The sequence below is a fragment of the Ochotona curzoniae genome, unplaced genomic scaffold, assembly GCF_017591425.1.
Source record: "Ochotona curzoniae isolate NIBS_2020 unplaced genomic scaffold, NIBS_Ocur_1.0 contig_3819, whole genome shotgun sequence".
NCBI lineage: Eukaryota > Metazoa > Chordata > Mammalia > Lagomorpha > Ochotonidae > Ochotona > Ochotona curzoniae.
In genome coordinates, this window is record NW_024466004.1 from 15,403,553 (window position 1) to 15,511,066 (window position 107,514).

General features: G+C 41.7%; 2 protein-coding genes across 2 annotated transcripts; both read left to right on the top strand.

The window, feature by feature from the left end:
- The first annotated feature begins 2,427 nt into the window (after positions 1-2,427).
- PAQR8 (progestin and adipoQ receptor family member 8) lies at positions 2,428-47,730 on the top strand. Its single transcript, XM_040983533.1, has 2 exons — positions 2,428-2,798; positions 40,340-47,730. The coding sequence occupies exon 2, from the start codon at positions 40,395-40,397 to the stop codon at positions 41,457-41,459; it is 1,065 nt and encodes a 354-aa protein (XP_040839467.1). The 5' UTR covers positions 2,428-2,798; positions 40,340-40,394; the 3' UTR covers positions 41,460-47,730.
- An 8,474-nt stretch (positions 47,731-56,204) lies between these two features.
- On the top strand, positions 56,205-100,289 carry EFHC1 (EF-hand domain containing 1). Its single transcript, XM_040983534.1, has 11 exons — positions 56,205-56,339; positions 61,515-61,736; positions 70,013-70,300; positions 74,725-74,874; positions 76,019-76,211; positions 82,873-83,093; positions 86,595-86,735; positions 91,611-91,824; positions 92,174-92,321; positions 98,902-99,112; positions 100,044-100,289. Exons 1-11 carry the CDS (start codon positions 56,277-56,279, stop codon positions 100,113-100,115), a joined length of 1,923 nt encoding a protein of 640 aa, XP_040839468.1. The 5' UTR covers positions 56,205-56,276; the 3' UTR covers positions 100,116-100,289.
- The last annotated feature ends 7,225 nt before the right edge of the window (positions 100,290-107,514 follow it).

Consider the following 107,514-nt stretch of genomic DNA (forward strand, 5'->3'; position numbering starts at 1 on the left):
CATGCCAATGCATGTGGGAAAGCAGCAGATAACGGCTCAAGTATTTAGATCCTGGCCACCCTTGTGGGAAACCTGAATAGTGTTTCTAACTCCTGACTTGGGCCTGCCAGTCTGGCTGTTGTAGACTTTGGGGAGTAAACCAGATAATGAAAGTCTCTCTCTCTTTCTCTTCATGTCTCCTTCTTCCTTTCTGTCTCCATCTCTTTCCTTGTCACTCTGCTTTTCAAATAATAAAATAAATCTTTTAAAAATGTAATTTTTATAACTGGAAAAGGGAGTAACATTACTGGGATCAAGGGTGGAGGCCAGAGATGCCCCCAAGTGACGTAACAGAACAGCCCCTCAACACTGAAGTTATCTGGTCTGAACATGTCAGAAATATTGACAAAACTGGTCTTGATGCATACTATTGGATGAAGCTAAATTTAAGCTAGCATTCTGACACCACCAGTTATTAACTGTACCAACCAAAGTGATTTAGTTAACCCCTGTATCTATAAAATATACTCCTTATGAAGAGAAATTTTGAAATTAAAATAGAGTAGATATGAAGTGCCTACCACACAGTAGCTACCCAGTAAATGCTAACTCAGGGTTAAGGTTGGTGAGTAGATCTTGGTCAAAAAACAGGGACTGTGCCTCAGACAGACATGGCTTTATCTTTTTTGATCCATTCTGCACAGAGAGAATTCAGATTTTTTTTTAAAGGTCAAGATTTTTATTTTTATAAGGGTTTTTTGTTTGATTATTTGTTTGTTTTTAGTTTTAATTTACCTGAGGGGTAGGCAGACAGCTCCCAACCATTACTGGTCCATTCCTCAGATGTCTAGAGTCTTAGAATTTGGTACAGGTCTCCTACTCCTACATGGGTAGCAGGGACCCAACAACGTGAACCATCCTCTGCTGCCTCCTAGGGTATGCAGTAGTGGGAAGCTGGAGTTAGGATACGGATCCAGGTACTTCAGTATGAGACTGAGGCATCCCACCTGACTCCCTAGCCACTAGGCCGAATACCTAGGTTTCCTAATGCTACCCATGGGGCCATGCTAGGGTAGGAGCATAGGCTTGCAGCCTCTAACACGTATGCCTTTTCCCACACCTTGGCCCTGGTTCTGCCAGACAGCTGAGTGTGGTCAACAGATCATTCCAAGCAAGCAAGCAGCATAGGATCCAGACCTCTCTGTGGAGCGGAGAGGTGAGCTGAGGATAACAGAGCTCCCTGTTCCCTCTGGGCTACACTTGGAAGCAGGAGATCGCCAGGCAGAGGGCCCCAAAGGTTATGTCTCAGACTTCAGGAAGCACCATCATAATCTTCTGCAAATGTTTTCTCTGTTGTGCGAACAGGCAAGGAGGTCTGGGAGTTTTTCCACTTGTTCTCAGCCTCTCCTGCCCATAGAATCCTTGCAAGAGTACCTTCACATTTAGCAAAATGCTCCAAAGCCAGTTTTGCTGTGCCTGTGCACACTGCTAAAATCAGGCTCTGATCATGTGTAACTAAGAGACTTCTTATTTACATATGACTTCTCTACTTCTCAGAATCTTAGAATGGAGGAATTAAACTTAATGCTGTCCCACACATTATTCAAAACTGACACCTTCTCCTTGGTGATAAATTGTTCTCTACATTAAGTCAACCTAATTGGATGACAAGGATGATTAACCTAGGTGTAAGGAAGGTCTTTCTTGGTAGGTCTGGAAGGGCTGTACAAACTTCCACACCAACTAGGTGGCAATCAGCTATCTCTGTTTTTGTATGTGAGAAGGATTTAATACCATACCAGAGCACTAGTTGTTGAATGAGTAATTATAATGTTGATGAATCTTATCTTATAATTGAAGTAATAGGTGACATCAAAATATGTTATTTTATTGAAAAGGTAGATTTACATAGAGGAGAGACAGAGAGAAGGAGCTTCCATCTGCTGGTTCACTCCCCAAATGGCAGCAAAGTTTAAATGACTGCCCATGATGCTGACATCCCATATAGAGACCAGTTCAAGTCCCAGCTGCTCCAGTTCTTGATCCAGTTCTTCCTGCTAATGCCAGGGGAAAGTAGCAGAAGATGGCCCAAAGCCTTGGGGCCTTGTGCCCATGTGGGAGACCTAGAAGTTCCTGGTTCCCAGGTTTAGATTGCCCCACTTCTGGCCATAGCAGCCAAATGGGGAATGAAACAGAGGATGGAAGATCTCTCTCTTTCTCTCTTTGTGCCGCTTTTAGTGCTGACTTCCCAATTAAATAAAAAAAATTTTTTTAAAGGAAATTATGCATTTTTACCCATTATTCGTGAGGCCAACTGACATGTACACAGGGAAGGAGTGAAAATTTCCATCTGTTTGGTCCACGAATGCCCACAGCAGCCAGGACTGGACCAGAGTAAAGCCAGGAACCTAGAGTTCCATAGATGGCAGGCTCTCAAGTACTTGAGTCATATCTGTTGCCTCCCAGACACACTTGCAAGAAGATGGAGAACAAGTAGCTGGGACTCAAACTGGCACTCTGATTCATGTATCTCAAGTAGTTGCTTAACCAACTGCATTTATTGCCCATCTTACCACCTGCTCTCTTGAGACCAAGAGAATATCCAAAGATTTCAGTTATGTCTACAGTCAAGAAATTGAAGAACTACATTTACACAAACTTATGAAAATGGAACTAAATTATATGTTTTACTTAATATTACCTCTAGGTCACGATTTTCTAAGAAATAGAACTTTTTTTGTTAGTGAAAATATCTCACTGCTTTCTTTTCAGATTCATTCTGAAGAGGATTGATAAAGCTGTATAAGAAAGTAGATAAGGTAAAGTCTCTGGTGGAGTGTAAGGCTCTTGAATTACAAAATTTATATTTGTCATGATGCATTCATTGTATAAATATCTTTATAGGTTTTCCACTGTTGTGCTTAAGATAAAGGTGTTCATAGTATTCCCTTGAGTTGCTAGAAAGTGGAATTAGTGGGGCAGGTATTTTGTGCAGGGGTTAAAGTTGCTACATTGGATGCCCACATCCCATATTAGTGTGTCTAGTTTATTTCCTGGCTCCTCTGCTTCTGATCCAGCTTCTTGTTAGTGCGTATTCTGGGGGAACGAATGGTGACTTAAGTGTCTAGGTCCCTACCACCCATGTGAGAAATCCATATTCAGATTCAGGTTCTTGGTTTTAGTTTTGGTCTTGGCTAGCCTTGGTCATTTTTGCTGTTTTGGTAGATGGAAGACCTCTCTCTATTTTCAAAGAAAATGAAATACAAATAATTTTTTTAAATTTTAAAAAGAAAATGAAATTAGTTACACACATGGTCTAACATGATTTGGCTGCAGTACCAAAATGTCTTTTGGACACATTCAAGAATGTCATTGAAACTGGTGGCCTGTCAGGAAGGCAGAGACAGATTTCATCAAATCTCATTTGGAAGTGGTTCAGGTTAATTTCTGAAGTGCATGATTCTTTTCTTTTTTTTTTTTAAATATGTGTTTTATTTATTTGAAAGGGAGAGAGAACTTTCACCCAGTGGATCACCACACAAATGGCTACAATAGCCAGGGCTGAGCTAGGCTGAAAGCTGGAGCCAGGAGTTTTTCTCTCAGGTCTTCCATGTGAGTTCAGGGGTGTAAGTGCTTGGGCCATCTTCTGCTTTCTTTCCCAGGTGTGTTAGCAGGAAGCTGGATTTCTTTCCCAGATGCATTAGCAGGACTCAAACTGGTGACCATGTGTGATGCTACTGTGACAGGCAGCAGCTTTACTAACATGCCACAGTATCAGCCTCTCATATTCTTCTTTAAATCATTGTGAATGACAACTTATTTATAACTTCTATTTTGGGAAAGATTGCCACCTTCTGAGATACTAATGTTAACTTACAGATTCCTAACAATTTTCTGTCTCATCTGGGTTGTTAATATTTTAGATCTTTACAATTATAGTTACTCTAACATTGAGGAACACTTTGGAGGAAAGATAGAAAAAAGTGGTTGATGTTTTTGGGATATAAATGGAATCAGGCAAGGGCAACAGAAGTTGGGTTCAGATAGAAAAACTGTCAACTCATCTGCAGGGATTTTTTTGGGCAAGTATTTGACCTAGCAGTTAAGATGCCCATGTCCTACTTTGTTCAATACTTGGTGCTAGTTTCCGATTCTAGCTTTTGGTAATATAGATGCTGAGAGCAGCAGAGATGGCTCAAGTAATTGGCTCTCTCCTGCCATCACAGGAAATCTGGATTGAGTTCCCAGATCCTGCCTCAATGTCTGCTCAGTCCTGGCCTTTGCAGACATCTGGGAAGAAAATCCATGGTTGGAACTGTCTCTATAATAAATAAACGGTAAATTAAAGCAAAAAAAAAAAACACAGTTACAAAATGTTTGCAAAAGTGTGGGTTACACAGAAGAGCACATATTGATAACAGTAATATAGCTATCCATATATCAACTACAGGATATTAAGTGTAGCTGCATCAACATCTTGTCATATGAGATAGAAAATGTTAAACTGGTTAGAATTATCTGCCCACTCTGTCTCATGGCCTAGAGAATCGCTGGGTCTGAATATTAAGCAAATTCCAAAGAGATATATATCTGTGTATATATATATATGTCTGTGTATATATATATATCTGTGTATAAAGGCACAGCCACATAAACTAGCTATCATATGTTGAGCAATTGCTGTGTTTTAGGGTTGTGCTATGTATTTTGCTTGTAGTACTTTTAGTCGTTGCAACACCCTTAAGAGGAAGATACTGCTCCAGTTTACAGATGAGCAAACAGAGATAAAGTAGCTAGCCAGTATAGTTAGAGTCAGAAAACCGGAAGGCAAATTTCTTGATTGTGAGGGGCAGCGGGTAGAGTTTGGAAACCCTGGTTTAATGAAAGGCTCTTTTGGAGTGCCCATGTAGCCTGTAATTAGAGCAGGGTAGGGTTTCCTGTGTGCAGCTCAGCACCTTGTCTCAGGATGGCAGAAGCTGGGACTTTCTAAGACTGAATTAATCTAAGTGGTTCCTGAACTAGAGAGTGAGGGAGTATATTGAGCGGGTTCTTGTTTCATATTCCTATAAAAATGCACATATGGGTGTAAGATAACTGCAACACATTAAAATGTGGAAGTACTTGGCCTTCAACTTTGGTAATAGTTCAGTGTGGAACCTCCCACCAGTTCATTTAAAGCTAACTTGAAGCTGACTGTGATTATGTATGTCATTAAGATATGGGGCAATGGCAATTTAATTATGTGGTTGGTTTAGTAAACTTCCACAGCACAGAGAATGAATAATAGTCAACTTATTATTATTATCGATGTTGAAAAGGCTGGGTAGTCGGTCCTGGCACAGTAACGTAGTGGCTAAAGTCCTCGCCTTGCACACCTGGGATCTGGTTGTAATCCTGACAGCCCTGCTTTCCATCCAGCTCCCTGCTTGTGGCCTGCAAAGGGAGTTGAGGACGGCCCAAAGCCTTGCATGGGAGGCCCGTGAGAGAGTCTGGGCTCCTGGCTTTGGATCGGCGCAGCTCTGGCCATTGCAGCCACTTGGGGAGTGAATCAGCAAATGGAAGAATTTTTTTCTCTGTGTCTCGTCCTCTCTGTATAACTGACTTTCCAATAAAAAGTAAATAAATCTCTCTCTAAATAAAAAAGTCTGGGTAGTTGTGCATGGCTCTAGTGACAGTGAAGTCCTCAGAGTGTTGCATCCCTACTGCTTCATGCTGACCCCATAACAGATTCAGGCCTTAAGAAAGGTAAGCACTTCTTACATAACTTTATGTGCTTAAATAATGCCTTTAGCACCTTCTCTTATCGATAATTAACAGATTACATGATTGAGCACATATTGTATGCTAAGAATTTTGTTATATTGTCTTCTCTCTCAAACTTCCTGCTGCAGAAAGCTTCAAACAGACAAAAGTGGACCGAATGGCAGAATAAACTTTTTTTATTTTTAAATTTTTGTTATCAATTTATGATACAGTTCCATAGGCCCTGGGATTTCCTCTATCCCCTCATTAAGTCCCCTCCTCCCTCATTGAGTTCCTCTATAGTATTACAATAATATAGTTCTTCAGAAACAATCTTAAGTCCATCAGTGCAGTCATGGGCAATGGCAGAGAGTCCAGCATCCTATTGTCAAGATATAGTAAACAGTTTCATTGGGAGTCCATCTTTGATCCGGAAGTAGAGATGCATAATGCATTGTATCCTCAGTCTCCATTACAGTTACTATACATCCCCTTAAATGAAAAGCCACAAACCACATCAACAACAGGAAGAAAAATAGAAATTTACCATGCCATTAAAGTAATTAATGATATTGAATGACTAATGTGTCACTGATGAAATGAAAAAGAAAATCAAGAATCTTCTGGAAGAAAATGATGCTACTGTATGATCTATTATCAGTAAAGAATTTAATGAGAAAAAGAAAGTGTTTTGAAAAAATGAAACTAAAACAAAAACATCAAAATCCATAAAATATAGTTTCCGCTGATCATTGTTGATGAAATGGATCTTCTGTAGGCAATAGAGAGATGGGTTTTGTTATTTTAATACAGTCTACTAATCTATTACATTTGGTTGATGGGTTTAAGCCATTTACACTCAAGGTTAATAGGCAGTAATTTGGTTCTGTCATTTTATCAACAGGTTGTTCATTGATTTAGTTATTTTACTGGGGTGTTCTTCACATTTGGCTTTGTTTTTGGTGCTATTCCTTTTCTCTGTTAGGAGAACATCTTTAAGTATCATTTATAGGGCAAGTTTGGAAGAAGCATATTCTTTGAGTTTTTCTTTACTGTGGAAGAATTTTATTTCCTTTTCAAAGACAGAGGAAAGCTTTGGTGGGTACACTATTCTGGGCTGACGATTTTTTGCTTTTACAATCTAGAATCTGTCACTCCATTCTCTTCTGGCCTGTAAGGCTTCCTGTGAGAGATCAATTGTGAGTCTGATTGTAATTCCCCTATATATCAATCAGGTTTTTTTCACATGCACATCTAAGGATCTTTTTCATATGTTTGATTGAAGAGCTTGATTATCATGTGTCGTAGTGAAGATCGCTTTTGGTCAAACCTATTGGGAGTCTGTGCCCCTCCTGTATTCTATTTCCCAATTCTTTCTCCAGAGTAGCGAAGTTTTCCTTTATTATTTCATTCAGCATATTTTTAAACACAGTTTCTTTTTCTGCACTTTCTGAAATTCCCATAATTATTATATGTGACTTTTTAATAGTGTCTCTTAATTTTGGATAATTTTTTTAGCTTGACCTAGCTGTACTTCCAGCTTTTTGATCGTTTCCCCATTGTGACAATAAATATCTTCCAATTCTGAAATTCTAAATTCTTTCTTTTGCTTCTTTTAGTCTATTTGGGAGACTTCCCAATTAATTTTTTAAAGATTTATTTTTATTATAAAGTCAGATATAAAGAGAGGAGGAGACACAGAGAAGAAGATCTTCCATCTGATGATTCACTCCCCAAGCAGCCACAATCTTCAGAACTGAGCCAATCTGAAGCCAGGAGCCCAGAGCCTCTTCTGGGTTTCCCACACAGATATAGTGTTCCAAGGGTTTGGGCCGTTCTCAACTACTTTCCCAGGCCACAAACAGGGAGCTAGATTGAAAGCAGGGCTGCCAGAAATAAAACAGGCACCCATATGAAATCCCACACATGCAAGGCAAGGATCTCAGCTGCTATGCTACTGTACTGGACCCTCTACTGAATTTTTAATTTACTCTACTGCTTCCTACATTTCCAAGAATTCTGCTTGATTATGTTGCTGTGTTGTTAATTCCTCTGTGACATATTCCTTAAATTACTTGAGCTCCTGTATGTACTTCTCATTGTTGATATGAAGCTTTTCTAATGGGTTTTCTGAATTCTTTATCCCCCATTTTCTCACTGTATTCCTCAGTTAACTCGGAGACTGGCAAAGGCTTTTGCTTCTTTGCAGGCGAGTCTTCAGTAATATTCTTTGTGCCTCTGCCTCTTCTTTTGCTGTTGGTCATTGTACTTCTGTTTAGCGGATTCTACTCCCTAGGGCAGAATTTTAAGCTGTGTTACCCGAAGGTCTATAGTTCGATTTTACTTATTGTGGTTAGTACATGGTTGTTTGTTTGCAGTCACTTGTGCCACTTCCACCAGTGAATTTCAGATAAGGGCTCTCATGTTAGATTTCCACCATGGTCTCTGTAGCCCTAGATCCTGGTTCACCACTTTCCCACCTCTCATGATCTCATGCTGAGGCTACAACCGTTGTCTGTACTAGCTTTCTCCCACTTCTGGTTTGAGCAGTTCCCAGGATTAGGGAGACACCAGGTGTCCTAAATAGTTAGGTTCTTGGCAGTGCTGATTTTGCTGTAACCTATTGGCCATTAGGTCTTAGGGCTACACAGACCTATTTGGAGTTGTAAGATGCCAAAATTAGTATTATTTTCCATGTGGGACCAGTGAAATGCACTGAGCTCAATGAGTTTGCTGCCAGCTCAGCACATGTGCAGCTCACTGTTGTCCATGCAGACTAAAAACCTTCGCCACACTGTACAAAATGGTGCCTGTTGTGTCACTACTAGAATTCTTTATCTGCTCGCCAGGCAGAAATGAATCCACTCCCAGCTTAGTGCATGCCTAGTCCTTTCCCATAGCCTTTGCTTCCCTACACAAAATGGCACATGATGTGGCTCTGCTGTGGGCCTGAACCATACCTGCACCACATGTTTGGAATCTGTTGCCTCCTGACCACATCAAACAAACCAGGACAGGCAGTTCTTTGTCTAGGTTCACCTGAGCTCCTTGTGAACTCCCCTTCCCACCTGGTTGTTGGTGGAGCTCCCTCCAGCAATGGAGTTCAGACTGCTGCGCTGACTGCCACAGCGGGTGTCTGGTCACTGCAGCACCACACCATTGTTTCTGCTGCTGCTTTCCCATGTCTGTCGGTCTCCAGGTGCTGCTCTGCTGTTGGTTTGTCCCCTCTTTTCTGGGATGTGCCCTCTCTAGCTTCACACTGGCTAATGTTTCTCTGTTTCAACGTTCCACTATCCTTTGTCACCATCTTGAATCAGTACAATAAACTTTTATATGCCCTTCTCCCAACTTCAATAACTAACAACTCATGAACAATTTTATTTACATTTACCTTCTTCCAGATTAGTTTTGAAGTCATCCAGCATCATATTTGTGAATATTCCAGAATCTGTATTTAGAAACACAAGACTTTTATTCTCAAACTTCACAGCAACTCTATTAGTTGGGTATCTCTCTCTCTCTCTCTTTTTTTTGGGGGGGAGGGCGTAGATAAAGACAATGAGATATAAGGAGCTTAACTAACTTACCCCGGTCACCCACCTAGTAAGTAGCAGAGTCAGGATTCAGACTGAGGCTGCACAACTCCAGAGGCAGTTTGGTTGGCTAATGTGCTATGTGTTACTGCCACTAGATTCCTGTGCTGTAACTGGCACACAACAGAATTGAATCCTGATACTAGAAGGACAAACTTTCAGCAATGTGACTATTGATTTCTCTACATGCAATTGCCTGATCATTGCTGCAAATTGGGTCTATTTAAGTGTGAAGGGCCTGGAGCTATCATCTTTGGGAATGAAAGGATCAGCCTGAAATATTAATGGCTGCTATTTAGAAAGCAAAACTGATGAAGCCGTCAAACTACTATTGTAATAGTATTTGAAATGTTGGAGAAACCCACAATGAGAAGCCATTAAAAGCCTGTGACTGTTACTGAGCTGTGGATACTAAGGGAGTTAGAAAATTTCTTTTACAATGACATTTTCTTTTGTTTCTCTCTTGGCAGAAGGAATCACGACTCTTCCAAGTGAGTCTTTCAGTTTGTTTCTAGAACAGCTAATTGTGCTTATTTGTCTCTGAAATCACATGCCTGCCTCCTCTCCCTTGCCATTTCTTAAGCTCTCTGGCCTTCTGTGTACTGCTGTAACTGCCAGAAATGCTCCCCTCACCTGGGAGCCAGTTGACTGACAACACAAAACGGATGTGGAAAGGCGAATTCTGCCTCTGCAGAGATCTGATCTGCTCCTCTGGCATCCAGACTTGCTTTAGGGGAGACAGATAGATAAATAGATAGATAGAGGGGGAGAGAGAGAGAGAGAGAGAGAATAGCTAAGCTAGCTTGAAAGGAACCATTTCTTTAGCCTTTTTTGCTTATAGTTTTTCATTTAGTCTATGTTTGCTATTAAAAAAAAACAGAAAGCAACTAAATCCTATTGATTAATTGATCAACAGAGCTGTGCTAGTTCAAGAAATTGATTCTGCCCTTTTCCAATCTAAACCTCACCAGCCTTTGTGTTTAACATGTTCTTTTGGCAGTGAGATCATGGACATTGCTTGATTCTTAAACCTCAGCTTATTTTCTCCTCCCTTGCTGGCCCAGTCACATCACAGAAGCCATAGAACTGCTGGTGAACTGCCCTGCTCCTTCTTGACCCTGCTGCTCAGGGAGCACTGAGGGTGGTATGATGAAATTTGGAGAGATTACAATAAGATCTAGAAGCAACAGGACTCCTCTGTCAGAAGATGTCTGTGACATGATGTATTGTTATTTTATACTTGGTGGATTTGGTCGTGGAAATGTCTTGGATCAATCCACAGTCACAGAAATCATTTCCAGCTGATACGCTGTGCAGGCGGACTACACTGACTGCTTTAGGCTTGACTGTCCCTAGGAAGATTAACAGAGTGCTAGGCTGCCATTTTGTTGGGTAAGACAGAGCTGCGTGCATGGGCAGGTTTTCTTTTGTTGCACAGTCTAGTCCTCTGCAAGGAAATGTCTTACTTACCAATGTTCTTTTAGAATACTTCTCATTTAACAACAAGGATAGACAGAGTGCATTTCCATTTCAGAAGTCCCAGCTGGCCACTGGAGAAGGGAAAAAGGAGGAGGAAAAATTCAGATAGGTCAGACACAGCATTAGATTGACCAAATATTTTAAGAATTAAAATAAATCAGTTAAGATTTCTGGTAAGTGCATACTTTTACCTACTAATACTCAATCAAAAATATCTTCTGAATTAACATTCATTATTCTCTGTGTAGTTTTGGATATCATATAAGAGGTCAGAAAATATATTTGCTTCTTCTTTGGGAATGCCAAAGTAACTGAATTCTTTGGAGCAGAGGGTGACAGGTGAGGTTGGAGTAGTGAGTTGGGAATGAATTCAATTTTGTTCAGTAGATGCTACAGTCCTTTGTCAGAGAGAGAGAGGGAGAGGGAGAAAGAGTGAGTGTGCACTGGGGGACTGGGTAATAGAAATGAAGCTGCAGGCTCTGACCTTCATTCTAGCAACATTTAGTGCTTTTTTCTAGCCCATATGGTTTGTGAACTTACCCAGCTAGCATTTTGCTAGCACTTTATCCTTTATTTTTAAGTTATTCTAGGGACTTTAAAATATACCAGTTTGCTTTAAAATGTATCTTAGTTACTTGAACATTAATTCCATTTTTATTTGTTTTCTTTTTTCCCCTAAACATTAATTTCATGATAAACTTGTGTAATATTTGCTGTTAAACACTGAATAAACTCAAAACTCAAAGTGACACTTTCTGGACCTGCAATCCTCTTAACACTTACAATTGCATGGTTTTTTTTTTTAACTTGAATTCAGAAATCTCATTTGTTATTCTCTTCAGTTTATAGATGGTACCACTGGTGCCAGAAGGATTGTGGTTTAGTTTTAAGCATGTGATTCATTTAATTTGATTAGAGTAGAGCTTGGGCAGTCTGCCTTCCAACCTTATTTGCCTCCAAGATCAATATAACATTAAGGAAGGAAAAAGTTGTCTGCTTCTAATGGCACTTATAATGGATGTGCCTTGTTGATATTAATGACCGTATCTACCACAATATAGCTCTTATTAATCACAAGTCTTCAATTAAGCTAACTTTTACTGATCTATTCCACTTTGGAGGAAAAACATTAGAACACAGGAAACTCAAGGCAATTAGAGCAATCTCCAAGAAAAGTCCTGTACTCACTTAGGCACAACACAATCTTCTGACCAACTGGCACTTCTATTTGCCAAGCCACATAATCAAAAGAAAGCTCTAAGCTATCAAAATTATTTTTACTTATCCCTTTAAGAACATGAACTTACACATTTTAGGGAGTTTTCCCAACAAGTAATGTTGAAACAAAGAGAGTACTTCCTAAGTAGTGTGAATTTTTACATGGCTTTTGGAGCCAGGCTTTCTGTGTACATAATCTGACCCTAACATTTCTTATCTGGGAAGGGACTTAATGCGTTTCCGCATTCAACCGATAGCTAAAAGTACTTATATTCTATTTCAGTGAGTTTCAAAGAAAATGAGTTAATATGTACAATGAACTTAAAACTGTGCCTAGCAGAGATTCAATATATGACATGCATCATTGTATTAATTATTACTGGCAATTGGATATAAAGGAGCATTGGGTGAAGAAGATGAAAAATATATCACTGGCTTCTGGCTTAATTACCTTATTCACTGATGTAGGAACAAGGTACACAGGACAGAAGGATATATAGTGGAGGAAGCTTCATCCTCTTTGGGGAGTATTCATTTTAAAATATTTTTGTTATAAACTCAACAGAGATAAAAAAGTGGATATTGGATATACCCCATTCCGGATAACTAAGTATTCTGTGTAGCACATATTATCTCATTAGTTTTTCTGTGGATTTCTTGTGAAAGGGATAGTTGCTTTCTGAAGGTCCTATCTTGATATATGGAGGTCATCTGTAAATATCATAAATATTAGAATCAAAACCAGATTAACATTTTAATAAAAATAAGCAAGGAAAGGAAAGACAAGCTATACCTTCAGCATGTCTTTTATCCATTCATTTGTCCATTCATTTGTTTTAAAGAAAAATTACTTATTTTGAAAGTCAAGTTAGAGAGACAAAGAGAGAGAGAGAGATCTTCAATTCCCTGATTCACTCTCCAGAAGGCCACAACAGCCAGCGGTGGGTCAGGTCCAAATCAGGAGCCAGGAGGTTAATCTGGATCTCCCACAAAATTGATAAGGCCCTGACCACTTGGGCTATCTTCAGCTGCTTTTCCTAGGTTATGAGCAGGGAGCTGAATTGGAAGTGGGGCAACTGGGACAAAAATAAGCACCCATATGGAATGCCAGTGCCACAGGTGGCAGCTTTATGTGCTACACTACAATACTTGCCCCCATTCATTTATTCTTATGATGGTATAAGCTCTTAGCACTTTCTGTATGCCCAGGTACTGTTCTAGGTGTAGGGGGAAGAACAGTGAACAAAATTAAGATCCTTCTGCTTAGCAGAGAAACTTGGAAGAATAGCCAATAAACATAGTAAATAAAAACAGTTCAGTAACTTTAAACCACTTAAGATGACTCACAAAACAAAAGAAGAAATATTCTTGAGGATGTGAAGAAATTGCAATTCACCCACCTGGAAAATGTAAGGGCATTCCCAAAAAGTTAGAATTACCGTATGATCTACTGAGCCCTCTTCTGGATATATACTCAAAAAAAAAAAAAAAAAAAAAAAAAAGGAAAGTATGGCATTAAAGAGGTATTTTTCTACCAATGTTCATGGAAGCATTATTTATAGTAATCAAAAGATGCAACTGAAACCCATCAATGGAATAGTAGATAAAAGGTATTATGGAAAAACTTTAAAAATAAAGTATGACACATTCTACTGCATATAGATGAAGCTAAAGGACATTATTCTGTCAATCACAAAACACTGTATTGTTCCAAGGATATAAAATGCCTAGAGTAGTTAAATGTTTTGAGATAAAAAATAGCATGATGGTTTTCAGAGGCTTGGAGAGGGAATGGGGAGCTGGTATTTAATGAGTATAGAACTTCACTTTTGCCAGCTGAAAATAATCTTAGGGATTGGGTACCCCAAAATGTAAATATACAAAAAACTTCTGAATTGCACACTAAAAATGGTAAAGATGCATTGACTCAACCGGCTAATTCTTTGACAGCAAGCGCCAGCATCCAATATGGAAGCTAGTCTGTGTCCCTGCTGCTCGGCTTCCCATCCAGCTCCCTGCTTGTCACCTGGGAGAGCAATGGAGAATGGCTCAAAGCCTTGGGACCCTGTACCTGTGTAAGAGACATGGAAGAAGCACCTGGCTCTTGGCCTCCGATCACTTCAGCTCTGACCATTGCAGCCACTTGGGGAGTGAATTAGTGAATGGAAGATATTTCTCTCTGCAACTCATTCTCTGTAATCTACCTCTCCAATAAAAACACGAATCTTATTTAAATTATTTTTCATGATTTTATTCCATAGGCACAGGGATTTCCTCTGTCATTCCTCTTCCCCTGTTATTACTGCCCCCCTGCAGTGCTTTCTTCCATATTATTACAGAAGTATTGTCCTTCAACAGGAGTCACAAGTCTAGCATTTTACTGTTTAGTGTATCATGGTTTAGTAGTTGTAGACAATGCTAGATAGTCTAGTATGCTATCGTCAAGGTATATATTTTGTTTAGCAGTAGAGATGCATGCTGCAACATATCTTCACTTCCTGGTATGCTAGTTTCCACTATACAATTCACCTAAGAGAATATGTGCCTATACATATTACCTATATCTACTTACCTTGTGTTTTGCGTGAAGGTTGTCTTTCATCAGAGAGAACACAAATAAATCTTCTTTTAAAAAATAGCAAAGGTGAAAACTTTAATTTCATGTGCATTTTACCTGAAATTTTTTGGAAAGAAAATATGAAGTCACAGGTGGTAAGTAATGTGGAAAACCAAGAAAAATGGAGCAGCAGAGGAAGCCCTGGAGTGCTGGGGAGGGTACAAATGTTAAATCAATAGGGTAACTGGGAGTGATGTGAGGAGGACCTGAAAGTTTGTCCCTTGACTGCTGTTATCATCTGTGAATAAATCTTGCTGGGCCCACCTGTGTTGTGGTAGTGTCTAAGTAATGATCAAGTGGTGTATATCTGTAGAGTATATGTTTGTGTGTAGCTGATTGTAGACACTGGACATGAGCATCTCAGCTCAATTGGAAAAACAATCCAGGCACTCAGGTAGCACTTGCACAGACTAGCATGTCATCTGAGACTTGAGATTATGTTACACTGCAGATAAATGGTCTTTTTTATATGGTCGGGGCCCTTTCTAAAATCATGCTGTAACCTAGAAGCAAAAACTGGGAGTTTGATTCTTTTGTTGTTTAGCCTAAGGAGTCTTGGATCCTTGGCAGCTGAGAAAACACTTCAATTCCGATATGAGTTTTAAAACTCTTATATAAAGCTAGTGTTTTTAAGGCTTCATCTGACTTTCCTGTCAACTCATGCATAGGGAGGGCAGCTCAACCATTCTAACTTTAGTTATCCTCTGCCTGACAGATTGAATGGCATTTAATATGAGCTGCTTATAAAAATCCTGTGACCAGGATATGTTTTATTACGAATTTATGAGGCTGTTCTAAATATACTTCAGTTTCTCATCATTTAAGCCAATGCTTAGGGGAAAAAATGAAAGTAGTCTGCAGAATTGGCTTTTTTTTTCTTTTTAAACTTGTTTTTTTTTAATTTATATTTTGAATTTTATTGCACAATTCTGTATGATCTGGGATTCTCCTCTTCCCCCACACTCCCGACTCATTTTTCCCATATTGGCACAACAGTACATTTCTTCATTTGGAGTTACAATTATATCAGTGTGCTGTTTAAGTGTGCCCTGACATTGCTGGTACAGACAATGTCAAACAGTCCATCATCCCATTGTCTAGATATGTCCAACACTTTCATTGGGAGTCCATCTTTTGTTTGGAAGTAGGGATGCATGTTGGATTGTATCTTCACATCTGAATGTGATAATCTCTTACTCCATCATTTTACGTTCCAGTTTGCTTGATAGCTTCTTTATATTAGAAAGAACACATGGTATTTGTCTTTTTAGGATTGACTTATTTTACTTAATACAATGGCCTCTAGTTGGGACAATCTAGTTGCAAATGGTATAATTTCATTCTTTTTAATGACAGAATAATATTCCATGGAGTAGATGAGCCACAGTTTCTTTAACTGTGCCTCTTTGGATGGGCATCTGGATTGTTTCTATGTCTTTGCTATTGTAGATTGTGCTGCTGTAAATATGGGATTATAGATCCTCTTCTCATATGTAGTTTTAATTTCATTTGGGTATATTCCTAGGAGCAGGATAGTTGGGTCATATGGCAGGTTTATTTGCAATCTCTAAGCACTCTCCATACTGACTTCCATTGTGGTTGTACTAGACTGCAAGCATTGGCTTTTGAACTGATTTTTTCCAAGTGTCACTTAAAGAAAAAAGTTGATAGAAGCAGACAAACGGAATTCCCATCTACTGTTTCATTCCCTAAATGCCTGTAATGCCAGGACTGTGCCCATGCTAGAACCAGGAGCTGGGGATACAAAATTAGTCTCCTATGTGGGTGGCAAGGACCTAACCACGGAAGTCATCACCACTGCTTGGCAGGAAACTGGAGAGAGGAGCCAAAGCCAGAGTTGAACACAGGTACATCAATATGGGACATGGGTGTCCTAACTGGTAGGCTAAACTTCCAATTTCATATGTCATTGTGAAAAAAAAAAAAAAGATTTGTTGTTTGGAAGACAGGGTTACAGAAAAAAAAAAAGAAAGAAAAATGAATAGAGAGAAAGAGAGAGAGATTTTGACCTTCCATCTGCTAGTTCACTTCCCAAATGATTGTAATGGTTGGAAGTGGACCAGTCCAAAGCCAGGAACTAGGAGTTTCTAAGATTCCTGTATGAGTTCAGGGGCCCAAACAGTTGGTCCATTTTCCACTGCTTTCCCAGGCACATAAGCAGAGAACTGGATCAGAGTGGAGCAGCCAGTGCTTATATGGCAATTCTATCCACTCTACAACATTGTCCCCAAATATGACATTTTGAACCTCACTTTCCACATCTGATTACATACACACACACACACACACACACACCCACACACACACACACACACACACAGCATTAATTTTGGAGCCTTTCCCTCCTCTCTCATCCCACCAAACTTGGCAGAAAGGCAAATTACTTTGCCTTCCAAAATCCTGTCCCCTGACCAATGATTCTGAGCCATTCAAAACATAGTTGGCATGGTGGGCAACATGTAATAGCAAGTTAAGCCGCTGCTTGGGATGCCTATATCCCACACTGGAATTTCTGGGGTCAAGTTCTGCCTCCTCTTCTAATTTAGCTTTCTGACTCCTTGGGAGACAGCAACTGATGGCTCAGTACCTAGTCCCTGCCACCTACATGGGAGACCCAGAGAGGGTTCCTGGCTTCCAGCATTGACTTGACCAGGTACCAGCTGTTGCTTTGGGGAAGTGAACTAGGGGATAAAAGCTCTCCTATCTCTCTTTGTAACTCTACCTTTCAAATAGATAAAAATAAATACACTTATAAAAGAAACCCAAAGTACCCACTGTTCTGTGTGACTCTCTGGCCAGACTCAAGTATGCTAACATCACAGAAACTGTAATTCTAGTTTCACTCAGCATCTGCTGTTGATGTGGGAATGTTGGAGCTGTTAGGTGCATACCCCTGTTATTAGATGTCTGTTATTACGAGGTGATAATGGTACACAGTAGCAAAGAAGGAAGTTCAGCAGAGTCAACAGACATCCACTGAGGGACCACACCAGGCAAGCAACATGCTAGTGGCCCTAAGTAGGGAGGAAAAGGAGTTCAGTGCCGTCCAACACAGTACTTGCCTATAAGAAACAGTACCTATTTGCAACAATAAAAAAAAGCACCCAGACAATAACAGGACAAAGTTGTGTGAGATTTGTGAGAAAATGGAACTAAAAGATAAGTTTATTTTGGTGTGAAAAGAAATTGGAAGCTACGCATAATGGATTTTTTTTCCCACAATCTGTATTTTCCGTGAGCTTTTTGATGCTTAGGATCATATGTTTGTCTGTTTTGTGTCACTATAGCAAGGTACCTCGGGCTGGGATGCTTTGTAAATTAGCTCACAGGTCTGGAGATTAAATAGTACAGCTCCAGCACCTGCTTGGCACTGGTGAGAGCCCCATACATAATGGATGGTATCACAGGGGTAGGAGTGAGTGTGTGTGTGTGTGTGTGTGTGTGTGTGTGTGTGTGTGTGTGTGAAAGGGAGGGGGGAGTCACATGGTGAGCCAGAAAACAAAAGATCGAGAAGGAATTAGGCTCACTCTTTTTAAAAAGATTTATTTATTTTTATTTGAAAGGCAGATTTTATAGAAAGAAGGAAAGGCAGAGAGAGAGAGGGCAAGATCTTCCATCTGATTTCACTCCCCAAGTGACTGCAACTGCTGAGGCTGAGTTGATCCAAAGTCAGCAACCTGGAGCCTTTTCTGGGTCTCCCACTTGGGTGCAGGGGCCCAAGGACTTCAGCCATCCTCTGCTGCTTTCCAAGGCCACAAGCAGGGAGCTGGATCAGAAATGGAGAAATCACGATAGGAACTGGATCCCATATGGGATCCAGGCACCACAGGCAGATATTCAGCACACTGTGCCACCTACAATCCCCCAGGCTCATTCTTTTTATACCAGTCACTATCTGCTGCTGTCACAACTGAACAACTCCTTCAGCACAGCATTAATCTGTTCAGGAGGGTGGAGCCCCTAGCACCCAATTTCCTCCCATGAGGTCCACCTCTTAATGCTTCTTTCACTCAGCATTGTCAGTTGGGGGTCCAAACTTCTAGCATATGAATTTTAGAGGGACAGTTGACACAACCATGGAAAAATGAAAAAACATCGAATTCAGTGTTTAGCAACTGCTGCTGGGGAAGGGGAAAGGGGATGGGTACGAACACAGGAAGGAGATATAGATACAGATGATGGGCAGAAGACAAATAAGCTCAGCCAGATGCAGCTTTGTATGCATACATATGGTATGTATTTTAAAATCAGAAATAAATATGACAAGTTGATATTTGATAGATATGTGTTACATTAGTCTCTTCATTCTGTATACCTGAGATACTATGTTAAAAATAGAGCAATTTATAAGACATGTTTAGGTAAAGAGCAATTGTTGTTAAACTTTTTCTTTAAAAGACTTATTTATTTATTGGAAAAGAATTCAAATGAGAAAATATCAAGAGAGAGTGAGAGAGAAAAATAGAGATCGATCCTCCATCTGCCCATTAACTCCCCAAATGGCTGCAGTGGCCAGGACTGGACCAGTTTAGAGCCAGGAGCCTCTTCCAGGTCTCCCATTTGGGTGGCAGGGCCCAAGCACTTGGGAGATCTTCTTCTGCTTTCTCAGGTGAATAATAGGGAGCTGGATTAGAAGCGATGCCACTAAGTCTCTAATGGTGTCTGTATGGGATGCTGGAACAGCAAGTGGCAGCTTTATTACCAGCAATGCCACAGCACCAGCCTCTGTTATTAAACTTTGATATCATTATGGTACGAAAATAAATTTTACCTTGGCAATAAGGAATTTCATGAGAATATTTATCTTTATTATGAATATATGAGATGTACCCTGACATGTGTTTTACTCCATTTTGAAATTTTGTTTATTTAAGGGACAAAGAGACAGAGACAGTTACAAAATTGTCTTCCCTGGCCCACTCCCACAATGCCTGAGGTGGGGCTAGGTCAAAGCTGAGGGCCCCAAATTCTATCTAAGATCTTCACACTGTGACAGAAACTCAATCTCTTGAGCCTTCGCCACTGACTTTCAGAAGCTCAAGTTAGGAAACCAGAGCAGAGAATCAAACCAAGATGCCCTAACACCCTAACATAGGATACAGACATCCCAACAGCTAGGTTAAACACTCCCTTCTCTCCCCATATTCACTGTTCTCTCTCTCTGTGTCTCTCTCTGTCTCATTTTCCCTATGCCTCATTCTCTTCTCTCTCTCTCTCTCTCTCTCTCTCTCTCTCTCTCTCTCTCTCTTTCTGTGTGTGTGTATGTGTGTGTTAGTTTCTACTTAAAATCAAGCAGCAGATAAGGACGAAGTTAGGGAAAGCTTCAGTTTCCAGGCTCAGGAATGAACCTTGGGGTATGTTATCTGCATCAGCTTAATTTAGAAAGATGGAACTAAGGCCAGAGATTGGAAGATACAAGATCAGTTAGAAGGTTAAAACCATTAGTGGGACAAGATGCAGATCTACACTAGAAATGAAAAGGAAGAATATGCTTTGTATATACTGTGAATAGTTTTTAAATTTTGATATCTGAGATTTGAGAGAAAAGGGAAGAGATACATTTCATTCTTGATTTCAGGTCTTGTTGAACTAGAGATTGGTCATACAGTAATAGGACTGGGTGTATCTTAAGTTTGGTTTTAAACACAGTATGTTCAAAAGGCCAATGAGGAATCCAGATGGATATGCTGAAATCCTGGTGGAAGTTAAAAGGCATGAATTCATTGTAGTCTCACTAGTGTTAAAAGTTTGCCTAGCAGTAGTTAGGTATGATCAATCACAGTGCGGTGCTGAGGGTGTTACACAGATGGGATATTTTCATACCTCCATATTCTTTTGTTGAACTCTTAATCGCCAGTATGAGGGAATTAAGAGATAAGTCTTTGAGAGGTGATTAGATCACAAGGATGACCAGGATGAATGCTCTTAGAGGAGAGAATCGGCAGTCCACCCTTTTCCCATATGTGACATCACAGTGCTAAGAGCTGTGTGTGAGCCTGTGGGCCCTCTCCAGACATGGAGTGGACGGTCTTGATCTTGGAGTCTTGCACTTCCAGAACTGTAGGGAATGGATTTCTGTTGTTTGTAAACTACCCAGTCTGTGCTGTTTTGTTCTGTGAGGAGACTTCTAAAACTTCATGGAAAAAAATGGGATTCAAAAATAATGCACATCTTCCATGAACTTTTTGAAGATCCCTGTTGCATACTGAATTTACTAAGATGGAGAATTTAACAGGGCACAGTGAATGCTGCTTAGAACTGTTGTTGAACTTCACAGAGGAAGTTTTATCTGAGCTTGAATTTAGGAGAAAAGCAGTTTTTGCCACATGCAACAGGAACAGTAACATTGGCCATGTCAAGTGTGTGGCTTGTCCAGGGAATCAGGACAGGCTGTTCTGCCTTCCCTATGCCACAAGAATAAAAAATGAGGTCTCCTAACTCTGGTCCAATTTTTTTTTTCTGTCTGGTCTTTTCATTTTCTGAATCTTCTTTTAGGTATTCTTGGGATAAAAAAGTACTAATGGTAGGAGGTGACAGACCAAGACTGAAAAACAAACTGGGACCTGAAAATGAGAAATGTAGTTAGCAGTTTAGCTACTGCAGTGGATTCCTACCAAGTAGATGAACCACATACAGAAACAACATCCTACTGAAAGGCTGTTTCCTTTTGAAAAATATCCCCATGTTTTCATTATCTAAGATCTCACTGATTCTACTTTTAAAAGCAGACAAAGTATCATCTTACTTGGTTTTTGCACAAGTTATCTATTGACACATTCTGGGACACCTTTACTCTGATAGTTTGTGGATAAGAAATAAAGGCTAAGTAAATCACTGTTCTTGTCTCAAGGCACTTGTAGCTCAATAGGCAGTAGACAAAGGTCCCTACAGAAGCAGCAGTAAAGTGCATCAGATGTCCTACTTCCCATAGTCTGTGGAAAGGTAGGTAAGTATTCAGAGGAAAAAAGAAATCCAGATAGTCCAGAGAAGGCGTTGTGATGATTGGGAACTAAGCTAAGGCCTTGGGACATCTAAAGAGAAATTGACAATGGAGTGACTCGCCTGACTCTTTGTAACAAATAAAAAGCCTGGATCTTGTGACTATTGGAAAAGCATTTTGTGTTGGCTTCCAAAGAGTTAATGTTAGGGTCCAGCGTAGTAGCCTAGCAGCTAAAGTCCTCACCTTGAACGCCTCTGGGATCCCATATGGGAACTGGTTCTAATCCTGGCAGCCCCACTTTCTATCCAGCTCTCTGCTTGTGGCCTGGGAAAGCAGTTGAGGACGGCCCAAAGCCTTGGGACACTGTGCCTGCTGGGAGATCCGGAGGAAGCTTCTGGCCCTTGGCTTCGGATCGGCTCAATTCCAGCAATTGCAACCACTTGGGGAGTGAATCGACAGATCAAAGATCTTCCTCCTTGTCTCTCCTCTTCTCTGTATATCTGACTTTCCAATAAAAGTAAAATAAGTTTTTTTTTTTCACAAGAGTTAATGTTAACCTTGACATTGCTAGGGAACAATGTGATGCTCCAAACCCCAGGTTAATTTATTACATTCTTCTGCTATGGAAAGGACATTTCCAGGATTGATTTCCTGCCGGCTGAAATTGGCATCTCTTTTCAGGGTTCACCTGAATTGACCCAGGTCTCAGCAGGTTTGTGAGTGGGTGATGAAGCTTCCTGCCCAGGGAGAGGCTAGATTAAGCTCAGTCGCTGTGTGTCTGAAACCAATAATTACACTTACATAGAAATTCCAGGGAAAGTCCTGTTCCTAAGCTTTAATTAATGGGAGCTTTTAGCCAGCAGAGCTTTTCTTTACCCAAACAAGAAGTCTCAAAAGAAATGTGAAGTTCATCCTCTTGACCTGTTGATTGTCTTCAGACTGCTTTATGTTGTTCCCCTGAATTCTTCTACTGGATAAGTTGGATACTGTTTATTGGGCTTGGCAGGGGCATTCTGTATCTGTAATAATGGCTTTGGAAAACAGTGGTTGGGCCCTGGCTCGATAGCATAGTGGTTAAAGTCCTCGCCTTGAATGCACCGGGATACCATATGGGAACCAGCTCTAATTCCGGTGGCCCCACTTCCCATCCAGCTCCCTGCTTGTGGTATGGGAAAGCAGTCGAGGACAGCCCGAAGCCTTGGAACCCTGCACTCACGAGGGAGACTCGGAAGAGCTCCTGGCTTCGGATTGGCTCAGCTCCAGCCATTGTGACCACTTGGGGAGTGAACCATCGGATGGATGATCTTCCTCTCTGTCTCTCCTCCTCTCTGTATATCCGGCTTTCCAATAAAAATAAAGAAATTTAAAAAAAAAACTGATTGCTCAGGTGACATTAGCTGAGAAGTGACAGGTGCAGGAAGGAACAGTGAACAGCAGTCAGGAATCCCAGCTTAAAAGGTTCCTGTTGAAGTAGGAAAAAACTACTTGGAAGAAATACCACCTGATTGTCTTCGCTAAGGGCACAGAAGAAAATTAAGGTTATCTTTTTTTTTTCCTGGTTTTAATATTGCGCACTGGGCCAACAAGTTAGCTAAACAGGCTAATTCTTCATCTTTTAGTGCCAGAATCCCTTGTGGCTGCCAGTTCATATCATGCCTGTTCCACTTCCTAGCCTTCTCCCTGCGTATGGTCTGGGAAGGTGGAGGAGGCTGTCTCCAGTCCTTGGCCCCCTGCGACCTGGAGGAAACTCCTGGTTCCTGGCTTTGGTTCAGCTCCGCTCCATCTTTTGCAGCCATTTGGAGATTGAAGCAGCGGATGGAAGATCTCTGTCCTTGTCCCTGCCAATCTGCCTTTCAAATAAATAATTGTTAAACAAATAAAAAGAATATTATACAGAATCACAGTGGAAACGATTCAGAGGTGGACAAGGAACTGAGCCCAGAAGTTGATACATGTCCTGTCATGGCCGTGGCACACAGTGTATGTCATCTTTAAAAAAGAAAATTTAGTTTATTCATTTTTATTTATTTGAAAGACTAGGTGACTTCCTTCCATGGGTTCAGTCTCCACATGTTCACAACAGCTGGGGCTGGGTCAGGCCAAAATCATTAGCAATGCACTCTACCCAGGTCTCCCAGCTGGAAGGCAGCCATCATGTGCTGTCTCCTTGGTGCATTAGCAGGCAGGTGAAGGCAGAGGCAGGGCTCCAATCTAAGGCACTGATGGGGGATGTATGTGTCCTAGACAGTGGCTTAACCCACCACACTACTATGCCTACACCTTTAACTTCAGAATAAGCAGAGTTCAACCACACCAAAAACCCAGACCCACATTCTCAAGAATTAAATGTTTTTCTCTTTATTTGTTTTTAAAGCAACTTTTTTTTTTTGTAAAGGCAAATATACAGAGAAGCAGAGACAGACAAAAAGATCTTTCCATTTGCTGGTTCATTCCCCAAGTGGCTGCAATGACCTGAGCCAAACCCACAATTCAAGAGCTTCTTCAAGGTCTCCCACATGGGTGCAGGATCCCAAGGCTTTGGGTTGTCCTCTATTGCTTTCCCAGGCCACAAGCAGGGAGCTAGATAGGAAGTGAAACACCTGGGATATGAACTGACACCCATACGGAATCCCGGCACATGCACAGCGAGGACATAAACCATTAGGCTATCACACCAACCCAGGAATTAAATGTTTATTAAGGCCATTGGGTTATGTGCTTTGGGAAGTCTTTTGACAGTACTGTCTGTACACTTTTCCAAATAAGAAAACTTGATAGTTAACTGCATTAACAATAGGTGTTATATATTATTCCCCCTTTGCCACACAGATTAAGTTGAAATCAGCTTCTATTACGGTAAGTATATGTAGGGTACTCCTGGTAATTTAATAATATGATATACTAACTAATTGAGTTCAAAATTCATAAAATAATGCAAGAATGCTTATATTCTTACATAATGCTGGGATGGAGTGCTAAAACATCCATTTTTACCAATTAATAATTTTTTACCAGTGCTTATATTTTTATGTCAAGTATTCTTATGTACCAAATAGAAAAATCATGTTTTTGCAATGAAGTGGCACACATCATTACAAAGGCCTGTCATGATGAGCATGGGCACTTGGCCTAGGGCTTAAGATGCCAGCAGGGATCCTGCACACCTGTGTTCGGTACCTGTCTGTGCTTCTGACTCCAGCTGCCTGCTAATAGACTCTGGGAAGTGGTGGTAAATGCATCTAGATGTTAGGTCCCTGCCATCCACGAAGATTCCTGGAGTGAGTCTCTTTCTCCTAGTTTTGTCTCTGTTCATCCCTGGCCTTTATGGTCATGTAGGGAGTGAAATGGAGAATGGGATTTTCTCTTTCTCTCTCATAAATATAAAACATTTAAAGAGAACTATTGTTCCACATCAGAAGAAAAAAATTCTCCTTTACCTCCCCCACTTAGCAATAGAAGTATTGTTTTCATTATATACCCCTCCATACTTTTGTGTGCTATATATGCAGAATAGGGACATATGCTCATAACTTGCTTTTTCTCTGTAGCGATGGCCTTTGTTCACTAGCACATCTTTCTTGAGCAATATGAGGGTCTAGTCGGGCAGTCGTCAGGAAAAAGTGATAGAGCACACACCTGAAGTTACTTCAAGAAGATTACAGGAAAATGGAATTTAAAATATTTCGGTACAAAAATTTTTGAAAACTTTTTTTGAGCATATATGAGATTTTAAGTGCAGGAAAGACTCTGGTAAAAAAAAATAGAGTGCACATATGAGGTTACTTCAAAAAGTGTGCAGAAAAAATTGAACTACAAAATGTTTATTTTGGTGTAAACTACTTTCTTTTTTAAAAAAAAAGATTTATTTTTTATTTTTATTGGAAAGTCAGACATACAGAGAGGAGGAGAGACAGAGAGGAAGATCTTCCGTCCGATGATTCACTCCCCAAGTGACCGCAACGGCCGATACTATGCCGGTCCGAAGCCAGGAGCCTCTTCCGGGTCTCCTACGCAGGTGCAGGTTCCCAAAGCTTTGGGCCATCCTTGACTGCTTTCCCATGCCACAAGCGGGGAGCTGGATGGGAAGAGGAGCCACCGGGATTAGAACCGGTGCCCATATGGGATCCCGGGCGTGCAAGGCGAGGACCTTAACCACTGTGCCACCGTGCCAGGCCCGCAAACTATTTTCAAATCCATGCATACAGAAATCTTCAAATGTTCATGGAAACCATGTATTATGGAAAAAAGAATGTATTGCAAGAAGATTTTTCTCTCATTCCTTTTTCCATGAACTTTTTGAAATGTTTTTGGTGTATACGATGCATCTTTCTATTATAATAAATGTAAATATATCACATACCTATTTTAATAAGTACATAGTAAGTGTTCTTTTGTGTGAAATTGTCATAATTTTCTCAATCAAATCTTCCATTTTGCATATGAAGATACTGAGTGTTGAATTTTGCCAAATATAAGCAAAAATATACATTGACCATTGGTGAATACAAACTGATGTTAAAGTTATCTCTGAGAATAACAGGATTGGATTCTGCTTTTAGTATTACTCTTCAAGTCAAGGCTTTACAACACTGATATGATTCCTGACAGATGTGGCTACAGACGTGAGTGTGGCCCCAGCAGTCTCTCCTGATAGATGACTGTGGGGACCCTGGCAGTATCTGACTTTACTTCTAACTACACTTCTGTCTCAAAGGCTGAGCTGAGCCCAGTTCCAATCCTGATAAATGGACACTCAGTTGTTGTTTCAGCTGTGTATGGCTATTCAGGGATGTGGGAGGCTGAGCTTCTGTGGATTCTGAAAGCATTTCTTCCTCCCTTTCAATAGGAATGGCTGCTCTTTTGTTCTCTGTCCAACAACCAGCAGGCTCCCTTCCTGCCCTCTGTGGGAGTCCTGCACACAGTGACATGAAATGGTATCACAGCATCTGTTGATGCTTTCAGCACACTGCTTGACATTCCATATAAAGCAAAACATAACCTAGATACAGTTTAACACTCATACAGATTATACCCTCATTTTTTGGACAAGGGTTCTGTGGCACAGACTTTAAGTGATTTCCCTAAGTGACGTAGTTAGTGGTAGAGATTAAACTAGGAGTTAGGATATGTAATTTCTCATCTAATATTCATCTCAGGGAAATGAGCTATTTCAAGATGGTGATAGGTTCATGTGGGGTCCTTGTACTGGATCAGGGAGCACCATTGATTTGGAATGCTTCTATTTGGCTTCCGGTAAAAATATCTTCAGTAGTATACTCTGCCAGTTTCCCAAATATGGAGCTTTTATGTAAGTCTTTGTTCATCTGCGAAAGGCTTTTTAGATGGGAGCCTATTGTGTAGCAGAATTCAGTAATTATTCTCAATGCCATTGCACTTTCTATTAAATGACCTCTGTCTGTAGGTGGGTGCTTATTACATCTCCTTGCACCAGCTATGCAAAGCCAACCACAAGCTGTGCAACTCTGTCAGATGAAAGTGCCCCATCAGGCTTATGATCACATTTATCTCATTTGGACCGCCTGATAGATTCCACTGGCATTTTGTGGTGGTCACATTTTCTTCTAGACAGTATTGGAATCTAGTTTACAAAGAAATCCATTGGCAAAGAACCGAGAGAACTTATAGTTCTTGCTGTTTTTCTAAGGTCAACTGCGTATATTATCTTAGTTAGTGGAGCAAACGGTTGTAGCAATGTATCTCTAAAGTCAGAGCACCAAAAAATATTGAGATTTTTCAAAAGCCCATACTCTAAAACTGACAAGTTAGGTTGTACGTCCTGTATCATATTGCATTGTGTTATATACAATATCACATATTATATAGTCTTGGGCAAGTGATTTATCTTCTCTTTCCTCATCTGTAAAACAGAGACAATGGTAATAAAGATGTCAGGAGGTTTAAATGAGTTAGTATTTGCGAAAGACCTGTAACACTTCTGGCATGTGGTAAAGACCATGCATTTGCTGTTGTTACCCTGACCTTTTTATTCTGTTCATTCATCCATTTATTCAACAACAATTTATAATGCTCTGCACAATGCTAGGTTATAAATAAAGAGTCTTTCAGCCCTCAAAGTATCTTTCAGTACAGTGTGCTGAGAGGCTGGGAGACCCGTGATGCCAAACGTTGACATTGTAGGTATATAGTAAGGAAAGTGCTATAATGGAGGACTGTTGCGTGCAGTAGTAGTATAAGCAAAGGAGCACATAAGAGGAAGGCTTCTTGTGACATTCGAGCTGAAAAGGGAAAGAGGAACAGGAATAGGAGTTGGCCAATTAGAATCAGCAGCATAGGCATTGTAGGCATGTGCTTTGGCAGAAAGGCCTGAGGGGATGGCAGAATACTCGGACTACAAAATAAAGTGGCAGAATTGAGCATGATTTTGAGACAATCAAGAAGACATATAGATAGAGACCATGAAGGCCTTTTAAATCCTACAGATGCTCCTGTGAGAGATGGTGAAGACCAAACTTGGGCAGCAGCTGTGCCCCTGGGCATCCTCAGCCAGTAGGTGCAGGAAGTACTGAGGAGCAGTAAGTGCAGTGGGCATGCCTGTTGAACAGTGAAATCTGTTCTGTAGTTTTCAGGAAATACACATCCAGATACTATTCTGCTCCTCTCTAAAAAGTAGAGTTTTTTTGTTTTGTTTTGTTTATAATTTATGGGCATGTGATACTATGATATATAGTTACATTGTGGGTTTTGTCCACAGTTCCTGTTAGCCTTTGTAATTTCCTCAGTGACTAGAACACAAAGGTTAAACATTCTAGCCTTTTGTTCTTGGTTCATGAAGCAGCTTTGAGACAGCTTCAGAGCAATAAAGGTGACATCACTCTACTGTTAGGATGTTGGAGCACTGTAGGCTTGGTCACAGACTTCATAAAATAAAGTCTGTCTTTCTCCCTCTGGCTGTCTCCTGCCCTCCTTATGCTTGCTGCTCTTTCTCCTCTCAGAAAGTCATAGAAATTAGGGTTTCACTCCTCCAAGGCAGGTCATAGAAACTAGAATCCTCCTGCATCACTTTGGAGTCAATCATGAAGGAATTCTCTGACAGTAGGACCCTAAGACCTGGGGTCTTGTCTCATACCTGGGAGAAAAAAAGTGTCCCCAGATGCAAGTTTAGCGTGTGGTTTCCTGGAGAGGAGCTATGACCAAAAAGAAATGGGAGCACCATGCTCTCTTGGGGCAACTGACAAAGTTTATTTCCAGGGTTTAAGCTTCTATACATTTCAGCAAAACAACACTTCAAACATAATTTTGTATACAAGTTTGATATACAACTCGTGTCAGGGAATTCTGGAAGAGCTAACAGGGTCAAAGCACCATTGGTGTGAAATATTGATAAGGAGCACTATATTGCTCTAGGATAATTGGCTAACTAGAGCATAGATGTTCGCCATATGTCAGGGAAGCATGAAAGTACATCCTACAACACACTGGGGGCAAGAGTATACTCTGGGTGAAAGACCCTCCACCTTCTCTTTCCTAGAGCCTCTTCTCAACAGGACCCCACAGGCCTCCATCCCAGCTATCCTGTTGGATGGATTCTGGCTCCCAGGGAAGCCAAGAAGAATCTTGGCCTTGCAAGTTTTCTACCCAGTCTAGTAAGTTGATAGGCCATCTTGCCCAATCGCATTTCTCCATGACTTGGAGAATTATCGGACAGCTAAAAATATGGAGATTTACAGGAAGGCGAGTAAGAAGCCAACCCCAACTTCATGGGACAGAAGCTTTGCACCCAGGCCCCTCCCAGACCCTGCCCCATTTCTTCATCTGATCATGACAATCTTTAAAACCTCCTTTACAAACTACCAGCAACCAGGTTTCTGTGAGTTTTATGAATCTGTCACATAATTGTGTCACATCTTAAGAATATGTGTAAAAATACTAAGTTGTAACTATTTGGGCTGGAGTCCTGGACTTGCAATTGGTGTCTAAAGATGGGTCAGTCTCAGAGGACTGAGCCCTCAACCTGTGAGATCTGACGCTTTGTCCAGGTAGATAGCCTTAGAATTACATTGATTAGATGTCCAGTTGGTATCCCCTGCCAAATTGCTTGCCTGATTACTGCTGGAGAGAAATCCCCATGCATTATTAAATCATAGAAACTGTGAGTGTACAACAGGTGTTGGATGTGCGCAGTAAGAGAAACTAAGTCTGTTTTTCCTCCACTTAACATATCTTTACAATGTTTTCAGGGCGTCACGATAGTCACCAGAAATGCCTGCTATGTTTCTGTATGTTTCTGAAGTGTAAATGCATTGTAGGTAGTTTTCATCTGTCTAAACTATATCAAAACACCCTCAAGCCCTAAGAATAGTTTAGCTCTGTGATTTCCTTTGGGAAAGCACGTCTAAACACACTTGGCTAAAAGGCAGAATAGTTGCCACACATAGGATTTAACCTACTTTTCTCTTCCTGTTCTACCTGAATTAATCTTTAATTTCTCTAAATAATTTGAAAGGCTCCTCCAAGATAAAGCTTTAAAATTAGACCTTTATAGAGTCCATGGCAAGCTTTAATGTTGTATAACACATTCTGATAAATTTTAAATGAATATATGACACAGATTCAACACTAAGTACACAGAATTTTACTTCCAATTCTATTGCTGTCTGAATCTAGTTAAAAGTTGTTAAAGGGTTTGAGGAAGCAGACTGAGATTACCCGGGAGTATAATAAAAAACTTATATTCCTTTTAACTTTTAAAAATTCATTAAAATAAATTATAAGATATACATACATATACATATACATATACATATACATATACATATACATATACATATACATATACATATACATATACGGTCATTCTTTATTATCCATAAGAGATTGTTCTGGGCTCCCACCCTTGCCTCGTACAGTCCTCCTGTGTATTTTAAATCACCTCTGGATTACTAACAATACCTAATATAATATAAATAATTGCTAGACTATATTGGCTTAGGGATTAAAGATAGCCATCCACAGTTAGTTCAGTATGCAGATATAGAACCCATAGATTACGGAGGGCTGGTTCTGTGTATATGTGTAGCCACATGAGTGTGAGTATGGCATGTGTGTTTGTGTGTGTGTGTGTACACATTCAAAAAGTTAATGGAAAAATAAGTATTTATCAGATGGGAAAGAGGTTTGAAATTTTTGTGTGATTTTTTTCTTGATATTCATTTTCTGTGAACTTTCTATCCCCGCACTTGGGTTGGTCTTGTGTTGTTTGTTTCCTCCACCAAGTTATGTCCTTCAGTAGGTTCTTTCTTCCAAGTACTTCTAGGACTTTGATGTGCATATTTTACTTCCTAAAAGAATTTTCTACCACTGTCAAGTTATTTACTTATTCTCCTTCTTTTCCTGAGAAGTGAAAATATAGGAAATTACCTCTTCCCACCCACTGCTTTTTAATAAGGAGATTGACACTGAGTAATTAGAACTGGTAGGCGTGGTGATAGGCAAATGAGTGGATCTTTCTGGGTTAGAGGTTACTCAGGTTGCATGCATGGGAGATGGAAAGTGGTGGCAGTTTTGGAGAACTCTCATGATGATACAGGCCTAAGAAGAGTGTGGGCTTTGGGAGATGAGACCAGAATAGAAAAGAGATCAAGAAAAATCCAGTTTATTTGCGTGCTGCAGGCGTAGAGCTTGTATTCTCAACAAAGAGTAGGGAGTTATTGAGAAGATTTTTTCAGGACCCTTAAAGAATTTTCTGTGATTCAATATGCAGCAGACAGAGGCTAGTGAGGAATTTTGAGCAGGAGACTTATGATGAGGTTTCCGATTTTTTTAGGTTACTTTCATTTTATTTGACAAAGAACTTCCATCTGCTGGTTCATTCTCCTAAATGCCTGCAAGGGTCTGTGCACGTAGCCTATGCTAAAACCAGGAGCCTGGAGCTTAAGCTCCATTTCCCAGGTGGATGCCAGGACCCAAGTACTTGAGCTAATTTTTGTTGCCACCAAGTGCATCATAGGGAGCTGGATCAGAAGCTGAGGAGTCTAGACTCACACGAGGAATTCTGATGCAATTTGTGATCATTCCAAGTGGAAACTTAATCACATCCCTAAATATCTACCTCAGATTTCCATTTTAAACTATGCCCTTAAGTGGTCTGGCGAATAAAATGAGGGTAATGATGTGAGACAAGAAAACCATTATGTAAGGAAAAAAGATTAGTAATGAGTATCAGGTTAAGACATAACTTACATCCCCTATTGGAGAACCTGGGTCGAGTCCTAGCTCAGCTTCTTCTGCTTGCTAATGTGCGCCCTGGGAGTCATTGGTTTGGATTCAAGTGTTTGCGTTCTTACTGCCTATGTGGGATACATGGGTTAAAAGTTCTAGGATTCTAGTTTCAGCCTGGCCCAGCTCCCACCACCAAACAGTAGTATACATTTTGGGAGTGAACTGGAGAATGGAAAAACTATCAGTCTCTCTGTATATATTTAAAATGTAATAAAGATTACATTTTTAATTCTTAAAAAAGTCACTGATCAGACTTCTGCTGTTAACCTTGAAAACCTGAATCAAGGGAGAGCAATAGAATTAGAAAAGCCAAATCATTCCAGAAATGTTTAGATATAATCAGCAGGTTTAGATGGCTACATAGATTCGGGGTAAGGGTCAAGTCTGTGCTGGAGGAGACATTTGAAAATGTTGAGTTTGAGGTGACCGTGGAGCATTCAGTGGGACACATCAAGCACACTTGGACAGATGTTAGATGCATGTACTATTGGTGCTAGCAGAAGCAAAAAGCCTAGGGAAGTGCCTGTGTAAGGAGTACCATGGACACTAAAGAGAAGGCAGAACGTGGGACCCTCAGAACATAACTGATGAGAGGGGAGAGAGGAGATAATCAAAGCAGGGTTGCAGAAGGTAGTCCCGCCCAAGGCAAGAGAAGAAGCATCAGTTAGTAGTGGACACCTACTGTGCTCAGGGGAGATAAACAGTGAAACAAGCTGAAAGGCTTGAAGCAGGGAAATGAATTCCACCTCCCCTTCTGTAACATTACCCTTAACCTTTCACCAATGCCACTATTCTTACTCCACTTCCTTCCTCGTTACTGCTTTGTTCTTGGATCCTACAAGCAGCCACGTAATTTCTATACTCATATTGGCCCATTTACTGGGATGACCAGACTTCTCTCTTGTCTAAGCTCTGTTGTGCCTTCTACAACTCCTCCAATCCATTTTCTCCATGGCTATCCCAGTGTGCCCCTGAGTATGCTCTAAAGAGACCTGTTGGTATTTCACTCTACTGTACACTTGATTCTGTGCTGTCCAGTGGGATGGATCATTGATTCATGAAGTCTGACTCTTCTCATAGGTTTCCTAAGGTAAGGGGCCTTATTCGTTATGGCCTTTGGAGCTTGAAATAGTATTGAGAAGGTAATACTTGCTCTGAAAATGGTTGGTCAAGTTATTTTTTTCTTTTTTTTTAACATTTTATTATTATTGCTATCATTTTATGGTACAGTTCCATATTCCCTTATCCCTTCCCCAATCCCACCCCCCACCTAGTTCCTTTATATCATTACTGAAGTATAGTTCTTCATACAGTCATACGTCCATCATTGCAGGCACGGACAATGGCAGAGTCCAGCATCCTATTATCCAGGTATAGTAAACAGTTCCATTGTAAGTCCATCTTTGTCTGGAAACAGAAATGCATACCACACTGAATCCACACATCTGGATGTTAGTCTCCATTTCACAGCTACTGTACATCCCCTCAAATGAAAAGTCATGATACAAAATCAACAATAGAAAGGAAAATAGAAACTTACAATGCCATGAAGTTAAGTGATATGTTACTACATATGATAGTCTCCATTACACAACTACTGTACGTTCCCTTAAATGAAAGTCATGGTACAAAATCAACAATAGAAAGAAAAATAGAAATTCATAATGCCATGAAGTTAAATGACATGTTACTAGATATGACAGTTTCCATTACACAGCTACTATACATCTCCTTAAATGAAAAACCAAAAACAAAATCAACATCAGGGAGAAAAAAGAAATTAACAACACCATCAAGTTAAATAACATGCTATTAAATGACTAATGTGTACTGAAGAAATGAAAATCAAGAACCTTCTTGAAGAAAATGATGCCACTGCATGATCTACGGGTCATTGAATGATCCATCAGAAGAAAGTGTTTTGAAGAGATGAATCCAACAGAAAACAACAAATGGGTTTTGTTTTTGTTTTTTAATCCAGTCTACTAATCTATAACGTTTAATTGTGCTTAAGCCATTTACATTCAGACTTAAATATACATGGGTGGTACTTTGGTCCTGTCACTTTAGGATTGGGTTGTTCATCGGTTTAGTCTTCTGTTGTCATTTTCCTGGGATGTTCTTCACATTTGCCTTTGGTTTTGGTGGGTGCTATTCTTCTTCTCTGTCAAAAGGACATCTTGAAGTATCATTTGTAGGGCAGGTTTGGAAGAGGCAATTTCTTTTAAATTTTCTTAACTGTGAAAGAATTTTATTTCCTTTTCAAAGACAAAAGAAAGCTTTGCCGGATATGTTATCCTGCACCGACAATTTTTTTCTTTTAGAATCTGGACTATGTCACTCCATTCTCTTCTTGCCAGTAGACTTTCCTGTGAGAGGTTTCCTGTGAGTTTAATTGGCATTCCTTTATATGTCAATTAATTTTTTTCACATGCACATTTAAGGATCTTTTCCTTATGTTCAATTGAAGAGAGCTTGATTATCATGTGTCTTGGTGAAGATTGCTTTTGATCAAGCCTGTTGGGAGTTCTGTGTCCCTCCTGGATCTTGTTTCCCAATTTTTTCTCCAGATTAAGGAAATTTTCCTTTATTATTTCATTAAATACATTTGCAAACTCAGCTTCTCTTTTTGCACCTTCTGGGACTCCCATAACTCTTATATTTGGCCTCTTAATAGTGTCTTTCAGTCCTTGAATACTTTTTTTGGCCTGATCCAGCTCTGCTTCCAGCTTTTTGTTTGCTTCCCCCTGATGACAGGAAATATCTTCCAATTCTGAGATTCTTTCTTCTGCTTGCTTCATTCTATTTTGGAGACTCTCCACTGTACTTGTAATTTGCTCTACTGTGTTCTTAATTTCTGATAGACCAGACTTGATTTGCTTTATTGCTTCCTTAAATTCTTTGAACTCTTGCATGAGCTTCTCATTTTTTATCAGAAGCTTTAAAATGAGTCTTATGGATTCTGTGTCCGCCATTTTCTCGATGTCTTCCTCAGTTAACTGTGAGGTTGGCCTAGGGTTTTGCTCCTTTGCAGGGGTGTTTCGGTAATATTCATTGTGCCTTTATCTCTTCTTTTGCTTTTGATCATTGTACTTCTGGTTAGCAGAGTATTCTCCTTGGGGCAGGTTTCTAAGTTCTGTCACCCACAGGTCTCCTATGCGTTTTTACTTATTGCAGTTGGTGCACAACTTCTTGCTTGCAGTCACTTGTGCCACAACCTCCAGCGAGTTCCAGATCTGGGTTCTTATGTCAGATATCCACCATGGTCTCCACAGCCCAGCTCTTGGCTCACCACTCTCCACCTGCTGTGATACCGTGCTGAGGCTGCACTGTTGTCTCTGCAACCTTTCTCCCACTTCCAGTTGGATCAGGTCTGAGGATTAGAAAGACACCAGGTGTCCTATCTGGTTAGGTTGTTGGTGGCACTGATCTTGTCGGAACCTGTTAGACATTAGGTCTGGGTGCCGCAAGGACCTATTTTGACCAGTACGATGCCACAGTCGGTATTATTTTCCTGCGGGACCAGTGCAATCCACTAAACTCAGAGAGTTTTTGTGAGCTCAGCACATGCACAGTTCACTATTGTCCCCTGAAGTCCTAAAGCTATTGCCACAGTGTACAAAATGGCGCCTGACATACCACTACTACAGTTCTTGATCTGCTGGCCATCAGATGTGAGGGCTACCCAGACCTGTCTTGGGTGGAATCTGTAGAATGCCACATTGCTGCAGTTCACTGAGTCAGAAATGAATTCACTCCCAGCACAGCATATGCTCAGTCCTTTCCCTTGCCTTTGCCTCCTCAGTTCAATCTTTAGAAATTCAACTGAGTTGTTCTTTTATAAGATCCAGCTGTATGACAGACACCCTATTTTAAAGGGTAGGAAGATAAATAGGAATTGTGCAGCTATATGCCAAGGGATTTCAAAAGTTTGTAGAAGATGAGATTGGAATCTTAGTCAGATTTGGTACAAGAAAAGTTTCAGATCCATACATAATTTCTTCATAATAGCATTCTCTCTTAATTTTTAACGGTCCCTTAAACTATTTATACTATTTATCTCTGGATGCCCAATTTTCTTAGATTGGGGCTAACATTTGGGGGCTAGTATTTCATATATTGGTTGAGGTACTGCTTATGATGCTTGAATTCCATGTGTAAGTTCTTGGGTTTGAGCCTTGGCTCCACTTCCAATTAAAGCTTCCTACTAATGCACACCCTGGGATGGAACCAAGTGATGGCTCTAGTACTTGGGTCTCTGACACCCACATGGGACACCAACCCAGGCTGTTTCAGAGTGTTTGCTTTGGCCTGGTCCAGCCCCAATGATTGCAGGCATTTGAGGAGTGAACCAGTGGATGAACAATAGCTGTCTTTTTTTGTGTCTGCCTTTTAAATAAATAAGAATAATTTTAAAAATAGTTTGTGTCCAAAATTGATACAGAAATACCCTTCTGTTAGCACACAGATGGAGCCTCTTTCTTCTGTAGTTTTATTTCTGCAGTGATTCACCTTAGTTTCACCCAACCATAAACTCCAACTGGTGATTTCATCCGATTTCTTTACCTGCTGAATGGGAGATAGAAACCTGTATCTAAAAAAATAGAACCCTTTCATTCCCCATAGCTCCAACAAACGCAGCCCTCTCCATCTGCCCCCCCCCCCCAACTCCATTATTCGTTGCTAACAGCAACAGGACAACTTGAAAAATCATCCCATGTCCCTGGCACAAACCTACAGTTCATCCACTACCTCCCAGGCACTCAGATCCCTCTGCTGGTTAAGAGTGGAAGTGGAACCACTGTGTAGCTTTTTGCTTTTCTCTTTTTTTCTCCCCTTTTTTCTTCTTCTTTTTTTTTTCTTTTTAATTTTATGTATTTTTATTTTGAATTTTTGAATTATGTGGTACAATTTCATATAGACTGGGAGTTTAAACTTCCAGCAGCCTCCAGGCTGCTGGTGGGTCTCAGGACAGCGCGTCTCATGCCTGGATCCCAGACGACAGCCACCATGTGCACCTGGTGAGCTGTCCCCAGGCAGCCAGCACGCCATTTGGTGCCAGGCTCCGCCTGCTGGCCACCCGGCCGTGGAGCTCTAGGGTTTTGGTTCTTTGAATTGCTGCTTAGGTAGCTCCAAGTTGAATCCACTGTGCTTCTAGAATGTGAAGCAATCGTAAAGATCCCCAATGACAGTAACTCTTCCTTTGAAAAACTTGTAATCACTGAACAGTGCTAACCATCAAATACCAGTTCATGCAATAGCTATGGCTCAGGGCTTGTGCAGCAGAATCATATCCTGTTACCTGACATGATGATGGATCAGGAGAAGGGTCACCTCAGGCAGGGCCATTACATTAACTAGCACTAGTACCATAACCAGGGGCAGATTCTGTGAGGGATGTGTGGGCCAAACCCTGTGGAAATTCAAGCCCCAATGGTTAGCTCAAGAGATGGGGTAGTGATGCACTAAGCTAGGTGTGGCCAAGAAGCCTGTCATCAATCACAGGTAAAGGAATAGTCTGGACTAGTCAGGGCAGCAGCACCCAAATTTGTAACCTGAATAAGGTGTGGGGTGGGCCGGGCTACAACATTCACCAGCTCATATAAGGCCAAATGGAAGGCCAGATTTCACCGGAACCTGGCCTATACCCAATGGCATGTATGAGAACTGGGTCTGGGAGTGGATTAAGTGGAGGAACTTGGGAAACTCCCTTGAACATGTGGTCCAATCCTCGGGGTCGGACAAGCTGGGCAAATTAGCTCCAGCAGCTGGCTAATGTGTCAATTGGTAATGGAACAGGGTGGACTGGGCAGGACTGAGCAAACCTTAGCCCGCAAGCAAAACTAGAGACTAGGACGGAGCACAGGTCATGCCAAGCTAGGCTCTTGGACCTACTGGCCTACATGAACCAGGAACACTAAGCCACAGTGTCTAAGGCAGAGGTCGGGACAGGTGAGGGACTGAGCCAAGCTGAGTCAGAACAACCACTGGCATGCACGAGATCTGTGCTTGGGAACAGGCCCGGTTGGGGAGCTAAGGGAACAACCCTAGCTGGGTTGCGGCTCCCGCTAAGGGGACAACCCTAGTTGGCTTGAGGTTCCCACCAAGGGGCGTGTGGCCTGGAATAGGGGCTACATTCTGAACAGGAAACGGTGGTAGTCTCCCTTGGCACAAATGTGGACTGGGATTGGATGCACCAAGCTGGGCCAGACTCCAACATCCTCTGGTGTCCTGGTGGACCAGGGTAGATGTGGGATGGACTAGGCAAAGTCTCAACCCTTACTGAGCCATGACAGGGCTGAAACATCCAACAGCAAGGACAGTTTGGTTGAAGGCCAGTCAGGAAAAGCCACTGTTCCTGCTAAGACAGGAGGTAAACTGAGTAGGGCTGGCTCATGGACCCACTGGTATGTGCAAAATCTGGCATTGGGAGAGGTTCTGATGGAGGAGCCTGGGCAACTCCTCTGGCACGACACAGACCCGGCAGGTAAGCGCAAGAAACATGATAGGAAACAGCCCAGAACAGGCCATGAAAAGTTACCCATGGCATGGGTATGGGGGCATGGATCTGGGGAAGACCAGGCTAAATCTGTTCACATCATCCACTAGCAAATCCAGGCACCAGAACAGTGTGGATCAAGCCGGGTTCGGATGCAACAAAAACTAGTGCACAATATGGAATGCCAAGGTGAGGTTGCCTGTGCCAGAAGTGACCTCAGCACCCAGCCAGCACACTTGAGAACCAGGAAGGGAGGGGGCGGAGCCAGCAGGAGAATAAGGGAGGGTTCCTTTGCTGGACAGCTACTCCCACTGGAGAGCATGAGCTAGGATGGGGGCAGACCAGACTAAGCAGGGCTACAACACCTGTATGCCTCATGTGGACTAAATCAGGGAAAAGCCAAGCTGGGCTGATTATTTCTACTGGTGCAAACAAAATTAGAGTGGGTGAGGGTTGTTTGGGCTTAGCCACAGCATCAGCTGGCGGAAGCTGGCACTGGGTATTAGTTCTGTCAAGTCAAACCATAGAACTACCTGGAGAGTGCATAATCTGGGAGTGGGAGAGGCCTGGGAGGGAAATAGTGGCCTCATCCCTCTTGGGTTACCACTTCTACGGGAGGGTTCAAAAACCAGGACAGGGACTAGGGTGGAATGGAGTGTGGGACAGACTGGACTACTGCTACACATACTGGCAAACCAGGGTAGGGGACCTGGTGGGGGTTACTGTGGGTCGCTCCAACTAGGCTGCAGCTCCCACTTGTTTATGCAAGGGTGAGAATGTGCTGGGCAGAACCAGGCTGGACTGCAACACCGTTTGGCTCCAGTGGAAGTCGGGGCTGAAAACAGAATCAACCCAGCGATCGCAACCATGGGCCATGGACTGAGCCGGGCCCTGTACCTGCTAGTACATACAAGAATCTGGTCTGAGAACACCTCAGACAAAGTTTCTTTGGACATTTTCCTAATCGAAATGCTGGACTCAGAACCCTAACCAAGAAAAGAGAGAAGACAGAACAGGTCAATCAACCATCTCAGCTATATCTTGGCAATGAAATACGGGGCAAACGGAGACTCTAAGATGTACTATGTCAATTAGTGGATTCTTCAAAGACCTCATAGTGCTTGGAGTGGCAAGATTGGCAGCAATTTATAACTGGTGAACTATCAAAACCACTTGAGCAAGAACCTCGGAGCATACCCTACATGCGGGACCTGGGGAGGGTGGGAAATTGGGTGGGCCTTCTCCCTTAATACCCCCCTTTAATAATAGTCTTACCCACTTTCCTATAGCCCTTGAACCTTTTTACCCCCAATTAACTATGTAAAGATTGTCAAAAATATAATAATAATTTTAAAAAACCGATTTCGTATAGACTGGAATTCCCCGCCAAACTCCCACCCCTGACAGATGCTCCCCATTTTACTACAATGGTGTAGTCCTTCATAAGGACTCTATCAATTCTATCAGTCTCTTACTTAAGTGTACCCCGATGTTGCTGGTACAATGTCAGACAATCCAGCATCCCATTGTCTACACATTTCTAAGTAGCTTTTAAAAGCAAGATTATTTTGAGAGGCAGACAGATAAGACACAGCTTCTGTCTGAGGGCCCACTAGCCAAATGTCCACAATGGCCAGGGCTGGGCCAAATCTGAAGCCAGGAGTTGGGTACTTGATTTTGGTGGGTGGCAGGAGCTTAATGACTTGAGCCATCACTGCTCGCTCCTAAAGTCTGCATCAGCCAGAGCTGGAAATGGAAACCACTGTGATGCGACATGGGCATCCTGACTGTCAGACACAAATATTGGGGGCAGTAAGGGATCATCATTCCACAGATGAAAAGGGGCTCTGGTTGTCTGCAGTCCCCTCCTTTCTGCACAGCACTACAAAACCACACTCCCATACAATAAGAAAAAAGCTGCAGTTCCCTTGCCTTCATAGCTAGGCCTGCACCTCACTGTGGCTTTGCCGATTTTCCTGTCTTTTCTTCAGGTCGCACTTCCATCCTTCGGTGCAGTGTGGAAGGCAGTTCCCCCAGGTCGCCGCAATGACCACCGCCATCCTGGAGCGCCTGAGCACCCTGTCTGTGAGCGGGCAGCAGCTGCGCCGCCTGCCCAAGATCTTGGAAGATGGGCTTCCCAAGATGCCTTGCACCGTGCCAGAGACAGACGTGCCTCAGCTCTTCCGTGAGCCTTACATCCGTGCTGGATACCGGCCGACGGGACACGAGTGGCGCTACTATTTTTTCAGCCTCTTTCAGAAACACAACGAGGTGGTCAACGTCTGGACCCACTTGCTGGCGGCCCTGGCTGTCCTCTTGCGCTTCTGGGCCTTCACTGAGGCCGAGGCCTTGCCATGGACCTCTCCCCACTCCCTGCCCCTGCTCCTCTTCTTCCTGTCCTCAATCACTTACCTCACCTGCAGCTTGCTGGCCCACCTGCTGCAGTCCAAGTCGGAACTCTCACACTACACCTTCTATTTTGTGGACTACGTTGGTGTGAGCGTGTACCAGTATGGCAGCGCCTTGGCCCACTTCTTCTACAGCTCCGACCAGGCCTGGTACGAGCGATTCTGGCTTTTCTTCCTCCCTGCGGCTGCCTTTTGTGGCTGGTTATCTTGTGCGGGCTGTTGCTATGCCAAGTACCGTTACCGGCGGCCTTATCCTGTCATGAGGAAGATCTGCCAGGTGGTGCCGGCAGGGCTGGCTTTCGTCCTAGACATCAGCCCTGTGGCGCATCGGGTGGCCCTTTGCCACCTAGCCGGCTGCCAGGAACAAGCAGCCTGGTACCACACCCTCCAGATCCTCTTCTTTCTGATCAGCGCCTACTTCTTTTCCTGCCCGGTACCTGAGAAGTATTTTCCGGGTGCCTGTGACATCGTGGGCCATGGGCACCAGATCTTTCATGCATTTCTGTCCATCTGCACACTCTCCCAGCTGGAGGCCATCCTCCTGGATTACCAGGGGCGGCAGGAGATCTTCCTGCAACGCCACGGGCCTCTGTCTGTCTACACGGCCTGTCTCTCCTTTTTCTTCCTGGCAGCCTGCAGTGCTGCCACCGCAGCCCTCCTGAGGCATAAAGTCAAGACCAGACTGACCAAGAAAGAGACCTGAAGCATGCAGGCAGGGCAAAGTGTGGAGGAGGCCCCCTGGAGATTTGGAGAAAACTTTATCCAACAGTAGAAATGGACTTTTTATTTTTTAACAATTGGCTTTTAACACAATGAGTGTTTCCAAGGATATTCCATGGCTCCATGATTTGAAGGCAGAAGCAGTCAAGAGCTTTGCAGTCATGAATAAAAGGAATATTGTTTTTTTCTGGGTTACAGCCTTACAAAGAAGGGAGATGATCTTAGCCAAGATGAATGGGACACTGATTTAAGGAGAACCATCTTCATGCCTGAAATTTTTGGAGAATCTTGAATATTGTTTCCAGAGGCAAGGCATAAGGCTGAGCACGTGATAAAATTGGACTGGAAAGTAAGTAGGTGGCAGTTCCTCATTATGTTGCAATGGCCATCCTACTATGGCAGTGTTTTTGTCAGTGAAATTGTCCCAAGAATCTTTTTTTCATTTGGCTTTCAGATTGCCTAGGGTGGAAAACAGAATCTTGAAGATGAAGGTAAAACCGTTAGACTCAATGCAACCTGCATTTCATCTGATTCCTGGCCCCCTCCTCTCCTGTCCACTGTAACGGTGATTCTTTTCTCAGGATAACAGCTGTCTGCCTGCTTTGTCTAAAGTGCTGTTCACACCACATTTTCTTTGCATGGTAGCATCAAAGATTATGAATCAGTTATAATTTCAGGAAATGCATGGAGCCATGTGGGGAATCAGGAAGCTTGTTCTCATATAATACTAACGTACACAGTACTAGAAAACACAGTGCCAAGAACCACCAGGAAGCCCAGCCCAGGAGCACGAATACTGTTGGGTGTCGTGGCACTCTGCTGCTTCCTGCCTGTGGGCTACAGGGCTGCCTGAGCGACATTAGGGCTGCCTTACAGAACAGGTATCTGGGAGTTGTTCAGGGGAATTTTCTTCAGATTAGATTGGCATGTTTAAGAAGTCTTTGGTAAATTGGTCCTAAAGCCCTGGGGGTCTGCTTATTTCAAGAGGAACCCATTGTCCAACTTCCCACACAACGCTGCTCTATGAAGAAACCATGTAAAGACCCAGTTGAGGGACCTCAGGCACGTAGTCCTGAACGCTGGGAATCATCAAGCACGTGTGTTCACTGTGAAGTGGTCCCTGGAGTCTCCTTTGGGTGAGACTGTGTGGACCAGGTATCCTATAGCTGAAATGCTCTGATTGGAAAGTTGCTGCTCAGCATCTTCTGTGAGATGGGAGGTGCTCGCCGTCCGTGGTCCTGCCGCACGGCGCTCTCTGAGGAGTGACTTCTGCACTAATCCAGTCAAGGAGACTGTCAGGGATGGCTGGAAAGAGTCCTGAGACTGCAACTGTCCTATCGGGATAAGGTTCCCTACTTGCTAAAGAGGAAAGTGGTTTAACTCCATTTCAATGAATTTAATCAGTTGCTAGGTTACAATTTCTCACTTCAAATTTTTGTTTCTTAGCTTTCTGTGAGAGGTTTGTGAGTTTTGTGCCTTATAAATGGAAATGTATTAACACTTCACTCAATGTATGTGCATGTGGGATTTTTCTGCTCTGAGTTATTGAGGTAAGAAAATAATTCATTGCTGATAGGCCAGTGAATGCAAGAAATTTCAGAAAGCTAGATTCGCGTATCAGTCAAGACTGTCAAAAAAGGGGGTGGGGAGGAACATTTCAACTCAATCTATCATATAATCTTTAGATCAAGAAAGCATGTGTCTTGTGAACTACATTGTTTTTCAAGTGCATTTCTCTTGTTAATCCTCAAGTATGTGAACTTCTGCGCTACTCTAGTGTCTCGTAGCCAAACTCACAGTAAATCAAATTAGCAAACTGAACTGGGTGGAACTGAACAAGGCAGTGGGGATGTTGTGCAAATGCACTGCAAGTGGAGGGGCAGTGAAGATGGAAACTGAAAGTATTTGAAATTTTTATAATTGAAAGATTAGTCTTTTAAAAGGGAGTGAACTGAAGAGAAGTGAGGAGGATGTGACTCAAGCTCTGTGGTGGTATTGGTAGACTTAGGTTTTCAAGCCAAATAGATTTTTTTTGAAAGAACAGGAAGTAGAGCAGTGAACCTCAAATATGTCCACAGACCAATGCTAGTCTACATATACTAATGGCCTATGGCACGATAAGAGATGAAAGAGGCACTAAACTTGGAGTTAATTGTTATATAATTTTTATTTTTATGTATGCAACTTGGCACTGAAACAATTTGAAATTATTTTTAAAAACACTTTTGTAAGAGATATTTGAGAAGTGAAGCATTAAGGTAGGGGACCATAACATGCTTTCAAAATAGTATAGCATAGGGGCCAGCACTTTGGCATTGAGGGTAAAACCTCTGCATGCAGTGCCAGCATCCGATGTGCATACCGGTTTGAGTCCCAGCTGCTCCACTTCTGATCCCACTGCCTGTTAATGTGCCTTGAAGAGCAGTTGGTAGATGGCTCAGGTGCTTTGGCCCTTGCACTTACATGAGAGATCCAGAGGAAGCTGCAGACTCCTGTCTTCAGTGTGACAGCCCCAGCCATTGCTGCCATTTCAGGAGAAAACCAGCTGATCAAAGATCTCTCTGTCCTTCTCTGTCTCTTTCTTTCCCTATGTAACTCTGATTTTAGCATAAATAATATAAATCTGAACAAAAAATACACGTGTATCATTAGAAATATATCAACACGGGAAATCCTGGTGTGCTTAAGTAATCAGACTTTTGAGGAATTAAATATTCTTTTTAAAGTGTTTTCATGGAAATAAACATATTAGTAAAGAATGAGCCTAGATAGTTTAGAGAGGACTAATTAGGAATTGCAAGAAGGAAATTGCTCTCACTCTAACCACTCTGACAGTTGACATTTACTGGAAATTCTACTGGTTGTCTTTCCCTCTGAATTGATCTTAATTGATCTTCAAACCTCAAAGTGTAAATGCCTCTAGAAATAAGTAAACTATCATTCATGTACATTTTAATGTGAGTAAGAGTTCAGATTTGTATGAAGCGCTACTCAAGGTGGAGAGAAGGGAGCAATGGCCATAGTAAACCAGGGATAGAGTTGCCTGGTTCCTTCCTGCCGAGTTCTTCCTAACTTGTATTTACTGATGAGCTAATATTAATGTTCTTAAGATGTTAGGGTTTCATCCCACTTGATGACAAGCATTCTCAAGAGTCATCCACTGGAACTTTGAAATCGTCAAGTGTCATCTACTGCAGGTAGGCGCTCAGAGTAGGCGCTCAGAGCCTTGGAATGAAGGAAGTTCCTTCCACCTCTGTGCCCCACCCGTGCACAGAGAGTACCTGAATGCTTGAAGACATTAACATCTTTGGTTGTTATGCTGCAGTTCCAGATAGATTCTAAAGATGATGTCCATGTGCTAGTCAAAGAAGGCGCAGCCGTGTCATCAGGGTGTCTGCCTAATGTACTGGTCTTGTGTTCTGATTGACTGCTTGGCAAAGAAAAAAGTGGAATTGTTTTCTGTCTATATAAATCTATTCACACAAATAACCATTAAACGATTTTATATATGGATTATTATGGTGTCAGGAGTTTAAAGAAACAGCTTTCTTGGGGTTTTTTAGGACAACGCTCTTGACAAGAGTTACCGTGACAAGATTCATCCTAAAGAAAAGTTTTGTTTAGAAAAATACCGTCAGAAGGTGGTCATCACATAAGGGAAAGAAGTTCAAAAGCTTAAAAACATTTACCCATAGCCAGATCCCCAAAACACACACTCTGTCTCTCACAGACACTCCTAATCCCTACAGAGGAGTAGGACAGATTGCCCCATAAATGAAATAGAGTTAATTTCTCTGGGTATTTTAACCTAATTAAAGGAATACTCTAGTTTTGTGGACATTGGAGATTCCAAAAAATTTGTATCAATAGATTGCATTTGCTGAAATCTGGACATGAATTTGTATAGGTCTGCTATGTGACAGGTACTATAATGTATGTTATAAAATGTGGCATCTTTCCACCAAATAACTTTATGGTGATAAGTATTGTATTTAAATATTTACATAAAAGGTGATTTCCTAGGTTACTGTAGCTTCAGGTTTAGCACCATCACAATAACTAAGAAAATGGCATTTCTGTAGCTGGGGCTTCCAACTGGTACAATTATGAATGTCCTTCTCGTCCAAAACTTTTAGTCACCAGCAGTGGCACCATGCAGTTTGCAAACGCTTCTGATGTCGGTGGTACTGGTATAACCCTTCTGCAGATATTGGTTCATCAAAATGTATTGAACACCCACCCATTGGTAAGAGGTGTCATGTTGTCTCTGAAGCTATTACGGTGAAGCAAAATGAAAGCCCTGTAAGCAGAGTCTAGAATTTGTTAGTTGCCTGGCATCTTCCCTTGACACCATGAAAATATCCTCTCTTCCAGAGGGCTGAGAAAGCATCTTCTTTGGGCCCCAGAAACTTTCAGAAGGATTGAAAGGATTCCTTTTTCCTCCCCAGAGGCTAGAACCATCACCCACACTAGCAAGGCAGACACCTTACAAGTACCTTGACCTCTTGTTATGCCTGCTGCTTCTCCAGGTCTCCTCATTGCTCTTTAAATTCACTACTGGGATCCTTCACACATCCAGGCAGAAAGGATCCCTAGATTTCCATGATCATTATAGATTTACCAGATGCATAAAGTCTCATCCTTCAGGGAGGGGATGTGGGGTTCTAATCTGAGTAAAAATTCCTGATTTGATAGATTGTAATCTGGCTGCCTCCTTTAAAAACTCATCTTGGGACTAGTGTTGTGGTGTGTTGGATTAAACCAGTGCCTGTAACACTAGCATACCATATGGGGGCTAGCTTAAGTCCCGGCTACTACACTTCTGATCCAGCACCCTGATAATGTGACTGGGACAGCAGCGAAAGATGACCTAAATGCCTGGGATCCTGCCACCCACATGGGAAACTCAGATGAAGTTCTGTGTTCCTGGTTTCAGCCTGGTCCAGTCCCAGCTGTTGAAGCCATTTGGGGAGTAAACCAGCAGATAGAAGATCTCTCTCCCTCTTTCTCTGACTATCTTTTCAATAAATAAATCAACATTTAAAAAAAAAAGGCACTATCCTTTATGGATTCTGTATAAATAAATTTAATATGCAAGAAAAATTGCATTGAAAAATTCGTTTAAATATTAACTTTTAGAGCATGTCTATCTAAAATAAGGGTCTTCCTTACTTAATAGATTCTCAAAGGAGGAGGTGTTAACTGCATTGAAGTGCCAACTCCCAGTCCAATTCCAGCAGGCGTGAGCATTTGGCGAATAAACCAGCAGAAGGGGTAATCCAGTTTCTCTGTCTCTGCCTTCCAAACAAGAAAATGTTAGGTAAACAGCGGAAATATAACAAAAACTGTTGCTGATTATTTCTCCTTTGAAAGTAATATGTATTTATTAAGGAAAATACAGGAAACTGGAAAAGCCTTTATGGTCCCATCTCTAAAAGAAAATCAATTTTAGGAGAAAGTTAAGGTCTTACCAAAATATTGTCAATGATAAAAGGTAAAGTGACAATGTCATGCCAATTTTCTTAAAAAAAAATGAGGACTAGAAATTTTAAGCACTTACTCTATAAAAATACAAAATCAAAAAGACTTTGGCTTTGTTTACAACAATACTGAAATTGTTGCTTTACACTGCCTTCTGACCTTGCATAAAGTAGCTCATTTGATGATGCCATGACTGAGCTAGCAGCTCAGGAAACAGAGCTAGTGATGCGTGATCTCTCCTGCTGAGAGAGTTGTGTGAAATGTGTCTACTGAGTTAAAGCTTCAGAGTCAACGTCTCAGAGTGTGGTGCTACAGAGGCCTTCACTGCAGGCAAGGCCTTGCAACTGAACTGATGAGTACTAAGCTCACTGATAATCATTTGACAAACAGCAACATTAAGTACAGGCACCTAGCCTAACCACCTGGAATGCCTGTTGTTATGGAGGACAAATAAGCCAAATGAATTAAACAGATGATATATATAAATTAGAAGATGTTGATAATGAGTAGAACTAGAGACAAGAAGGAGGGATAGGCTGGAAGGGTGGGGTGAACATAGAACTGGAGAAAACTTGGAGAAGCCAAGGAACCAGCTATGTTTCTCTCCCTGCAGGGAAGAAGTTCAAGGTCTCCATGGCTAAAGCAGGCCAGGAATGATGAGAACTGCAAGAGCAGGAAACAGGAGAACAGACAAGGAAGACAGATTGGAGAGGCCTTGGAAGAACTCTGGCTTCTATTATAGCTTCAAAGAGTGGCAAACTGCAAGAATTCTGCTCAGGGAATTTCTGGGTGGCTGTTTATGTGGATTAATTGCTAACGGTGCAGTACCTATCCTTCAAAAAAGACAGGGCAAATTCTGTTCTGTCAATCAACACAACACAGTAACACAGGTTACCGTTAAGTTATTGTCTTAGTGGGCCTGGCCCCACAGACTGCGTTCTGAGGGACGTAGTCCCCAGATGACAGGATTCTGTCTAGAGCATTTTTGAAGTGCCTAGAATGACAACCTCTGCTTCACAGGCAGGTTTTTGAGAGTTTCTTCCTTCTGTTGACACGTGTTTATACTCTGGGTAATTCCCTGGGCAGAAATGGAATGACATATCCAGGGCACAGTCTCTAAATTGATCATAACAGTTTACATTCTCTAGAAAGCACCATTTGCCAAGTACTAAGGGCACTTTCTTTTCTGAGATTCTTTAACTCTTACAATTCTATGAGATAGGACTATCACTGCTGCAATTTGACAAATGTGGAAGCAAAGACCTAGACAAGCATGTTTGCCCAAGACTGCCTGTTAACTAGTGGACCCTCATAGAAACTTTGAAACTAGAAACCATATTCTTAGCCACCAAAATTCACTGAATAGGATTTAATGTTCCTCATTGCCAACTGTGCAAACTAGAATTTTAAGATTGAGAGAAAGTGTAACATGGATAATTTTGACCTATGGTCCCCAAGTATTCTCAGACTAGTAAATAAACTTCTTATATCCTTGTAAAAATTTTTTTAGTTCTCATATCTTATGTGTTGAATTGTGCTGTCTAAATATGTGGTGGCCCTAACTCCAAGAATGTTAACTAGTGACATTATTTGAAATATAATTAGAGATGTGATTAAGGTGAGGTCTTGTTAGAGTGGGGTGGGTCTAGTCCACCATTTATGGTGTCTTATAAGAAGAGGACATGTTGGAAAGACAGAATCAAAACATAGAGACACATTAAGAGGAGGATCCTACTTAACAACTGAGGCAGAGACTGGAGCTGTGCGAGCTGCAAGCTAAGGGCTGCCAAGGATTGTTGGTAATAACCAGAACCTGTGAGAGAAAACAACCATGCCATTACCAGCACCTTCAGTTTCACACTTCTAGGCTTTCAGAACCATGAGCGAAAAAAAATGTTCTTTTAAGCCACTAAGTTCTTTTAAGCCACTAACTTTATTGTTGCAGTCTTAGGAAACTAGTATATAATCCAGGACCAATCTCAGGTGTTTAAAAAATAATTTATTGTTTCATTGACAGAAAGATCTCTCCCTCACAGATTTACTTCCCAAATGCCAGCCAGGGATGAGGCAGGGCTAGGCCACAAACAATATCCAGGAAGTATTTCCAGACTTTCCACGTATGTGACAAGGACCCAATTCTTGAGCCACCTGCTATCTGCTCCTTAGCAGGAAGTTGGAATTGGGATTAGAGCCAGGACTTGAAACCAGGTACTCTGACGTGGGATAAAGGAATCAGGGCCAGAAGCACTGCACCCACACCTGCCACCCACACTCCGTACACTGACACACTTTGCCCAAACCAATGGCCCTTAGTCTCTCTGCTCCACAGGCACAAGTAAGCAATGGAACGTGTAGAACATAACCCTCCTTGCTACCCTATGTAAGGGCGAAAGGAGTTTGGAGGTCTCACATGTAAAATCAGCAGAGATACTTGGGGAAGTTTATCACATTTGTGAATACAATGAAACCTTTGTGGTTTGGAGTTAAATACTTAGAAAATTTTCAGAATAGTCCATTTCTCTGTGGCCAAATGTATTTCTTTCCGAGTCTACCTTGATAAGGAGGTGCTCCTGGGTAGGATATTGGCAACCTCCTACCTAGGCCCTGGCATTTATGCCTTGGCTTTCACAAGTCACTCATCTTCCCACAAGCATTTTCATCTTTGCTGCAACAGGCTGTAAATTTACTGTCTGCCCTCATAGTCCAGTGGATGAATGAATAGATAGATAGATACATACATAGATAGATAGATCATCCCACATCAACAGCGGAATGAGCCCAAGTCTCCACAAGATTCAGCCCTCCAGCCTCTTCCAGGACATTGGAAACTGTTGTACACTTTCTGAAACTCCACATAAAAAGAGATTGGAGTCTCTTCTACTCTCCAAAAAAAAGATATAGTGTGCACGTGAGGGAGGGAAGGAGGAAAGGAGAAGAGAGAGAGAGATCGGCACAGTGGGAGAGGAATAAAAGATATAAATCGCACATGCCAAGCCCTTTTAGATGTTACAGTCTTTAAAATGCTCACTGCATGTTCCCCTCTGCCTTCCCATCTTTCTACCTTAGTTTGTCCTTAGTTCACTATCTGTAGTTTTTCTACTTTTCTGGTAACTTTTCGAACTGCCTATTCAAACTTTGGCAACCAAGCTCTTACTATGTGTCAGGGACAATATTTTAAGTGCTGACATTAGCTCACCTAATACAATATATTTACAAACTGGAAATTATTATGAAGGAAAGGTTACAAGGTCAGAGTAAGAGAGAGAACCAGGTGCAGAGTGGCTCCAGAATCCACACTTCACAAAAAAGTCATTTGTTTTATTTTATTTGAAAGGTAAGAAGACAATGAAACAGAAACAGACTGCCATGTCTACTGGCTTCTTATCCAAGTGCCTACAATAGCCAAGGCTGGGCCAGGACCAAATAAGGAGCCCAGTACACCATTTGATCTGTGTGGGTGGCAGGACCCCAAGCTTCTGCGCCATCACCTGCTGTCTCCTAGGTGCACATTAGCAGGAAGCTGGATCAGAAGCAAAGGAACTAGAACTTGGCCCAGGGACTCTGATATGGGATGCAGATTCCCAGGTACCAATTTAACTGCTGTACCAAACACCATCCTGTAGAATTCATACTTTTTCATAATTTGAGTTTATTACTTTTTTATTGTGCAAAACCTTAAGCATACACAGAAGTAGAAGAATACTGTCATGAAATTCCATGTACTCGTGTCAATATTTGTGAACTCATGCGCAATCAAATAGAAAACTCAGGGAGCTGAAGCTCACACTAACACCACACAGACAAGATAAGACTATGATTCTGAGAATCCAGGCTGGTGTTTTGTTTCCTGTTCTTTGTCCCATAGGTAGAGGGGGAAAAGAAGATTAGTTTCAGATGTCCACAGGGAGATGAAGTAATAAAGTCAGCTTCCCGTGCTTCAGAGTTGTCATTAGTGCAAACTAATGGACTCACTTACTACAATGCTCACTGAATCTAGATCAACATTGCTCTCCCATCCTCTGCATACCTCTCTGTATATACTGTTGAGAGCTAAAGAGATACCAGAGATGTCCCTCAAGCAGGATGCCAAGATCAGTGATTTCCGCTGTGCCAAATGAGGAGTGTCTGTTCTCACTATGAGGGGACGGAAGTAGACTTCACGAAATACTCAGTTGAGAATCAGTCATTGTTAATGGCTCCTTAATAAACACTCACAATATGAATGTGTACACATTTGTCCCAACTAAATCATGATTAATTTGATAAGTTTGATTCTATTTCCCCTAGAAAAGGCTGGCCATGATCATATTCTATCATTTTAGAACTACTACCTAAGGAGCAGTGCTGTGTTACACAAGGCTAAGCCTCTGCCTACAGCACCGGCGTCCCATATGGGTTCCAAATCCCACAGGAGCTCCAGCTGTTTCCCTTCCATTCCAGCTCCCTGCTAACTGCCTGCGTTGGCAACATAGGGTGGTCCAAGTTCCTAAGCCCTTGCACCTATGTAAGAGACCCGGAAGAAGCTCCTGGCTTCGGGGGGTGGGGGGCCACTCCATCCTTTGCAGCCATTTAGGAATTAAACCAGTAGATGCAAGATCCCTCTGTCTCTCAAGAATGCTAATTAGGATATTGTGGCAGTTAGAAAAATATGATGTGATGTCCAAGTCATCTTTCATTCATGGAATTGGCTGGTCATTGTATAACTGTTTGCTTTGTACCCATGAGATGCCAGGTGCCATTTGGGAGACAGAAAATGGCATTTAAAAACGGGACTTAGCTTTAGGTTTAATAAACTTTGAAGAGGGAAAATAATTGCAACATTTACAGCTAAAGCCATTCAATAAGTTTGACTTAAGAAGAAGGAAAAGTGCTTGGCGTGATAGCTAAATATTCACCTTGCAAGTACCAGGATCCTATATGGGCATCAGTATCCACTGACCATCCAGCTCCCTGCCCATGGCCTGGGAGGACAGTGGAGGATAGCCCAAGGCCTTAGGACCCTGTACTCTTGTGGGAGACCCAGGGGAAGCTCCTGGCTCCTGGCTTCAGACAGGCACAGGTCTGGCCATTGTGGCAACTTGGGGAGTGAAACAGAGCTGGAAGATATTTCTGTCTCTTCTTCTCTCCGTAAATTTGACTAATAAAAATAAATAAATCTTTTTTTTAAAAAAGAAAGAAAATCAGTAGAAATTACATGTTACTCCAACCCTGCAGCAGGAATTCATGGCTATACTAAAACAGGATAAATCCAAACCGTATGATTTTGTATACAGAAGAATTCTCGTGGGTCCCTAAATCTGTTGTAGACTCTGCTTGGAAATCATTGGATGCTTTTCTCATCCTTTGCAATGTTCAAACTGATAAACCAGGCCTTATATTACACAGATACAGAAACTATCAAGGAACAAAAATGCTTGCTGGAGAGTGCACTGAGGGACCATCCCCGGGAGGGGGGCCTGCTCATAGACACCCTAGCTACATTCCTAGTCCTTCTATACCTAGGGATGTGTAACTTTTCACTTCAGAAATCATGCCGTTTCTGCATTTATCCAGCAGATGGCAGTATTACACCACAATTCTTGGAGCGCTCCTCCCAGTCACAAATAGCCTTTTGGAATTGCTCCTGCGGAGTTAGGTTCTGAAGAATAAGACTGTCACTGGATTAAAAACAAATTCTGGACAAAACCAGCTCTGGATAAGCTGCTGAAAGAGAAGATGATTATTTTATACACTGTTCACAGCCTATCCCATCAGGATTTCTTATACATCATCTAGTACAAAACTTTCTTCCAGGTTTGGCTGCTGGTGGCCCAATGTTTCAATGTCTTTCCAGTCCTCCAGCTTTAAAACACCTGCTGAAATTATGCAATATGTCCGTGGTCTTCTGAGGCCAGCCTTTACACAACCATGTTCCCACTAGGGCACTCTGCACGTGTTTGCCAGCGATTCTCGTGTCCCTGCCCTCCCCTGTACAATTCACAAAGCGGGAAATGTTGGGTACAAACCCACACTCAGCAGAAGCTGAGTGGCCAGTGTAGGGACAAACAAATAAAAACTTTTATTTAAGGTTTGTTAATTTTTTATTGGAAAGGCAGAAATACAAAGAGGAGGAGAGAGCGAGGAAGATGTCCCATCCGCTGATTCACTTCCCAAGTGGCCACAATGGCTGGAGCTGAGCTGATCTGAAGCCAGGAGCCAGGAGCTTCTTCCAAGTCTCCCACGCAGGTGCAGGGTCCCAAGGCTTTGGGCCATTCTTGACTGCTTTCCCGGGCCACAAACAGGGAATGGATGGGAAATGGGTGATGCGGATGCCTGGCAGACATTCCAAGGGAAGAGTAAAGCAGAGGACTGTGTGTCCGTGCATGGCTGTATGTAGGCCTGGAGTCCTGCAAAGATCTGACCCAGGGTCTGATGTTTTGTTGTCCCTTGGAATGTTGCCTGATTCCTTCTTCCCCCTTTCCAGGGGGGGAAGGAATCCCTTTCCTACTTATCTACCCTGTGCTTGGAACTATTACGGGCTGCTCTGACCTTGTGAAAACTCAGCTAATCTGTGCTCCATGCACCTTCTTTCTCACCACTTGTATTATATTTGGTTAAAAGTATAAAAACTCTTGTTTGTTTTGGTGTGTCATCCTGTGAGATGAAGGCCACTCCGCTACAACAATAAAAATCCAGTTCTGCATGACTTCTCACATTCTCCGTTAATTCATCTTGGACAGTGGGGCTACCATAACGCAAACCAGCACCCATATGGGATCCCAGCATGTGCAAGGTGAGGACTTTAGCCACTAGGCTACCACACTGGGCCCCCAAATATAGACTCTTAATCACATCAAATTTCCTCCAGGTCCTGATGCCCTCCCCTTTTTTGTCTTTCGTTCTTTTTGCACAGACCTGTCCGTGTGCTTCTTAGCAGTGCTGTAGCACCACTCGGTTCCCCTTCCTTAGAGGTGACGGCAGTGTGCAAGGCATAGAACAGCAAGAGTCTCTTCTCCATGCGTTAAAACGCCCTCCGCTAACCTCTGAGCTGGCATGCTCTTTCGGGAAAGCAGGATGTCTGAGCAGAAGGCTGTCCCCAAATAGGACCAGACGCCACAATGCACGCTGGAAGGGCGTGGCCCACCCTGCCCAGCTCCCATGCCCTTTCCCCTACTCCGTCCAGGGAACGCAGACCCGTGTCCAACTCTGCCAGTTCCTCAAGAAGGGCTTCTCAGGAACTGGTGAGAAGTCTTTCTCTCAGTAATTCTGGGTTCTTAGCATCAGCAACGTGGAGAGAAGCAGCAGAGGGGCCTTCTCTTTCAAAGGCTGCCATCTGACCACGTTATGCCAAGGGCTGCTTCCATCCTATAATGCCCACTAGGATACATGAACAGGTACTTTCAAAGCTTCCTTGAACTCCAACCATGCAAACCAATTCATTTTGTTTTTGTTTTTTGGGCATCAAACTCCCACATAAGGTAGTATTTGTGAACCAGAAAACAGAAAGCAAAATGGTTTTCAAGGACAACAATGGAAAACAGGTGATGGGGAAACGGGGCCTAAGCAGATGAGAAACCCTTTGGGCTGGGTGTGGTAGCTAGGCAGTACTAACTGCTTCAGGATCCACTCAGTGCGTTCCTGTCCTAGGCCCCCTGAGCTTCACGCTAATTCGTGCAAATCCAGCAAAGGGGGTTGCTCCAACACGCAGCAATAAAAGTAAAGTTACTGTCTACACAGGCAGTAAACGGCCAAGACAGCAACCCACAGCTCCGTGTGAGACTCATGACTCTCAGGTGCCAGCACTGACTGGAAATCAGATTCCTGGGCTCCGCCTCAGCTCTAAGAAGCACAAACTGCCGGGCCTCTAGGTTAGGTTTGCTTTTTAAAAGTTTCTTGGAAAGGGCCCGGTGGCGTGGCCTAGTGGCTAAAGTCCTCGCCTCAGTCGAGGACGGCCCAATTCTTTGGGACCCTGGGCCCACATAAGAGACCTGAAAGAATTTCCTGGTTCCCGGCTTCGGATCAGCTCAGCACCGGCGGTTGTGCTCACTTGGGGAGTGAATCAGCGGTCTCTCCTCCTCTCTGTATATCTGACTTTGTAATAAAAATAAATAAATCTTTAAAAAAAAGTTTCTTGGAGTGATTGATAGCTTTCCTCCTTTTTTATTTTCCTCCTGAAAATGTCTCCAGAGTAGAACAACGCAGAAAGACACGTTTCATGAGAGGCTCGGAGGGCTAGCACACCTAGGAAGGTATTTCACCTCGGGAACTCGCTTCTTCCTCATCACGCAGCCTATTAGAACCTGCTGCGTTTGCCTTTCTGATTCTGATCTCATTGCGTCTGCAAATTTAAACAGAGCTGGGCACCTTCTAGTAGTCGGGGGCCCACGAGGGATCACTACCTAGGGTATTGCCCCTCATCGGAGGGAGAGAGTCGAGCTGCAGGGACCCCACAGGGAATGGGCGAGTCCGGCAACTCTGAGACGGCTGCCTCAGTTCACTCCCCAGTCCTGGACAGCAGAAACACCATCATGAATAATCTAGAGGCCTGTGACCCCAAAAAGTGTGGGTCTGACGTGGAGGATACATTCACCAGGAATAACCCCGACACGTTGTGGACGGGGCCTCCTCTCACAGCTCAGAGCCGAGCATCCAGGGCTCAAGGCGCCGGACGGCTCGCAGTCTCTCCGCAGCTCCTTAAACCGCCGGCAGCGACCCTGGACCTCGCAGCAAGAATGAACCGCCTCCTGCTCCTGGGCGAGGCAGCTCCCACGTCCCACCCTCGGGCCCACTGGGTCCTGGGTGAAACCGAAAGGGGCATGGCCGAGGCCGGACCGCCCACCAGCCGCGCCCAGCCATCCCGGCCCCGCCTGCGCACCGCGAGAAGGCGGAGTGCCGCGAGTGCGCACGCGCAGGCCCGCCACGCCGCGCCCAGGCCCCGCCCCCGGAGTCCAGCCCCGCCCCAGGCGCCCAGGCCCCGCCCCCGGAGTCCAGCCCCGCCCCAGGCGCCCAGGCCCCGCCCCCGGAGTCCAGTCCCGCCCCAGGCGCCCAGACCGCGCCCCCGGAGTCCAGCCCCGCCCCGCTGCGCCCAGGCCCCGCCCCCGGAGTCCAGCCCCGCCCCAGGCGCCCAGGCCCCGCCCCCGGAGTCCAGCCCCGCCCCAGGCGCCCAGACTCCGCTCCCGGAGCCCAGTCGCTAGGCGCCCAGGCCCCGCCCCCAGCCTGCGGCCTCCCCGGATGTTTGGCGTTACCATGGAGCCAAGGGAGGTTCGCCGACTCGGCCTGTCGCCTCAGCAACTAAAGCCAACCGAGCCTGGCCTAGGTGGCGGCGAGAGTACCTGCTGCGATGGTGTCCAACCCCGTGCACGGCCTGCCCTTCCTGCCAGGCACGTCCTTTAAGGACTCCACGGTGAGGACTGACGTGACCTTTACCCCAATCGAGAATCCCTGGCGAGTTCGCCGCCAACTACACCTCGCAGGCCTTTCCATCCAAGTCTGTCCTCGCCCGACCTCTGCCGGACCTTGTTTCTTCTAAGTTCTGTCAGCCCTCCTTTGCCCTCTGTGCCTCTCCCTGGTTTTCCCACTCCACCTTGGCAGTCTGTTGGCGCCGCCTTCCACTGTAACTCCGAGCTGCGTTTTTTGCTTGCTTTGCTCTCTGGATAAGTTTCCGCCTCCTTACTCCTTCCTCCCTGGCTGTTCTCTCTCCAGCTCCTGTCTGTCCAGCTCCATGCTTGCTCTCCAGGTCTCCTCTCCCGACCTTCTCCCCTTTAACCCGCATCCTGTCCACTCTCCCCAGGTCATGGTTGTCCTCCTGCCTCCTTCCTCTTCGGAATCCTGAACCCGGTCATCTCTCCCACTCCCAGCTCCAAGTGTCGCTTTGAAAGGCCGTATAGTTTCCGCTCGTCCCATCTTCCCGCTGTGTGGGCCTGTTGTATGTGCCTCCCAATTCCTGCCTTTTCTAGTCCCGCTCCCTTCCTCTTCTTGATTCCGTCTGCCAAGGGGTTCTCTTCCAGGCTTGCCCATTGGCCTGCCAAGCCATCCTTCCCTGCAACCACATCCGTTTCCCGCAACTACAGTGGATCAGTTTGTGCCTTTCCCTTCTGACATTTTTGTGAAATTCCTGTTTCATTTTGTTTTGTTCTTTCCTCCAAAGCAAGTGTTTAGTAACTTCTTTGGTTTCGATTCTAACGTGGTGCTGAAATATATATTCTGGAAAAAATCAGCACCTTAGTAAATTTTATAGGTGAGGCAACAATAATTTGTATTATTATTTAATAATTTAAACACTTAAGTTGTTTCCATGTTCGTAAAACATTTGGTCTCTTTAGAACAAAGAATTAAAATAGAACTTTGGTGAGAGAGTTTGGATTCTGACAACAACCACAGATTTTCAGTTCCTGTCGATTTTTCAGTTGAATATGATTCAGACACTCTTGTACCCACTTTCCTGCCCGGTGCAGGCTGAGTTTAAACATTTGGTGGTGTGGAGTTTGGATAATCCACAAGGTAGGGTTGAGTTGGTTCGGGGGAATAAAAGAGGTGCAGATGAAATGACAGAGTCAGGCTCTACAGGTACACAAATAAGATGCATTGGACATGTTTCCGATATGTTTTATAATCTCTACTTCCTTATTTGAAAAGGAGAAAGAAAGAGAACCATGCAGAGTTAAAATTTTCCTGTCTGCTCATTTACCTGCCAGATGCCTGTGACAGACTAGGTTGTGCAGAGGCCAAAGCCGTGAGCCAGGAATTAAATGTAAGTCTTCTGCCCGTTTAGGTGGAATCCAGTCACCTGAGCCGTCAGCACTATCTCCTGCGCTCTGATTTACTAAGCTGAGTCAGGAGTCTGGTGTTAAGCACAAAGTTCTCCAGTGTGGTATGTGGGTGTCTTCACCAGATCGAACACCTGCCAACTGCATATTTTAAACACACCAGTGGTGTGTCGAGCAAATAAGGAATGCTTTATTTGAAATTTGAAAACCATGTTCCCCGTAGCTCCAGCAGTGAAGGGCTAGTGCTGTGCAACTGGAAAGGCATACAGAGAGTGAAGCCCTAGTGAATAAGAGGGGTCAGGCGGGAGGCCTTTGGGGCCCGGGGCTCGGGTACCCATGAGTCATCGCCAAATGATGATAGAGACCTCTGTCTAAAGCAGCAAAGCACACTGAAGTGCTGGTGTTGCTTCTATATTCAGAGGGGCAGGAAGTTATCCAGGGAGGAAAGCAGCTCAGCTCTCTTTGGTCTTGTCGTGTGCCCTGTATACTTGGAGCATACCCTGTCAAGTGACCAAGAACAGTATCCACAGTCCGTAACTCTTTGTGCAAAGAATCTCATTCTGTTACACTTCAGTGTTAGAGCAGATCTTAGAAGTGTGTAGGCTGGGCTGTAAAAGAAATTAGGATATGGCAATAAGTCTGTTTTTTTCTTTATTAAAATATATTTTATGATCAATCCTAAATTTATTTACATTTCATATAAAATTCTGCAGGTAACTTCACGTTGCATTACAGAAAAAGGAAAGTCTTTCTAAAATAATATATTAGTGTGACTGTTATGAAATGCAGTATGGAGGTTCCTGAAGAGCCTGAAAAATATGAAAAAAGAAGCTGAAAATAGAACTAACCTATGATCCAGGAATCCAACTATATGTATATATATAATTCAAAGGCAAAGTATACATGAGGAAAATGAAACTGTATATCAAAGGTCTGTACGCCCATGTTTGTTGCAGCAGTAACCATAGGAACCAAGATACAGATGCAATCAAGATGTCCTTTAACAGACTAATGGATTTAAAACTTGTGATATATGTACACAGTTGACTATTATTCAGTTATAGAGGGATGAAACCCTCTTACTTGTGGCAACATGAATGAAATGGAAGATACTGTGTTCAATGAAATAATCCAGGCAAAGAAAGAGGAATGCCACATGTTGTCCTTCAGTTGTAGGAGCTAAGAATAGTTGAGCACATCGAAGGAGAGAGAAGGCACTAGATACTAGGAAGATGGGATGAAGCAGTTTTAATGTTACATAACTGAATAGGATAACTAAGCTACAGCATTTAATTTGCAGTTAAAATAATTAGACCATTTTGAAGCTCTCCATGTATAAAAGTGATAATATTTGAGAAAAATTTAATGATTATCCAATGTATACATGCATTAAATTATAGTATGGTACCCAATAAATAAGTGCAAATATATCAATGAGAAAAGTTTTAGAAGAGGGAGCAGGATTCCCACAGCACATGCAAGAATGCTGATTTGAGTCCTGGTTCATCTACCTCCAGTCCAGCTTTCTGCTAAAGTATATTCCGGAAAGTGTATACCTGATGGCTCAGGTACTTTCTCTGCTAACCAGGTAGGAGGCCTAGATTGGGATCTGGGCTCCTGGATGTTCCTGGTACTTGAGGACTAAACCAGTGGATAGAGTCTATTAGCTTTATTGGTGCCGTAAAAGGAATTTCAACAAAAGGATTTGTTGGTACAAAGCAAAGCAGAATGGGTCTGTCAAACATCACATTTAATCTGATGCAAAGGCTCTAGGAAAAAATTAATATTCTCAACACAAAGACAATACAGCAGAGGCTGGTTCATGTCCTTGGGCCCCTGTACCCACGTGAGGCACCCAGAGCTCCCGGCTCCTGGCTTCTGGTTTCACATGGTCTCATCCCTGGCCAGTGCAGTCATTTGGGGAGTGAACCAGTAGATGGAAGATTTCTCTCTCTGTCTCTGCCTCTCTTCTTTCTGCAAGATCTGCCTTTCAAATAGAAATACATATTTAAAAATTTCAATGTGTGTGTATATAATACATACACATCTATAAGCATGCACGTTTGTATGAGGAACTGAAATTGATTAAATGTTCTCTTACAATTTATGGGACTTTTTTTCTTCTTAAGAAAAAAATTAAAAGGGTTTATTTGGAAGGTAGGGTGACAGATAAAGGAAAGAATAAGACAGCTCCACGTACTGACTCACTCCGCAGATGGATGGAACAGCCAGAGCTGGGCCAGACCGAAGCCAGCAGCCAGGAAATACATTCAGGTCTCTCACATGAATGTCAGGCACTCAAGAATGTTGGCTATCTTCTGCTGCTTTCCCAGGTAAATTAGCAGGGAGTTGAACTGGAAGCAAAGCAGCCTATAGTCAAATTAACACTCCAGTGTGGAATGAAGACATTGCAAACAGCAGCTTAACCCACCACAATGTCAGCCTCTGATTTTTGCTATTTTTGACAAGAAACACATTTTTAGTATCACTTTAAAATGACAAAACTTTGAATAAATAATTAAAAGGCAAAGTATTGGTTATATTAATTTGATGGGTTTCGTTTTTTATTTTTTAAACATATATATTATTTTTAATTTGAAAGGTAGAGTTAGAGATCTTCCTTCTACTGGCTTGCTTCCCAAATTGCCTGCAGCCCCCAGGGTAGGGGGCCAGCATGCAGCCAGGAACCAGATACTCCATCCAGGCCTCCCACAGGGGTGATGGGGGTCCAGCTAGTTGAATCATCATCTGATGGCTCCCAGGGTATGCATTAGCAAAAAGCTGCATCAGAAATGGAGCCTGGACTGGAACCCAGAGATTCTGCTGAAGGATACGCCAACCACCTCCCATTATACTTTACATGTTGCCCTTTGCGCTTATTAAGCTGGCAGTTAAGATGCTGGGAAGGATTCAGGCATCATAAACCTGAGAGGATGCATTTGATCCCCAGCTCTGCCTTTGCCCCCACTGAGCGGATAACGTCTCAGCAGTGCTGGAGGAAGTAACTGGATTCCTGCTTTGATTGGATTGCCAGCCCCTAGTGTCAAACCAGTCCTGCCTCTGCCCTGCCATTGCAGATATTTGTGCAGTGAATCAACAGTGAGAAGTGCTTCTCTCTGTCTCTCAAAGATAAATAAATGTCCTCACCAGATTACTTCATGGGCCTACAATTATCAGGTTTTTTTTTTTTTCGTGGCTGCATAATAGAGCATTGAGTGATTTATATATTTTTTTTCCCATTTACTGACATGTGTATATCTTTGAAATTTTTCCAATATTTTACTATTATAAGGTTTAATGTGTTGGTTCAGACCTGTATTTCCCACACTTTGTATAATATCCTTAACTGACCAAAGTTGAAATTACCGAATCAAGACTTTAAATATATACTACTGTTACTTTCTAGGAAGGCTTTTCTTTGCAGATTAACATTTATGGATTTTCTTGATCCCAGTACATAACTACCAGACAAGATTTAAAAAAACAAAGATTAGTAAGAAATTAAGAGTTTAATAAATAAAGTATCATTTTTTGTGTCTCATGTGTGATGGGCTGGTACCTAAAAGGAGTGTTGTAGAATTTAGTTCTATGTTTTATTTTAAGCTCAGATGGTTACTTTCTTCCTTGTTCCTGTTTTAGGTATTTTAGCAGAAAATATCAAATCTTTTAATGTAGTAAATTCTTGATATGTTTTGTGATTGTTGATAAGCAAATATTTATGGTGTGATTTTTTTTTCAAAATTCAGCTGTCTCTACCTAACAGATATTTATTTGTGTAATGTTACTAATGGCACACTTCCTTTCTTCTTCAGAAAACAGCCTTCCATAGAAGCCAGACGTTGGGCTACAGGAACGGCTATGCAGTTGTCCGCCGACCAACAGTTGGGATAGGTGGAGACCGGCTCCAGATCAATCAGCTATCCCAGGCTGAGCTGGACGAGTTGGCGAACAAGGCACCCATTCTAACTTACGGCGAACCTAAGCAGGCCCCTCCTGCAACTTTTATTCCTGCACACGTGGCCTTCGACAAAAAGGTATCACCTAGGATTTTAGGGTACCTTTGGTTTTCAAGGGTCTTGAGAGTCAACTGCTTGCAGAGAAGTAAAATAGTAAGCCACAGGAGTCCCACGGTGCTCTGGAAATTGTTTGAATGTCCCAACCCTTAGTCACAGACAACTGAACTCTGGCTTTGAAAGAGGCTTTCTTTAGTCACCAGGAAGCTGTTTATACAAACTAATTCCCGGTAGACTTCACTGGAATGTTTTCCAAAAGCAGCAAAAGAGAAGTTGTGTGGATTCTGCATTCTTGAATTTGTATTGCTATGTGGCTACCTGCTCCGTATTTCTTACTTTTTAAAAGTGCTGTATTTTGTATTTTTGAGCAACCCTTAATTTCTGTGAAATGTGAAATGATACCATCTCTTGACAGTTTCCTCCAGGCTGCTTCTAAGTTTTTCTCTTTTCTGAGAATATTTCGTGCTTGATATTACATAACCAGAGGGCGATGTAACATGTTTGGTTGCAGTATGCGTTGCTTCATTTCTATCTATTGATGTTGCATTGTCATCCTCGCTTTTCCTTGTGGATAAGACTCTTCTTTTCAGTGGAGGGAAGTGATCCTAGAACAATCTCTGAACTTTGAAGGAACTCCGCTGTCATCTTAGCCCAGATTGGTTGCAGTTTTCAGATGATTTTATATCTAACTGGATCTGAAAACTACCTACCAGTTTTTATGTTAACATCATTAATTTCCTCCATCCCTGTTTTTTTTTTTTAAATATCTATTTACTTTTATTGGAAAATCAAATATACAGAGAGGAGGAGAGACAAAGAGGAAGATCTGTTCATTGATTCACTCTCCAAGTGGCCACAGCAGCCGGAGCTGAGCTGATCCGAAGCCAGGATCCAGGAGCTTCTTCCAGGTCTCTTGTGTGGGTGCAGGGACCCAAGGCTTTGGGCCGTCCTCCACTGCTTTCTCAGGCCACAGGCAGGGAGCTGGAAGGGAAGCGGGGCTGCCAGGACACAAACTGGCACCCATATGGGATCGCAGTGCTTGCAAGACGAGGACTTCAGCCACTAGGCCAGCAGACTGGGCCCTGTGGTTTGTGTTTTTGTTTTACAGTGTTTTCATTGTACTATTTCTATTAAATGTCTCTTCCTTTTTCATACTTTTAGTCAAATTTTATTGAGTATGGATTATAAACTGCAGAGAAAAAGCTATGCCATTTATGTTAGTAGTCATTTTTTTAAACATTTTAAAATTGTTATTATTTTCCATGATACTTTTGCAAATATAGGCATTTCCTCCTTGCTTTCCCCTTCCTCACTTCCCTTTTTTCCCTCCAGCCATCTCCCCCACTCCCATATTTTTACAGTCAGTGCCTTGGGATGGAGAGGGTCATTTGATGTCACCTTAGAGATCCTACATGGGAGGAAATGTTCTGAGGGTGCTGCTTCAGTGGTCTTGATAGTTCTGAGATATTGTCAGCTTTGTTGCACCAGAGTTGAGAAAAATCTTTCTAAGATCTATGGGCTGACCACGTCTGCTTCAGTGTATCCACAGACCTAGACATTTCTCTGCAGGGCCTGATCAGGAGAGTTGTGCAACCTGTTGTGTTTTCCAGCTTTTGATGAGGTGCTCGACATCCTTCATCAGCTTAGATGAGCTGACTGTTGTGGTTTTCACGAGCATCTGGGTATGCTTTCCACTGCATGGCCTTCACTTACATGCACTGGGACCCCATATCAGTGGCAGATCTTATCCTGGATACTCCACTTCCCATCCAGCTCCCTGCTTGTGGCCTGGGAAAGCAGTCGAGGATGGCCCAATGCCTTGGAATCCTGCACCCATATTAGAGACTCAGAAGAAGCTCCTGGCTCCTGGCTCCTGGCTTTGGGTTGGCTCAGTAGTGGCCATTGTGGCCACTTGTGGGGTGAACCAGCAGACAGAAGATCTTCTCTCTGTAGATCTGCCTTTCCAATAAAAAAGTAAAGTAGATTTTTACCAAAAAAAGTATAAATCCTGATGTTCCAGTTTTACCAGAAGTGATAAAATTACTTATATTTCAAAAAATTATTAATAGGATTCAGAGGAATAAATTGCACCTGAGAGGATATAAGGCTCCTGTGTTTTGTCTTTCTATGATATTTTATATTAATTGACACTACTTAGCTTATACTTAATTAATATTGTTCATAATTCATATAGTTCATAGTATGCATGAAGAATATTATTTGATCCCAACTCATTTTACTTGGATCTGCACAATTTCCATATAAATCATGTAGCCTCAATAATGAAGTAGAGAGTAAATGTGTGATTTTGAAATGGATGGTTTTGAAATTAGTTTTGCTTATTTTTGTTCATTTATTTGCAGTAAGGGAGTTATTTTTTCCTAATTAACTCAGAACACAAGGTGTTTTTTTATAGGAATACTTAATTACTAGCTAACATGCATGTCCACATTTGGGATATTGTTATGGCTGTTCCTCATAGTTGGAATACAGTTCCATTTCTCAGGTGATAAATCAGACTTCTGCTGTGAGTGTCCTTACCCTTTCCCCTTGCTGCCCCGTGCTTTTCTCTGTCATTACTCTCTATTTTCTACTTTTTCCGCTGTGTACCTGATGTCATTGTTGTATCTTTTTCAGACACTCCACGGACCACTTCTGCAGTGGAGCTCGTATTGTCTTGTCCTTGCATTCCCTCTTTCTACCTTCTGACTTCTTTAGCAAGAGAACTTAACTCCACACTCTGCTTCAGTCTGCTTTAACAATCTGATGTTTCCCTTCCCCAAAGCCCTAAATGATACCTTTATTTTTTAAAGGTAGCATATGTTGTTTTTGCCAAATGTAGACAGAGAGATTGCTTCACACATATTCTGTTTGACCTATTTGTAAAGTTTGACACTATTGGCCTGCCTGCCCTCCTTTTTGTCGCCCTCTTCTTTCTCCTCTTCCCCTTCCTTCCTTCCTTTCTCCCTCTCTCCCTCCCTCCCTACTTTCCTCCCTTCCTTCCTTTCTTCCTTCCTTCCTCCCTTTCCGCCACCTTCTTCTCCTCATTCTTCTATTTAAAGATTTATTTACTTTATCTGGGGGAGAAAGAGAGAGAGAAAGAAGAGAGAGAGAGAGAGATTGAGATAGATTTTCTTTTTTTTTTTTTTTTTTGCATTTTTTTATTTAATTTTGACAATCCTTACAAATTTAATTGGGGTAAAAAAGGTTCAAGGCCTAAAGGGGGATATAGAGGAAGAAGCCCCACCCAGTCTCCCGCCCACCCCAAGTCCCGGGTGTGGGGCACGCTCCGAGATACTCGATCAAGTGGTTCTAATAGTTCACCATTCATGGGTCGCTGCCAGTCTCGCCACCCCAAGCATGATGTGGTCATTGAAGAGTCCATTGATTGACACAGTCCCTTCTAGAGTCTCCATTTGCCCAGTCTCTGCTGCCAACAGATGGCTGAGGTTGTTGCTTGACTTGTCCTGTCTTTCCCTGGTTAGGACTCCGAGTCCGGTGTCTCGAATGGGGAGATCCTCGAAGAAATTTTGAGGTATTCTCAGTCCAGATTCCTGCTGTTCTAGTAGCATAGGGCCCGGCACAGTCCACCGCCCCATCAGCTGGCGGCTGCAGTTGCTGGGCCGGTTCTGTCTCCGCGCGTGTCCTCTTGCAGTCCCGCCTGGTTCCACCCTGGACGCACTTGTCCCTCGCACGTATCAGTAGGAGTTGCAGCCCAGTCAGGGCAGCCCACAGTAACCTCAACCAGGCCCGCCTCCTACCCTGGCTTGCCAATATATATGGCATACTAGCCCAATCTGTCCCAAGTACCCTTCTGTTCATATTCTTGCCAACAGGTGTTGCAACCTACTTCCATCCAACCATCTCCTCCTACCGTCCCTAACGGATATTGTTGAGTGTCTGTCTAGCCACCCCAGAGATAGATTTTCTATGCAATCGTTCATTCCCCAAATAGTCACAGTGGCTTAAGCCAGGTACCAGGAACTCCAGCCTGTTTCCTTTGTGAGTGGCAGGGACACAGGTGCTTGGGACATCCTCTTATGCTTCCCCAGGCATGTTAGAAGGGACTTGGGTCAGAAATGGAACAACTGGCATTCAAACTAGTATTCTTGTATGGGATGCCAGTGCTAACAGGTTGTAATCTAACCCACTGTTCCACAGTGCTTGCCCCCTGCCCTACTTTTTCTGGCTGTGCTCTCTCTGGTCTCCTTTCTCTTCTCACTGCTTTTCTGTAAGCATTTACAAACACTGTGTTTTTTAAAAATTATTATTATTATTTCATTTTATGACACAGTTCTATAGGCTCTGGGATTTCCCACAACCTGTCCCCAAGCCCTCCCCCAATATTGGTTTCCTCCATATTATTACAGTAGGACAGCTCATAACCAGTCATAATTCCCTCATTGCGGGCATGGACCATGCAGAGAGTCCAGCATCTTATTGTCCAGATAAATTCAAAAGTTTCATTGGGAGTCCATCCTTGGTCTGAAAGTAGAGCTGACAGAATATCATCTCCTCCAGTGAAAAGTGACAACACAAATTCAACAACAGGAAGAAACATGGAAATTTACAACATCATGAAGTTAATTGACATGGCACTGAATGACCAGTGCAAACACTGTATTCTTGAGACAGCCCATTCAATTGTTTGGTTTCCCTGCCACCTAGTATAGAACAACTCTCAGTGTTTCCAACTCTGGACTCAGAAACTTCAGGTAGCATGTCCTATTGCTGATGAGGTATCTCTACCAGGATGAGAAGTTGGCACTTCAAGTTTTCTAACTCTGTAACTCACTTCATCTGCTCCCCTAGGTGTGGCTACCAGGTAATCTGGCTTCAAATCTGAGCCATGTTTGCCTTTTTTCTGCCCTTTCATGCCAAGGCCAAGAATCAGTCATGTTCATTTCCTCCACCATAATTATAGTTCATATAAGCAATCTAACCATTTAATATTCTCATCCAAAATCTTTGTGCTGATAACTGGTCTACTGCCAGCTGAACCCCAAAGCATAGCTCTGATTATGTATTTTCTCTAGGAAAACATCTTCAGATTCTCTAAAATACAACTCACTTCTTGCTCTGCATTCATTTCAGAATGACTTTGTAGAGAAAAGAATAATTGTGTATGTATGGTATTTGCCTAAAAAGTTGACTATCCAGCTAACGTATTAAATTCTCAAGTTCACTAGCCATGTGAGAGCTCATTGTATGACAGAAATCATTAATAGTCAAAATTTTCTATTAAAACGTATCCTGGAAGGTTTTTCTGTTAATATATTGATCTCCATTTATTCAGTATGTAGGAAACTATTTCAAAGGGCTCATGAAAAATGGCATCAAGAGAAGGGATAATTACAGTGCAAAAACCCTTGAAGTGCATGTGAAAATTTTAATACATATAGTATGTATGTACTTTTTGGAAATCTTTCATATGTATGGATTTCAAAGTCTTTTGCACTAAGTAAAACTTTCTTTTAATTCCATTTTCCAGCTGTATCTTATTTATTTTAAAGGGAGAGGGAAAGAGACAGAGAGAGAGAGAGAATGAGAATAAATCTTTAACGCTGGTATATTGGCCAAATGGCACTGGGGATAGGTCAGGCCAAACACAGGGACCTACATTCCATTGGTCTCCTACATGGTTGGCAGGGGCCCAAGTACTGAGGCCACTCTTCACTGTTTCTCCCAGGCACATTAGGATGGAGATGAATCAGAAACTGAGTGACTGGGACTTGAAATGGGCTTAAATGGGAAGTTAGCTTTTCAGGCAGAGACTTAACCCACTGTATCATAATGCCAGTCCCTCCAGGAACTTTTTTTGTCATCAAGATTCATTTTATCTTTATTGCAAAGTCAGATATACAGAGAGGAGGAGAGACAGAGAGGAAGATCTTCCATCTGACGATTTACTCCCCAAGCGGCCGCAATGGCTGGAGTTACGCAGAACTGAAGCCAGGAGCCAGGAGTCTCTTCTGGGTTTCCTACGTGGGTGCAGGGTCCCAGGGCTTCGGGCTATCCTCGACTGTTTCCCAAGGCCACAAGCAGGGAGCTGGATGGGAACTAGGGCTGCTGGGATTAGAACCAATGCTCTTATGGGATTCCAGCATATGCAAGACAAGGACTTTAGCCACTAGGGTACCGCACTGGACCCTCCAGGAACTTTTTGAAGCACGCTTCTCTGTCTCGTGAAATCGTTTCCTTTCAACAGCATGTGATGCACACATTTAATTAACATGAAATATTTTCAACATGTAATTCATATTAAATAGAACCAAGCTAATGTGTATGTTCATTCATAATTTAGGGAAGAAATGCTGAACAAATATTTGAATTTCATACATAATTATAAGAATTCTAGTGACTCTTTTGTGCATGCATTACATGTTCAGTGTATCAGGTTGCATCAGGGACACTGACAATAATTCTATTAAGCAATTATTCATCTAATTTTTAACCAATATTTAATGAGTATTCATTATAGACAAAAACAGATTAGTTGTGCCCTCTATGAAGTATTCATGCATTTCTTGGGGAGAATAAACATGAAACACATCACCCATACAAACCGTATTATAGTGCTGTAAAAAAAAAAAAAACAAACAAAAACAAAGTGGCAGAGAAAAGCACAGAGGGATTTACTTAGTACACTGACCAGGGGAAGCCTCATCTAAGATGGTGTCAGAGCCCTGGGCCAGCTTCTGCTGCGTTCCCAGGCACATGTGCCATTTTGATATCACATCAATGCTGATGTTCTTCAGAGGACAGTTGGCTTTCAGAATCTGAAGGATCTTCAAGCAGTTCGCGAAAAATGAACTTCATGAGAAAACCCATGGATTTCAAAATTCTTTTGTACCCAAATTATCTTTTAGTTGACTTATTCCCTGAAACTTTTGCAGTGTCCTTGTATGTATATTTCTGAGCATAGTGATGGTGTCGATGCACTCTCTAATCTTCTTTGTAAGTTGATAACTTGAAAGTCATTTATTTAAGAACTGTAAGTGCTAACGCAGGACACTGTCACATAGTGGATAAAGCTGCCACCTGCAGTGCCAACATCTCATTGCATGTCGGATTGAGTTCTGCTGCTCCACTTCCAATCCAGGTCTTTGCTAATGTGCCGAGAAAAGCAGCAGATGATGGCCTTAGGGCGTGGGCAGCTATACCCATGTGGATGACCGAGAAGATCTTGGCTCCTGGCTTCAGAATGGGCTAGTTCCAGCCACTGTGGCCATTTAAGGGGGTCCATCAATGGAAGATCTCTGTCTTGTCCTTTCTGTAACTCTATCTTTCAAACAAATAAAACCTTTTTTGAGAAAAAGTAATGAATGTGTCATTCATATGAATTTATAGGAACTCCACTCTTACTATAATGCAGTGGAGTCAGAAGCAAAAATCATGATTGTCAAAATGCTTTACTCCTTCCAGAAATTTGGAAGAACTTCTAACATGAAAGTGAAGCTGCCATTATTAGGATCTGTAGGCTGTATTAGCAATAAACAAGCACAGTAATTAGTGGACACATCGTATTTACAACAAATTTCAGCAAACTTTTTCTGTAAATATTTTGGGTATTATAGCAGTTTTAGTCTGCTTCAGCTGCCATTACAAAATACAACAAACTGGGTGGATCAAACAGTAGAAATCTGTAGAAATATTGCAAATAGGGTGGAGATTCATTTTCTCATAGTTCCAGAAGCTAAGAGTCCAAGATCATGTTCCTGCCAATTTGGTTTCTGGTAAGCCCTCCCTTTGCTCACACCTTCTTCACATGCTGGGCAGAGGAAGGGAATCCACTTCTTGCCTTACAAGGCATTCACTGCTTCTGAGTTAGGGTTCCACCCTTAAATCTCCTCTTACCTTGTCTCCTAAAGACCCTCTGTCCATGTACAGTTGCTGTGGAATTCAGACTTCACCATATAATCCATTACAGCAACGTGTAGAGTCCTATCACAACTCTTGCAAAGGGATAGCAGCCATTAAATAAACACATGTTAATTATTTGCATAATTATTTGTGGGTGCTGATAATTGAAATTTGCATCCTATTTTATGTGTTGTAAAGTCACATTTAGTTTTTCAACTATTTAAATATGTAAAAATGTTCTTGTTGTTCTTACAAAAAAAATGGTGGCAGAATAGATTTGTCCCATGAACCAGACCTTGCCAACTTTTGATTTAGAGGATATGAATGATAAATGTCCAAATCTCTATGAGCGGTTCCCTTTTCAGGAGGATGTTAGGTTTTATTTTTAGATAACTGTAATAAACTGATTCTCGTCCTTTCCTTGAACATTCTAGGTACTGAAATTTGATGCCTATTTTCAAGAAGATGTCCCTATATCAACTGAGGAACATTACAGAATCCGTCAAGTGAACATTTACTACTATCTAGAGGATGACAGCATGTCTGTCATAGAGCCTGTGGTGGAAAACTCTGGGATCCCACAGGGCAAGCTAGTCAGACGTCAGCGGCTAGCCAAGAATGATGTGGGAGATCATTACCACTGGAAAGACCTAAATAGAGGAATAAACATCACAATTTATGGCAAAACTTTCCGTATTGTGGACTGCGACCGCTTTACACAGGTAGGGTTAAATAATTTTTGGAAGTTGTGGGCTTTGAGTCATCATTTTGATTTATAGGAAGATTCATTTATTAGGGAAAAATGACACAAGTAATATGTTTTATGAGAATTACTAGATGATTTGTGAAGCATTTGTATGTGTGTAATCTGATACATACTAGCACTTTGTGATGTCTGTTCAGTAGCAAACACCTCTCATAGCTTTACCATTTGGTAAAGGAACTAGTTTACCTGGTAGTCTTAGTAGAGAATACAGAGGAAACTATGGAAGAAGGAGATAGCTACAGAGGGGGGAGACTATGGAAAAAACAATTAAATATTTATATGAAATTTGGGTTTACAAAAATAATACTGTTGTTACTAACAAAGATGATCCCAAAATCTTTTGTGCCATTATGTTTTTTCATAAGTCATAGCTGCTAAATTATAGGATAATTTACTATTTAACATGTTCCTGAAATCAGACCATTTCTAAATGGAAAAGGGCCACTTGTTTATGTTGAAAAAAAGTTCTTTATGTCCTCTGTTTCATAACTTCTGAACTTTTGAAACAGACACACAGAATATTCTTCCATCTGCTGGTTCACTCTGCAGATGCCTGAAATGGCTAGGACTGGATAGGACCAGTGAATTCAGTAGGAACTGAGAAGCCAACCCCAGTTTCCGACTTGGGTGAAAGGGGCCCAGCCGCATGAGCCCTAACCTTCTGTTTCTGAGCGTCCAGCCTGACAGGAAGCTGATACTGGGAGCTAGAGCTGGATAATGTAGCAGGTGGAACATGGAAACCCTAGCTACTGCTTTAACCCTGAATGAAACACTCTCCACAAATTTGTGGATTTTTTTTTTTAAATAAAGAGACAACCTAAGTTATACACATAGAGGATATAATAACTTTTTTCAGTGTGGAGTATAGGGATTAGGAAATTAATCCTAAATTTGTCTTAGCTTAAAATATTTTTATAGAAAATATATGTTTCCTAAAGTATTTTATATCTTTTTCCATGCTAGCTATTGCCAGGTGCGATGAATTTTCGCCATGTGCAGAGCACCTATGAAATAGTGCTTGTGTTTTTCATATTTGACAGTTTACTTGGCAAATAGTTTTTGACTCTCTGCTATGTGCTGGATACTGTTCTAGGTGCCAGATATAAAGACTTGCTTTTAAAGAGGTTGTATTGTAGTTGGATGACAAAAGCAACCAGTAAAAACTAAACACGTGTTAAATGATGATAAGAACAATTGTGGAAACAGTCTGAGGAGACACTATTTATTAAGGCTTATTGGAGAAGAACTCTGAGAAGAGTGAGAGGTGCACAGATAGCTTGAGGGGCAGAGATAGACAGTAGGAGTCCTCTTCAGTGATTTACTCCTCAGCTGCCTACAATGGCTGGGACTGTGCTGGTTTGAGCTGTAAGCTGGGAACTCATTCCACAGCTGCCCACATCTGCCTCCCAGAGTCTGCCTAAGCAGGAAGCTGGAGGCACAAGCCAGAGCTGGAAGTCAAATCCAGGAACTCAAACGTGGGACACAAGTGCCTTAACCAGCATCTTAACCGCTAATGCCTGCCCCTCGGATATATTTTTGATCTCTTGCATTTTAGGTTTGGGGATTCTTTTCATCAGAAGCAGTTTTAGAATTTTTTGTACCAACAATGAGAAATCAAACAGTTTTATCTCAACCTACAATTACTAACAATTGTTTTAACAGTTGTGTCTTTATGAGCAATTTGAGCAGTTCCAGGTTCATCCCTGAGCAGTTATGGTTGCTGCTCTTCAGTCACAGTAGTTTTGGCCTATAAATTCACCACAATCATTTAATAGAATTATATATTATTTTTACTATATTATACATTATTAATTAATTATTAATCAATTACTAATTGTTAATAATATTGAGCATTAACCTGTTGCTCCTAAGGGAAATGCAGGATTAGCTTCCTGTGAATCTCAATAGTTCTGTGAACCAGTCAATAAAGAAATCTGCTTTATGTGTGTTTCTGTTCTAAGACATGCTGATTAGTATAAATCATTGATTCATTAATATCCAGCTGGACAGCATCAAACTCATCCTTGCATGAAGTTTACCTAATCTATGTTTTTTTCTCCACAAAAAAACATTATAACCTCATGCTTAGGAACCTTAAACTGCATTTCGGCATTTTGCCTGAGGACCACTTTAGCAACAGCATCAACAACAAAGCACAAAAATACAAAAAAAAAAAAAAAAAGTGCAGCTAAATACTCTAAAAAAGGATTCTTATTTACACCATGAGAATTGAAAAAGCAGACAGAGATTCACCTTGTTTGAAATGTCCACATTTGCGCGTCAGATATTGTGCTGGTCTCAGCATGTCTGTGATTGAATGAACAAGGTAGCCAGCATTGATTTGAGGGTTGGATTGAACTGTTAGGAGGAAAATTCACAAAGACAAACTCCATGAATGATGAGGACTGATGTGTTTTAATAACTTTGACTGGAGCTGTATATCTCAGGAGCTGGTGACTACACTGAATTGTTTCAACAACCGATCTTTTCAGTTGGAAGCTGGCTTCTAAACAGCTTAAAATGTGTATGCGTATAATTTGATGGCTTCCGTTAGGGCTGAGCCTGTGAATAGGTAATGGAGGTAGCTGTCTTTTTGATGTGCTTGGAGCTAGGAAGCTCTTCTATTCAAATTTTTCACAATTGTCACCTCCTCTCATCCCATCCTGATTGCTGCAGATAAGTGTTCCTATAGGCAGAAGTGATTGAACATATTAACAAATGAGAGTCCAGAAAACCTAGATCCAGAATATGTTTTTGTTGTTGAAGTATTATTAGTAGTGTAGTAGATATGAACTCTATACTACAAATGTTAGCGTGGAGGAAGTTTTTATTTTTTTTTTTCAAAAATTACATAAAATTAAACTCCAGTCCTAGCTACTAAGGACTATCATAGCAGAAATACTTGGTAATTTAAATAGCAGAAATCCTGCTACCTCTCAGCACTGGTGGCGGCAAGTCCAGAATCAGTGTGCTGCCAGCACGGTCAAGTCCCAACGAGGACCTCTTTCCATTTGCAGATTATTCACTTTTCTCCGGATGCTCAAATGGCTTTCCCTTCCCTCCCCCCAATACATTTACAGAGATAGAGCAAAAAAAAAAAAAATATGCTCAGTGATATCTTTTCTTCCAAAGACACTAATTCAATTGGATCAGATCTTTAGAATCTCATTTAGCATTATCATTTCCATAGAGGATGTATCTCTCAAGAGTGGCATTGAGGTCATATTCTATTGCTTTCCCAGACACTAGGAAACTGGATCAGGACTCTGGATCAGAAGTGAGACAGTTCAGTCTTGAACCAATGGCCCTATAGGATGCCTGTGTCACAGATAGTGGCTATTTTCTGATTTTTCAGCAAGAATATTATTTATTGTGATGCTTTAATAACATGGAGAGTCAATTTATATAAAATGATATAGTCTAAAAATATTTTCTGCATAATTAGTAAGGTAGAATTCATGATTGTGTCAAATTAAAGTGCTTCTGGTGATATTTGAGTACTTAGTTTGTTTTTCCTAATTTGCTGAAGCATTTCTGGTCTAAAATGACCAGTGGTTATGCTTTCTGTTCTTTTTGGTGAGAGGAATTATGTTAATTGTATACTTTTTTTCCTAAGATTTTTTTTTTTAATTTGAAAGGCAGAGTTAGAAAGAGGGAGAGATAGAGATCTTCCATCCTGTGGTTCACTCTGCAAATGACTGCAGTGGTGGGATCTGAGCTGTTATGAAGCCAGAGCCAGGAGCTTCTTCCTGGTCTATTATATGGGCACAGGAGCCTGAGCACTTGGACTCTCCTCCTCTGCGTTCCCAGACCATTGACAGGGAGCTAGATAGGAAATGGAGCAGCCAGGACACAAACCTGTGCCTGTATGGAATGCTGGCACCACAGGCAGGAGCTTAACGTGCTCTCTATTTCACAGCTCCTACCCCAATCATACACTTGTTTTACATGAAAGTTGGAAAGTGAGGAATTTGAGTTTGGTTTCACTTTCATACCTACTATGTATTCCATGTTGCTTGAAACTATAATTAAGTTCCAAATGTGTACATGTAAACAGTCCTAGTATTCACCCTGTTCTTAGATATCTAAATATATTTGATTGATCTACATTGATAGTTGAATCCAGTTACCTTACCATCATGTCTTTCAACTAGTTTAGCATTTTCCTGGTAATTCTGTAATGTAGAAGACTTCAGGTAATTTTAACTTTGATCTGATTTGTACTGCTGGGTCAGTTGGAGATAGTGCTTCTGTATCATATTAAAGCTGCAAAGTAATGCATTGGCATTGAAATTATGAATGTACGTATTTTTATACTGTCAGTTTATTATTTTTAGAATCCTTAAGAAAGGTGATCATTTTAAATTTTTAATTATTTAGATATTTTTGGAAAGTCAAGGAATTGAGCTAAATCCACCAGAAAAGATGGCTCTCGATCCTTACACTGAACTTCGAAAAAAGCCTCTTCGTAAATATGTCACCCCATCGAACTTTGACCAACTTAAACAGTTTCTCACCTTTGACAAACAAGTAAGTGACCTAGGCAGCTCAGTGGATTCACTTATTTCCAACTGGGGCACAGTGTTCATTGGCAGGTTTTTCTGATATCTGTATTGGAAGTGCTTTAGAACAACACATCTATAATTTAATAATTTGGATACAATGTTACATTTCTGGTTTCACCTAGAGTTAGGATGTCAGAATGCTTTGGTTTCGTGTAAGGGATCAAAACAGATCACAGAGTCAAATCTTACATATCCCATTAACTGAATCTGAAAACCATTTAAATTGAGCTACATCTGATTTCCGTTTTACATTTCAGTTTGCTATTTATTTTCCTAAATAGGAGTTGATCTCATGGAATCCTTCAGGAAAACTTAAATGAATTACTGGGATGTTCCAAAGCTGTTGCCTAATTCTAGGTTTCTAGTGTTAAAATAATTAATTTTGCAGAATACCTATTGCAGATACTTCCATGATGAATGTTATATTAGTGTAGGAGTGCAGAATATTCTGAGCATTTTCCAACTCTGTTACAGTTTTCCTAATCCCCCTGTTTGTACATAAATGTTGTGTGTGTAAACAAAATGGTTTTTTTTCTGTACTAAGGGGGAAGAGAAAAGAGAGTGATTGCTCTCAACTTTGCAGCTCTTGTTTTTCTTTTCAAGTGGAAAATTTTACCTAGCATTAGTGTCATCTTTTAAAAAGTCCTTTGTATCAATCATGCATCTGGGATGTTTTTGTATTTTAAGATTGTGTGGATACTGTTATTAGATACGTGTTGATGGGATCAAGACAGGATTGGCTATCAATAAATGAAATTTCTCTCCAAACCAATTGTATATAATGTATTCACATGTACCTTTGTTAATATTTTTAATCACTCTATAAAGGATCCCACTGTTCTTTTACTTCAGCTTCTCTTCAGTAATATTTTAGATGAAAGCCCTTTCTTGGCACAGACTTATTAATTCTTTCCATCTGTTGACATTTGTCATGTAATTTCAGATGTCTAGTACCTTGGTGAGTGTTTTTCTTTAGCTTACTATCTGAAGTTCCCACAGTCTTTTCAGCTAATATTTTCATCACTGGCTGACGCAGACATGCCTAATTCCCTCAATTGAGCTTTCAGTTCAGGATTCTTACTGAAGTATTCTCTTTGGGCTCTCTGAAGGTTCTTCGCTTCTACGCCATCTGGGATGATAGAGATAGCATGTTCGGTGAATGTCGGACCTACATCATTCATTACTATCTTATGGATGACACAGTGGAAATTCGCGAAGTGCATGAACGGAATGATGGGCGAGACCCTTTCCCACTCCTCATGAACCGCCAGCGGATGCCAAAGGTTTTGGTGGAGAATGCAAGTATGTTTGGTTCCGTGTATCCTTTATTACCTGGAACTTCTTTTGGAAAGAGTTACTTAGTGTTTTCTTTTACACTTAGGAAGTTCTAGCAATGTTGCCCTGGGTACTCATAAAGTGGCTTTCCCACAACTTTCCTTTTTTATTAACCGCTGAATCTGGGCACAGCTCCAAAATGGAAGAAATGATCAGCACCTAGATCAAGGGAACAAAACCAGAACAGTGACAGGAGATTCACTGAGCATGTGGTACAGTGAAATGTCTCAACTGAAACTGTTTGACATTAGATTTTTTAAAAATATCTATTTTTTTTTAAGGGCAGCATTGCAAAGAAAGAGGGAGGGAATGAATCTTGTATCCACTGGTTTATTCCCCAGATGGCTGCAATGGCTCGGGTGGAGCCACATCAGAGCCAGGAGCCTAGAACTGTGTTCTGGTCTCCCATGTGGGTGGCAGGAATTTAAGCACATGGGCTATCCTCTGCCGCCTTCCCAAGGGCATTAGCAGGCATCTGGATTGGAAGTAGAGCAGCTGGGACCCGAATCAGCACTCATAGGAGATGACAGTGTTGTAGATGGCTATGCCATGATGCCAGCCCCATAATAATATATTTTTCAAGCATTTTTCAAACAGGCCTGTTTTAGCTTAAGGATATAGTTTAACATTTCCTTATTCTTGACTTTTCTTCTTATGTCACTACTTTCTGCACAGCAAGTGTATGTGTGGTTTAATTTGCGATTTTGAAGTAAAACCCTGGTGGGTTGAACTCAGTTCTTTCTTTGCTGGCTTAAAATAATATAGTATGGGTTATTGGCTAGAGTTCTCACCATGTATGCACTGGGATCCCATACGGGCACTGGTTCTAATTTGTCACTGTCCTGCAGCGACACTAAAATGACGAGGAATCTTGAGGGCCTGGAAAAACGGGAACCGCCACCGCAACCGGCACACACAACAAATGAACACAAACAAACACACCAGTGAACAAGAAAGGAGAGACGAACCAAAAGGGGAAGGTGAACCAAAATGAGCTTTATTGCCGAAAGTGGGCTGCTTATATACAGTTTTCCACCAATCACTTCTCCCCGTGGGTCCACTTGGTGCTACCTGATCGGCCAGTAGCAATGACATAATCGCTAGCCTATCCCTGTGACTTCCTGTTTGCCTGCTGGCAGGACAAATCCCACCTTCTGGCCCTTGGCCAGCCGCCATCTTGTCACGGCCCCTCATACACGTGGGGTCGGCCGCTCCCCACATTAATTCCAGTAGCCCTGTGTCCCATCCCTGCTTGTGGCCTTGGAAAGCAGCTGAGGACAGCCCAAAGTCTTGGGACCCTGTACCCATGTAGGAGACCTGGAAGAGGCCCAGGGCTCCTGGCTTCAGATCAGTGTAGCTCTGACCATTGCAGCCGCTAGGGGAGTGAGTCAACGGACAAAAGATCTTCCTCTCTGCCTCTCCTTCCCTCTGCACATCTACCTTTCAAATAAAAATAAAATAAATGTTTTTAAAAATAAAAGAAAATAATCTAGTATGTTGGCGAGAAAGAATGTCATGTGTGGCAGTGGATACCTGTTGTTCACTATTTCCCAGAACAAGCTCACTTATTTTGGCTATTGACTTAATAGTTAATAAATTTTGTTTTAAAAAACGGTCACCTTGATATCATGTAATGATATCTGTCATGTTTGGGTGACAAACAGAATTATGTAACTATTTTCATTGATTCCCCCCCACCCCCCGTTGTAGTGCATTTCTGGAAACTGGGAAGTAAGAGACTGCAGGTATTGGGCAAGACGTTTGTCTAGATAAGAAGTTAAAGGTATTAATCTGTATTAATATACAGGAATTAGATGCAGGAAGCAAAGATGTACACAGAAAGCAAATGAATAGATCCTAAAAACATAGTGATGTCTGCAAAAAGTCATGTGAGATATATGAAGCAGTACAATGAGATAAGGTGAAATACATGCAAAATATGCCGCATAGTACATAGTCAACTGAAAAACTGCACATGTAAATGGTTGCGTATCAAGGGAAGAAGGATGAGACCAAAGAAAAGAGAGATGTAAAGATGGTTGTCATTTTACAATTAGGAGAATTCATGTTCAACATAGTCTGGCCACTGTCTACTACGAATATTTTTTAAAAAGATTTATTTTATTTCTATTGGAAAGGCGGATATACAGAGAGGAGAGACAGAGAAGAAGATCTTCTGACCAATGATTCACTCCCCAGGCGGCCACAACGGCTGGAGCTGAGCCAATCCGAAGCCAGGGCCGTCCTTGACTGCTTTCCCGGGCCACAGGCAGGGAGCTAGGTGGGAAGTGAAGCTGCTGGGATTAGAACTGGCACCCATATGGGATCCCAGGCGTGCAAGGCGAGGACCTTAACCACTGCGCCATTGCACCGGGCCTTACTACGAATATTTTTAAGATGTATTTTAGTTTTTATTGGAAAGCTAGAGTTACAGAGACAAGGAGAATCATGGAGAAAGATCTTCCACACACTGGTTCACTCCAGAAGTGGCTGCAACAACAAGCTGATCCAAAGCTGGGAGCCACGAGCTTTTCCCATGTCTCCCGTGCAAGTTCAGGGTCCCAAGGGCATGGCCATTCCCTACTGCTTTCCCAGGCTACAGGCAGGGAGTTGATGGGAAGTAGAACAGTTGGGACTAGAACCAGCAGTTGCAAAGTAAGGCTCTTGCCACCAGACTAAGGCGCAGAGCTCTACCACAGATATTTCTGTGCTCATCCTCCTCATATGTGCTAAGTTAGGACTAATATTCTAAATTTGGCCTTCCAGAATTCTTAAATTCTTAAATGAATCTATAATTCCTTTAGTCTGGAGCTAATGAACATTGAATTTACAGATTAAGAGAAATAATAGGGTCCTGGTGCAATAGCCTAGTGGTTAAAGTCCTCGTTTTGCATGTGCCAGGTTCCTGCTTAAGTGGATTTTTATAGCAACTCTATTTGAAAAGCAAAAACTGGTAGCAATGTAAATTTCTAAGAACAAAATGAGTAATAATTTTTGCCCAACAATACTTTGGAGCAGTTCAAAAAGTAAAAGGAATCAGTTACTTAAACGTACAGCAACATACATGAATCTCAAGGTAATTATACCAAGAAGTAAATTTTAAAAAGATTACACACTGTTGGGACTAGCATTGTGGCACAGTTAGTTAAGCTGTCTGTTTGCAACACTAGCAGCCCGTATTAATTGTGATCTGGCCCAGCTTGGGCCACTGTAGCCACTTGAGGATTGAACGAGCAGTTGAAAGAATATATGTGTGTGTGTCAATGTGTTACTTAAAAAAAATAAACTTTTAAAACAAATACTATCTGATTCAACTTGTATGCATTGCTTAAAATGCAATGTAAATAACAAAAGCAGAAATGATTACATAAAGATGGGAAGCAGTAGTTACATTTAAAGGTGAGAAGTCTCAAAATTCATTTTTATTTATTTGAGAGAAAGACAAATAATCCACTGGTCTGCTTTCCAAATGGCTGAGCAAAAACAGAAGCCACGTCTCAATGCGGCCCAGGTATCAGTCTCTAACAACGCATCGTGCCCTAATGTCTATTTGTAGCATATGAATATCACCTCATCATTATACCTCATGAGTTTCCTTGGTATTTGACAGAATCAGAGCCTTAGATGCTTATGTAGGAGAGAAGATATGTGCAAATAAGTGTTAGGCATTCTTATTTAAAAGAAAAGACAGAATAAAGAAATTAAGTGAAAGGAAACAATAAAAATAATAAAATTAAAAATAAAGACAATTTACTAAAAAGAATAAAGTGATAAACTGTCAAAAAGATTTATCAAAGGAAAACACATATAACAATACTAAAAAAAAGAAGACATAAAGAAGACACATATAACAATACTAAAATAGAGGGTACACTGAACACTTAAATATGAAAAAAAAAAGAACCATGTCAACAAGTTTCTGTCCTGAGTAGTGAGTGATATTTATTTTTTAAGAAAAGCCTAACATTCATGAAGAATTAAAAAAAAAAAGAAACAAGGGATTCAATTAAAAAAAAAAAAACCCTCACTGAAAAGAAAATGCCAGATCCAGATAATTTTGCAGAAGCTTTTTGCTAAGCATTTAAAGAACAAATGATCTCAAACTTAGTGATGGCTCAAATAGTGAGAGTCCTGTCACCCACATGGGGTCCTGCGTAGAATAAGCTCCCTCTCCTAGCTATGGCCCTGGGCCGTTGTGGCCATTTGCAGAGTGGATTGGCAGATGGGATATATTTCTCTCTCTCTCTCTCTGTCTGCCTCATAAATAATTTTAAAAACAAAAATTCAAAACTTATAAAGACCAGTGAAACTAAAAGACACCATGAAAAATAAAAACTAGTCAGTCTTACCCATGAATATATGTATCAAAAATCTAAATAAAATATCAGTATATAAAACCCAGCAACATAGAGGGTATTTTAACAAATTTGTGAAAAAAAATTTTAAAATGTATTTATTTTTTTGTGCAAAAAAATTTGAAATGCATGTATTTTTTTCTAATATGCATTTTCAATGTACTTTTTTACTTCCTATTATACTTAGACTCAAAAATTTTTGCACCGAAATAAACATATGTTGTCATTACATTTCCATGAGGAGTCTGCACATATTGAAGTTTGTTTTTTAATTTAAAGTATAAAAACCTCTTTAACATATAATACTTGTACATTTTAATAGAAAACAATGCAATGTTTCAACACAAGTATGGAAGGTAAGCTGATCAAATTAGGCAATTAGCATTTGCATTTTCATAGTTTTTTCCTTTATGTTTAGAACCAATCAACTCCTTTCTTTTTTTAAAGATTTATTTTTTTCTTGGAAAGGCAGATTTACAGAGGAGAAATAGACTTTCCATCCACTGATTTATTCCCCAAGTGGCCCTGTCAGCCAGAGCTGAGCTGATCTGAAGCCAGGAACTTCTTCTGGGTCTCCCATGCTTGTTCCTGGTCCCAAGGATTTGAACCATCCTCTAAAGGGAAGTGGAGTAGCCTGGATATGAACCGTTGCCTTTATGGGATGCTGGTGTATGCAAGGCAAGGATTTAGTCACTGAACCATCATCACACCAGGCCCCAACCAATTCCTTTATTCTCAGTTCTTTATACAGTTCCATGAACTTTCATGGAAATTTTTACATTTTTATTTATTTACTTATTTTCATTTCATTTGAGAGGCAAAGAAATAGAAAAAGGGATAAAAGGAAATAGCAAGAAAGAGATCTTTCAGTTGCTGGTACACGCCCCAAATGCCCACAGCTGCCCAGGTGTGTGCCAGACTAACACCAGGACCAAAATGGAATTCCATCCAGGTCTCCCATGTGGGTGGCAGGACCCTAGTACTTGTGCCGTTACTTACTACCAGGATATGCATCTGCAGGAAGCTGAGATGGAAAGAGAAAAGCTGAAACACAAGTGAATTAGGCACTTGAACATGAGAAGACGGTGTTTCAAGTGGTACTATGCCAGGCATCTGCCTATCCACCAAGTTTTTGAAGCACCATTATATAAACAATTTATTGAACCAAAAAAGGCAAATGGCATGATAGTATACATACGTCCAACAGAACATCTGGAACATTACATCCAGAAGGGAAGTTATTTAGTTAGAAGCTGTGTATCCCATTTCCCATCATGTCCTAGGGAGCTGGATGATTAAGACTAATCTGGCAGAAGGATGTCAGACTGTAGAGCTTTTCGGATGCATGACTGAGAAAGTACCAGTCTTTCTTTGCCATGGTCAAGAGTTAGGGGTGAATACTTTATGTAAGGAATAGCAAAAAATTAGCCTTCTTATTCTGATTTTTCATCTTAGCAGTTACCAGTTAAGAACACGCTAGTCGATTTCTTATTTCCCAGGTCATCAGAGTTGTGTGTCCAGGTTTTGTGATGACAATTGTAAGATGTGGCATAATAAAAGAATTGACTAACTCATGATTTCCATGGAATCCAGTGTACAGGGAATAAATCTTAAGCAAATTCACCTTTAGTTCTTATCAAACAGTATGACAAAATTGGATTTATTCCAAAAACAAGGCAAGTTTGACTCTACATGTAAAAATCTATTGGTTATGAATATAAATGGAGTACTATAATCATCTCGTTGACTTTGATTGCATTCTGCCACCCGGTCTGGGTCACACTGACTTAGCAGAAGTGATTACTGTTGAAGTAAAACCATTATTTGTGTGATTGTTTGGAACTTATATCTCCCCAAATAGATTATTTTCTCCATGCAAGCAGTAAGTATATCTATATACTCAGTATTTAGCAATGTACTTCATATAATATTTTGTTGAATAAATGGCCTATTGACCTATAGTTTATCCTTATTGGAGGGCATTTGTTCTTCCTCCCTGTCATGATTTCTTTGAAGCATTAATTCTACTAAGATTAGTGACTTATACTGATTATTTAAAGCTGAATATGAGAGACAGATTTTACAGGAACCATTTAGGGTATTACATGTTTTATCAATATGTGGAAATACACAGCTGTTTCTGGTGGGAATGCAAAGGAGTCCCTGATCTTTGACCAGAACAGAAAGGTTCTTAAGAATGCCTGGCTTCTGTGTATCAGGGTTGCTGCATATACTCATTCCTTCTCTTCTCTCTAACCCACTGCTTCTCTTAGAGAACTTCCCTCAGTGTGTGCTGGAAATATCTGATCATGAGGTGTTGGAATGGTTTACTGCCAAAGACTTTATTGTCGGGAAGCCACTCACTATCCTTGGGAGAACATTCTTCATTTATGACTGTGACCCGTTTACTCGTCAGTATTACAAAGAGAAGTTTGGAATTGCTGATTTACCGCCTGTTGATATAAGCAAGCAGGAACCACCTCCTGTAAAACAGGTAAAGGAATAGATGTTCTGAGTATCATGAAAAAAATTGATTTTGTGCTGTAGAATAAAATTGCTTCTATATGAATACTCCATTAAAAATGGACTAAGTATGTATAATAGCATAGCTCAGGCCCCAGTCAGATCCCTAGGCTGACGTAAAAGTCAGTGAGTGACTGTGGAATGCTTTCCCAGGTAAAACTGAGCGGCACAGTGTGTGATTTGTTGTTGCTACTTGACTTGGCAAGATGGTGGCTCACAGGTTGCAGCTGGCTGTGTTGCACAGCTGGCTACAGCAGCATTTCTGTCTTCTCCCATCTGGTCCCAATCTTTGTTCTTTTTCACTTTCTCCATTGAAAATTTACATCAGTTACACCCCTGGAAACGTGCTGCCTTCTTTATTCTTTTCATACCCCAAGACAGCTGAAGTTGGCGTGACTATTCTCCACTCAGCCCACTTGCATCTTTCTTTACAGTGAATTTCTAATTTCCCTCATATAGGCAGTTGTTTTCCAGTGCCCTAATCTTGTACGTCTGACTTCCAAAAGAGGAAAAGGAGGAAGAATGAAATGGGGAAATGGAATGGCAGCACTTTTGATTCTCCAAGGGGTGTCTGCACATATGTGATCTGAGTAATGGGTGATGCAAGGATAGATCCTCCGTATTTGGACATTAGAATACTCTTTTTCTCTGTTTCCTGCAAGCTGTTCGCATTGCCCATCATAGGATAGGAGTGTAGGGTAGGTAGCTGTTACTGTAGTAAGGACAGAAAATTTTGGAAATTATTCACAACTTAGTGTTCACACTTTTCTCTGGAGGTTAGAAACCTTTGTTAGTTTCCAGAATCCCAACATGACTACTTTAGATAGGTCCTGCCAGTGCAGTTTTGTCTAGGCGGGAAGCAGATTGCTGGCATTGTCTGCTCCACCATACCCTCCAAATTGTTCCTGTATTACTTTTTTGTAATTATTTTAAAAACTTTTTGTTAGCAATTATTTATTTTTTAATACATCTATTTATTTTCATCTACTTGAAAGATAGAGCAAAAAAGAGAGATTTTTTTTTTTTCATCTGCTAGTTCACTCCTGAAATGCCTGGGGCAGCCAGGGGTGGACAAGGCTGAAGCCAGGAGTCAGGGACTCCCCCAGGGTCTTCTGCATGGATAGCAAGATCTTGAAGCACAGGGCCATTCTCTGTGTCCCAAGATCCATTAGATTAGCAGGATGCTGGAATGGAGTGAAGTGGCCAGGATTCAAGCTGGCACTCCAATGTGGGATATGGGCATCCCAAGTAGAAGCTGAGCACACTGTACCATAATATTCATACCTGCTCATTTTCACTTAACGGATGTCTTCAAATTCCAGATCCCTAGGGAATTTTATTCTTCTTTGTTAAATCATTTCACTTAAAAGATGGTTAGAATCAAAACAGATTGATTCACTGAAGACACAGGAAGATGATTTCCTTTCATTGCAACATTGTCTTCCTTAGAACGACATGGAATCACACAATTCAGTTCTCTGCACAGAAGTCCACTGTGGTCTGACAATGAATTCAAAGAAAAGAAGCAATCTCATAAATTTGAGCCTTAGAATTCTAGCAAAGCCCAGCATTGCCTAACGCAGAGAAGGTGTAATATATTTCTTGAACTGTATGGAAGGAGGTTGCCTTTCGCAGCCTTTATTTTGTTTCCAAAAATGGCAGTAGTATCTTAGGCAAGCCTTTTAGGGCCAATGTTACATTAAAAATAGAAGGAGGATTTTAATTTAGCCTTCATGAGTTCACAGGGACAATAAAATTTCTGGAAGTTTGGGTAATAATAGCATCTCTTTCTGTCAGTTTTTTCTTTAATATAAGTTTAATGGGCAGCATTTGATGCAATACCAGAAAAGATACTACCAGAAAAGCTACATAATTGAAACACTACCAAAAAAGATACATAATTTGATCAAGTGGACTATTTCATTACTTGATTATAGATTTGGGATAACAATTTGAAGAACTTACCTAAGATCATATCGTAAAGGCACAAAGACATACCTATTGTACTTCAGACATTCTATGAGAAGGAGTTGTATTAACCAAGAGGTCAGGAGCAGAGGTATTGACATACAGCAACGTCCTTTTCTTAGTGAAAGAGATTTGATCTGTCTTTTAAATTTAGAATACTTTTGTTCCCAATCTTTGTTACTAACATCTTTTTTTTTTTCTCCTAGTCTTAGGAGCAAAAAAAGGAAAGAAGGGGGAGGGCAAACTTTCTCTAAGGAAAGAAAGGAGAGGGAAGGTTTGAATAAAGAGTAGAGAGAACTTAAAAAACGATTGTAGGTTTTGGTCTGTTTCTTTGCTATATCCCAGACACTCTGTAAAATAAAACTAGTTGTGGATAATAAATATCCCTACATATGGCATATGAATCACAGTACATTTCATCAGTTTATTTCCAGGAGGGTGAATATAGAAAATAATTTTGTTATAGGTTCCTTATCCTTGGTCTGAAATACCTGGGACTAACAAAGTTGCACATTTTTGGGATTTGGGAATATTTGAATAGACTTTGTTGCTTGAACATTCCTAATTCAAAATCTAAAATACTCCAAAATTCATTTCAGATTTTCAGATTAGGAATTCTCTCTTCTAGCTCCTGAAAGTATTTGTTGGTGGTGAACAGGAGAGTACCACTTACCAAGTGCCTTATACTTTTCAGTCATTACTTTAATTATCCTTAGTCATTACATCTCAGTCAAATTAACCCTAAACAGTATAAGTGGAAAAGAAGACTAGGAAGCCGTAGCACAGTCTAGAGGATTAAAGCTAGAACAGAGCCTTTGATTGGAGATCTAAATAGATTTGAAATGGTGTGTTCAGTCTGAAAATCATACACAATAGTTCAAGCTTATATGCTAGTTCTAGAAAAAGCAAACATGGATCCATTGGTGAGATATATTTTACCTTAGGCTGGCTCCACCAGGAAGCATGCTGGTAAAAGAGGAAAAAAGCCAGAACCAAGAGAGCTAATTTTCTATGGAAGTGGCTCTAAAAGTAGCATCTGGGAGAACTGTGGGACTCGCAGGCGCCACATGTGCCAGCTTAGTTATGAAAGCACAGGCAGAAAGAACAGCATCTGGGAGTGGTTATGTTTGTAATCGGAAGAGTGCCTCTTGCAGGTTAGAGTAAGATACCAGTGGGAACTTGAAGTGTGAGAAGCAAGCCGCAAGGACCTCTGGTATATGGACTGAGACTGAGGAAGCTCTTTGAATGGGAGGGGGTGGAGACGAGAATTAATTCATGTAAAACAGGTACAAGTCTTTTTAATCACAGTGAACATGATGTAAATCCATAAAAAAGAAAAGGGATAAGAAATATATTTTTCCAACTACATTTGTGTATACAGAAATTATTTTAGACTAAATACTTCCAAAGTTTTCTTAAAGGAATAATGTTATCATGAATGTAATTTTAAATTAACATAATTTTAATAAGACACCGTTTTCTTTTCTTCCTGTGTTATCTTCAGGAATTGCCTCCTTACAATGGTTATGGACTAGTTGAAGATTCTGCTCAGAATTGTTTTGCTCTCATTCCAAAAGCTCCAAAAAAAGATGTTATTAAAATGCTGGTGAATGACAGCAAAGTGCTTCGTTATTTGGCCACACTGGTAAGGCTAATATTTTATATTCCAGATTCTGTTGTCTTTGTGTTTGTCAGCTGTAGGAAGGCAGTTATCAGGGTTATGTGTTATCAAACAACCATTGGATTTAGTGCCCAGATTTTTGGCAGGTGGGATGGTATTAAGTGTGTGTGTTCCTGAACAAAAACCTAGTTGAATTCTGTATCTCCCCAAAATATTTCCTGGATCTCTAATATCTCTGTTACACTCATACTTTGACCAAAATTTTTGCTTCTTTTATTAAGCAGCTTTGAGACTCTGAGTTATAGTAGAATCATTCGTGTGCCTTTGTGCCTGATTTACTGGGCCATTTTTCCTCTGGGTGTATTTACTGTACTGATCAGAGAAGCATCCTTGAGAGCAGACATTGGCATTCAGAGCCCCTCAAAAGGGAAGCACCTGGTAAACACTCATGCTTTAGGCCACAAGTGGCTAATCCTAACAGAGATAATTGTCTGGATTTGATTAATCCCAGTTCCAGAGGCCTCAGTTTCACCAACCAAATTAAGATTATTCAAATACCAATGACACTAGGTGACTATCTAAATTATCTGAAGACAATGTTATTACAGGCTTCAAATTATTTCTATAATCAACTTAAATCATACATTGTTTTGAATGTATGTTTTAAAACAATATTATGTTGCAGTGTTCAAAACAAGGTAAAGTGGGAAAAATGGTCGAAGCCAACAGAAAATAGAAATAAGTCCATAGAGGATTCAAGTACTGTATTATTGATCTTAAAAAAAAAAACTCTGAATTTTCTGCTTACAGAGATAATAATATTGAGAATATCAGCAGAGAATGAGAACCAACCCAACAAGTCTATTTCAGTTTTGAAAAATCATTCATTACCAGAATAAGAAAATGAAGTTCTAAAAATCATTTGACTAATTCATGTAAAAACAAAACATTTAATAAAACAGAAAATAAATGGAATATATTTATTTTAATAACAAGTATACACCAAAAATATGCCACAAATAGTACACTTGGGGATAAAATGTTGAAAGTTATTTGCTGTGATTAGAAATGAGGCAAGACTGCTCTCATTACTTCTGCTCCACGTTTTCTGGAAGGTCTAGCTAAAGCAGTTAAATGGGAAGGGAAATAAAAAGGAGAAGGATTGACTGGGAAGAAATGGAAGTTTCATTATATAATTGAATTATTATATACCTATATAAAGAAAGCAAAAATGAATCTACATTCTATATTAGTAGAGCCAGTATACTAATAGCAACCAAAAAATTTTAAGTTAAAAATGCTCCATGCTGCACACCATGGTATAAAAAATATTAAGTCTCTAGAAATAAATTAAGCAAAAGGAAGGTAATATCCAACATATTACTGACAGAAAATTGAGAAAGACCTAATAAATGAAAGAACATATCATGTTCATTGGTGAGATACTCAGTATTATAAAACACTGCAAATTGATGTATGATTTCAAAGCAGTGGCAGTCAAATTCCCAAAATGTTTTTATTTTGTAGAGCCTAACAAGTTGATTCTATAATACATGTGGAGAAGCAAAACACCAAGAAAAATCAAGACATTTTTATAGAATATCAGTAGATTTTTTTCAACAAAATATTGCAACACGTTATAAAGTCATAGCATTTAAGATGATACATATTGATTCAAGGATAGATGGACAAATGTAACAGCCTAGACATAGAACTAAGTACATGTGAGATTTATGACAAATATGGCACTGCAGAGATGCTGGGAAAGGAAGGTCTTTCCAATAAATAATAGCAGGTCAATTAGATGCTCACATGGGAAGGAAAAAGAAAATTTGATCTCCACTGCTTGCCAAAAATAGAAATAAACTCTAGATGTGTTAAAATTTAATGTGAAAGGAAAAGAAACAAAGCTTCTTAACCATAACACAATCTTAACCTTGCAGTCAGGAGAGATTGATTTAGCAGAACACAAAAAAAACAGTAATTATTTAAAACTGAAAACATTGGTGTGGGTGAGTGGTTACATCTCATATCAACAGGCTTAGTTCAAGTCCCTGTTACTCTATTGATAATCTAGATTCCTGCTCGTGGGTGTCCTGGGAAACAGTAGGTGATGGCTCAAATAATTGGATTCTTGCCACCCGTATGGAAGAGCCAAATGGAATTTCAAGCTCTTGGTTTCAAGCTGGCCCACCTCTGGCTATTGGCAGAAATTTGGAGAGTGAACCAACATATGAAAGCTCCCTTTCCATGTGTCTCTCTGTGTCTCTTTGCCTTTAAAGTGAAATAAATACATTAAAATGAATATACTTGACCACATTAAAATAGTTTTTCAAAAAAGAAGAGCAAAGTCAAGATGGGAAGAATGTTTTTAAAAACTAACCAAGAACTTATACCAAGAATACATAAAGAACACTCTTATATCCTAAGAAAAATGAGTGAGAAACTTGAATAGGCATTTCACAATAGAAGCTATAAAAAATGTCCTATAACCATATGAGAAGATGCTCAGCTTCTGTAGTAGACAGGGAAGTTACAAATTACAACCACTGTAAATTGCCTCCATTTACCCACCAGAATAATATGTTGGTAAGACTACAGAACTATAGACATTTTCAAACTCTCAGTAATACTTCCACTTAATAAAAACAGTTTGATGTAATCAGGCATTATGGATTGTGCCAAGATGATATATTGTATGTGCACGAGAAGATTAAGAATTTATTTTTTAAGATTTACTTTATTTGTTTGAAAGGCAGAGTTACTGAGAGAATGGGAGAGAGCCAAGAGTGAAAGCAAGAGAAAGAAAGAGATTTTTCATCTTCTGTCTTACTCCTCAAATTGCCACAATGACAAGAGCAAAGCCAGGAGCCAGGCACTTCTTCCCAGGCCCCCAAGTGGATCTAGGGACCAAGGAGTTGGGCCATCCTTGATGGTTTCCCAAACACCCTAGCAGGGAGCTGCACTGGAAGTGGAGCAGCCAGAACTCGAATACGGGATGCTGGCACCACAAGCAGAGACATAATCTGATGTCATTAAGTTATATCTTTAATCATTCATTCATCTAACAAATATCAGGTGTTTTTACCAAACAATGTAAAAATTAGATGCATGAAGAACACTGAACAAAATAATTGTTCAATGAATTTCAAAAAGTTCAATGTCATGACAAATTAAGGCATTCTGAGGAACTGTCAGATTGGAAGAGACCGAAGAAATATAATAAGTGAATTCAATGTGAGATCCTAGATAGGATCCTGAAACAGGAAAAAAAAGTTCTGAGAACAGATGAAATTTGTTCTGGATCAGTAACCTATTTAATAGTATTGTGCTAGTTTCCTGTTTTTGATTACTGTGTGATGGTTATATATGACATTAACGTTGTGGGAAATTTGGCTATGGAAATGTGAGGATTCACTGTGCTTTTTTTATGGAATTTTTCTATAAGTATAAACTTAGTTCAAAGGGTCCAGTGTTGTGGCACATTAGATTAAGTTGCTGCCTGCCTGTGGCCTGTGTAAATACTAACTCGGGTTCCAGCTGCTCCACTTCTGCTCCAGCTCCTTGCTATTGCTCTGGGAAAGAAGCAGAAGACGGCTCACGTGTTTGGGTCCCTGCCACCTATATGAGTGGCTCAGTTGGAGTTCCACACACCTTGCTTTAGCCTGCTACAGTACCTGGCCTTGGTGGCCATTTGGGGAGTGAGTCAGCAGGTGGAAAATGTCTGTCTATCCCTTTACTCTCCCTCTCTTTCCGTATCTCTGTCTTTCCAACAAATAAAACATGAATCTTAAAAAAAAAAAAAAAAACTTAGTTTAGTATTTGCAAACAATATTGAATCTTAAAAAGCTGCAAAAATCCAAAAAGAAAAAAATTAAGTTCTAAATTATTTCTTCCTACCACACTGAGATATTTCTGCTGTCTCCTCATGTGTCTTGGTATGCCCCTACTCAAATTTGTATTTCATTCTAAGCCTAAAGGAAATACTTTGTGGGTTCTTTGATGCAGAAATTCTTATGGTTTTATTTCTACTAACTATTCTGCAGATACTCACTTTAAAAAAACTGTATGATATGAATGTCCAGTCTAAAAGGCTTGGAGACTATTATGGGATGGAATGAAAACATTTTACTAAAAAGAAACCTAGTGATTTTCCTCAAAAGATGCGCAATTATTACATAATTTATTTCATAGTCTAAATCAGAAGCATGTGTGCTGCAGTTGCAGTATGAGAGAACGGTCTGGAATAAGCATGTTTGTATTTAAGCTTAGTCAAGCTGGAGTTTATTCCATAAAGGCTGTTATTTACTTGGGTTTTGTAACCTAAGAACAGAGATCCTTCAGTGATTTGAGTTTGGAAAAAGTCTTGTCTATAAGGTAGTGTCTTAGAATCATGCTCCATTCTGTGATTTGTTTTTACTACCCTAGCTGTCCTTTATTAAATGCTATGTGTAAATGGGCTTGTTTTTAAAGCTAGACCCTTCCTAATTGTCTCAAGTTGAACATAATGCTAGCCAAGCAGCCTCAAACTGGCTGAGTCTCGGGCAGAGTGGAACCCGCATCTGTGCTTCGTTTTTACTGCATGTTACTTTAAAAGAGTTGCAATCCACATTTAAAAATCGGGGATTACACTGTATTCCAGTTTTCTACCTTTAGGAAACCTGGAAGATCTGGAAATATTGGCCTTGACACCCTGCACGGCAATTATCAACAGTCATTGAGTTGAGACTTCCCTCGGATGTGGCATGTCTTTCCCATGCCTTCTAATTACCCCTGTGCAGTTGGTTTAGGTTAATATAAACTTGGTCCATTCCTATCACATGCCTGGCCCTATATGCATTGTTTAGGAAACCTGAGTACATAAACCTTCATAATATTCTCTTTTCATTGCCTTTCTAGGAATCCCCCATTCCACAGGACAAAAATCGCCGGTTTGTTTTCTCTTACTTCCTAGCCACTGACATGATCAGTATCTTTGAGCCCCCAGTTCGCAATTCTGGTATCATTGGGGGCAAGTTCCTTGGCAGGACCAGAGTTGCTAAGCCAAATTCTCCAGTGGACAACCCTATCTACTATAGCCCTAGCGACTTCTACATCGGTGCTGTGATTGATGGTAGGTCTAAAACATGGCTCAGATTTCCTGCCAATTGGGAGAATGGGTTTATGGAATTTCCTTCATTTAATCCTGGTGAAAGGTGATTAGGTTGTATTCTAGCTAATGTAGTGCTAATATTCTAATATCACATACATGTTAGAATGTCTTAATCTTCCTCATCAACTAAACTCAACTGGTTATATGTGTAGATGTTGCCAATGGTCTTTCCAAATACTAAGTAATAAACTGCTACATATTGGTTTTCAGAGCTATTGTACATCTTTAGTCTGCCTCACAAATAAATGTCTCTCAATTTGTCATTGAGGGGTCAATAATCAAGCTAAGTACATTACTATCCTCTCCACAGTGTTTGGCCACCGGTTTGTCATCCTTGATGCAGACGAGTATGTTCTGAAATACATGGAAAGCAATCCTACCCAGTATTCACCAGAAGCGCTCACGTCGATTCAAAAACTTGCCCAACAGCGAGAAGCTCCTGCGTCAAAGTTGGAGAAGTATGTGTGACTGCCTAGGATTCACTTTAGCTTTGGCACATATGTGTAGCTTTTTTTTTTTTTGACAGTGAATGAATAATTACATTTTAGATTTTTGGATTTCCTCTATTGAATTTTTTCTTTTTAAAACAAACTGTTGTGGCTGTTGTGTTGAAAATAAATTAAGAGGAAGATTAGCTAGGAGAACATCACAGTAAAATAGGTAAGAAATGAGAATTTATGCATCAGGCAACATTAGCAGAGAGAGGTGGTAGCTTGATTTGGATGTATTGTGAAGGTAGAGCATGTGGGACTTTGGACAGATCGTATACAGAATGTGAGAGAAAGAGCACAATAAAGGGTGATTCCAAGAGTTTTGGCCTGAGCAACTGAAAGGAAGGTGGTGTGGTCAACTAAGGTAACACAGATGTAGACTCTGGGTAGAGAAGTTTTTTTCGGGGGAGCAGGGAATTTGGTTTTAGACAAATTGACTTTAAATATTTGATACACAAACAGAGAGTAGCACAGGCTTTTGAATATGTTAGGTGACAGATTGGGCTAGAGCTGATTCTGTGGCAGTGTTGGGCCACCAGACTGGATAGACTCTCTAAGGAAGTTACTGTAGATGATGCGATGATAGCTTTAAGGATTAAACTAGATGTTGAAGAGATTGAGAAGGACAATCAAAGAGGGAGGAAGAAACCCAAATGAATGTGATATTCTCATAGTCAAAGTTTCGGCCATTCTCCCTTTGTACTGAAGTATAGCACTGTAAAAACTGATCATTAAAAAAACAAATTAATAGTCAAAAAAGTATAATATTGTTCTGTGACCTTCAACATTTTTATCACAACATTGAAAATTCTGATGGTTATAAATGAATAGGGAATTTTTAAATGAATTTTTAGTTATTACTATAGAAACAACATGCTAATTATTACTTATTTTACCATAATGTAAGACACTGGGAATGCTGAGAATTTAAATGATTTCTCATTTGTACAAAATATATCAAAAATAGTCTGAGCAGGGAATGGAGAGTTGTAGAGCAGTGGTTCAGCCACCACTTTGGGATGCACATATCCGCATATCAGAGTGCCTGCTACTGAGTCTTGCCTCTGTTTCTAGTCCAACTTCCTGCTAAGGTATCTGGGAGGCAGCAAGTAATGCCCACAATATTTGGGCTTCTTCCCACCCTGGAAGGAACCCAACTGATCAGAAACCCAATAACTTGGGCCATTGCAGCTGCTTCCTGGGTCTACATTAGCAAGTTGAAGTCAGGTGTTTAAATCGCTAAGTTAAATGTCTTCTCTCTTTCTATAATTCCATTTATGGAGTAAATTCCATTTACTATAATTTCATTTCTAGTGTTACCATTTTTGTGTTTCCTTATACAAAGAGACTTAATTGTGTATTTGCCTCTCTATTTAAAGGTAGTTTGTTTATTTGAAAGGCAAAGCAACAGAGACAGATCTTCCATCCACTGCTTTATGCATCAAATGCCCACAACAGCTGGCCAAGGCAGGAGCCAGGAACTCCACCTAGGTCTCCCATGGGGGTGGCAGGGATTCAGATCCTTGGGTTATATATTGCTCCCCATTGTGCATGTCGGCAGGAAGCTGGGTAAGCTATTCTCATTGTCTGAAGTCCTATTGTTTTCATCCTGCATGTCTTAGCTTCACATCTTTCCAAGGGTGAGATCAGATGCCACTGCTCAGTTCAGCTCTTCCTGGTTCTGCCGTCCTCTCTATGCCCCTTACCTGGTGATGGTACATTCTTCCCTTCTACTAGTGATTTTAACTCCTGTATGTTAATTTCTCTGCTAGAGACCAGGGATCCTTTTGCTAGAGATAGAATCCCATCACACTCATCAGTTTATCCCTCTCCTCTGCCAGAGTTAGCATTGAGCTCACTGTGTCCAGTAAACAGTTGCTGAGTGGACAAGTAGTTCTAGCAGGACAGTGAAAAGAACTTCGTTGAAAACTAACATGTGTGGTGTGCCTACTATGTCAGACACTAAATACTTTTTATGTAATAGTTCATTAAATTATAACAGACTATATCAGATTCTTCCCTCAAAAACTCCTTTATTATAAACAAGGGAACAGCCACAGAGCAGCAGCTGGTCAAGTCAAAGCTGAGATTTTAACCAGGTAGATTCAGAGCCCACACTCTTGACAACAGTCTGTTCTGCTTTGCTAGAGACAAGTAATGAGACTGGAGACCCAGCAGACTCCCAGCTACCCGGAGTCCCTGGGTAAGTGACCGTCCTCTCAGTAGGTTTGCATTTATCACGCTGGAGGGGAGGCCCTGAGTCACAGAGAAATCAAAAGCTGAGGTCAGGCCAGGCCATACTAAATCTGTAATTAAAACAATCACATTTTTTTCTTTTTTTAAAGATATTATTTTTATTGGAAAGTCAGATTTACAGAGAGAAGGAAAGACAGAAAGAACTTCCATCCACTAGTTCACCCTAAAGTGGCCACAATGGTCAGAGCTAAGCCAATCCGAAGCCAGGAAAAAGGAGCTTCTTTTGGATCTTCCACATGGATACAGGATCCCAAGGCTTTGGGCCGTCCTCTACTGCTTTCCAAGGCCACAGACAGGGAGCTGGAAGAAAAGTGGAGCAGCTGGGATATGAACTGGTGCCATATGGGATCCTGGCGCATGCAAGGCAAAGACTAGCCACTGGGCTACCACACCAGGCCCATCCATGGTCATATTCTTTCTAAAAAGTAGTAATCTACTAATCTCTACTAGTTAAAGGCAGGGAGACAGAGACATAAAGATCTTTCCTCTACTAGTTTATTCCTTAAGTGTCTTCCAGAGCTGTGTCTGGACCAGGCCAAAGCCATAAGTCTGAAACTCAATCTGCCTCCCATGTGGGTGGCAGGGACCCAACCACTTGAGCCATCTCTACTACTTCACCTGGTCTGCCTTAGCAGGGAGCTGGGACTGCAAGTAGAGCCAGAACCCTGCAATTCTGCTTTGGAGTAGAAGTCCCCTGAGTGGCACCTTCACTGCCACCCAAATGCATGTCCTGCACTGGGCAGTTGAAAGCTCCACCACACTGTTGGTGTCAGAGTTGCTAACCACCAACACAAAATATTTCAAGAAAGGAAGAACAAAATTGTGGTTTGTTTGCTCTTTAAGAAAATATGTGAATTCCATTTGGTTCTTAAAAAGTTGAGGATTTTGCCAGGGTGCTCATAGCAAAATAATTTTAAGAGCAGATTGAAAATTGCAACATCCCACTTAGCTAAGGGAAAGAATTAGTCATTCTTTAAAACTCAAAAACACTTTTATGAAAAGTCAGGGTAGGGCATTGATGTGCTTGACACAGTCTTTACCTGTGGCATGTGGAAACCTCCAGTCACCTTTCAATTGGCCAGTACCTGTTAATTATAACCAGCTGGGCCCTGTGTGGTCCCTTGTTAGTCCATGGGAAGAAAACTTTGCCTTGAGATATATGGAACAGTCCCTGGCCTGAGCCACAGCAGTAAAATATGGGACTGTGACTTTAACCAGCCCTGACTTAAATAGTACCACCATGTGCTTTGCTGTCCTATCTGTGAATGTACTCTATGCCTCTTGGAGGCATCAGGTGCCAGGAGTATCTTCCTTGCTATATGAACACATATGGTATGTAGCTGTGTTAGGAAGAGAGTAATATATCCCTCCCAAAATGAATGGATCACACATTTTTACTTTCTGGGTTCCATGTCTGTAACTCCTGGCCACATGTGACTCTATCCCACCACTGAAGTTTCTCCTTTCTGCCATTTATAATGTAGTCCATGCGATTGGAGCTGCCCCCGCCAGGTAAGCATTCTTCTAGATAAATAATGCAAAAGGAGAGAGAGAGAGATTGGGAAATTTTTATAATAAATTGCTATTTTTGTCTTACTACAAAAAAAAACACATGGCCCACAAATATTTGAATAAAAATGTACTATTAGAAGTGAAAATAGTAAAATAGTTCTAAAATTCTATAACCCAGAAATGACTACTTTGCATTTTGTTTTTAATATGAATATAAAATTGAGTAATTCTGTAGAACTATTGGACTTTTTTTTAACTTCACAGTTGACTGTGAACGTCTCTGATGTCCTTAGTGGTTCTCAGGGCCTTGACAGTTTCACCCGTCAGGCGATGTTGTGTTCATCTCAGTCACAAGCACGTGAAGGGCCCAGGGAGAAGCTTTGCTCCCCTCCTCCTTCTGTCTACCTACTGCTTACTCCCACTCCCGATGGGCAACAGCCTCTCTCATCGGCTTTTTGATTATATTAGTAGGGTTTCTTGGCACAATACAGGCAAAATTAGATGTTTTCTTTTTAAAAATTTTTAAAAAGATTTATTCATTTTTATTGGAAAGGCAGATATACAGAGAGAAGAGGAGAGACAGAGAAGATCTTCCATCTGATGGTTCACTCTCCAAGCAGCTGCAATGACTAGAGCTGAGTCAATCTGAAGCCTGGAGCCCGGAGCTCTTCTGGGTCTCCCACGCAGGTGCAGGGTCCTAAGGCTTTGGACCATCCTCCACTGTTTTCACAGGCCACAGACAAGGAGCTGGTTGGGAAGTGGGGCCGTCGGGATTAGAACAAGTGCCCGTATGGATCCTGGCCCATGCAAGGCGAGGACTTTAACAATTACGCTATCGTGCTAGGCCCAGATATATTTTCTTATTTTCCTTTAACTTTGTACCAAAAAGTGGCATTCCACATGCTTTTGTGTCTTGAATTCTTCACTAACAATGTATTCATTGTCAGTACCTATATTATCCTGTTGCTCGATGTTAATGGAAATTGTTTAGCTAATTCCCTATTTCTGGATATTTAGGCTATCTTAAAATTGTCTTACAGATGTCTCTTTGAATGTAGTTCACGATTGTTTTCTTAGGTCATATTATCATTATTTTGCTAGCCTTTTGTTCCTTATTTCCAAACTGTTCTTTAGTAATATCCAATACCACCTTATACTTCTCTGCTATGGTTTGCATAAGATTGAGTGTGGCTTCTGAAAGTGCACATGTTTTGAGCTTAGTCCCTTAAAGAAAAATAGGGAACCTTTTGGGGGCAGCATTAGTGGAAGTGGTTAGGTTATTGTGAATGCTACCTCAGAAAGAATTGATTTGGGCCCGGGTGGTAGCCTAGCAGCTGAAGTCCTCACTTTGCATGTGCCAGGATCCCATATGGGCACTGGTTCTAATTCTGGCAGTCCTGCTTCCCATCCAGCTCCCTGCCTGTAGCCTAGGAGAGCAGTCAAGGATGGCCCAAAGCCTTGGGACCCTGCACCTGTGTGGGAGACCCAGAAGAGGCTTCTGGATCCTGACTTTGGATCAGCTCAGCTCTAGCTATTGCAGCCACCTGGGGAGTGAACCATCGGATGGAAGATCTTCCTCTCTGTCTCTCCTCCTCTCTCTGTATATCTGACTTTCCAATAAAAACAAAATCTTCAAAAAAAAAGAATTGGGTCATGTTGCCGTGAGGCTTGGTGGAGTGAGCCTGACAAGTGGAATGGCTCTGCCTTGAATTCCTCAGCTGAGCTCAGCTGAATGCTTCAACTATGCTACTGAGCCTTCCAAACTGGGAGCTAAATAAACCTCTGTTCTTTACAAAGCATCTAACCTCAGGTGTTTATATACACTCCCATCAGCATGTACCAACAGGTGGAGAGAGAAGAACAAGATGAAAGAGGCTATTTGAGGCAGTTATCATATGCAAAAGTGTAAAGGACAAAAAGCACTGGTGGTCTTATAGTTTTGAAATGATGGAAGGAGACAGGCTTAGTGTGAAGTAGTTGGGCATACTTGCAAGAGCACGTTGGAAGTGTAGGAAGCTGTGAGTTTTTGGCTGGCCTCTGACTCATGCTATAGTCCCTGAATCTTGGAGTCTGTTTTCTCATTATTGGGAAGGATGGGAGTGTTGACTGGGCTTATGAAGGCCAAGTTTGCTCTTAAAGGATTTGTGAAGATGAAATATGAAGAGGTCTTTTCCAGCCCTAAAATTCTTCCAATTTATAACTATAAAAGTTAAGCTGCAACTTCCCATGGCTGGGTTTGCAAGGGGGAGGCCTCCCTCTCCCCCATGTCCTGTCAGTAATCTCCACAGTAAACGCCGAGCAGTCACTTAACTGCTGCCAGTGGCTTTTCACAAAATTCGCCATGGACTTGGAGGGAATGTTAAAATAGTAAGAGATCTGGCTGCATCATTACATGCAAATCTTCTTTCTGGGGCATTCATTGCTAGATGAGGTAATGTTCATCTATAACAGAGTGAGAGGCACGCATGGGATTCCCACAAATACCAAATCTGAGGGTGATGGTATTCGATTTGGCTGCTTAGGTGCAGTGATTTCACAGATGGCAGGAAGGGAGGCAGTTCCAAACTTCCCCCTCCTGTCAGGCCTTTCTGACGTGGATGTCAGCCAGCAGCCTGCCTCTGCTAGCAAGTGTTTGCTTACTGGTCAACTCAGTGTCAAAGCTGTTTGTCACTAGAAGCTTCCTGACTTCATCAAGTGAGAACTTCAGTCACTGAGAATAAGATAGGTTAAGGAAAAAAGAAAAACGTCATATTGAGCCACTTCCTTCCTTTTTCCACAGCAAGCAAACCGAAGAGGATCCAGGCATGCAGGAACTAGAAGCATTAATAGAAACAATCCAGAAGCAGCTGAAAGATCATCCATGCAAAGACAGCATTCGCGAGACATTTCAAACCTACGACAAGGAAGCTTCAGGCTATGTGGACAGAGAGATGTTCTTTAAAATCTGTGAATCTCTCAATGTCCCGATCGATGACTCCCTGGTGAAGGAGGTCAGTATGAGTCCTGCTTTGGGTCAGAGGCTGAGCACTGATCATTCCTTCCTAAACGAAGTTACAAGGGGGCTCCAATCCGATCTACACTGCACCAGTTATGGTACCCCTCCTCCCAGATACTATGATGGCATTCTTTTCTAATTGCTGTTAGACAGCTTGGGACTAGACAACATAGAATTATGAGTAGATCATTGTGTCGAGGCTAACAGAAGGCATCAGAAGTGGTCCTGGGTGTGCGGGAGTTGGGGGTGAGGTGGGTTGGGTGGGGGACGGTAATGGAGCAGATGCCAAGGAGACACATAGACAATCTGAGACCTTTTGGGCCAGGCTCCTATGCAGCTGTCCAAATTTTAAATAGATGGCATGCTGAGCTTTAATTTTCAAATCATTAATTCTCTGATCTGAGAAGTGACAGGCACGGGAAGAATGGTAGCCACTGGGAAGTGATCAGGAAAGGACTGGGTGGGGTGGCTATTTTAAAAGGATAACCATAAAAAATCAGTCTATTACCAGGCCCAGTTGGGATTAAAGGGACATGGTTTGAGCAGTGACATAAGAATAGATTCTTCTATTTGCCTGTGATAAAAGAAACGTTATTTCAAGAATCTCACTCCTTATGGGTTGGGCGAACAAAGTCTTCAATTTGACTATAAAACCAGTAAAAAAAAAAAATTGAAAGAATGCTTAGTGCCCTCATATGTTGAATAGGCCATAAACCATCTGCAGGTTTGGTTTAACTAAATGTAAAACTGGGATAACGCCAGAACCTCCCTCTCAGGTTCCTAGTGTCATTTCAGCACCAGCTAAGGATATGAAAATGCAGAACTATTTACCAAGGAGTGAAGTTCATCATCCCCAAGTGCATGGCAGGTATGTTGAAGGAAGCTCTGCCATCACTTTAACCTGTTCTCTCTGTTCTCTATTGCAGCTGATCAGGATTTGCTCTCATGACGAAGGCAAGATTAATTACTATAACTTTGTGCGTGCTTTTTCAAACTGATTTGGCTGATGAGGAAATGCAATACAACTCTGATTTTAGACTGACACTCGTTGAAACACATCTTGTTTTCCTCACAGAAACACAAAGCCTCTGAAGTTATATGTCTTTTTATATTTCAGTACCACTGAAGTCTAAATAAAATTGGATCTTTTAGGATCTAAGGTTGGCCCTTTACTTGGAGGGATTGGTTCATTTTAATGGTTAATTTTACAAGTCAACTTGGCCAGGTCAAACATTATTCTAGATGTTCTGGTGAAAGTTTTTCCATTGAGGTGAACATTTCAATCACTAGACAAAGTGAACAGACTGCTCTCCTTAGTGTGGATGGGGTTCATGTAGTCCTTTGACCTGCAAAGATTCAAAAGCCTGACCTTCACCCTGATGAGGCCTCCCACCAGACTGCCTTCAAGCTGTGCCATGGCCTTTCCTGTCTTCCTACTCCAAGTGAAACAGCACATTTCCTTGAATCTGGGGCCTGATGGCCTTTTGACTTGAACCACACCCTCAGCTCTCCTGGGCTCTCCTGCAGGTCTTGGGACTTGTCATCCTTCATGATGGTATGAACCAGTTTTTAGTCGATATGTGTCTCCCTCAAATATACATGAGGCACTTTATAAACACAACGGAAATTGGAACCTAAAAGTAGTGGCATATTTTCCATGAACATTTTGAAGACTATTTACATACTCAACACACATCCTGCATTTCCTTTACAGTACCCATACTAAGGATGAGGAATGAATAAGAGCTAGAGGAATGACAGAACTTTCTAGAAACATTGAGGGTGTCAGTATTTTCTAGAAGCATTTAGGGTATCGAGAATAAGCACGGTATCACTGTTGCTGCTAATCAACGCTCCCTCCACCTGCCTGCCCAATATCATAGGGAAGTGTTTTTCATGTCCACATCCTTTCAAACCATTATTTTAGGTCCATTAGTGCTCTTTTATGCAATCGGTAATATTAGTGTGGTATACATAATATTTTTTTTCTTGAACTGTCCATTTCACCTGGATCTGTTTTATAGGGTCATAGTATAAAATATACTTCTTAATCTGGGTTGTGGACTTAAAAAAAGGAAAAAAGGACATTGTGTTTGAGAGCTTGGCCTCAGAGGGAAAGGCTAATAATGATGACACTGTAGAGCCAGGGCTGCTCTGGTGGAAGTCAGCCACCATCTTCACTTCAGAAATGTTCTCAAATTCCTGCTTGCCAGGCCAAGTGGTGACAATGGGTCATGCAGGGTCTGGGGTGCCTGGGCTCCATCAGAACTCCTAGGGAACTTCTCTTGGTTTTTCCCAGTGAGCGAGGTTACCTTCCACCAGCTTCTTAAAATAAAATAACTGTATTTTCTGCTTCAAGTTATCTCAGGAACAATTCATGTTTTGTTGTTTTGACAGTTATTCATAACTATTTTTTTTAATTCCTTATTCAAATATTTTTAAAGTCCATCTGGTTGTAAAAAAAATCCTAAGCTGTATAGTCCCTGCTCCAGATTCAGTCCAGCTCCAGGCCTGGAATTCTGTAGCAGACTGTGTGCTGAGGCTGGTACACAGGATTTCTTCCTCCCTCCCTCCGCCTTCTGCTACTTTTGACCCTATCTCCTCTATCACCCAGGTTGCCTTGCCTGGACCTTACAGGTACAAAAAATTTAACGTATGGAAAGCAGAGAAAAAGAACAAATTGTTATTGTGAAGTCTGTGGCTAGCAATCATCTCGGGTGTGCTGAGTGGCACTTGCTTTCTTTCCAGCACTTTGGAACTTATGGCTCTCTTCCTCGGGAAGCCCCCTGGTGTACCTCTCTCAGATATGGGTGATCCATTCTCCAGTGACTACAGCCTGGCCTTCCCAGGACTCCTCATCCTCTCAGGAGGTCCTCTTGGGGCCTTGGCATGCTGACCTGCCCTTCCAAGGTGTCCACTGTCATCCACTGTTGGGACTCTGCTGGCTGTGCAGCTAGCAAGCTCAGTCTTCTTTCATGGAACTTTGCTTTAGGTGAGAAGCAGGCACCCCAAATCTTGTGCTCTCTATTCTGTGGTGAGATGCATCAAGTCCTAAAGTCTGTTGACACTTTGCCCATAGATTCACAGCACTCCAACAGTCCTCTCTCAGAAACCTGCATCCCAATTTTTCCTGTCATGCTTTCCTCTGTGGAAGGCGGAATTTTACAAAAGCTTTAGCACCAGACTGCAGTACAGAGATGCAAATGACCAATTTTTGTCCTCAGTTTTGGGCTTCATCCAACATCTGTTAAACATCTTCTCACCTATTCTATTTTTTTTTAAGATTTATTTTATTTTCATTACAAAATCAGATATACAGAGAGGAGAAGAGACAGAAAGGAAGATCTTCCTTCTGATGATTCACTCCCCAAGTGAGTGCAACGGCTGGTGCTGCACCGATCCAAAGTCAGGATCCAGGAACTTCCTCCAGGTCTCCCACACAGGTGCAGGGTCCCAAGGCCTTGGGCCATCCTCAACTGCTTTCCCAGGCCACAAGCAGGCAGCTGGAGGGGAAGTGGGGCCGTTGGGACTAGAACCTGCACCTATATGGGATCCCAGCATGTTCAAGGCGAGGACTTTAGCCACTAGGCCACAGTGCTGGGCCCCAATCACCTATTCTTTAAAACATTCCAACCTCAGTTCCAACAACTCATGAAGTATGAGCATCTTTAATGAATGCAGTAGGGATTAGTGTTTAAAAATCAGCCCCAGTGCAATTGCTGGAAGTATCTCACATCTGTCTTGAGTAACGTTAGCACTAGCCAGTATTCCTTACATTTGTCAGCTATGGCCATCTTTGATCTCCTTCATTGAGAATCTGAGATCTGACAGCAGCACAGTAAACACTTCATGAAAGACCAATGACATTGCTATCACGGCTCACCTGTTCCATACAAGGAACATACAGGTAAGTGTAGGAACCATATGTCACTTTCCAACCAAATTCACAAATGGCAGAGCAGCTATTAGATGTCACTGGATACTGTATGCTGCAGTCACACACACATCAGACATCTGGGGCCCAGGACACAGATTTCTGAAGAAAGCTGCAGCAGGCAGTACAGTGAGAAAAATAAATGATCACCTCTTCAAATTGGTCCCTCCGGGAATTGAGATAGAATCAGCATTACCCATTAGTGTTTATGGGGGGAAGGGCACACAGGTAGCTACAGCCAGCAGATCTTGTGCTAGAAGAAATGTCTAAGATTCGGGGGAGTTGAGCACTACGGCTTCAGGGCTCATGAAAATCTGCCTTGTTGGTGCTGGTCGCCTGTGTTCCAGAGCCCTGGTCTATACTCTGTCTGTACCACTAGGGGGCCTTGAAAATACCACCTAGCAAATAAGGTACGGGAAAGCCGATATTACAGGATTTGAGGATAGTTGGGACTAACAGGCAGAGAAGACTTTTCTATGTGTTGGTTGCAGAAATCAGGGGTCCTTTGAGGAAATGACTCCTGAATATACAGTAGACACTTCAGAATGAGCATGTTCATTAAACAAAGCAATTTACCAAGTACTTTTTGGATTCACTGACTCTATCTCACCACTAGCATTCCTCCTGAAACAAAAACAAAACCCACAGGACACAGATGAGCAAACATATGCAAAAAGGTTAGCTGGAGCTAAGTTTCTCAAGGGAGAGCAGGTTTAAAACCTATCTGCATCAAACATGTTCGTGTTCTTAAGTAATTCCAGCTGCACTATCACACACATGGGTGTTCTTGGCTGACTATGATCTACAGCCACACTCAGCTCCTGAGAGCTGTAGAAGCTTGGTTCTAGAAAATGCAGCAGGCAGCTGTGTGGGCAACAGCAGCTCGTGCAAGTGACAACAGCAATCCTCACTTCGCACCGTTACTACTGTGGACATCTAAAACCCACCTTCTGCATGCCGAGTGACTTCACAGGCCTCAGGCCTGGCGTGCTTACTTCAGAAGCTTTCTGCCAGCATCGTGTAAAGGAACAGCCTTTCCCCTTACTATCACAAACCAGATAAAGTGTTGCATGTCAACATCCACCTCTGGATATATGCCCTTTCTCTCCCTCAGGAATTCCAGTTCCTAACTCACATGAGCACAACAGACAAGCAATACTCATCATTGTATGATGAACACAATGAAAAATATTAGGCGTGGGGCTCAAATGGCTACACACAGTTTTCCAGTAAAAGCAAATAATCAGCTGCATTAAAAAGCGTGAAAAATAGGTCAAGGAATTATAGCAGAGATTAGATAATTCTATGTCTTTTATTCCATTATTTCAGAAAATATTCAATCATTTGTTTCGAAATGTACATTAAAAAAAATCCATACAAAACTGTCATTTGTTTTAAAACCAGACAGAAAACAGTGGAAAAGGGATTTTGAAAAAAGTCTACCAAAAGTAAACAGACAACCCTCCCTTCCCACCCTTTTACATGAAAGCATAAATACGGAAAGTACAAATTTTCCTTGAGTTCCTTGTTCAAATTTGGTCCATAACATGAACAGGCTAATGTAGAAAAACAAAGAGACATCATGTCCACATTTGCATTATGAGTTGCTCAGGGCACTAACAGACCCAGCTCATCCTTCAGGTGTTTATGAAACAGAGGAACTGAAAAATGAGGTTTATTGTCTCAGCACATAAACACTGGAATCTGTACCCAGGGAAAGGGTGGCACTTACTATCGCAGCCACATCTTTCCAGGTGAACAGGGTTACCCACCTGTGGTGGACTCTCAGAAAAAAAAACAAAAAAACAAAAAAACCGTCTCCTCCACATGAACAACAAATTCTGGAACACTTTTAAGCTTGGGAACGGTGATGACAGCTGAGCATCCCGTCAGATCTGGTTCCAATGCAGACTTCTACCCCATCATGAGGATGGGCTGGTTTTCAACAGACTGTAAACCAGGTAGATGTACTGGTAAGACGATGCTACATGTTCTACAGGAGCGCCATAGAAACCACCCGGGAACACAAGAATGACAGCAGCCAAGGGTACGTGGCTGACATGTCTTTTCTAAGGGATGATGACTACCCCTCCTCTGAGTCCCAATTCTTCCCCAATGGCAGGGCGTTGTAAGGAACAAAAAGGCCTGTGGACAAGACCACTGGCTGGGAGGGTTATTGCACAACCCGGAAGAGCAAGGAAAGGCAGGCAGGCAGGGGCAGAGGACAGAGAGGGTGGCTGCTGCTCACACAAGGTTTAACACTGAAGCAGGACCAAGAAGGGTGTGCAACAGCCAGACTGGACCCACTGTCCAATGGGTTATCTAAGAGTTTAACACTAGAGACTGACAAGTCCAAGTAAACACCTTTTCATAGCAACTTTGGGTTAAATGGGCAGTGAAACAGATGGAAAGAGGTGACCACGAGTGAATTTTGGGGTAGCAGGGGCCTGGAGGCACAGGGCTTGCTATGTGGGGCCAGCAGCCCAGCAGGCTGGGAGTGAGGAGGACCTGGGAGTCTCTAAGCTTCCCTTGTGAGGCACAAGGCACAGGTGCCTCAGCCTTGGCCCAGACAGGTGTCTTCAGTCATCCGGCAGGCCTGAGGGGGGCACAGACATAAGGCAGACAACTAGACAAAAAGCAGAGACCCTACAGCAGTGGGGGTACGGCTGGAATGAATGAGGCGAAACCAGCAACCCACATCCCTTTTCTATGTGACTGTACTGAGGTACGGTGTCTTCAGATGCACACGACACGCAGCCCTTAGTGCCCTGGCAGTGGGCGCTGGCCATACAGTACAAGTGAAGAGTAAGGCACTTAGGACATAAGATGAGAAAGGGACTGCTCAGGACAAAAAAAAAAAAAAAGAAAAGAAAAGTGGCAGAGCATGAATGGCAGGCTGTCCAGACCCCTCAGCTTCCAGCACTTCTGCATACAAGAGTGAGGGGGGAGGTGAGGCAGCTGATGAGTGTGGTGGTCTCTTCCAGCCTTCTGGAAAGTGGGACTAATACCCCGAAGAAAAGGGGACAGAACTGAGAAGGCAGCAGGGCCTCCCTTGCTGGGCTGGGCCACACTCAGGGTCTATTTAGGTGCTATGATCACGAGTGGAGCTTCCTGTAGATCCACAGCCGCTCGGGAGGAGACCGGGTTGCAGCTGGGAAGCAAACAGCCCTCTTTAACTGCAACGACAGAGATGCAGGGGAGCAGACTGAAGTCTGTCCACTGTGATGCCCAGGTCATCCTCCCATCGCTCACCCAGGCTGGAAGGTCCCCGAGGGACACCATGGGTACTGGCAAGTTGCTGTAATGAAACCACCCATGGGTGCACTCTCTATCTTTACTCTCTCACAGCTCAGAGGGAAGGTCAAGGGTGATGGAACAATGAAGCCCCAAAAGCACAAACTCACCCCTGGGGAACACGGCTGTTCTCAGAAGTCCACAGCCCCTGCAAAGATGACTAGAACAGACATGTCTACCTGGCTTGCAGAAACGGTGGTAAGGACTACCTGGAGATGGGAATGGCCAAGACTCTCAGCATCCATCTGGGCCTGGGGGGTGCAGGTTCATATCGTTAAAATTGACCAGAAGGTAAGAGATGAGCTCACCTCCTGGCCCAGCCCGCTCCCCTTTCTCCCCTTCCCTCAGGAATCCCTGCCTCCAGGCACAGCAGGGAGGGCATCAACCCCAGGGCACGCCCCCACTCCTGTTGATCAGCCCCACCCTTTTCCCCTCCCACTGCCAGGTGCTGGCCTTTCCACACATGGATGCCAGCCACGGATGTCAGAGGCAACAGGTACTGAGGTAGATGAGCATCTTCTGCTCTTGGCAGATGGTGCCGGGGCAACCTCTCAAACTTGGAGGTGTCTGGCAGGGCCTTCCCTCATACCTAGGTACTTTGGGGACAGGATGGAGTATACAAAATTGCCAAATTAAGACAGGTTAGCCCAATGGGCTCCCAGTGGGAGGCAGAACTATATGAGCTCCTGCAAGATAATTATGTCAACCTGCCAAAGACTTGACCCTGCCATGACATCAATGTCCCAGGGAAGCCAGGGGAAGGGGGCTGGCAGAGAGCTTGGAAAAAGTGCTCTATTACTCTCCAACCCCATGAACATGAACCAAGTTCAGGCTAGAGAGATGCCAATCTTATTCATACTCCCAGGATTTGTTTAACAGAAAAGATTTTACTAACTTCTACTAATGAACAGAAGCTCTGCCCTGTAGAAAACAGAGCCCAAGTAAGCTCAACTGCCATCAAGTGAGGCCAGGTCCAAGGCATGGTCTATGGGCACAGCTGGAAGCCTGAAGGAAACTAAGGGAACACAAAGCCACATTGGCTCCAGAACCCAGGACAGCAAGACAGGCAGCCGGAGAGCGCAGCCCCTGCCTTCCCAGCACCCAGTATGTCACCAGCACTACCACGTGTGCTTGATGAAGACACTGGACTCTGGAGCAGTGGTGGTGGG

What these genes read in the sequence shown, in the direction of transcription:
- EFHC1 (XM_040983534.1), top strand. Translation starts at nt 56,277, where the DNA reads ATGGTGTCCAACCCCGTGCACGGCCTGCCCTTCCTGCCAGGCACGTCC. An exon ending in ACTGCGACCGCTTTACACAG is followed by an intron (nt 70,301 to 74,724) that starts GTAGGGTTAAAT and finishes TTAATTATTTAG; the next exon opens with ATATTTTTGGAAAGTCAAGG. An exon ending in TTCGTTATTTGGCCACACTG is followed by an intron (nt 86,736 to 91,610) that starts GTAAGGCTAATA and finishes TTGCCTTTCTAG; the next exon opens with GAATCCCCCATTCCACAGGA.
- PAQR8 (XM_040983533.1), top strand. Translation starts at nt 40,395, where the DNA reads ATGACCACCGCCATCCTGGAGCGCCTGAGCACCCTGTCTGTGAGCGGG.